Source organism: Schistocerca nitens, chromosome 4 (assembly GCF_023898315.1).
Source record: "Schistocerca nitens isolate TAMUIC-IGC-003100 chromosome 4, iqSchNite1.1, whole genome shotgun sequence".
In the NCBI taxonomy this organism is placed as follows: Eukaryota; Metazoa; Arthropoda; class Insecta; order Orthoptera; family Acrididae; genus Schistocerca; species Schistocerca nitens.
Genome location: NC_064617.1, coordinates 912,757,337 through 912,901,515, shown reverse-complemented (window position 1 = coordinate 912,901,515; position 144,179 = coordinate 912,757,337).

Below are 144,179 nucleotides of genomic sequence, written 5' to 3'. Positions count from 1 at the left end.
AATGGAGAATTTTGATGGAGTTTCGATGAACCTCAGCCAGGAGCTTAAGTGTTATTTGCAGAGTATCTATGTGCGACCAGCATGTTACTAGATTTCCCTAAAAACCAGAAGTGGTGATCCATCTATAACCTGAGTGAGGTTACTTACGCAGCTAACCTACGGAACACTTATGTTCTACATAGTTATCCTCCCATTTCTTACTTAAAATTAAATTTCATTTGTAGCAGAATTGAAATTGTCAATGTTTAATACAGGTTGTATTCGAAAGTTGTTGTTTTGTAACATGAAACAGAGGGTGTTGTAGCAAAATGAAGATACAGATTTATAACATAGCGCTAGAAAACCAAAATTCCGTAACAAAAAGGTAAAATTAAAAAAATCGCAAAACAAAAAAATCATTCATCGCTTCAATACTTCGCCGAACTTTTGTTATTCATAAGCAACTTCCCCATTTATCAGTAAATACAAGAAACGCTAGCCTTTGATCATGATGAATGTTCTAATGAGTACAAAATAATAATTGTTTTTTATGTTCGCACATGTAAATTGTACTTGGAGCAAAAGTAATTGATTTAGTTACAAAAAAGCGCAGAAGTTAGGCGATCAATTTTTTTTTACTTAGAAAATGAAGTTTACATTCTGTGAGTATATAAAATACGCAATGAAGTGGTTCTAATCATATGCAAAACAAACAAAAAGCAAAGAAGTAGTCAGCTCCTAGTTTCTCTCTTACACATTCATTTTTTTTTCCTACCTGCGCTACCAAGAATACCAATAATTCCACCATTTACAAAATCATTTGTGTTGTGTCAAAACTACGATACTGTAGTTTTGATAGAGTAGAACTTACGAGTGACTCTACATCGGAACTGTCTGCGTCCCTAGTTGTTAGCTTGTGCTTGCATGATTTTTACGGTCATTCGGTTTCTTTGTGTTTTGAGCGTTTATGTATCTTCGTCTGTGTGTCCATAAATATAATGGATATTATAAGATGTTATTGCTATGGTAGCTTAGCACATACTGCCATTATCACATCCTAAATGACTTACCACAACTAGAAAATAAGGTTTTGATATTACCTGTACAAAAGTGGGCTCTTTGCAGCGGTTATGTTTACAGAAAGATCAGTATAAAGAGAAGAAGAGCTTTATTGTAAGAAGAATTTACAAGATGCCAGGCATTCGTAGAGTCAATCTGTAGGTGTGAGCAGGGGAGTCACAGTGGGGAATCAGCCGACGTAGTAGACGAAGGGGTAGTAGTAGGCGTAGTAGAGCGTCTCGCTGGGGCTGAGCGACTCCCTGGGGCGCGGAGCGACTGGCAGCGGCACTGGGGCAGGACCCGGAGCGGGGGCGGGAGCGGGGGCGGCGGCGGGGGCGGGCCCGGGCCCCGGGAGCGCCAGCGGGAACGGCATGGGGCCCGCCAGGGCGCAGCCCACCAGCGCCAGCACGGCCAGCACGAACACCTGCAACATGGCCGGCGGTAAATACGTGGCGGCGACACACACAAAATTACACGATACACGGGCCAGCAAATGTAATTCGCTCGTCTCTGACAGAGGGGAAATTCTCTGTGACGTACACAGGAGCGTTAATTAACTAATATATAAATACTCACTTGTTAAAAGCAGTTGCATTAATGTAAAATATATCTAACAGTGTAGAGGGTAACAATTAAAATATATGCAAAAGAGTCGTAGGTATGGTGGCGTCAGCATCTCACTGTACGGGCTTTCCATCAACATGCCAAGGCTGTAAAGCTGGCATTAGCACGTAACTATTTCCCCAACGCTCATTTCTTCTTCCAGTAACCTTCTTTTCCTTCTGTTTACCCCTCCTCTCAATTTTTCCTTTTCTATCGTCCATTGTATTGTATTCTACATCTACATACATACTCTGCAATCCACCATACGGTGCCTGGCGGACGGTACCTCGTGCCACAACTAGCATCTTCTCTCCCTGTTCCACTCCCAAACAAAACCAGAGAAACATGACTGCCTATATGCCTCTGTACGAGCCCTAATCTCTCTTATCTTTGTGGTCTTTCCGCGAAATATAAGTTGGCGGCAGTAAAATTGTACCGCAGTCAGCCTCAGATGCTGGTTCTCTAAATTTCCTCAGTAGCGATTCACGAAAAGAACGCCTCCTTTCCTCTAGAGACTCCCACCCGAGTTCCTGAATCATTTCCGTAACACTCGCGTGATGATCAAACCTACCAGTAACAAATCTAGCAGCCCGCCTCTGAATTGCTTCTATGTCCTCCCTCAATCCGACCTGATAGGGATCCCAAATGCTCGAGCAATACTCAAGAATAGGTCGTATTAGTGTTTTATAAGAGGTCTCCTTTACAGATGAACCACATCTTCCCAAAATTCTACCAATGAACCGAAGACGACTATCCGCCTTCCCCACAACTGCCATTACATGCTTGTCCCACTTCATATCGTTCTGCAATGTTACGCCCAAATATTTAATCGGCGTGACTGTGTCAAGCGCTACACTACTAATGGAGTATTCAAACATTACAGGGTTCTTTTTCCTATTCATCTGCGATGAACACTCACCATCGAGGACAACGTACTCGGTTCTATTACTTAAGAAGTCCCCACATTCCACTATCACCCCTTCTCGTACATATTCCCTCACATGCTCCTGCCGAAATGCACAATCTATATATACCTAACTTCATAACCATATATTGTTACCTTCTTCATACAAATAACTCAACTGTGATTATCCCGGTCTAAGGCGCTGCAGTCATGGACAGTGCGGCTGATCCCGGCGGAGGTTCGAGTCCTCCCTAGGCCACCGGTGTGTGTGTTTGCCCTTAGGATAATTTAGGTTAAGTAGTGTGTCAGCTTAGGGACTTATGACCTTAGCAGTTACGTTCCATAAGATTTCACACACATCTGAACATTTTTTGTGACTATCCCTTTTATACACACATCAAAAAATGTTTTGCATCACCTCGGTTCCGAGAGTTCCGGAACCTGTACAGAAAATTAGAATAGAGATCAACAAAACATCATTTCCACCCGTTTAATTGCTCATGAAAACCACACATTGCAGGTTGTACCAGCATACAGCGAGACCTTCAGAGGTGGTGGTCCAGATTTCTGTATACACTGGTACCTCTAATACCCAGTAGCACACCCTCTTGGGTACCTCTAATACCCAGTAGCACGACCTCTTGCATTGATGCATGGCTATATTCGTCGTGGCATACTATCCACAAGTTCATCAAGGCACTGTTGGTCCAGATTGTTCCACTCCTCAACGGCGATTCAGCGTAGATCCCTCAGAGCGGTTGGTGGGTCACGTCGTCCATAAACAGCATTTTCGATAGGGTTCATGTCTGGAGAAAATGTTGGCCACTCTAGTCGAGCGATGTCGTTATCCTGAAGGAAGTCATTCAGAAGATGTGCACGATGGGGGCGCGAATTGTCGCCCATGAAGACGAATGCCTAGCCAATATGCTACCGATATGGTTGCACTATCGGTCGGAGGATGGCATTCACGTTTCGTACAGCCGTTACGGCGTCTTCCATGACCACCAGCGGCAAACGTCGGCCCCACATAATGCCACCCCAAAACAGCAGGGAACCTCCACCTTGCTGCACTCGCCGGACAGTGCGTCTAAGGCGTTCAGTCTCACCGGGTTGCCTCCAAACACGTCTCCGACGATTGTCTGGTTGAAGGCATATTCGATACTCATCGGCGAAGAAAACGTGATACCGATCCTGAGGGGTCGATTCGCCATGTTGTTGGGCCCATCTGTAACCCGCTGCGTGATGTCGTGGTTGCACAGATGGACCTCACCGTGGACGTCGGGACTGAAGTTGCGCATCATGAAGCCTATTGCGCACAGATTGAGTAGTAACATGACGATCTGTGGCTGCACGAAAAGCATTATTCAACGTGGTGGCGTTGGGGCCTGGGTTCCTCCGAGCCATAATCCGTAGGTAGCGATCATCCACTGCAGTAGTAGACCTTGGGCGGCCTGAGCGAGGCATGTCATCGACAGTTCCTGTCTCTCTGTATCTCCTCCACGTCCGAACAACATCGCTTTGGTCCACTCCGAGACGCCTGACACTTTCCTTGTTGAGAGCCCTTTCTGACGCAAAGTAACGATGCGGACGCGATCTAATCGCGGTTTTGACCGTCGAGGCATGGTTGAACTACAGATAACACGAGCCGTGTATCTCCTTCCTGGTGAAATTACTGGAACTGATCGGCTGTCGGACCCACTCCGTCTAATAGGCGCTGCTCGTGCATGGATGTTTACATCTTTGGGCGGATGGCATCTCTGAACAGTCAAAGGGACTGTGTCTGTGATGCAATAGCCATAGTCAACGTCTATCTTCAGGAGTTCTGAGAGCCATAGTGGTACAAAAGTTTTTTTGATGTGTGTAGCTATTGTCGCTACTATTCTTTCTTTATTGGAGAAAGAAGAAAAAAATTTCTATAAGTCTTCTCCAATGCCTTAATTCAATAGCGGTATAAACTAGCTCGACGATTCATATATGACTTACTCTGCACTCAGAAAAAGCTTAGGTTACAACACAGGCCATAAAGAATTTACATAGGATGTCCAAGGTAAAAATCGTCAGTTGCAGCTTCACTGATGTTTCTGAATATATTTTCAATTTTCTTGTTATATTTTATTGGTGACCTCAGTCCTAAATTAAAACTGCTTATTGGATGTTTCGAGCGTTTTGAAGTGCCAACAGAAAACATCTTGCTCACCGTCCTAAATAAAATATCCTATATCTGTACGCACATTCTGCAAGCTACCTTTTATCTATGCGTCGTTTCCCTACCTGTTCCTGGAATTGAATGCGAATGAAGCGAGGGAAGGACAGTCTATATGCTTCCCTAAAAGCCTTTATTTCTCTTATCTTGTCTTCGTGGTGCTTACGCGAAATATATGTTGGTGGCTATGAAACCGTTCTGCAGTCTGTCGCAAATGTCGGTTATCTGAACTTCCTAAAAAAGTTTCGCGAAAACATCTTCACTCCAGTGATTCCAGTTTGAGTTCACGGATCATTTACGTACTACTCACGTGTTAATCGAACGTACCGGTAAGCCGATCAAGTGGGGGTCCGAAACAATCGAACAGTACTCAAGAATGAGTTGTCCAAGTGTTGGGTATGCAGTCTCCTTGACAGAAGGTTACACTATCCTAGAACTAACCCAATAAATCGAAGTCGACCATTTGTCTTCCCTACAACCGACCTCACGAGCTCGTTCCATTTCATGTCGATCTGTAACGTTACGCTCAGATGTTTAACTGATATGGCTGCGTCAAGTGGCACTTAACTAATACTGTAATCGAACGTTACAGGATTGATCTTTTTGCTCATTTGCATCAACTTACATTGCTACACATTTAGAGCAAGCTGCCTCTCATCGCACCAAACTCTGTCCAAATCTTGATGTATACTCACGCAGCCGCTCAACGACGAAATTTTCCCATACTCTACAGCATCATCCGCAAACAGTCGCGCATTGCTGATTACCCTGTCCGACAGAAGTTCTCTAATTTGTAATTTTGTGTGTCCAATCGATAGGCAGTCTCAAGTCGTCCTGCTGTAGTATTCAGTTCAAAGACTGAAGAAATTAATAATCAACTTTATCAGAAACCAGTTAGTACAAATAGTCGTCCTATGCCCCTGTGTAAACAATCCTTCGTGGTTCAGAATTTGTACTCAGTCGCTGCTGCGAACGCTGCTTACTCATATTCTTCGTCATTTGTTGTCACCGTCACAAATATTTTTCAATTTAATAGCGCACCAAACTACTTTTGTTTCAGGAAGTGGGTAGATAAAAGTACCATTTAAGCAACATTATGTTTAAAATTGGAGAACTTTCTATATTTACATGAACGTAACTGCATTCTATAGACGATTTCGTTGAATATTAGGCTGTTTCGCACTCCTTTTATTGTAAGTGTTTCAGAATGAAAGGAAGAGAGAGTGTATCTTGGTGCAGCCACGCAGGCTGTTCGTCACCAATGGCCGAATAGGGGCGCAGTGCTTCGCTCCCCCATCTCACCGAAGAATCACCTTCGGCAGGGTTCCTTACGCTCATCCAGAGACACAGCAGGGAAGTTTATGACTGTAACCTCCTAAACTGGTTCAGAGCCTTCTCCCATGCTGATCGAATACTAACGAGGAAAACTCTGGATTCGAACCAGTCACTCACATGAAGATCACTGCACCAGTGTTTGTCAGCATTTTCAGTTGTGAAATCATATCTAGCCCACAAAGCACTGAGATTGTTTCACATGGCTGTCAACCATCCGCTATGAAAGGTGGCTACCAAAATTGTAACATGTATGTAAGAATACTGAAAATATAAAATACTGACGCATGACCTCGATCGATAAAGTCAGGATGTGACGTGTACTATACAGCCCTAAGAACATTTTTTCTCTCATATCAGGTATGACTGGTGACCTTTGTTCAATATCACGATGTACACAAATCCTGAGCCTTAAAGTAAAGCCGAAAAGAAAACTAATGATCCTCATATCGCTTTGAAAGTTGAGCAAGTCTCGGCATATTTTCAAAAAATGGTTCAAATGGCTCTGAGCACTATGGGACTTAACATCTGTGGTCATCAGTCCCCTAGAACGTAGAACTACTTAAACCTAACTAACCTAAGGACATCACACAACACCCAGCCATCACGAGGCAGAGAAAATCCCTGACCCCGCCGGGAATCGAACCCGGGAACCCGGCCGTGGGAAGGCATATTTTCAGATGAGCTTCTAGAATGGGAAGACCGAACTGTCACCGTATGTAGAAAATTTCTGTGTTGATTACAAGAAATTCAAAAAATTAGTAAATTATTTCCACGTGAAATAAAACAAAGTTGTTCACTCGTTAGTCCTGTCGAATCTGTACGTCTATAATACGCTTCCTCACGGCACAAACAGCGAAAACTCCGTACGACCTGAGCTAACCCTGAATGCTTGTGTATGTAATGTTACGATGTTGGATTACGTCAGTGCTTACTATGCTCAGTTAGGGTAGTTGTGAGATTATTTTCACGCGTTCTGTTTTCTTCGTCGGTTTCTTAGTCTCTGCTGTGATTAATACTTCTGCTTACCTATCAAATACCTATTACCACATGTAAGATCTGATACATACAACTACTTTGCTGTGCCCACTAAATCGTTTTGCATGTCTGATCCAAGACAAGAGGAAATTGGAACTTCTTTTCCTGTTATCGTTGGAGAGCTTCCCTATTGCCTTTTTAAAAGAGCCCCAGCTTTCCTCGTACGTATATATTACGGTATTTTTTTATGTTGTCTGCTATGGTCGCTCTGTTATTTCTCAAGCTTCTGCGGACCAGTAGATATCGTCTTCTAACTTGATTCCTACTGCACTATCGCTACACGTTTCTGTCGGTATGTTGTTATACCCGCTGGACAGGAACGTTACGCTAGAGAAAATTATTAAATACAATGACAGATTTTACCGTAGTACTATACATTCACTACTATACCCGCTATTATTGTTGCCATTATTGTTTACAACTTATATACCGTGTACATTCGAATGTTACCTTTCTCAGGATTCCGATTGGTATAATAAAAGTCCTGAAAATAGTAATCTTGTCAAGTGAAATAAACAGCTAAACAATTAATAAATATAGTTAATCAGAATATAGCAGCTGATTAAAGAATCGTGATTACTCTTGACAAACTAAAACTACCCACGACATCCATTAGTTTTTAGTCTAATAGCATCGTGAAAGAGCCTCTCCGGAATTTGGACAGGGTGGGGGAAGACTGTGGCAAGATGAAGCTGTGGACCTGCAGTGCGTGTAACTTGAAATGAGAGTGAAATCTCAGCGCACTGTTGGTGACAGGTAAGTGCCCTACTCTAACACTAAGTTATAACTTGTCACGTGTAATCACTACTGCAAATTCTAACATAGCAGGAAATTTCATTTCAGTAAATAAATGTAGGAAAAACGGGTAATATGTATTATGTTCAAGAACCAACAGGTAACAAGAAGAATGCAAGACCAGGAGAAGTACTCCAATTGAAATGGAAGTAATGACGTTTTTCCCTTCTACTTTTCAAACTGTATATCAAAGAAGAAACCAAAGAAATAAAAGAAAACTTGAGAAGTTGGGATAAACTTGCCGCCGGCCGGTGTGGCCGTGCGGTTCTAGGCGCTTCAGTCTGGAATCGCATGACCGCTACGGTCGCAGGTTCGAATCCTGCCTCGGGCATGGATGTGTGTGATGTCGTTAGGTTAGTTAGGTTTAAGTAGTTCTAAGTTCTAGGGGACTGATGACCTCAGATGTTAAGTCCCATAGTGCTCAGAGGCATTTGAACCATTTGATAAGCTTGCCGATGATAAGACATCACATGTACGAGGTTTGTCTCACTAGGGGTAAGATAGATACTGCCTACAGGAAAATTTAAGAGACCTTTGGAGAGAAGAGAACCACTTGTATGAATATCAAGAGCTCAGATGGCAACCCAGTTCTAAGCAAAGAAGGGAAGGCAGAAAGGTGGAAGGAGTATATAGAGGGTTTATACAAGGGCGATGTACTTGAGGACAGTATTATGGAAATGGAAGGGGATGTAGATGAAGATGAAATGGGAGATAAGATACTGCGTGAAGAGTTTGACAGAGCACTGAAAGACCTGAGTCGAAACAAGGCCCCGGGAGTGGACAACATTCCATTAGAACTACTGATGGCCTTGGGAGAGCCAGTCATGACAAAACTCTACCATCTGGTGAGCAAGATGTATGAGACAGGCGAAATACCCTCAGACTTCAAGAAGAATATAATAATTTCAATACCAAAGAAAGCAGGTGTTGACAGATGTGAAAATTACCGAACTATCAGTTTAATAAGTCACAGCTGCAAAATACTAACGCGAATTCTTTACAGACGAATGGAAAAACTGGCAGAAGCGGACCTCGGGGAAGATCTGTTTGGATTCCGTAGAAATGTTGGAACACGTGAGGCAATACTAACCTTACGACTTATCTTAGAAGAAAGATTAAGAAAAGGCAAACCTACGTTTCTAGCATTTGTAGACTTAGAGAAAGCTTTTGACAACGTTAATTGGAATACTCTCTTTCAAATTCTGAAGGTGGCAGGGGTAAAATACAGAGAGCGAAAGGCTATTTACAATTTGTACAGAAACCAGATGGCAGTTATAAGAGTCGAGGGACATGAAAGGGAAGCAGTGGTTGGGAAAGGAGTGAGACAGGGTTGTAGCCTCTCCCCGATGTTATTCAATCTGTATATTGAGCAAGCAGTAAAGGAAACAAAAGAAAAATTCGGAGTAGGTATTAAAATTCATGGAGAAGAAGTAAAAACTTTGAGGTTTGCCGATGACATTGTAATTCTGTCAGAGACAGCAAATGACTTGGAAGAGCAGTTGAACGGAATGGACAGTGTCTTGAAAGGAGGATATAAGATGAACATCAACAAAAGCAAAACGAGGATAATGGAATGTAGTCAAATTAAATCGGGTGATGCTGAGGGGATTAGATTAGGAAATGAGACACTTAAAGTAGTAAAGGAGTTTTGCTATTTAGGGAGTAAAATAACTGATGATGGTCGAAGTAGAGAGGATATAAAATGTAGACTGGCAATGGCAAGGAAAGCGTTTCTGAAGAAGAGAAATTTGTTAACATCGAGTATAGATTTAAGTGTCAGGAAGTCGTTTCTGAAAGTATTTGTATGGAGTGTAGCCATGTATGGAAGTGAAACATGGACGATAACCAGTTTGGACAAGAAGAGAATAGAAGCTTTCGAAATGTGGTGCTACAGAAGAATGCTGAAGATAAGGTGGGTAGATCACGTAACTAATGAGGAGGTATTGAATAGGATTGGGGAGAAGAGAAGTCTGTGGCACAACTTGACTAGAAGAAGGGATCGGTTGGTAGGACATGTTTTGAGGCATCAAGGGATCACAAATTTAGCATTGGAGGGCAGCGTGGAGGGTAAAAATCGTAGAGGGAGACCAAGAGATCAATACACTAAGCAGATTCAGAAGGATGTAGGTTGCAGTAGGTACTGGGAGATGAAGCAGCTTGCACAGGATAGAGTAGCATGGAGAGCTGCATCAAACCAGTCTCAGGACTGAAGACCACAACAACAACATGTACGATTCGCTGATGATACTTCTATGACCTGTGAGAATTGTGGAATATAGAACTTGTCGACGCGAATGACAGTTTAGTGACAACGGAGTATGTGTTGAAAGTAAACCAAAGCAAAACTATTAAGGAACAGTAGAAAAGCAAATAGCGACAAACTTAGCATAAATGTTAGGGAACATACTGCAGAAGAGACTGAATTCTACCTTGGAAGCAAAACAACACACCCCAAAATCAATAGACAGCATTCCTTACTAAAAAAGTTTACTGTTATACAACATAGACCTTAGTCTGATAAAAGAAATGCCTGACAATGTACGACTGGGGTACAGTACTGCGTGGAAATCGGTGATCGACTGTAGGAAACGGAGTGGAAGAGAACCGAAGTGTTGGAGATACGATGTTATAGGAGGATGTTCAAATTTGAGTACGGTGATGAAGCGAGAGAGGGTATCCAGAGAATCTGTGGGAAAGCAGTTTGTCGAAAACACTAACTAGAAGTGACAAGATAACAGAACGCACGTGAAGACATCAGACAATAACTTGGGCGGTTCAAGAGGAAATCGTCGATGGAGGGCAAAGGGCTTAGGGGAAGACAAATATTGGAATACATACGTCACATAATACACAATAAATGAGGACGGTGGGTGAACAGATGAAGAGGTTAGCATAGGACATAAATGGTGGTGGCACGCATCACACCAGGCATATATATATATATATATATATATATATATATATATATATATATATATAGTGTGTGTGTGAGCTGGAAGCGTCGCCACGTGTTGTTATACTTACAGCGGTCTTCATGGTTACCAAGAGTGAGTCTCTGGAATGGACTGATGTCGGCAGCTGGGGCGACACGTCTTTTATAGCGAGCGGTGTCTGTCAGCTGAGGCCTTCAACTTTGTACCGCTTCGTCACCACTGTCTGCTCTTCCCTGCCAGAGACGAGAACATAAGAAGAGTGCCGCAGCAAAACGACAAAGTGCACCGCAGAACTAGATGCGCATTCATTAAGCACCTGCTCTGCGCAATGTAGGTCGTAATTCTCCCGCCGCCTACATCGACTTACACACTGATACTAACAATCCCGGAATTTACGTGTCTCGAAAGAAAACTGCATCAGCTCCTGGATTTCACCAATCCTGCATTCCACCTGGCATCCACAATGAGACCCAGAGGTGTTTTCCAAAATTCTTAAAAGAGTTATTATTCGTCGCAGCGGCAGGAATCTTCCGACACCTAGGAAATGCGCAGTGAGTGTGAGAATTTCTTCTTTCAAACGAGATAAAGTATGTTACGTATGACAGCTAAACAGCCAAGACAACAAGTTCGCCATACCAGCGATCCCAGAAAAGAAAAAAATGACAGAAAGTAAGTATAGTTCCTCGCTAGTGATCTTCGAAGAAGTTTCCTGAATGAAGAATACCGAATGTAATAGCGTTCTCGAAGATTTTCGCGCAACGTATATGTAAATCTCTTCCTATTTTCCGAATTGTGTAGCACCTACAGGATCAACAAGTTGTTAATGGGGTCAATAACTTCAAACAGAACGCATCCTAACGAGTAATTGTAGAATAAATTCTGCACAATTTAGACATCCACACATTCACAAATGTGCAGTTGTAGCTCAAGATTCATGAGCAAGGTTTTGTACTCCTATCATCACCTGTGTTCACAGCAGAAGGTTCTGGAGTCGGGGTACAGTTTTTTTGTTCATTACCGAATTGACACGCAGCTAACCGCTCGGATGGGAAAGCGCGATGAAACACCGCTTCCGGGATTCTGGGAGATGATCCTGCCTTGGATTGAGAGCTTGAGAGCTTGTGAGCTGGCCAGCCTGGATTTGATTTTTGGACGGTTTCCCGCATCCGACTAGGTCCCGTCTCAGCTACGTACATCGCAAACATTTAGAAACCGTTCTCAAACTTTTTATTCTAGACTGGCGGCACAGACTAGAATGTTCTTAGACGATCTGAGACCATCGTCGGCTTGGCGCACCAGCGGACTATAGGCTGGTGGGAGTGGACAGATTTTCCGAATCTTAATTTCATTAATTCTGCAATATCGCAAGATGGCGAATATTGGCAGAGGCTAGCCAGCTGCTAGTTTCAAGTTCAGGTCGCTGCTGCTTGTCACGATAAGGCACGAGAGTGCCCACCAGTCTCGCAGAGTTTGCCGGCGATTCAGCAGTCACAACCCCGCGCTCAGACCGCCTCAAATAGGTGCTAACAGTAGCCGCAGCGCTGTTTAGGTTGGCTGTATGGTCCCTTTCTTCTCGACAGGAGCTTACTGTGTCGAGAGTCATAGCCCCATCACTATTCAATTTACACGGTACATTAATGATTTACCAACCACAATATCAACCAAATTCATCTATGCGGATGACATCGCACTGGTAGCACAGAGCAGTAATTTCGAAGGTTCTGAACGAATTCTTACGGAGGATCTGGAGAAGATGTCAACTTTCTTTAAGACCTGGAGATTGATCCCAAGCACATCAAAAACTAAAGTCTCTTGTTTCCATCTAGCGAATCTTGCTGCGAACTACAAACCAAGAGTTCTGCTGAATGGACAAACTTTGAGGTACAATCCTTTCCCAAAATATCTCGGAATCACTCTAGATAGAACCCTGAGCTACAAAAAGCACATCACCCAGCTTTCTCATAAAGTTTCTGCAAGGAACAACATACTACATATGCTCAGTGGTACCACATGGGGAACCTCTGCTGACTGTCTGCGTTTAACTGGCATCAGTCTTGTGTACTCTGGTGCCGAGTACTGTGCACCTGGGTTGGGTTGGGTTGGTTTTGGGGAAGGAGACCAGACAGCGAGGTCATCGGTCTCATCGGATTAGGGAAGGATGGGGAAGGAAGTCGGCCGTGCCCTTTCAGAGGAACCATCCCGGCAGTTGCCTGGAGTGATTTAGGGAAATTACGGAAAACCTAAATCAGGATGGCCGGACGCGGGATTGAAGCGTCGTCCTCCCGAATGCGAGTCCAGTGTCTAACCACCGCGCCACCTCGCTCGGCTGTGCACCTGTCTGGTTGGAAAGTGTACATGTGAAGAAGGTAGACACAAAACCTAACGACACAATGCGCTGCATTACTGGTTCCATGAAATCAACCCCATGTCAGTGGTTACCTGTACTGAGTCACATCCCTCCATGTCACTTAAGGCGGAAACAAGGTCTACTGAGGGAGGCCAAGAAAATCTCTGCATCACCCTCTCTATCACTGCACCAGGAATTCTGTCATCCATCACAGCAACGTTTGCGATCAAGAAGGTCAGCAAGTGCTACTGCAGGACAACTCATCGCGGATGGTTTTGATCTAAATGAAAGCTGGAAGCATGAATGGTCAACAAAAACATTGGGAACAAGAGCCCATCACCTTGATCCCACAAAGAAAAATGGTTCAAATGGCTCTGAGCACTATGGCACTTAACATCTGTGGTCATCAGTCCCCTAGAACTTAGAACTACTTAAACCTAACTAACCTACGGACATCACACACATCCATGCCCGAGGCAGGATTCGAACCTGCGACCGCAGCGGTCACGCGGTTACAGACTGAAGCGCCTTTAACCGCACGGCCACACCGGCCGGCGATCCCACAAAGAAGCCAAAAGGTTTTGAGCTACTTCAGGTACAAATGGGGCTGGATCAGTTCACCAATGTGTGAGTATAATCAAGAAGAGCAGACAATTGAACATTTAGTCCAACGTTGTCCACTTCATTCATACCCTGCAATTCCCAACGACTTGTTCACTCTCACACCCAGCTTAATTAATTGGTTGAAAAACACGGACTTTAAGGTTTAATCTTGTCTTATATCATATGTATATTGTATAAAATCACTTGCCTTGTATCAGCTGTATATTGTATAAAATCACCATACGATTAAATAAGAAAGACCACAAAAATGACGAAAGACCCCATTATCGCCCCAGTTGTTAAGAGTTGATCAACGTGAGCGGATGTGAGCAGTTACGACGCTCATGATTTCGGGACCAGCCGCCATTATAGCGTCGATGAGCATGATTTGTTCACCATTTGCCGCAATGAACCATTCCGCTCGCGTGGTTGCAGATATTGACACTCGTATAAGAGTTCACATGTAGCGTTAGTACTATGCTGATTATCGTTCAGTACGTAATAGCCCGGGTACTATCTGATACCGAGATAGCTGTCTGCAGTGCCCTGCCGGGGCTTCCATTACCTTTCACGCTAGCGAAAAAAGTTCTCCACGTTTTCTCTCCTCACGCTCTCTCGCACTTTTCATATGATCGAATGTTTTATATTTTATATTCTTTTCATGCAGCAAGAAGGAATAGGACCTGGCTTTCATAAATTTACAGTTACATTCGTGTATCAGACTACCTTGCCAATTTGTGTTTTTAGAGGAACAGTAAAGTAGATTTTAGCAGAGCGGACACATTTTTCTTTGTCTGTAGCTTCAATCTATTGTCCTATCCATTATATTAGTTAACAATCAACTTAAACTCTGCTAGAAAAGAATTAGTTCGGTGCCAGCCACGGTCGGGACAACAGCTGACACGTAGCTCAATGACAAACCTCACCACTTGCAGTGAAACAGAGAAATCGCCTGCACAAGCAGTTATTTTGCGATGTCTTTTCAGATTTATATTCATTAGTATTCACGCCATCGTTTGTAGCAGCCATCTAACGCTACAGTCGGTTCAATGCCTGCCTCCTGAAATAGTTGATCATTTGACGTTTATGACTTCTGAAAGGTTCTAAGACTTCCTTATATTATGGAATATTAAATTTTGCTAGTACATCCCATCTGTGTTCTAGCAGGAGCATCTCCTCTGAGGCAGGTTGTTCAGCTCCGCGTGTACTTCGTGAGTGTTCAGTAAACGTGCTAAGAGCGATTGTCTTGAGGTGTGAAGTACTAATAGGTAATAAAATTAGTCAAAGACATACTGAAATATTTTCTACTTAACAGTTCGTTGTATTAAATGTTTTTTATTCCAATCTTTGATCACAATATAAATTCTCTTGACGATGACTGGTTTCAGTCCGTGATGACCAACCTCAGATCTTTTCTACACCATGTCCTAAAGTGATAAGGTCATAATGGCATCGTCAAAACATATATAGTCAGCACAGCATCGTCACATAGATCTAAAATAAGGTGTAGAATAGGCCACATCGTTCACACATTCATTTGAGCCAGCAGTCATTTGTAAAAAGTTTGTTTTTGCGTTTCCAAAGGCACTCTAGGCCCGCCCTATTTATTTTTCTTGTCTATCCAGTCACTCTTCAACTGCCCTAAATACAAAACTTGTCTTTTCATTGTTAATTTGCGCTACGCTATTTTCAAGAGTTGCTACCCGTTTTAGAATTACTAAGGCGATTTTTGAGCCACCTTTGCTGTAATAAGTTCTTAAAGTCGTTGTTGAAGCTGGACTGTACTGGAGGCTGCAAGTACAATGTCGTCAGCGAAACAATGGTACTTGAAATAAGATCTATTAACAGGCGTTGCTGCTTCTAAATAACGACACTGTGGAAGCCCCAAAAGCCGTTGTGGCGACCATTTATTTCCAGATAACTACTTTCGCTCTATCGACAGATTAATACTACATCTAGTTTAGGAAAAGTCCCTTGGCGTCGTATACATAGTTGTTTTTAGTCGCACTGTCACATACACTTCCGTCTTTTACCTTTCATTTCCCAGCTGTTGCCAAGTGCAAAAATCGACACTCTATTGCAGTATTTAACATACTTTCTGGCCATAGACATGCCACACGGTGCATGTCGATTTTCGCACTTGGTGACAGCTGGTAAACTTCTGAAATGGTGGACCAAGTGTGTATTTGATTATAAGCAAATTTCCTTAAACTTGATATAGTATTACTGCATCCTAAGACGTAACATGAACAATACATTATTTGTTGTCAGAAACTGCGACAAGTCAAAGTGAAAACGTCCAGGAATGCTGTGGGACGGAATCATTTTGTTGCACGATAACGCATGCCCCCACACTGCCAATCATACGAAGGCTACGGTTCAGTGATTTGGCTGGGAAACAAAAACATCCTCTGTACAGGGCTTATCTTTCACCGTGTAATTTTCACATCTTTGGCGACCTACGAAAGACATGCGTGAACGTCGGTTTCAGTCGGACGAGGAAGTGCAAGAGTGAGTGAGGTTATGGACACGTCAATAGCCGACCGCTTTCTACGAAACAGTAATTGATCATCTCTTCTCCGACTTGGGTAAATATCTTAAGGCGCGTGGTAATTACTTTTGAATGGAACCATTCCACTATTCCGCTGTGGCGGGTGTTCTTCGTTCACATTAGTACTGAATGTTCATGTTTTCGCTCTCTCCAACTCCTTACTCTGATGCCACTTGTTATTTTCCCACTAGGTGTTTAGATGGTTCACACCATCATCTTCAGGAGAAGAATTTTGTTGTTACATCCCTAGCATTAGTGAGAGCACAAACGCCTCTTCACAACAGCAGACAGTGCAAAGAGGAATCTAACACAATTCTCCACCTGACTATGATGGTGTGAACAAACGAAAAACGTAATCTGAAAAAAAGCAAGTGACTGACTCGGTAAAATGTTTAACTTACATTCATCACCAGTTGCAACCCTCATGATGCCGTCCTTTATGGACGAGATATTCCTTAACTTCACGTTATATAATTTTCGTGGCTATAAAACACGAAGGAAAGACAGACATAATTTCAAACATGTATCTACGATCTCTATGAAGCCGCTTATATGAGAATATATTGCTATGATGATGTCAGTTGGTTTATCGCTACTTGCCGTCAACAGTTCAACTTCTCAGGGAGTTTCATTCCGTAGCGGTAATATTTACATTCCGTATGTTCTGCGGGCGGAGATCAGCGATTGCATTCAGTATGCCTTGGTCGTGACTAATTACACGTGTATCGCTGAATATATCGCGGCAGTCTTGCGTAACGTATAAAGGCCGATAGACGGCACAGCGCATTCTGTCTCTCATACCTGTCTAGTGGAAAAGGAAGGAGAAGGAAGATACACTACTGGCCATTAAAATTGCTACACCAAGAAGAAATGCAGACCATAAACGGGTATTCATTGGACAAACATATTATACTAGAACTGACATGTGATTACGTTTTTACGAAATTTGGGTGCATAGATCCTGAGAAATCAGTACCCAGAACAACCCCCTCTGTTCGTAAAACGGCCTCTATACGCTTGGGCATTCAGTCACACAGCTTGGATGGCGATACGCCTGGGCATTGAGTCAGAGCTTGGATGGCGTGTACATGGAAAAGCTGCCCATGCAGCCTCAACTCGAAACCACAGTTCATCAAGAGTAGTGACTGGCGTATTGTGACGGGCCAGTTGCTCGTCCATCATCGACCAGACGTTTTCAATTGGTGAGAGATGCGGCCAAGGCAGCAGTCGAACATTTACTGTATCCAGAAAGGCCCATACAGGACCTGCAACATGCGGTCGTGCATTATCCTGCCGAAATGTAGGGTTTCAAAGGGATCGAATGGAGGTTAGAGCCACGGGTCGTAACACATCTGAAACGTAACGTCCACTGTTCAAAGTGCCGTCAATGCGAACAAGAGGTGACCGAGACGTGTAACCAATGGCACCCCATACCATCACGCCGGGTGATACGCCAGTAGCCGGCCGTTGTGGCCAAACGGTTCTAGGCGTTTGAATCCGGAACCGCGCTGCTGCTAAGGTCGCAGGTTCGAATCCTGCCTCGGGCATGGATGTGTGTGATGTCCTTAGGTTAGGTTTAAGTAGTTCTAAGGTCTAGGGGACTGATGACCTCAGATGTTAAGTCCCATAAGGCTCAGAGCCATTTGACCCATTTTTGATACGCCAGTATGGCGATGACGAGTACAGGCTTCCAATTTGCGTTCACCGCGATGTCGCCAAACACGGATGCGACCATCATGGTGCTGTAAACAGAACCTGGATACGTTCGAAAAAATGACGTTTTGCCATTCGTGCACCCAGGTTCGTCGTTCAGTACACTATCGCAGGCGCTCTGGTCTGTGATGCAGCGTCAAGGGTAACCGCAGCCATGGTCTCCGAGCTGATAGTCCATGCTGCTGCAAACGTCGTCGAACTGTTCATTCAGATGGTTTGTGTCTTGCAAACGTCCCCATCTGTTGACTCAGGGATCGAGACGTGGCTGCACGATCCGTTACAGCCATGGGGATAAGATGCCTGTCATCTCGACTGCTAGTGATGCGAGGCCGTTGGGATCCAGCACGGCGTTCCGTATTACCCTCCTGAACCCACCGATTCCATATTCTGCTAACAGTCATTGGATCTCGGTCAACGCGAGCAGCAATGTCGCGATACGATAAACCGCAATCGCGATAGGCTACAATCCGACCTTTATCAAAGTCGGAAACGTGATGGTACGCATTTCTGCTCCTTACACGAGGCATCACAACAACGTTTCACCAGGCAACGCCGGTCAACTGCTGTTTGTGTAAGAGAAATCGGTTGGAAACTTTCCTCATGTCAGCACGTTGTAGGTGTCGCCACCGGCGCCAACTTTATGTGAATGCTCTGAAAAGCTAATCATTTGCATATCACAGCATCTTCTTCCTGCCTTTAAATTTCGCGTCTGTAGCACGTCATCTTCGTGGTGCGGTAATTTTAATGGCCAGTAGTGTATATTGAGGATTGGGACTTGGAATGTTTTAACCCTTCTCCAGGAACGGAAATAAGAAAACGCCAACCATGAAATGACATGAATCAAATTGGATGTACTCGGAATTTGTGTGGTGAAATGGGGTTGTTGTGGAAAACTAGAAAGTGCCGACTTTCTATTGTACTATTCAGGTGAAGATAAAAATGGAATTTATGGGGTTGGAATTTTGATAGATGAAAGACTGAAGGGCAAGGTTATCAAGGTTGAATACATTAGACGAAAAATAATGACGATGGGACTGAAAGGGAAAAAGACTTAGTTATCATCCCGGTCTATATGCCAAGAAGTCTTCATTCAGATGAAGAGGTAGAAGAATGTTATGAGAAGATAGACCTTAGCAGAGAGAGAGAGAGAGAAAAGAAATGCATGTATTGCTGTAATGGGTGACTGGAATGTGGTAGTTGGCGAAGAACCAGAAGGAAAAGCTCTGGGAAAATTTGGACTGGGAGAAGGAAATGAGAGGGGCAAATATTGTTGGAATAATGCTGAAAATTTCACGGTATTTGGAAATACTCTATGTGATAGCCACAAAAGACGACGGTATGCTTGGATATCTCGATTTGACAACAGAAGATATGAAATTGATTACAAAATGATACAACAATGATACCGAAATTGCCTACAGAGTGTCAAGTTATCCGGGGGCAGATATTTATTCAGATCATATATTAGGAGTAGCTCAGGTTCCAGTTACATTGAAAAGAACCTGGAAAGGAAAGAAGAGAGAGCACATCAACTTTGAGAAAATGAAAGACAAAGACAATTGTTAAAATTGCATATTGTGAAATCATGATGCAAGACAGGAATCGGAATGCACAGAAGGAAGATGGGATCGTTTTAAAAATAGGAGCGAAAAGAATCGTTTTAAAAATAGGAGCGAAAAGGCAGCTAAGTAAACACTTGGAGTCAAGGAGAGGAAAAAAGGACAGAAAGAATGAGTAACACCAGATATATTAACCAAGAGGGATGACTGCAGGAAATGGAAAACTGTAAACACAGAAGAAGGGACGCGCAACTACAGGAGGTTAGATAATGAATTAAGAAGGGAGGCAGAAAAAGTAAAGGAGAAATGGCTGACAGAAAAGTGTGACAAGATAGAGATATTAGAGAAAGAAGGAAAATATGATTTGATGTACAAATAAGCAATGGATTTCACGTTCAGGGAAAAGAGAAACAATAATAGACTAAAGAAAGTAGAGGCAGCAGACGGTAAAATAATGAATGAACCCCAAGAAATAATGAGAAGATGGGAAGAATACATAGAATGGCTATACGCTGCAGACAGCCGACCAAGTGAAGAAGAGCTTGGGATAGAAGAAGAAGAAGAAGAAGAAAAGTTGCAGATGATTACAAAGAAAATGCAATACTAACTAGTGAGATTGAAGCATCTATGAAGGAGATGAAAAATGGAATGGCAATGGGAATTGATGAGGTCCCTGCGGAACTGTTAGTCATTGGAGAAAGAAGGGGAAAGGAAGTTGACTGCATAGTGTAATCAAATATACATGACAAGAAAATGGTCAAAGGACTTTACAGAGAGTATCCTGATACCTATAGAAAAGAAAAAGAACAGCAAAAGGTGTGAGGAACATAGAACAGTCAGCCAGATATCGTATGCAGCCAAAGTCTTGCTGAGGACGCTCAACAGAAGGCTATATGGAAATTTGAATTGCGTAATAGGAGATGAACAATTACGCTTCAGGCGAGGAGTGAGAACTAGAGATGCCATTAGGCTACTGAGGGTGATAGGGGAGAGGTACATGGAGAAGAAAAGGAAGGTGTATGTTATGTTCATTGATCTTGAAGGCTTTTGACTGTGTCAGATGGGCAAACTGCTGGAAATCCTAAGGAAACATGGAGTTGACTGGAGGGATAGACGGCTAATTAGAAATTTATATTTGAACGAGAGGGAAAGAGTAAGAATAGGAAGTGTGATGAGAAGAAATTGAACTGGAAAGAGGTGTAAGACGATGTTGTTGATTATAACCAACACTGTTCAATATCTATCTGGAGGAAATTATTAATGAAAGTTTTGATGAAAGGAGAGGAGTTCGTATGGGGGGTCAGAGTGGAGTGTATAAGATTTGCAGACGACATGGTTGTGATGGCAGAGAGTGCAACAGACATGGAACAAATATTAGATGATCTAAAAACAAAATTAGAAGAATATGGTATGAATATTAACAAGAAGAAAACGAAAAGCATGGTAATCGGAGGAAAGGGGAGAAAATGCCGTACGAAAATAGGACAGGAAATAGTGCAGCCGGCCGGTGTGGCCGTGCGGTTCTGGGCGCTTCAGTGTGGAACCGCGTGACCGCTACGGTCGCGGGTTCGAATCATGCCTCGGGCATGGATGTGTGTGATGTCCTTAGGTTATTTAGGGTTAAGTAGTTCTAAGTTCTAGGGGACTGATGACCACAGATGTTAAGTCCCATAGCGCTCAGAGTCATTTGAACCATTTTTGAAATAGTGCAAGTGAATAACTTCAATTACTTGGGATGTGTAATAATGGATGATATGTATTGCTCCACAGACATTAGGAAAGCAATTGCAATGGCAAAAGAAAGATTCAGGAAGAAATAGAAATTACTTCGTTGACCACTAAACAAAGATCTGAGGAAAAGACTTGCCAAATGTTACATCTGGAGCGTTGTACTAAATGGTGCTGAGACCTGGACATTGAGGAAGGAAGATGAAAGAAGATTGGAGGCACTAGAGATGTGGATATGGAGAAGAATGGAAAAAGTGAAATGGGAAGACCGAGTAAGGAATGAAGAAGTATTAAGAAGAGTTGGAGAAGAGAGAAACATGCTGAGTCATCAGAAAGAGAAAACGGAACTGGACTGGACATTGTTTGAGGAGGGACTGTTTATTGAAGGAAGGAATAGAAGGAATGGTGAAGGGAAAAAGGGGAAAACTAAAAAGAAGATATCAAATGTTGGACAATATCCAAGGAGACAAATAATCAGAAATGAAACGACTGGATATGGAAAGACAAAAGTGGAAGAAGCTAAACCCATGACAAGACTTTCCGTAAGGCAGAATACCTACTACTACTACTATCTGGAATCGGACTGAAGGAAGCCTCCCACTTAGAAAACGGCCTTCTTATCGAAACAATAAAAGGAGTTTTATGATTCTGGCCACGAGTCAAAGTTGCAAAATATATCCCAACGTACATAGTGTGGCAATATGGTTCACAGTGTGCAAAATTCTAATTCCTCCATTACCTCACTGCCGTACACTAAAAGTACAATACATTACTCTCTGATTTTGTCACCGAGGGTTTCGCCTGCTCCCGACGGCGGCCACTGTCTCATGTTCTTTATGCTTCAGCATTGTCAGGGTACTGTGGTCAAACAGTACCCTTCCTTATCTCCGGCCATTTGTGATGGCAGGGTGCGCGCACATCCTCGCAACTAATACGACGATGATTTGTAGAATAAGTCAACAAATTGTTTGCTATAAAAGGTTTATTCAGTAAATCAAAGATGTACACAAAGTTATTGAGACATTAGTTCACATTATTTTTTCTCACGGTCACCATAGCTGCCAAATCATTGGTTCTAAGGGTAAACGAAATTGTCGAAACTGGCATACAACAGGGTCTGCGTCTAAGAGGCACTTCCCAATAGCCTCCTGAAAGCCGGCATTGGTTCTGAAGTGGAGCCCTCCCAAGTGCTTCTTTAACTAGCCTAACAAGTAAAATTCGACTTCTGAGACATGAGTTGTATGGAGAGAGTTGCAATACAGTTCATTAACTTTGTCTTGAAACTCTTCCATTTGGCCCGAGTTTGCGTAGAAAAACAGTATAGTAACTGTGAGTCCGCCTTTATGCAAAACACTTTATCTGCTTACTTATTTATTCCTCAAACAGTTTTATAGCCTTCTCGCAACATGCGATACATCTGTCGCGACACACGCTAACAGCAAGATGTAATGTTCTGGATCATAAACAAAGTGAGAAAGTTTTGTTTTTTCTGTGTACAGAATCAGTTACATGCCGTCCAACGAACGTGAATACACTAATAACTAAGCAACAGCCCAGTACACACCAAAACACTACTGCAACCCCAAGTGCACAATGCTGACATAAGTAAGTTCACCTTTTAGTACTTGTTTACTAACAGCCGCTCACACAGTTGCAGATGATATGATGTACGCCGAGAAAAAACGGCAACAGAAAAAGCACAGAAAATGCGACGCATTCAGCGACAACAATTCTTAAAGACAATAAATAAAGTAGTATGACAGTATCCACAGAAGACTATATTAAAAAAAAACGAACAGTAAAAATACCGAGTGATCAAAAAGTCAGTATAAATTTGAAAACTTAATAAACCATGGAATAATGTAGGTAGAGAGGTAAAAATTGACACACATGCTTGGAATGATATGGGGTTTTATTATAACAAAAAAAACTATTGCTATACGCGTGAAAGATCTCTTGCGCGCGTCGTTTGGTGATGATCGTGTGTTCAGCCGCCACTTTCGTCCTACTTGGCCTCCCAGGTCCCCAGACCTCAGTCCGTGCGATTATTGGCTTTGGGGTTACCTGAAGTCGCAAGTGTCGACCGACATCTCTAGGGAAGCTGAAAGACAACATCCGACGCCAATGCCTCAACATAACTCCGGACATGCTTTACAGTGCTGTTCACTACATTATTCCTCGACTACAGCTATTGTTGAGGAATGATGGTGGACATATTGAGCATTTCCTGTAAAGAACATCATCTTTGCTTTCTCACTTTGTTATGCTAATTATTACTATTCTGATCAGATGAAGCGCCATCTGCGGGACATTTTTTTTAACTTTTGTATTTTTTTGGTTCTAATAAAACCCCATGTCATTCCAAGCATGAGTGTCAATTTGTAACTCTCTATCTACATTATTCCGTGATTTATTCAGTTTTCAAATTTATACTGACTTTTTGATCACCTGGTATAATAATGTGTTACTGTATTTGTATAACTATGCTATTTTCTGCATGTTTTAAATTTAGAGAACCCACTGATGATGGTGATATCTGTCGCCGAAACTAGTTTGGGAATAAATAAGTAAACAGATAACAAAGAGTTTTGCTTCAAGACGGACTCAAAAATCGTTCAAATGGCTCTGAGCACTATGGGACTTAACTTCTGAGGTCATCAGTCCCCTAGAACTTAGAACTACTTACATCTAACTAACCTAAGGACATCACACACACCCATGCCCGAGGCAGGGTTCGAACCTGCGTCCGTAACGGTCGCGCGGTTCCAGATTGTAGCGCCTAGAACCGCTCGGCCAAGACACTCACAATTACCATATTGCTGTTAAATACAGTTCATCGGAAACGCCGGACCAATCCACGCATAATCAGGGCTTAAACAGTAGTGTGTTGTTGTGCAGCAACAAGACACCCATCGAAAGCAATTGCCGGCCGATGTGGCCGTGCGGTTGTAGGCGCTTCAGTCTGGAACCGCCTGGCCGCTATGGTCGCAGGTTCGAATCCTGCCTCGGGCATGGATGTGTGTGATGTCCTTAGGTTAGTTAGGTTTAAGTATTTCTAAGTTCTAGGGGACTGGTGACAACAGGTGTTAAGTCCCATAGTGCTCAGAGCCATTTGAACCATTTTTTTGAAAGCAATCCTTGTCGATTCCTTCGAATCCTCAGCCCCCTTAGCTGAGTCGTCAGCACGTCAGAGTTCCATTCAGAAGGGCCCGGATTCAATTCCTGGTCGGGTCGGAGATTTTCTCTGCTCAAAGACTAGGTATTGTTTTGTTCTAATCAACGTGGATATCGTTGCTTTGAGCTTCTTATTGGCTGTTGGGGGTGGGAGGAAGACACGAAGAGCGTCTCCATAACATTACCTCGTTTCAGGTATCAATGATGCACCACGTTTTTGTCCCATGTGACGATAACGTGCAGGAATGGAACACCCTCTGTCCGACGCCGCTTTAAATGCCGAAGAGACAATCCCATTTACTTGGTTTTATTCTCGTCTGAGAGCATTTTTTAGAAGATAAACAGACGAAAGTTGAATCTATCGTCAGTAGGCCGTAGACTTTCGTCAATGAAACAACCAATACAATTCATATTCTTGGCAGTACTAAATGTTGTTGTTGTTGTGGTCTTCAGTCCTGAGACTGGTTTGATGCAGCTCTCCATGCTACTCTATCCTGTGCAAGCTTCATCATCTCCCAGTACCTACTGCAACCTACATCCTTCTGAATATGATTAGTGTAATCGTCTTTTGGTCTCCCTCTACGATTATTACCCTCCACGCTGCCCTCCAATACTAAACTGGTGATCCCTTGATGCCTCAGAACATATCCTAACAACCGATCCCTTCTTCTAGTCAAGTTGTGCCACAAGCTTCTCTTCTCCCCAATTCTATTCAATACCTTCCCATTAGTTGTGTGATCTACCCATCTAATCTTCAGCATTCTTCTGTAGCACCACATTTCGAAAGATTCTTTTCTCTTCTTGTCCAAAATATTTATCGTGCATGTTTCACTTCTATACATGGCTACACTCCATACAAATACTTTCAGAAACGACTTCCTGACACTTAAATCTATACTCGATGTCAACAAATTTCTCTTCTTCAGAAACGCTTTCCTTGCCATTGCCAGTCTACGTTTTATATCCTCTCTACTTAGACCATCATCAGTTATTTTGCTCCCCAAATAGCAAAACTCCTTTACTACTTTATGTGTCTCATTTCCTAATCTAATTCCCTCAGCATCACACGACTTAATTCGACTACATTCCATTATCCTCTTTTCCTTTTGTTGATGTTCATCTTATATCCTCCTTTCAAGACACCGTCCATTCCGTTCAACTGCTCTTCCAAGTCCTTTGCTGTCTCTGACAGAATTACAATGTCATCGGTGAACCTCAAAGTTTTTATTTCTTTTCCATAGATTTTAATACCTACTCCGAATTTTTCTTTTGTTTCCTTCACTGCTTGCTCAATATACAGATTAAATAACATCGGGGAGAGGCTACAACCCTGTCTCACTTCCTTCCCAACCACTGTTTCCCTTTCATGTCCCTCGACTCTTATAACTGCCATCTGGTTTCTGTACAAATTGTAAATAGCCTTTCGCTCCCTGTATTTTACCCCTGCTGCCCTTAGAATTTGAAAGAGAGTATTCCAGTCAACATTGTCAAAAGCTTTCTCTGAGTCTACAAATGCTAGAAACGTAGGTTTGCCTTTCCTTAATCTTTCTTCTAAGGTAAGTCGTAAGGTCAGTATTGCCTCACGCGTTCCAACATTTCTACGGAATCCAAACTGATCTTCCCCGAGGTCGGCTTCTACTAGTTTTTCCATTCGTTTGTAAATAATTGGCGTTAGTATTTTGCAGCTGTGACTCATTAAACTGATAGTTCGGTAATTTTCACATCTGTCAACACCTGTTTTCTTTGGGATTGGAATTATTATATTCTTCTTGAAATCTGAGGGCATTTCACCTGTCTCATACATCTTGCTCACCAGATGGTAGAGTTTTGTCATGGCTGGCTCTCCCAAGGCCGTCAGTAGTTCTAATGGAATGTTGTCTGCTCCCGGGGCCTTGTTTCGACTCAGGTCTTTCAGTGCTCTGTCGAACTCTTCACGCAGTATCGTATCTCCCATTTCATCTTCATCTATATCCTCTTCCATTTTCATAATATTGTCCTCATGTACATCGCCCTTGTATAGACCCTCTATATACTCCTTCCACCTTTCTGCTTTCCCTTCTTTGCTTGGACTGGGTTTCCATCTGAGCTCTTGATATTCATACAAGTGGTTCTCTTTTCTCCAAAGGTCTCTTCAATTTTCCAGCACTGAATGTATGATTTTTATATTTACAGTCGGCATGACTCACTCTTGGACACTCGTCTAACATTCAGTGCAAGTTAATCAATAGTCTCATTTTCGGATAAAATGCACCCTTCCCCAACACCCCCTGTTCCTTACAGATGCCAGACGTGCTTACCCTCGTAGGGAAAAGGTGGTTGTCATACTCTTGCATGCAGTCTTTCAGTCGGGTAGGCCTGGTTCCTTAGAGATATATTGTTTTAACATGTTCTTTCGTTTGTGCTGGGTTCGACCAGACTGTGATTCGTACAGACGGAAATTAGTTTTCGTAATAGAGAGATTTTTACACACATACTTAAGGCTTTTTATTTATTTATTTTTTTCAAAATAAGCCACTTTAAATATTCAAACAATGATTTAATAGATTTTAAATGGAATTATTCATCTGTTTCCAAAATTAATCGCAGGGGACTTTTCAGTATCTGGCCTCTTGAATACAAATGTAACCTCGGTTCCCGGCGACGCACACACACACACACACACACACACACACACACACTCTCTCTCTCTCTCTCTCTCTCTCTCTCTCTCTCTCTCTCTCATGTGGAGGACGACGTGTCCCCCGCCTGCTCTGCTACGGATATTTTCCTGTTCTGATGCAACGCCCTTGCTACAACTATAGCTTCTTGCTGTTGAGACAATAGACTTGCGTAAGGTTCTGGAATGCCCTTTGCAGGAGACGTCCGGATCTCGTCTCTACGTGGTCGGACATCATTCTCTGAAAGTAGTGAGGAGCATTCAAGACATCTGTGACAACCAAATTATTCGCGGGTTGCAAGTGTATTCGGGAGGCAGAATATCTGAAATACATATCAAGAGTAGTCGTAATGTAGTGGTTCAAACATTATTTCTTGTTAATATACCTAGGTGACCGATCAGCTTAACGCTATAGTTAATGCACTCTGTCTACAATGAATTGTTCACACGATATTTCCTGCTATATGCTAGGGCACAGAGCAGTAGCAGGAAATACTGGGACTTAACTTGTTCTGAAGTAGGCCGAGGCAAGCTTCTGGATTTGAATCCCGATAAGATACACAGTTTTAATCTGCCAGGAAGTATCGAGTGAAGATTACATATGTAATTATACATGGTTATATATGGACTTTCCGAAAATATAACATACAGTCGGTATTAGAGCACTGGAAATATTTAGTAAGATTATCTACGACGGAAAAAATAAAGTTTTCGATTCCAATAAACATGTTAGCCGAGTGACTGTTCCCTTTTCAGCTGGATTGGAACTAACACGTTCCTAGCCTTTCTTATTTATTATCACATGTTCCAGCTATCTGCGCCTACATCTCTTAATTTTTTTTCGTTGACTGACTTAAAATATTTCATTACCACACATTAAGTTTATTCTAAAATGTTACTTTTCCTTACGCTTTACTTGGCCCTTCACTCGTATTTTACGAAAACAAAGATAGTCACCAGGCGGCCGGTATGGCCGAGCGGTTCTAGGCGCTACAGGCTGGTCGCAGGTTTGAATCCTGCCTCGGGCGTGGATGTGTGATGTCCTTCGGTTAGTTAGGTTTAAGTAGTTCTACGTTCTAGGGGACTGATGACCTCAAAAGTTCGGTCCCATAGTGCACAGAGCCAATTGAACCATTTTTTGGTAGTCACCATTTGGTAAGCCAAATTTAGGTTTTTCCTAATTTTCCCACATTCCAGGCAAATGGCGGGGTAATCCGTGAACAAGCACTCTGTTGGCTTCCCCATACAATAATCTCGCTAGCGACAGGACATTAAATCCTATCATCATTTTTATTTATATTCAACTACTTGCTCTATTGTAACCTCATGTGGTTGTATGGATATGACAAAAGTCTATGTGCAAATAGTGGACATAAAAGATGAATTGGTCTTTCACGCTGTAAACGTTATGAGTGGTGCGCTCAGCAGCCAGCCGAACACATTCTCTCTCACGCACACACAATGTGCCTGAACGAAAGAACGCCCGCGAATGTCTTTCTTCAGGACGGACCCATATTTTCCCTCGGTTTTTTCGACTGTACTGTCTCTGGGAAGCCCTTACACATCATCCATACAGTCCCGATCTCTCACCATGGAATTCCATATTTTTGTAGCCCTGAAGAAACACATTTGTGTCAGTCGATTTGCTTCGGACGAAGAGGTGCACGTCTACGCATAATCATGGTTCCGGTTGTAACGGCAAACATTTTTTCATGAAGGCGCTTACCGTCTTGTCCCACAGTGGGATGCAAGTGTTACCAGTTATGATGATTACTTTTGAAATAATAAACAGTTTACTTTTTTCCATCTGTTTCGTTTCAGTTTGATAGCTTGTTATACAAAGACCAGTAACAGATGAACTTATGTAATAGACGATTTGCCACCTTACAAAAAAAGCACATATCATATCTATGAGTCTATTTACAGACGTACAAAGGAGAAAAACTATTCCATGAAGCAAACACTGGGCAGATATCAAGGAAGGTAAAGATGGTAAAACTACTTTCGGCCCCTTATAGGTAAATAGCTTAGCTATCTTAAAAGATGAACAGCAGGGATGATGTCCACTACTGTGGCTGTCCTATTCTGAAAAGAATACTTATTCATTTTTCACAAAGGTACTAATTTAAATGTACGACAAAGGCACGATTTTGAAAGCACACATATAATGAAACCGATTGCGTACCTGAGGTAAATTCCAGAGAGAACTATGCTATAACTAAAATTCCAGTAGATGCAACAGAATCCATTCCGATGAGTGAAGGAAATTCCATAGGGAACTGCGTTTGATTATAGTTGCAGTGTTGTTACTGATTCGCGGCTGTAAATGAAATACTAGGTCAACTTTCCTGGAAGTCCTTGATTCTGTCCTGTAGCTTTATATCAGTGGAGATTTCCTAGGTTAACGGAATTACATGCTCCCGATTCAATAAGGTGAATTCCATTACTTACGACGTCAAGCACCAGGATAACCAGCTACCACACGTGTAAAATTTATAGAGTGCGCGACTCCCGGAACTATCTGTAAACTAAGAAGCAGCATGACGTGGTTGGAGTTATCCTCGAGCAAGATGTCATTCTGCAGAACTGATCGCATTACCTAATCTCGCCTTCTAACCAAATCCCCTGAACTACATTCAGTAATTCACGATTCTGCACGAAAACAGTAGTGGCAGGACAGAATAATACATACATTCATTTTTTTATGTTCAATGAGTTATTACGCCATTTATTCCAAGAATGTCTGTTTAATTTTTTTCAGGCATAAATTTTCTTTTTTTTCTTCTATGAACCACCGTAGCTTTTTATTGTCTAAGTAACAAGTATTACGATTTACTTCAAGCTATACTCCATCTTTTTCTAACTTGTTTTGGTCTTTTCATCCTTTCAGTCTCTTTTCATATTCCTTGACCCGACCACACGCGTTAGAAAGCTGCTCCCGGGATTCGGGTAGGCGCGCCGGCCTCGGGTCTAACCTGCCCAACAAATTAATGACGAGACTCGGTGTGCTGGTCTGCCCAGATGTGGATATTAGTCGCTTTCCAACTTCCGAATAGGTGAATACCAGGCTGGCAACCACGTCCCACCTCAATTACACGATTGGAAGTCATTTAGAAAACGTTCGCTCCCTTTCACATGGGAACGCTAGATGCAGACATATAGGGTGGAGGAAGGAGTGGCGACAGCAAGGGTATCTGGCTACCCTCTGCCTCTAACATTGTCAGATTCAATAACAGTTAACATTTGACTGCGTGATGATACGGTATTATGGCCAGATAAAGAAGAGAAAAGAAAGATTTTTCTTCCTTCATTACTTTCCTAGTCCACTGTCCCTGCCAGCACCAAGTTTACTATTCCTAGTTGCCAAAGGAAATGTCTGACTCGCATATTCCTCCTTCTCATAAGTGTCTTTCAGAGACATCTTTTCTCGCCTGCCGGCCAGGGTGGCCGAGCGGTTCTAGGCGCTACAGTCTGGAACCGCGTGACCGCTCCGGTCGCAAGTTCGAATCCTGCCTCTGGCATGGATGTGTGTGATGTCCTTAGGTTAGTTAGGTTTAATTAGTTCTAAGTTCTAGGGGACTGATGACCTTAGAAGTTAAGTCCCATAGTGCTCAGAGCCATTTTTTTTTCGCCTGTTCCTTTAGTATACATTTATTTCGTACTGTATCTGTCCACTTTTTAATATTCCTCGATTGTACCACACTTCAAGTGATTCCATTTCCTTCTTCTCCGAAGGTTGAGTGGTCCACGTTTCTATCCTATATAGTACTGTACTCCATGTGCACAATTTCAGGAACGTTTCCTTCAAGTCCACAACATCCCATACCAGTAGAACTCTTTTGTTAAACACTAGCCTTTTCCCACAGTTTCGCCAGTGTATAAAACTCTACACATACATTGCACACATCTTCCGTTCCTGTCTCCGACTCTTCCTTCCCACTTTCTACATCATCCTCCCAGCTCTATCTGTCCATCTCTTCCTCATTCTCTCCGTCTCTCCACCTATTCCTGCCTCTCTCTTTATCCATCTCTTCCACCCCCTCTCACTGATCATACCTTCCTCTGCACCCTCTCAGTCCACATACTGCTCTCACCCTCTCTATATATTACCTCCTTCCTTTATCAAATGCCCACCTCGCCTTACACATTCCACATGCCTACTGCAGCTTCCCCTCCTTATCTTCTTTCTGCACATCTCATCTTTGCCCTTTGCTCTGTCCATCCTTTCATTGCCCCTCTCCCTGTCCAATTCCTCCACCCACCTATGTCCATGTCATCCTCCTTCACACTCTCTCTGTACAGCTCCTCCTCCTCCATTCACTCTGCCCATCTCCTCCACCTCTCTATGTCATAAGTTCTTCATCGACACATTTCCCGTTCAACACCTCCTCCCCTCTATGTCAGTTCCTCTTCTCTCTCTCTCTCTCTCTCTTTCTCTCTCTCTCTCTCTCTCTCTCTCTCTATATATATATATATATATATATATATATATATATATATATATATATATATATATATCGCTCTGTCCTTCCCCTCCTCTATCCATCTCAACCTTCTTCCAGATATGCCCAACTGTCTGTGTAGCCTAGCCAATACTACTCACATGGTCGCCAATCATTTAGAAAACGTTCACACACTTTCGGGACAGCCTACATGTCAGGTGCTTGAAAACCACTTTTTAACCACTGATGTACACATGGGTCGATAAAGCAGGCCCATACTACTCCAACATAGCTCGTCTGTTGTACAGGGAAACCTGCATGTCAGGGGCTGGGAAACGGTTTTTTGCCAGATGTGTAGGGTGCCCTGCAAAGGAGGTCATAAGTAAGGCCAATACTACCTGCACACAACATGGCTGTCCTGCAGGGCAGTCTATACGCCAGGCTAAAGAAAAACCTCGTTGCCTGTACATCTGTTCCTATTGGAGCTAGGAGGTTATAAACCCCACAGTGCTGATATTCTGTGACAAATCTGGTTGAAGTCGATCCAGGAGTGTGGGAGGAGATCCCTGACATTCACACATAAGTTTTCTGCTTTATATACAAGGTGTAATGTGTATAAATTCAGATATTTTTTATTTGTGGTGCCTTAATATGTATACATGTCAGTGTGTTGGTTATTTTTTCTCTGCACTGAACAGCTTTCCCACAACCATGTCAAAAACTTAACTACCTCATGTTTTCTGCATGGTTGTAACTTGTCAGTATAGACTAATAGTTTTGTGTCCATGCATCCACACTTCGACACCTGACCTGATGTGTTAATGTACTTGGGAGTACTACCCAACCTGAAAACATATGACTTGTAATAGATGTAATTATTAGTCTGGAAATGAAGTAAATACTGATGTAATGTAGTTCAGTACACTGTCCTCAGTCACCAGTACAAATATCTTCATTTATACCCATTTTATCCTGTGTATAACAAGAAATAATAGACGACTTTCTTTGTTGGTACCAGTCCACCTACGTGGTGCTTCGACCATTCTGCATAATCTTGCTTCTTTAGATAGAAGAATGCTCTCACTTCTTCTAACTTCTACCAGTTCTGACATCAAGCAATTCTTAGTCTTCTTTCAATTACTTTTCATCATATTTGTTTCTGTTTCATTTATTTTTAATTCCAATCTGTGTTAAGTATGCTATCCATCCATTTTAAAAATTGTCTTCCTTATGTACTGCCAAAAGCCTGTCTTTGAATCCAAACATTTTCACCTTTTCTCTTTCACTTCTCTTTCCCTTTCTTTACTTCTTCAACGTAGTAGAACCTTCAACCCTGCTGTACACCCTTCTTATCACGAACTCGTCTTTCATATTATTCCATTGTTATAACTCAGATTTTGGTTTTTGTACACATTACAGATCATTGTCTCTCTCTACCTTACCCTCTCTACCTTTACCCTGAACTTCGTCCAGTGGGTTTCAATTCTTTTGTATATTATTCTGACTACCATCGTACAAGTATGGCTTGTCAGAGAATAGTGCAACATTTTTCAAATTTACGCACAACTGCCAGTTTTGGTAATATTGTGACAATGCATTCTGAGAAATCTGACGGAATATCAACATTTTGTAAATTTTCGACAACTGAACTTCTAGCTCATATATCTCTAGTGTATTTAAATAACCCCAAGGATATATCATCGACTCTTGATTACTTCTTTGAGCTCGTATCATCGAGTGGTCTGCCAGACTCTAGTCCCATTACTAGATCACCTACGCCTTCCACACAAACTTCAATTAGCCTTTGGAACAGTTCTTCTCCATCGCATTTCTAGAGCATTTTGTAGAGGTTTTCACCTGCACTTCGTGCATTACCTCAATAGTCAACTCCGAGATTACGATGTCTTCATCCTCTGGATCACCAATCTCATCTTGTATATTTTCCATGGTTTGGGTACTGCAATTTTATCATCCTGAATACATCTTTACTCTAGCCTTCACCTCTCAACAGTAGATGAGGGACACGTAATTCCCCCAAGTGGCGTGAAATTGAAAGATTTGCATCCGGCCATTGAGCCACACAAAAGTATTATTATTATTTTCATAATTACTACTATTATCAATATTACTATTATCAACATGTCAGGTGCAATATGACGTTGGCTGCGTCACTGAATGAACAATGAGATTTCAAATACGTTAGTCGGATAGGATGACCAATTCGGATGCACGGCACTCCATAGCATTCACAGACTTTGAAAGGGACATACCTGACAAGGAAACGCTTTTATACGCAAGAGTAAATTATTCTTTAACCGGTTTTTGGAAATTAAACGACAATCAGGAAGTTCCCCTTAGAAAAATTAATGAATTACTGTGCTGATAAACCTCTTACGTTATTTGATTTTCAAACAGCTGAGCAAAACTGAACGTACTCAGACATTACTCTCTTTACTTATTCTGATCAACACTAAACTGACACACAATACTTTTAGCGCAACGCAATCTGACTTTCAATAATCCCTACAAAAGAATGGCCCTGACTAACATTAACCTATACCTTTCACAAATCACTTACCTCACAAAAATCTTCGTTGCTCGAACTACTGCAATACAGCGAGCGCCACTACTGCCAGCTAAATAAAAGATTCTAACTACTGAAGGCACTAACTACTGATAGGCATAGTTAGCAAATGAAAGATTTTGATAGAGAACAAACAATGTATTTACCTTAATAGTGTTCAAAAGTCATAATATATATATAGCAGTTCATGACATCCAGTCTTACAAATGTATTGTCTCTGATGGAAACACGTCCAGATCATCGGCTCTCAAATTTCCGCCATCTCTCTCCCCACATCCACCACTGCTGGCGGCTCACCTCCAACTGCGCAACGCTACGCGCTGTTAACAGCCAACTGCCCAACGCTGCAATGGCGAGTATTACAACAATGCCAACCAGCCACAGACTGCACACAGCACAGCCAATGGTTTTCATACAGAGCGCTACGTGGCGGCGGCGTTACCAATATAAGAACCTAAACAGCCTACTTACATTGCCCCCATGCTCCCCACAAAAAATTTTACAAATTGTTTTGGGCAGTGGCCAATACATATTTGTTAAAAATTTTTTCACAATTACAATAACAAAGAAATCAAATGCACACACTTATTGATACAATGTTGGTCAAAAGCTAAAATTTTCTCACAGTCCATAAAGACAGTCCTGATCGTTCATCACAGTAAAATAGCAGTGTTTTTCTCAAACTCTGAGCAGTAAAAGAAAATGCACACGGAAGTAGTGGATTTCCATGCAGTCGTGAAGAAGTAGTGTTGTCCTTCCAACGGAAAGACAGTGCTGACTCTCGACATGCAGACAGGTAATGGGCCACAACAGTGCAAACCCACAGCGGAGTCAGTCGAAGCTTTGTAGAATATTGGTAGGTAGGTCATCACAGAGCAGACCCACTGTAGTCCTGGTAGATAGTATGGTATTGGTGGGCCACCAGAGGTGCAGACCCACTGCAGTCCTTGTAGAAATAATGGTATTGGTGGGCCATCAAAGATGCAGACCCATTGTAGTCCTTGTAGAGACGGCCAACAGCCATCTGTTGCGACTGTGTAGGTGTACAATCACCATCGAAGAGTCTTGCGGAGAATATAGCAAGTCCATAAACCACCACTTGTGCACTCACATACTGTTTGGTATGTCCTTAGAACCAGCAATGCTGTTAACCAGTCCCTTGCTGAATTATCAACACACGTGCAAGCACTAACAGTCCTCTTCTTTTTCACATATTGTGCATATATTATGACCAACAGAAACGTGTGCACTGAAATGAAACTTAATTTGAAGAAATGGTGTCTATACAATTATAAATTTACAGTATAAGAATACAATTACAAAGGTACAAAATACATCATTAAAGAACATAACAATACAGATAACATTTGTAGTAATACAGGCTTTACAAAAGAATCGAAATAGACATATACATCAGTATTACAGGAATTATGACATAAGTAAATACATAAAAGATCAGAATAACTTTTGAAACATCAACTTCACACATGAGCATTAAAACAAAGCAGAATAAACAATGTCTAAGCATCTTTACAAAGAAAATAACATATTATTAGAATAATTCCACAACATAACTCATATCAGCTAAACACATAAAGACAGGAAAAACACAAATATACAAGAGTACACAAACACATAGTGGGATAACACAAGGAAAGGACAGGGTTTGTTTTACTGCAGTATTTTCCAAACAAAACTTTCTTTACTTCTTAGAGATCTCCCTTCATTCTTCATTATTTCCAAAAAGACCTATCTATACCTGCTTTCTGTACTTTTTTCGTATAACTTCTCAATGCATTTCTTCCAATTCATCGCAACTCATTCTCTTATATAGTCTACCCCTCTCTTAAGCTAACTTAAATCTGCTGAGCTCAGATGCTAAACTAAGGGACGACACAATGCAGCAGCACAAAGCAATTAACAGAAACAGCAATGACAAAAAAAATGCAAATTGGCAAAGCAAGCAGCAGTAAATCTAAATTAACAGAGCAAATGCAACATTACCACTAATATGAGCCAATGTGCAGCAACAAGAAAAATAAATCAGTAGTAAAACTGGCTTAACAGAGTAATACAAACTGAAATTCAGTAGTACTATGCCTGGCAAACAGCAGCAGCAAATGCATTAACTTATATCTAAACATGACAAACCCACATGCAGAAAAAATAGTACACTAAAGACAACAATGCAGATAATGGAAATGCATATTCACATCTTAATGTCTATGTAATTAAAGTGGTGCACCACAAAAACTTATTCTATGAAATAAATTACCAAGTACTTGAAAAGAAAATTATGTATGTAGTTCTTGTGAAGGGAAATGTCTTTTTGTGCTCCCTCATTTTTTGGAAGTATATCACAAAATTATTATTTACTGGATCTGTAGACAGAAAATATTTACATTAGTACATCTATAAAATTTTATTTTAACCAATTTGCAGTGCAGCTAGAAACTAGATATTAAACAAAATAGGCAAATATGTACAAAGGAAGGCATGAAACAATATTCACTAGCCATATGGCATTACATAAAAGAAAATCTATCGACTAGAAAGACAGTAGTCATAATCAGGTGTATAGACATAAAATATTTCTAGTCATTTCATTAGGCATTTCAGTAAATATCATAAATTAAGAGCACCACAGTGTAATCATATGTTTTCAAGTTTGAGCGTGTCGTATTTGCGATGCTTTCTACAAAGAAATGTCAATAGCGAGGATAATGGCCTCTTTTTTTTCTCCACCTGTGCCTCTGAAAGGCACACACTAATGGCTTTTTTCCAGATGACTGTCGTGCAGCTTTGCGTCCACAGCGCATTACGTCAAGATCACTTGGCTTTCTTACTGAAATATTTACGACAGCAGTTTGCACTACAGTGACAGTCTCATATAAAAAATTTCACAGGTCGAGAATTTGCGTTACAAATGTGTAGCAACAAAATCCTATTAATATAACAGTGTCCAAAAAATTTTCGTCGGCATTGTAATACATTCACGCATTTACATACATTTCATAACTCTTAAAGTACGATTCTTGGTTTCCAACATCCTTTTTCACAAGTCAGTCCCTAACCACTACTCATTATTCCTTACCTTATTACACATATACATATTCATCGACACTCCTTCAGTATTTCATCATAATAAATACATATCATAATAAACATTCCTCAACAGCATAATACACATCGTCGTCATAATAATATCATAACAGATCAATCACATCTCAGAATCGTCGCAGCTTCTTTCAATAATTTCAAGACCTTCAATAGTCATCTACCTCAAACATACTTCAAAAATCATGATCCCTTACCAAATACATCATTCAAAGCTCTTATAGTATCACAATAGTTCTAAAAAAATATGAACAGTTCACAAAGTACAGACGAAATACAATTTCATGAGTGTGAAGTTATCCAACTGTGTAACTGCGTAAACATGTGTCACTGACGTAGTAAAAAAAATTTTTCTTTCTCTGTTAAATAATTAGATAGCTGTGTAATTCAGTGTTAGCGAAATATGGTGCCGATGTGTAGAGATGTATAAGCAAATACCATATTAGCTAGGGCTCCTTGTGCTTGCCAAACACATGGTACACAAAGTAAGCGTGTACCCCCCCGAGAATTAATGTAATTATACCCTCAGGTGATACAGATTACAGAAATGGAATGAAATGTATCATGGAAAACTTTCTTTGTAATTCAAAAATCCTTAAAAATAAATGTTTTAAGTACAAAATTAATCACTCAAATGCTTGTCCTGTAGCGCTAAATTGTGCGTCTTGTTGTAACATAATCTCTGTCATTACTTAAGGGTAAAAAATGTGCCAAGTGTCGTAATTATCGTCGTCCGTAAGCAAAGTTCTGTGGAAGTCAATGTACTTACCTCATAATAAACAAATGCAAAATGCTATGCATATAGATTGTAAGAGGTCCGAGCAGATGTAATTTCGATGTATTGCTCATGCGCTGCCTGCGATATGCAAGGTATAAGAGAATCACTGACCAGAGAGCAGTGTTGACTCAGTACGAACTGTGTAGCTGTAGCAGTAAGTTGTTGCTAGTCTGCGCTAGCCTGTGTCTGGTCTGGAGTCTGCTCTGGTCTGGTATAGTGTATCATGTTGGCTGGGCCAGTCGCGGTGCAGCGATGCTGGAGCCTGAGTATTATTGTATAAGGTAAAAAGCAGCCTCGTGCATATCTAGTAATGTTATGTGAATTCCCATGTAAATCTTTTAAAAATGTCCTAATAATAATCTTTGTCATATAAAGTAATTTCCAACAAGCATTCATTTCAATTTAAAGAATTTACTAATTTCTCCAATCCATTATCATTCCGATTGTTGCAAAAGAAAAATCGGTTGCTTCCTTTCATAAATGACAAATCTATCGGCCAGCATTGCACAGAGCTGTGCCGGAAAAAGTTATTGTAAGAGCAGATAGTTGGCGACTTTATTGAGGTAAGAATTTTTGCTTTTTATTCAGAATGATCTTACAGGGCCATGACGCAGCTCTGCTTTCGTCCAAAATTTACCAGGTTACTGAATTTATTTTTTATTACGAGGTTTAGGAATTTTTCTGTTTCGAGCTTACATTAAATGAGAAAAGAATTTTGTGGGTACATTAAATGGGAAGCAAATTTTGTGTGGAGGTTAAATGTGAATGAATTTCTGTAGGGAGGTTATAAATGGGAACCAATTTTGTTCTGAGGTTACACAAAAATTAGAATCATATTCATATTATTATTTATTAAATTTTTTGTGGGGCGGTCACACTTGGTGACAACCGGCCAGGATCATATTTCTTTGTGAATCTCTGAGAAGTAGTCGTATATCTGCTCTTATTTACTTAAATGTAGTTTGCATCTGGCGCAACGCATTTACTAATTTGTCACTCTTTCTTTCACAGATCATCGGCAATTTATTGCTCTTTGTTGTAATTGTGTTTGTTCCATTTTTGCTTTGCCTTTGTTTCATTTTTGTGCTTAATTTCGATTTGTGAAAAACATCGCGATGTGCAATGAGTGAAATAGCGGACTCGAATAATTTGACCGATAATACTTGCGACACTCAGTGTAATAATGATAATCCCCTAATTACAGATAATCAGTGCCTGCCGATCACTAGTATTGAGTCAAATCCTAATGATGGGCAAATAAATTCAATTATGTCCACAGTAAATTTAACAATTGATGACGCGGCATGTTCCGATACAATCAACGCTGCTTAGTTTGACACACCCGATTTGCAAAATTTACGTAGCGAACAAATAATTGTTTCTAACGAAGGTGAACAATGTACTCAAAGTACGTCAGATTTATTTGATTCTGAGGTAGTGACTGACAATGCACATCCAATTGGCGAACCTGTTCAAGAATCAGAGAATGACCAAATGGTTATACAAAACGCGACAAATTCACATATACCATTACACAGCATAGAAAATAGCGTCGCTAATTTTGGCTTGGATCCAATTATGGCATTACTGCTACAACTTAATGTAAATCTCAAACAACAACTTAATGAAAACAATGAAAAACAAGACAACAATTACAAACAACTTAATGAAAAACTAGATAACAATTCCAAACAGTCGAATGATAAGCAAGATAACAATTTCAAACAACTTAATGAACAGAACAAACAACTTAGTGAACAGATTACAGCCGTTGCCGCGCAATGTCATGATACTAAAGAACAATTACGCGAGGAAATTAAGGCTTGTGCTAGGAGCAGTAGTGAAGAAATTAGATCTGTTGCTCAAGAATTAAGGAATACGCAAGCAGCTACAACGAAATTACTTAGGGATGAAATTAGTGCAGTCGCTAAACAATGCTCTGAAAACGCAACACAGTTACGCGACGAGTTTAAATTAATGTCAGCAGAACTTTCACGTACACTGGATGCAAAAGTAGACACGAAATTTGACCAACAGAACAGCCAAATTGACGAAAGTTTTAATCACCAGCTACAAAACAGTGAAACGCGTTAACGTAAATTTATACAGGAACAGAATAAAGTAAAGCAACAAGTCATGGAAACAATTACTCCACAGCGACAGGAAGATAAGCGTAAATTGTTTACGAAAGCAAAAACATACGTAGACAAAAATATTGCTACAGTATCGGACGAAATTAATACTATCAAACAGTTGAACATCGAATTACATGATGAAATCTCTGACCTTAAAACAAAAACAGACACACACACAGTAGACTTTCAGACAGTGACCGACAGACTTGAACAATTAGAACTAAAACAGGATCCCGATGCCATCAAAGCAGACGTTAAAAATTGAACAAAATCACACGTGAAATACAAAAACAAATTAATGCTTGTGATACTAGAAACGATGATCAGGTAAAAGCACTGACTGAAAAATATGATGAATTGGCCAGTCGTGTTGACGTTATCGAAAGTAATAATGACACCAAATCAGACGATAAATCACCTGTTTCGTTTAATCAAACACCCGAATTCCAAAATTTACAGCAGACGATCAGTGAGATAGGTTCGTCCAATAATATATTACGTAGAAAATTATCATCTTTACAGCAACAGGTGACGGAGATGAAAAATATTTCAGCCTTTAACACATCACAGCATACGCCACTTTGCGAACATTTGTCAGACTCACACAGCCAGTACAATTTAGGTAATTTACAAAGAGTACGTGAGTTAGATTCCGAACAGTCACAGACAAACAGATTATCATACAATCCTGAACCTGTTAATACATACAGAGACGACAATTGTGATTATAAGCAATTTTTATCCGTAAAAAAATCTAAGGTATTTATAAATGACAGAACACAAATACATCGTTTGGACTGGATACGACAATTTGCTTTTGTATTTTTAGCAGCTTGGCCTGTAATGCAGAAACTAGAATTGGCCTGGATACAACAATTTGTTTTTGAATTTTCACCGGCATTGCCTGTAACACAGAAACCAAAATTTATTTGCAGCGCGTAATTGACCTCAGGGGATTCATTACACTTCGATGAATATGTGCCGTAGCGTGCACAGGGCCCCGAGCCGTAGTAGTGCTATTTCATCTTTAGTTACTGCACTGCTGCCTTCTCTTCTACTATCCTTTATATCCATCAAAACAGCTCTTCAACTATCGATCTATCTAGGATTAAGGATGTGTAAAGAAAACCTGATATGACAAGTTTTACCGAAAGTGACAATTTCATTAGACACTCCAGAACTACCAGCGTAATTTTAATGAAAGGCAGAAGTGTAATCATCAGTATGTACAAAATTTTCAGCAGTCGCAAATAAATTTTGGTAACAATAGAGGGTTTTTCCCAACAACTGCAACAAAACCAGCCGGTTAGCATACCTAACCAACAATGTAATGTGCAAGGTCAACCAAGCTTTAATGTTTCGCCGCCTGCACGTATAGCATCGGCTCCGCCAAATAGTAACACACAGCAACAAAGAAATAACTACGTACAGAAAGCACACCATTTCAACTCATATCGCAATGCACCGTATAGAAATGCCTATCATGACAGACATAATAGTAATGAGCACAATTTTCAGCGTACGTTTAATAACAGTCCGTCTTACCAGCAGCAAAATCATCCGCAACAACAGATTATCATGAATGAACCAGATAGTACATATCATCCCGAACGTAATAACAGAACAGTACAAATAGTTGAAATGCCACAGCATCCTCCCGCAAATAACAGCACCTCAGAAGGAATTTGACTAGATACAGTACAGGCTGCATCTTCCAGCAACGCAAGCAATACTTTTGACGCAGAGAATCTTGTTCACGAAAATGTTACTACTTTTGACGACATCCGAGATACTCTTTTGCAGGAAAAACCAGTTATTCAAAAAACCATTTCACACCCTGTCATTGAAGTAAAGATTGGATCATCCAAATTTTCAGCAGTAATCGATTCTGGATCACCCATGTCAGTTATAAATGAGGAAACTTTCAACGAATGTAACAAAGAGAATACCTATCCTACGTTACCATTAGGCAAAACTAAAGTAAAAGGAGCAGTATCTGGTAAAGGAGTAGATGTAAAATTACAGACACATTTATCATTTTGTATTGCAGGTCATACACTTCACTCAAATTTTTGGATTGTTCCCTTATTGACAACAGACGTTATTTTAGGTACGAATTTTCTGGTACAACACGACGCAATTATTGACTTTCAAAATTCCTATTTAATGTTAAAGGACGAAAATGTACAACTGGATTTAGAATTTCAGCACTCTTTATCTGCAGAAGAACAAACAATTAATCGTACAGAGGTCATTTCCGCATCACGTAACATGGACTGTCATTCCATATTGTTCACAGATACGTACGTACACAACTATAATACTCCAGTCGAAGCCGACTATGACGTTATACAAATGATTTCTGATAAAGCTAAACAGAGCAGTGCAAATACAGACGACGAACGCACGAAACTACGCAAAATTCTTTTACAGCAAGCTCCAGTTTTTGACAACGTCCTTGGTACTATGTCCGGTTTTATGTATGAATTTCAAGTTAAACAGCACGACACATTTAAAGCCAAACATTATCCCATTCCGTATATTCACAGAGAACAAGTTAAGAAAGAATTGCAAGTTATGCTTGACCAAGGAATTATTGAACCGGCAGTTAGTCCGGACATAAACCCACTCCCTATTATTAAAAAAAAAAGGATGGTTCACTTCGCCTCGTACTTGATTCGCGTCACATCAATGACATTATTATTAATGAAACAGATCGCCCACACAGACTAGAAGAACTTCTACAGAAATTTCATGGTACTGCTATTGATTCCATATTAGATTTGAAATCTGGATTTTGGCAAATTCAGCTCCATCCGGACTGCAGAAAGTACACGGCTTTTCTCTGTTTTGGTGACTGTTATCAATTTTGTAAATTACCGTTCGGTTTAACTATTTCTTCAGCAGCATTTATTCGCGGATTGAATATTATACTTCCGACAGAATTAAAAGACAGAATCACAACGTATGTAGACGACATTCCTATTGCAGAAGCTAACTGGTCTGAACAAAATCTGATTCTTGAACAACTGTTACGAACTTTTCGTGCACAAGGGCTCACAGTTAATCTCAGTAAATCGCACTTTGGCAAAACTTCTATAAAAGTTCTTGGACATGTAATTTCAGCAGAAGGCATTGCGCCTGACCCGGAAAAACTTCAAGCTTTACGTGACATTACTGTTCCTACGACGAAGAAACAACTACGTAGCTTTTTGGGTTTAATTAACTTTTTTCGTAAATTTATTCATTACTCTGCTTTAGACACCCCTAGATTATGTCAATTGACGGGTAAAAACACTATTTGGTCCTGGGATAGCCAAGCACATTCTGAATTTGTCAATCTGAAACAAGCTTTGTTGAATGCAGCACTTTTATCACATCCAGATCTTACTAGAAATTTTTCCATTGCCACCGACAGTTCTAACACCGCTTTAGGCGTACACATTTTTCAGGAAATTGAAGAAGATGGTTGTACAGTAATTAAATACATCGCTTTTGCGAGTCGCATTCTGTCACCTGCTGAACCCAATTATTCTGTCACAGAACTTGAAACATTATGTGTTGTATGGGCATCTACGAGATTTCGGCATTTTCTTTATGGAAGACATACGACCGTTTACACAGATCATAGAGCTATACAGTTTTTACTTTCCGCTAAATTTACACACGACAGATTAAGTAGATGGAAACTTTATTTACAGGAATTTTATTTTACAGTTGTTCACATTCCCGGTACACAAAATATTGTAGCAGACGCACTATCCCGTTCTCTCAGCAACAATCAGCAAGACATAGCAACCAACTTCTGCAAAGCAAATTTCAGCGTCATGTATATTCAACAAGTTGCATTTGAAAATTTCATTTCGTAGTCATTACGAGACATAGCACAAGAGCAGAGTAAAGACAACGTATGGAAAGAAATTAAACACCTTTGGCAAGATAGGAATAATGTTACCATTAGAAACCATTACACTGTACGCAATAATATTCTGTTTCACCGCTCTCACCCTGACAGCAACAATTGGTTATTATGTATTCCTGACGAGCTTGTTAACAAATTAATTTGGTATACTCATTTAAGTTACGCACATTACGGAGCCAGAAAATGTTTTCTTATACTGAGACAGAACTGTTATTTTGCCAACATGGAGAAACGTATTCGACGAGTTTTAGCGTCATGTAAAATCTGCCAGAAAGCTAAGTCAGACACGACTTCACATATTCCTCCATTACATCCCATTGTACCTGTTAAATTGAGACACATGGCCGCTGTAGACATATTTGGTCCGCTTCCAAGAACTAATAGAGGTTTTTGCTACATCTTTGTCGCTGTTGAACTCACTTCGAAATTTGTTACTTTCACTCCGTTACGCAAAGCTACTGCTAAATGTGTTTCGAATGCATTTGTAAAACATTTTTTATTCCATGTAGGGCATGTATTGAAAGCAATTTCCGACAATGGATCAGTTTCGATCTGCTATATGGACACGTATTTTACGAGCTAGAAACATTTCTCTGATCTATATATCCAGGTACCATGCTTCTTCGAACCCTTGTGAACGGCTAATGAAAGAAATTGGTAAACTATGTAGAATATACTGCCATAAAAATCATATTGATTGGGACACACACATACTCTCATTCCAGGATGTATTTAATTCCATACCAAATGAATCTACTATGCTATCTCCGACTGTTATACTGAAAAATGTTGAACCACCTAACAAAATTAAAGAATTAGTATCCTTTCCTACATCTCGTCGACTACGACACCATGAAATAATTGACATTGCGCTGAACAACATCAAACGTGCCGCAGAGCGCCGGAGAAGACAGCAAAAACAGGTTTGTACACGCCGTGACTTTCACATTGGACAGAAGATATTAGTACGCACACATCATTTATCCAACAGAGGAAAGAGTAGATACAGTAAATTTGAGCTTCTATACGCAAGTCCATATCGAATTCGCAGCATTCCTCACCACAATGTAGTACACGTCGAAACTTTGAGAACCACAAAAAACAAAGGCAATCACCATGTCTCCAATATTAAACCCTTTATTGAATGAACATGCTTTATGATTTATCACACTGTAATGCCATTTCCTGATTTTTATATGACCACTTATGCAATTATATTTATATGAATACTTACTGATGATTATCGCTTTTTTTTTTTTTTTTTTTTTTTTTTTTTTTTTTTTTTTTTTTTGGCAAGTGCCCGGCAAGGTAAGGTTAGCAGGTTGCTTTCCTTGTCGTTACACATCAGACCGTGCACATTTTTCTAGATAAAGTTACACATATTATGACCACTTAAGCAATTATATTTATGTGACTACTTACTGATAATTATCATATTTTTTCTTGGCAAGTGCCCGGCAAGGTAAGGTTAGCAGGTCGCTTTTCTTGTCGTTACACATCAGACCGTGCACATTTTTTCAGATAAACTTACATATTTTATGACCAATTATGCAATTCTATCTAGTGACATATTAATGATCTTACAGGGCCATGACGCAGCACTGCTGTCGTCCAAAATTTACCAGGTTACTGAATTTATTTTTTATTACGAGGTTTAGGAATTTTTCTGCTTCGAGCTTACATTAAATGAGAAAAGAATTTTGTGGGTACATTAAATGGGGAACAAATTTTGTGTGGAGGTTAAATGTGAATGAATTTCTGTAGGGAGGTTATAAATGGGAACCAATTTTGTTCTGAGGTTACACAAAAATTAGAATCATATTCATATTATTATTTATTAAATTTTGTGGGGATGTTACAAGATATCGTAGTTATTACATACAGTACCGTGATCAAGAAAGTACTACACTGTAACGTATTGTTGTGCTACAAAAAAAAGTCTGTCGTATTGTAGCTATACCACAAAGTTACTACTAAAACATGTTTTACTTTCCAGAAGAATTCAGAAAAACTGTGCAGATATAAAGCAGATACAGCACAAAAGCAACAATGTAAATTGTGTCACACATTAGTAGCGTCGTGATATAATTGTGTAGTTGTCAAAGAAACCAAATGCTAAGTCTTCTTTAATCCCACAGAAATAACTTCAAATAAAGAATGTTTTTTCAAGTAAACCAAAATGTTGCATGAAAATCTCATTAGCAGTGCCGGTATATGTTCTAAGTATGTGAACCTTATATTCGTTACGTGATCGTGCAACTAACAAGCAAGAATGTACAAATAACAACACTGTGTCGTCTATTCACTATAACAATGCATTCGTAATTTCTGTTTAAATAAGTTCTCTTGGTTCTTGACTGGATATTTAACTTCAAACATTGCAGATTATCTTTCAATAAACGGTTTTACACGTGAAATGTGGTGTCAACCTTTACTCTTCCTAGTACGCAGAGTTTCAACTTCAACGCAATTATCATGTGGTATACGTCGGATTCTGTGAAGTCCATTGTAAACTAGAAAGAATTTGTGACTCAAGTGTTTCTTCTTATGTGACAATGAATGAGTTTTAATAAGAACTTTCTGACCAATATAAAGTTTCTTTGCATTTGCTTTACCGCGTAGTTTTCTCCTTTTGTCTGCAGCAGAATTTATATTTTTAGTAGCCAGATCAATTATGTCTTTGTGTCGAAGTTTACGTGTATTCGGAAAAGGTACAAGCTCTCTGATTCTGTTCGGTGGTTCTTTATTCTTCAGTACAAGAATAGGTGGTAAAGCAGTGGAGTCATGAGACATTTCATTCAGCATGTTTTGAGATAAGTGTAAATATCTGTCCCAATGCTGATGCTTTCTGTGACAAAGTCTGCAAAGCTTATTAATTTCTTTCATAATCCGTTCAGACGGGTTACAATGTGGTGAGTACAATGAAATAAAAACAGGTTTGATTCTAGGGTTCCGAAGCATGCGTGACCAAACAGCAGATCTGAATTGCGGTCCGTTATCTTAAATGACTTTACTAACGTGTCCAACTTCACATAAGAAATTTTTTAACAAAGGCGTTGGATACAGACCGTCCAGTGGCTTTACGTAACGGACTGAAAGAAACAAATTTTGAAGTAAGTTCAACAGCGACTAGAACGTACGCAAATCCATTCGATGTTCTGACAAGGGGTTCCAAGAGATCAACAACAGCAAATTCTTTTAATTTAGAAGGAATGATAGGAAACAACGGAGCACGATGTGAGACAGTAGATGGTTTAGCCTTTTGACAAAGTTTACAAATAGACAAGACTCTTCGAATTCTCTTTTCCATATTGTTAAAATAACAAGTCGTCCGAAGAATACGATAACATTTTCGTGGACCAAAATGTGCATAGCTGAAATGAATGTACCAAATGAGCTTATTAATAAAATCATCAGGAATGCAAAGTACCCATAGCTTGTCATCAACAGTGCAGCGTTTGAACAGTATGTTGTTTCTAACCAGATAATAATGCCGAATCTGTGTGTGTGTCTTTTCATGCCATTTACTTTTGATGTCTTTCCAAATCGGATCTCTATCTTGTTCATGAGCAATGTCCTTTAAAGATGTGGTGATGAAGTTTTCAAAGGCGACTTTCTGGATGTAAAGAATACTGAAATTTTTCTCGAGGTTGCCTTCTGTGTTACTTTTCCCAAGCCCAGCCGGTGCGCGTGACAGTGCGTCCGCAACAATGTTCTCCTTGCCGGAAATGTAGACTATTGTGAAGTGGAATTCTTGCAGAAACAATGCCCAACGTTTTAACCTGTCATGATTTCATTTAGAAGACATAAGAAATTGTAATGCACGATGATCACTGTATACTTTTACGTGCTTACCAGAAAGAAAGAAACGGAATTTGTTAAATGCCCAAACGATAGCTAAAGCTTCTAATTCAGTAACGGAATATTTTTTTTTCAGATTTTGTTAGCACACGGCTAGCAAAAGCAATGGTTTTGTGAACAGTAGCGTCATTTTCTATGGTTTCTTGAAATAAATGGGCACCAAGACCGACTTTAGAAGAATCCGTGCTAAGGCAGAAATCTTGTGACAGATCTGGATGAGCTAGTATTGGCGCGTAAAGTAGCGATACTTTCAAAGAATTGAATTCCAACTGCGCTTGTTCGTCCCAGTTCCAAATAGTATTTTTTCCAGTGAGAGAACAAAGTTTTGGTGTCACTAGAATTTGCATATTCAGAAAACGACGGTAAAAATTTACGAGACCTAGAAAACTGCGGACTTGCTTTTTTGTGGATGGAACTGGAATGGCTCTGATTGCTTCTAAGTTTTCAGGATCCGGCTGAATGCCTTTAGAAGAAATAATATGTCCCAAAAACCTCACCTTTGACCTACCGAATTCAGACTTTTCCAAGTTAACTGTAATTCCAGATTCTGCAAAAATACGTAACAAACTGTTGAGGATGCAATTATGTTGTTCCCATGAGGCTACTGCTATTAGAATATCATCCACATATAAGGTGATGTGACGTTTTAAGAAATCAGGTAATATGGGATACAGCCCGCGAATGAACGCTGCTGAAGAAATGTTCAAACCAAAAGGAAGTTTCCGAAACTTGGCTCTCCTGCCAACCACAACACAAGGTATATTCTGTCATACATACATTGGGTGACAAGACAGGGTCTGTATCTGTATGTACTGCACATACTGCAGAAAAGTTGTTACACAACATATTGTGATGAACTGTAACTCTAAAGTCTGCTGGTTTTGAAGCTTTCTTTCAATATCGCTATGTGGTATTTCATAGTGGAAAGGGTTTAATGTTGTTTAGCAGCCTCGATACGCCACGTACATAATGCGACTACAGATTTATTATTACTAGTATTCTGAAACACGTTGCCACCCCATTTCCGTAGATTCTTGGACATCTTAATGTCTGTGGTGCGGCATAATCGTGTGTTTGCTGGATGATCGACAGAACTGTACCAGTGTTCACAGCAGAACACTCGAACGTTTGTATGCGTATAGTTGGTCTACTGGTAGGTGACAGTTTTTGGTTCCACCTTGTGCCTCTAAGTATCTAACATGCAATTTGATACTTCCTGACAGATTAAAACTGTATCGGAGTAGGTCTTCAACCTGGGATCTTTATCTTTCGCGCGAAAGTGCTCTATTCACTGAGCTATCCAGGAACGACTGACGGACACTCCTCACAGCTCTTCCAGTACCTCATCTCCTACCTTCCATTCTTGACAGAAGTTCCCTTGCAAACCTTGCGGAACTAGCTCTCCTGGAAGAAAGGATACTGCGGAGACATGACTTAGGCAAAGACTAGGGAAAACTTTCTGTTACGGCGTAAAGTCTGCAGAAAGCAGCAGAAAATATGTCTCACTTCCTTTTCTAGGTAGCATATCCCATAAAATAAGTAATTTCTTCAAAAACACAAACATAAATATAAGTTTCCACACAAACCATAAACTTCAGCACCTAACCATTCATAACATAAAGAATAACAACCCCCCTAACAAAAGATCAGGTATATATAAACTCAGATGCCAAAATTGCCCTTCCATCTATATTGGACAGACTAGGAGAAACTTTGAGATTCGATTCAAAGAACATTTAGATGCCATACGCCTGAACAATCCTTCAAAATCTGCATTTGCAATGCACACAACTCTCAGTAAACATAGAGAAAAAACATTGAAGACCACATTCAAATATTGCATCATGTTGAGAAAGGTAGCCTCATGAATCTGCTTGAAGAGATAGAAATACATACACATAAAAGCAAATCACCACATCATATTCTTAATGAACAGACAGAGCTAGCCAATGCAACCTTTCTACAAAATTTCACCCACCTATTATCCAGTCTAAAACATAAATAAACACTACTCCTTTCAACAACAACATGCAATCAATAATCCAACTAAAGTATCACATCATAATATAGCTGTCTGCTCAATCACACATTACTGCAACTGTAAAATTGATTTAAAAATAAAAGTGGTGTGCCATACTACATTTATATTATTACTACTGTCACATTATTCATGTACCTCATGTACATGTTGTCACCTGTTTATTGCACTGTATATACACAATACCATATAAGTAACATTCATACAACTGGCCATCACATTCTCCCAATTCATTTGTAATTAATGCTCACTGAATATGGTATTCTTTGTAATATAAATACTTGTAATGTACTTGTAATGCTACCTTAATTCTTGAAAAAAAAAATTCTGCTACTATACTTGATTCAAAATTTCAGTGCACCATAGATGCATGTTAATACAATTGTTACTGTCATATTATTCATTTTATCTCACCTCTATGATGCTCCTTGTATATAGCACAGTGTTTACATAATACCATATAAGTAGCATTCACACAAGCTGGTTACTACATCTGTCAACTTCATTTGTAATATTATATGCTCATAATGTAATGTTTATCTTTGTGTTTTAATTTTCATTGAGTTATGTTATTCTTTAAAAACAGTCATTCTGTGAAATCAAATCAACCTGTATATTGTGATGTCTCTGAGAGAGAACCTCTCTGACACTGTTGTGTTTGTAAATCTGCAATCTTTGTGATAACTTTACATGTGGCAAATTCTTTTGTGTGTGTGTGTGTGTGTGTGTGTGTGTGTGTGTGTGGTGCTTTGCTCAATATGGTGATGTACAAATTACATAAGTGCTGGATATATTTAGGAATACATGTGTGTGGTGCTTTGTTCAATATGGTGATGTACAAATTACATAAGTGCTGGATGTATTTAGGAATATTCGAAAAATACAATCCTGCAACTTCGCAACAAAATCGCGCGGAATTTTCGACGTAAGTACCATAACCACTTAACCTCACATTTTTATTTACGCTGTATTTCATCGTTTTGAGGTTAGTTATTTTCACATAGGGCGCTTCTAACACTGTTTTCTACCGTGGGGCAACAACACACCAAAAATACTTCGCCACAGTGGAATAATAAAAATCGAAAACGAACGATAATGTTAAGTGTATCTTGAAAATCATGTGAACAGCCGTCTGATGATGAACTTGCCAGTTCTAAACCGGTAACGGCGCTATTTACCTAAATAAATAGCAGTATTAATAGTGGCTGGTTGCTGTTTTCTTCTTTGTAAAAATTAATCCACATTAATTGTACACAGCCACGGTCTCACCATGTCAGTTTTAGACAAAATAGCAACAGCATTGTTGAAATTATTGTTATTATCACCATCATTATTATTATTATTATTATTATTATTATTATTATGTCGTCAATATTTATGATTATCCACTGCTCATCAAGTTTGCATTTTCCGCTCTACAAATATCCTATGAGACATCTCGGGTAACACGACACACATCCAATCGGTGGTCAACTTCGTTCCATATCTTGCTCAGCAACATCCTGTGAAAAGTCGTCACAGCAACGCTCATGCGTTGTGTGAGCTGTTCCAGTTTTCTTGGCAAAGGGAGTACGTAAACATGTTTCTTAATGTATCTCCAAAAGGAAAAGTCACAAGGCGTTGCGTAAGGTGGCCTGTTGGGCCCAAGGAAATAGAGCCACATCATGTCCACCACTACGCCCTGTCCAGAGATGCGGGAGTGCGTCGTCTTGGCGGCGACGAGCACAGATGCTCCATTAGACTAGTGCGCCGTCTTGTTGGAAGACGAAATTCTCGTAATGAGCAGTCACATGTGAACTACAACTACAACTACAACTACAGCTCCAATATTCCGAGGTAAGAGGTACCGGTCAGTCTTCTCACAGAAGAAAAACAGCCCATAGAACTTCGTTTGGGACAGTGCGAAGAAGAAATTAATCTTCGGTGAATCTCGTTCTTGCGCCACAATTTCATGAGCATTTTCCGTGTCCCACACTCTCATATTTTAAAGATCAACCTTACCAGAAAAATGGGAGGTTGCTTCGACCGTAAATACCAGCCTGGAGGCGAAGTGTTCATCCTCTTGCTTCGTCGCCATTTTGTCATGCCACTGGACTCGTAACGCCAACTACTGGGTGCAATACAAACTCGATGAGTTTACGATTCTGTTTAAGTATCAATATTATTTGTACATGATGGGTTTGGAAAATATAGAACTTTGACAAAGAATGACTCATTTACATATAGTAGCCGAGTATTTTACGAGACGTCTTAAATGTTACAAACTGGAACTCTGTTACGTGCGAGGCTGTAGTCTTTAGCAGTATACGGCTTCGCCTTCTATGCTGTTTGTTGATTTTTAAAAAAGCCGTTGGCATTCCTTTTTGGAATATGACTCTTTGTTCAGCAGCATTGATTGTCTTCAGCCCACTAGTAGACGGTTTCTTAAAGACCTATAACAGGAAACAAGACACTAGACGTGAGTGATGCTTCTGTGCAGGGAAATCTATAAATGAGACACAATGTGAGTGGACACTTAGAGCTGTGTCTTATGTTTCGATTGAGGGAGTGTACAACTTGGCCCCTCGCACGTTATGCACAGAATAAATGTGGACAGGCGCGTGTAATCTGTAGTAATACAGAAGAGGCAATACTCAAGACGCTATTTTCACTGGATATTGACTCCTGTTTACCAGTTAGTTCCAAAACAGCACTCGTGGTCGTACTGAACCAGCGTATTGTGTTCATCAAATGGTAACAAGTAAAAATGAAGCCAAAGAAAATCTACGATTCAGGGCAATCTAACAACTACATATTAGTGTCGTACTGAAACGCACGTCCGAAACTTAGTACCAATTTACCACTGCAGTACCAGTTTACTACCAAATCTTTATGTTCACTATCGCACAAAGTGTCGTACCTTCCATTACATATCAACGGAAGCTTCCAACAAACAGTAATGCTGCTCTGTCGATGGCGTTCGTTTTTGCAGCCCAGAAACCGCCTTCGACAAGACTCTCACGGTTACCTCGTTGTATCTTTTTGTTACTTCCGCACTGTAATCTCACTGCTCGCAGAAGACACCCCTCCCCCCCTCCTTCTTCGTCCTTGCTCAAGCAATTGACGGATTGCCTGTGCTCTGGAAAATAGTTCATATCATACGAACAGTATAGAACTCAGAATAATCAAAACTTAAAAGTAGGTCGCAGACTTGCTTTCATTGGCTGTATACTAGGAAAATACAAGCCACCTACATAGGAGCTTACTTACAAATCACTCATGCGATCCGTCCTAGAATATTGCTCAATTGTATGGGACTTATACTAAACAGGAATGAAACTAACCAGAGATGATCACCATATACAATAATCACAGGTTCATTTCACTTATGGGCGAGGATCATGGAGACACTGAAGAAACTGAGCCGACAACCACTTGACGATAGATGCAAACTATCTGGTGAAATTCAACTTACAAAAATGTACGAAGCAGCCTTAAGTGTATAATCTTGCAATATAAACTCATGCTCATAAATTAAGGATATTGCTGATACATGGTGCAACAACGCTCTGGTGGGCGGTTTGCGGGCTTCAATCACCTCGGGATATGACCATGCGGTGCATTTGACCTGCACTCGTCGCACAGTGGCGCTGGCAGCAGTCCACATACGTAGAGGTGTGTTGGGCATGTCAGAGTACGGTGCGGCGAGTAAGTGTGAGGATGTGCTAATGAAGACTGTCTGTTTAAAATGGCTCAAAGAACACATATTGATGACGTTATGAGGAGTAGAATATTCGGCCGACAGGAGGCTGGTCAAACACAGCAGGTCATAGCACGGGCCCTCCATGTGCCACAAAGTGTGATCTCAAGATTATGGCAACGATTCCAGCAGGCTGGAGATGTGTGCAGGCTGGAGATGTGTCCAGGCGCTATAGTACGGGACGTCCACAGTGTACAACACCACAAGAAGACCGATATCTCACTATCAGTGCCCGCAGATGGCCACGGAGTACTGCAGGTAGCCTTGCTCGGGACCTTACCGCAGCCACTGAAACAGCTGTCTCCAGACACACAGTCTACAGACGACTGAACAGACATGGTTTATTCGCCCGGAGACCTGCAAGGTGCATTCCACTGACCCATGGTCACAGGATAGCCCGTAAAGCCAGGTATCAAGAACACAGTACGTGGTCATTGGAACAGTGGTCCCAGGTTATGTTCACGGTCGAGTCCAGGTATAGTCTGAACAGTGATTCTCGACGAGTTTTCATCTGGCGTGAACCAGGAACCAGATACCAACCCCTTAATGTCCTTGAAAGGGACCTGTATTGCGGTCGTGGTTTGACGGTGTGGGGTGGGATTATGATTGGTGAACGTACACCCCTGCATGTCTTTGACAGAGGAACTGTAACAGGTCAGGTGTATCGGGACGTCATTTTGCACTAGTATGTCCGCCTTTTCAGGGGTGCAGTGGGTCCCACCTTTCTCCTGATGGATGATAACGCACGGCCCCACCGAGCTGCCATCGTGGAGGAGTACCTTGAAACAGAAGATATCAGGCGAATGGAGTGGCCTGCCTGTTCTACAGACCTAAACCCCATCGAGCACGTCTGGGATGTTCTCGGTCGACGTATCGCTGCACATCTTCAAACCCCTACGACACTTCAGGAACTCCGACAGGCACTGGTGCAAGAAGGGGAGGCTACATCAGACCACCTGCTCGACCCCCTGACCCAGAGTATGCCAACCTGTTGTGCGGCCTGTGTACGTGTGCATGTTGATCATATCCCATATCGATGTCGGGGTCATGAGCTCGAAACAGTGGTGTTTTGATGTACATGTGTTTCGGGACGGTTTTCTCACCTTATCACCAATACCGTAGACTTACAGATCTGTGTCGTGTGTTTTCCCTACGTGCCTATGCTATTAGCGCCAGTTTTGTGTAGTGCCACGTTGTGTGGCACCACATTCTGCAATTATCCTTAATTTATGAGCATGAGTGTAGTACAAACGCAAACGTATCTGAGCCGTATATCGACTCGTGCTACGCCTTGTGTTTAAATTGCACTGGTTTCCCTTTTCTTCCCCTGGCATGATTGTTCGATATGTTGTCTGTCATTAAGTAGCTGCTTGGTTGTCTTTTCCCTCTGCCTTCGATATCTGCGTTTTGCTTCCGGGAAACTGCTACGGAGGAAGTGCGATCTTTGACCGGTGGTAACTTCGAGTGGTAGCGCGGAAGTAGGGGGTGCGCTCAGAGAATCTGGTGGACACGGGAGGGAGTGTGGCTCGCCAGCGCGGACCAGGCGTGGTCGGTTGTACGGAGTCGCCACGTGATGTATGTCGGTTGTGTGTAACGAGCGGGTGGAGTTGACAGAAGAGCTCCCCGCGTGTTGCTTGTATACAGAATCGCCCCACGAGTAGTTGCTGTTCATTTCACCTTAGTGGGACGTTAACAAGCTTCTTTAAGTCCTCCGTTTCAACACTGGAGTTTAAAAAGGAGACACCTAACATAAAGGAGCGGTCACTACCCGTCAACGTTGCAGAGAAGACGTGAACACCGGTGACAGAGAGAGTTGTCGCGTGACCGTGGCGTGTTGGGTACACTGGCGATGCGTGCGCGGTCGGATGTGTTGATCCTTGCCATCGGAGGTCGTGCACTGCCCGTTCGAGCATAATTTCAAGTTAAGTTAGTGAAAGGTTTAATCATTAAGTAATAAGTTTGCGTAACCAGTGTCTTTTCTGCCTTGTGGCCTCCGGCGATCGGGTTTCCTGTCCCCGGCACCAGTGTAAGTGAAGACAGCGATCTTTCCTCCTCCTCTCGTTACTGCCCGATGGGAGGTGTAGTTTTGGCAGTTTAATTGTTTCGCAATTCTGTCGTGTGTTATGAGTAAATTCGTGCCTCTTGTTGGTTGATCATGTGGTCGCTCATTCAGGACTGTGTGGTGTAATGTTTCCTTGCACGAGGTTAGCTCTAATTCTGTCAGCAAGTTAAGCCATCTTATTACAAGTTTTCGCTGGCTAGAACTCGGTGCAGTGACCAGCTTGAGAGTGGCAATTGTGTTTACGGGCGTATTTAAATTGGTCAGTATTCTGCCTAGCCTGAGCATCCCTGAGTGGGTGATTTGTGGCCGCCTTACACGGGTCCGTCTTATGTTATGTTCTAATGATATTCCAGGACACTTTTGTTTAAAAACTTTTTTTTAAATAACTCCATTCCTTTATTGCCATTAATCGTGTGTTTGCTGAGACCTTTGATTTTTTTTTAATGTCGGTGTTGGTAGCTTCACTACCTCACCGTACCTTATTAACAAAGTTCTGTATTTACTTTAGTAGCCTGTTTACTAATGTTCTTTAATTTTTTTAAGTGGGGTATTGCTATAAATTTCTCTTCAAAGGTTTTTCCCTGGGTGGCAACGACTGTATCGTCTGCATAAATGAAGAAGCGAGCGTCCATGCTGATCGGTTGGTCATTGGTATAAATATTATACAGCAATGGGGCGAGGACGCTACCTTGAGGTAGGCCGTTTTTCTGGGTCCGCCATCGGCTCTTCTTCGACTGCAGCGTGACAAAATACCGTCTATTCTGCAACAGGCACTGGATGAATTGCGCCAGTCGGTAGTCTTTTGTGGTGTTATACACTCCTGGAAATGGAAAAAAGAACACATTGACACCGGTGTGTCAGACCCACCATACTTGCTCCGGACACTGCGAGAGGGCTGTACAAGCAATGATCACACGCACGGCACAGCGGACACACCAGGAACCGCGGTGTTGGCCGTCGAATGGCGCTAGCTGCGCAGCATTTGTGCACCGCCGCCGTCAGTGTCAGCCAGTTTGCCGTGGCATACGGAGCTCCATCGCAGTCTTTAACACTGGTAGCATGCCGCGACAGCGTGGACGTGAACCGTATGTGCAGTTGACGGACTTTGAGCGAGGGCGTATAGTGGGCATGCGGGAGGCCGGGTGGACGTACCGCCGAATTGCTCAACACGTGGGGCGTGAGGTCTCCACAGTACATCGATGTTGTCGCCAGTGGTCGGCGGAAGGTGCACGTGCCCGTCGACCTGGGACCGAACCGCAGCGACGCACGGATGCACGCCAAGACCGTAGGATCCTACGCAGTGCCGTAGGGGACCGCACCGCCACTTCCCAGCAAATTAGGGACACTGTTGCTCCTGGGGTATCGGCGAGGACCATTCGCAACCGTCTCCATGAAGCTGGGCTACGGTCCCGCACACCGTTAGGCCGTCTTCCGCTCACGCCCCAGCATCGTGCAGCCCGCCTCCAGTGGTGTCGCGACAGGCGTGAATGGAGGGACGAATCGAGACGTATCGTCTTCAGCGATGAGAGTCGCTTCTGCCTTGGTGCCAATGATGGTCGTATGCGTGTTTGGCGCCGTGCAGGTGAGCGCCACAATCAGGACTGCATACGACCGAGGCACACAGGGCCAACACCCGGCATCATGGTGTGGGGAGCGATCTCCTACAATGGCCATACACCACTGGTGATCGTCGAGGGGACACTGAATAGTGCACGGTACATCCAAACCGTCATCGAACCCATCGTTCTACCATTCCTAGACCGGCAAGGGAACTTGCTGTTCCAACAGGACAATGCACGTCCGCATGTATCCCGTGCCACCCAACGTGCTCTAGAAGGTGTAAGTCAACTACCCTGGCCAGCAAGATCTCCGGATCTGTCCCCCATTGAGCATGTTTGGGACTGGATGAAGCGTCGTCTCACGCGGTCTGCACGTCCAGCACGAACGCTGGTCCAACTGAGGCGCCAGGTGGAAATGGCATGGCAAGCCGTTCCACAGGACTACATCCAGCATCTCTACGATCGTCTCCATGGGAGAATAGCAGCCTGCATTGCTGCGAAAGGTGGATATACACTGTACTAGTGCCGACATTGTGCATGCTCTGTTGCCTGTGTCTATGTGCCTGTGGTTCTGTTAGTGTGATCATGTGATGTATCTGACCCCAGGAATGTGTCAATAAAGTTTCCCCTTCCTGGGACAATGAATGCGCGGTGTTCTTATTTCAATTTCCAGGAGTGTATATTTTTGATATTAACTTACTGTGGTTTATGGTGTCGTAAGCTGCTGTAAGGTCGATTAAGGCTGCACCTGTAATTTGTTTCCGCTCATATCCATCTTCTATGTACTGTGTAAGGTTGAGGATTTGTCCACAGCATGACCTTCCTGGGCGGAATCCTGCTTGCTCATTAATTATATTCTTATTCTACATGTTCTGAGATGCGGTTAAGGATCATTCTTTCTAAGACTTTATAGAGCTGACAAAGCAGGGAGATAGGCCGAAAATTTTTAGGGTCTGTGGGGTTTTTTCCAGGTTTTGGTATAGCTACTATATTTGCCTTCCGCCAAGTCTTGGGGATTTTCATTTCAAGAACACAGTTGTTCATCATATCTAGTAACCACCGTCTGGTAACAGGTCCGAACATTTTTATTTGTTCTGGGCGTAGATCATCTAGGCCAGCGACTTTATTACTTTTCATTATGGAGATGGAATCTTCCAATTCTTTCAGAGTAAATGGGGTTCCTAGGTGGTCTTTTTCTTGAGTGCCTCTCTGTAGTTTCTTTCTTGGGTGCTTCCTGTTGGTTTTACCATTAAGTAGAAGTTGGTTTGCTATTTGTTTTTGTGTGACCTTATACAAATTTTGTGTATTAGATGAGGGGTCATTATTGATGTTTTTAAGAAGTTGCCAGGCCTTTCGGCTATTCTGTTTCATGTCTAGGTTTGTGATTAGATTACACCATTTCATTGTTCTTGAGGCTGATATGGCCTGGAGGAGTTCTTCTCCCGCCATAGTTGTTTCCTCTGAAAAAGGGTTTTCCTCGAAGAGCTGTTGGTAATGTTCCAACCTTTGACTTTCCGTCAACTCCAGGGATATAACTAGTTCTGCAGCCTCGGGGGATATTTCTTCGGGAGACAGTTTTAACTAATTCAATGAAAGTGTCATATTTTTCCGGGCTAGCATCAAGGTTCTGCACCTCTTTGTCAAGTTCTTCAGAGAATCTGTCCCATAGGGCACGTTTAAAATTAAAACGTCTTTGGAAATGGGTGGTTGCTGGTTTAACAACTGCTTCAACCAGACATAATATAGCTCGGTGCTGTGTATGTGGGAGGGGTTCTCCCACATCCTTCCTGGTTTGATGTGCTACGTTTTCGCTCACAAAGATGTTATCTGGATTGTATCCACGGTCCCACCTGCTGCTGTTGAGGGAGTATGGAAGTTTGGGGTCGTGTGTTAATTTAAGGCCAGTTGAGTCTGCCCAGGTTTCTAGGTCGTCCCCACTTTTGTCTGTGTGCCTGTACCCCCAGGCTGATCCATGACAGTTGAAGTCGCCCATTACTATTTTCGTTGGTTGTGAGTTGAAGTTGGTTGGCTCACTGAATCTGAACTCCCTGCTCGGTGGCTTATATATAGACGTCACAGTGCAGGACTGTAACTCTACAGTCAAGATTTCGATGTCTTCTTGAGATGTCAGTTCTGCAGATATAATACCTAAGCCGATTTTGGCGAATATTGCGCTGCCATAGTGCTCGTGTGGTCTTTCAATTACTAATTTCATTCCGTGGATCTTTGGTCTTCTATTTGTGGGGCCAATGTGGGTCTCTTGGATTAGTAAGAGATCACAGTTGTGAGTTTTCCATGCTACAGCAAGTAGCACTTCTTTCTCACGGGAGAGCCCTTCAATGTTTATGGACATTATATTTAGCGCTGGCTTTGATAAAAGCCTTTTTGTGGTGTCTTGGTGTTGAAAGGATTGGCCGTTAGGCACAGGCCTAACGTTGCCCAGGGTACGCCCGATCGTTGTCATGATCTTCGGGGAGGCTCCTTTCGTGTTCCCTGTGAAATACTCAGATTTCGCGACATTTTCAGACAGCCGCCACAAATCGGTGACGACAACTAACGCAATATTCACGGAAATAAGAACTCAGCTGAATATTACATAGTGCGGCTTTGTAGAATGCAGCAGGTATTCTGGAATGTGCTCTCTCTCCCCGTCCGTGGACAGTGCCGCAAAGGGCAGAGCAGGAGCCGTGACTGGCGTTAAGTTTTGTACTTGTTGCTGACTCTCAACCATAATGAGCAGAGGGCAAACAGAAACACAGTTTACTCTTAACATTTACCCTACTGCTAGGAAGAAAAACAATATCACTACACACCACGCTAATGGAATAAAATGAGGGATAATAAACATAAAAGAAAGCTGTTAACAATATCGGAAAATTTCCACATTTTAGATGTAATTACTGTTCATATAGTGTCTATTGTATGCGTATTTACTGAAGCGTGTGCGGTATGCCAACTTTCCGTCGTAATGTTCATGTAAGTTTTCTAACATCTCTGTGAGACTAATTTTTTGGCACCATTTTCCCTTTATAAATCACCATCTTCACCTGAGTCGAAACAAGGCCCCGGGAGTAGACAACATTCCATTAGAACTACTGATAGCCTTGGGAGACCCAGCCCTGACAAAACTCTACCATCTGGTGAGCAAGATGTGTGAGACAGGCGAAATACCCTCAGACTTCAAGAAGAATATAATAATTCCAATCCCAAAGAAAGCAGGTGTTGACAGATGTGAAAATTACCGAACTATAAGTTTAATAAGCCACGGCTGCAAAATACCAACACGAATTCTTTACAGACGAATGGAAAAACTATTAGAAGCCGACCTTGGAGAAGATCGGTTTGGATTCCGTAGATATGTTGGAACACGTGAGGTAATACTGACCCTACGACTTATCTTAGAAAACAGATTAAGGAAATGCAAACACACGTTTCTAGCATTTGTAGACTTAGAGAAAGCTTTTGAAAATGTTGACTGGAATACTCTATTTCAAATTCTAAAGGTGGCAGGGGTAAAATACGGGGAGGGAAAGGCTATAAACAATTTGTACAGAAACCAGATGGCAGTTATAAGAGTCGAGGGGCATGAAAGGGAAGCAGTGGTTGGGATGGGAGTGAGACAGGGTTGTAGCCTATCTCCGATGTTATTCAATCTGTATATTGAGCAAGCAGTAAAGGAAACAAAAGAAAAATTTGAAATTGGAATTAAAATCCATGGAGAAGAAATAAAAACTCTGAGGTTCGCCGATGACATTGTAATTCTGTTAGAGACAGCGAAGGACCTGGAAGAGCAGTTGAACGGAATGGGCAGTGTCTTGAAAGGAGGATATAAGATCAACATCAACAAAAGCAAAACGATGATAATGGAATGTAGTCGAATTAAATCGGGCGATACTGAGGGTATTAGATTAGGAGTAGTAAATGAGTTTTGCTATTTGGGGAGCAAAATAATTGATGATGGTCGAAGTAGAGAGGATATAAAATGTAGACTGGCAATGGCAAGTAAAGCGTTTCTGAAGAAGAGAAATTTGTTAACATCGAGTATAGATTTAGGTATCAGGAAGTAGTTTCGGAAAGTATTTGTATGTAGTGTAGCCATGTATGGAAGTGAAACGTGGACGATAAATAGTTTGGACAACAAGAGGATAGAAGCTTTCAAAATGTGGTGTTACAGAAGAATGCTGAAGATTAGATGGGTAGATCACATAGCTAATGAGGAGGTATTGAATAGAACTAGGGAGAAGAGAAATTTGTGGCACAAGTTGACTAGAAGAACGGATCGGTTGGTAGGACATGTGAGGCATCAAGGGATCAGCAATTTAATATTGGAGGGCAGCGTGGAGGGTAAATATCGTAGAGGGAGACCAAGAGATGAATACACTAAGCAGATTCAGAAGCATGTAGGTTGCAGTAGGTGCTGGTAGATGAAGAAGCTATCACAGGATAAAGTAGCATGGAGAGCTCCATCAAAGCAGTCTCTGGACTGAAGACCACAACAACAACATCTTCACGTACAAAATGTTTGTGGGAGAGTGGGTGGGTGGGTGGTTGCGCGCTCGCACGAGCACGCCCTGTTTGTTTCTCAAAAGTTCGGAAAAGTGTTCAATGTTCCGTGTTATACAGGAATATAAAGCTCTTCAGCAACTGCCAACATTGCTGCAAGAATTACGCATGTTATTGGCGTAAATACACTGGTATCCAAAATTAAAGCAACAAGTGCAGCTGGTGCAAGGTTACGCTTATTTTGGCATAAAACAGTACAAACAGGTGATAGTAAGGTAGAAACAATATAAAGAATACTGACAGTAAACAACTACAACATGCGTAACGGTAGGCAAAGATGTTTTTCGTTTTTAACGGATGCGCACACATTTCGACGACTGAATAAAGTGCCCAGTATGGGATGTGTCCTCCTCTGACAGCAACACCGGCCTGACAACGACGGGACATGAGTCAATGATGTCATCAATCTCACAATCTCACGTTGAGTCAATAACGCCCATTCTTTCTGCAGTGATGCTCGCAAGTCTTGGGGAGTGGCTGGTGGATGCTGATGTGATGCACTCATCTCCACAGTGCATCGCAGACATGCTCTATCGGATTAAAATCGGAAGAGCGAGCAGGTCACGCCATGCGCGCAATACTTCCGTTTCCAAGAAAACATCAACCACACGTGTTATGTGAGAGGGAACGTTATTGTACATCAATACAAAGTCTGGGCCCACAGCACCTCGTAACAACCGCACATGAGGACCCAAGATCCCGTCACGATACCTGACAGCAGATAAACCTTACCGATTCACCTGCACAATTTCTTGAAGATCTGGTCAGCATAATCCCTGGGCACACTTTAGGGATCCTCCTCTATATCGGGCTCCCCACAATGTCCAGAAATCGTACACCACGTTCCCTCCAGATGCGAATCAGTCGAGAATCATTCTCCAGACCATATAGGCACTCATCTGTGAGAAGAACATTGGACCACTGTTCGTCCGTCCAGTGGCATGTTGACGATTCCGCTCTAGACGCTCCCTTCTGTGAAGTTGCGTCAGAGGTTACATACAGAAAGTCTCAGTCAGTAAAGTCCTCTCTGCCGAAGCTTTCTGTGCAGCGCTTGCCTCGATACAACACGTCCAGTGGATGCTGCGAGGTCAGATGCCAGTTGCCGTGCTATACTAAGGCGGCACCATTGTACCCCTACAGCTAAATAATGGCTTATTTTTCTGATGTCACACGTGGTCGGCTCTGCCCTGGTCTTTGGGATACAGTTTTGGTCTCTATAAACTGTCGCCACATCCGAGAAACAACAGAACTATTCACTTTAAGCCATCGGGCCACATCAGTTTGCGACAGTCATGCTCATGCATCCATTTTTCCTACGACTCTCCACTGCAGAGTGTGGCAGGCTTCTTCTGTGCCATGCTGCACCGTCTGTTACTGTGCACACAGCGTTTGCGGATATGGGACTACCCGAAAAATACTACTCCGTTTGATGGGTGCCCTACGTCATCGCTGGCAGAAGTAAAGCTGTGAGGACGGGGCGTGAGTCGTGCTTGGGTAGCTCAGTTGGTAGAGCACTTGCCCACGAAAGGCAAAGGTCCCGAGTTCGAGTCTCGGTCCGGCACACAGTTTTAATCTGCCAGGAAGTTTCATATCAGCGCACACTCCGCTACAGAGTGAAGATCTCATTCTAGAAACAGCAGTGATCGTGTGTACTTCATAATTTCACAAAAACATAAACAGCTGTATGATGATGCACTTTTAGGTTGGAAACCAATGAAGGCTACGTTTTGTTTATTGAAAACAGAGGTTGTTTGCTGGTTTTTTAACTATTTTTATGAGGGTGAACTTATTCTTACAATGAATATGGAAATAATCAAGCCAGCCTGTGTGGCCGAGCGGTTCTAGGCGCTTCAGTCTGGAACCGCAGGACCGCTACGGTCGCAGGTTCGAATCCTACCTCAGGCATGGATGTGTGTGATGGCCTTGGTTAGTTATGTTTAAGTAGTCCTAAGTTCTAGGGAACTGATGACCTCAGATGTTACGTCCCATAGTGCTCAGAGCCATTTTGAAATAATCAATGAAAAAATAAATATTGGTAACAATTCATTAAATTTTTTAGTCTCTGAATTAATTGCTACGTAAAACAGTCATATTAAATAATAATACTTACATCTCCCCTCCGCCGCCATCTCCTTAAATATCGAAAGTAAACACACAGTCGCACCTTACGACAAAATCCAATATCAGCGATATCCCCGACCGAAATCACCCGTTTTCTCCCAGTACCTTTCCCCTTCCACCCACATTCTACACTAGAAACAAATGAAAACTGGACTGCACGACCAAAAGACACGGACGGTTGTGCCCAGCAGTTGGCAGTACATTAAAAAAAATATTCTAGTATAAAATTTAAGTCAATCTACATAAATGTACAGTCAATGTCCATTATAACACATCCTATATAGTACAGGATAACTAAATACAGTTCCACTGCGGCATAGTTGTGAAGAAAGGAGTACACAAAGTCTTAAAGCGAAGTAAAAATGTTAAATCGTGAGTTAATTAGAGCGCCAAAAGATTTTTATTGTAACAGTATGAAGGCAAAGACAAAAACTAATATTATAGGCAGGGCTGGTTTGAAAAAAATTGTTCGGCTCAAGCAATTTGTCATTTGACTTACCCCTTCCCATTTATCCAAAGAAGCTACATAGCACTGTGCGCCCCCCGTCCCCTCTCCTTCCACCACCTTTCTTCCTGCATTATTCTTTATTTGATTTCTTGGTAAGACTTTTAAACATTTATCTAAGTCTAGTGAGCGTGGAAGAAGGTACATTACTTTTTGTAATCTCACGAAAGTGAATTACGGTAGTCGCATTCGTAATGTGAGCAAAGACTCCGTATGCTTATATTCATTAATCCATTTAAAATGTAATAACTGTTCCTACCGGTTTTTTAATGTTCCACGTTCACCGGACAAGATCGTTGCCGAACGGAGTAATTACGTGCAAATCACAGAGGATCGACTGCGAAATCGTTGAATTTGACTGTTCGATTGTTAGACAAAGAAATGTCTTTTTCAATACGTGTACATGATCAGTTGCTATCTTCCCTTTTAAATGGATGCTGAGTTTAAATACAAGATTATTCTTTCAGTAGAAGCGAATATTCTTTCAGTAGAAGTAAATATTTATTTTGATTGTATTTGTATTACATACTGGTAGCCGGCCGGAGTGGCCGTGCGCTTCTGGGCGCTATAGTCTGGAACCGAGCGACCGCTACGGTCGAAGGTTCGAATCCTGCCTCGTGCATGGATGTGTGTGATGTCCTTAGGTTAGTTAGGTTTAATTAGTTCTAAGTTCTGGGTGACTGATGACCTCAGAAGTTAAGTCGCATAGTGCTCAGAGCCATTTGAACAATCTGAACATACTGGTACTCGAGAAAAGAGAGTACGTGCTTTGAGACAGAGAGAAATAGATTTTGTGGCAAATTATCGAATAGAAAGACATCGGCAGAGACAGCACAAGAAGTTCGTCGCTGTTAACAGGCAAGAGTACAAAAAATTTGATTTAACGAATATTCTTTTATGCCAATACTCCAATTGAATCTTGGGCAGTGAATTAAAATGAAACTGGCGCTTTCACTCCATTAACACGAAGAAAAATCTATTACAGAATAATTGTTGGATTTCGAACTATCGTAAACAAAATTATTTCTCTGGTTTATATAGAGGTTCTTTGGAAGAGAAACCTAGCAGTATAACTTCTGTGAATAAATGGTCTACTAATATGTTAATACGAACTTCTGAGTTCTCGTTTAGGGCAGGACTAACTAATTAATTAACGGTTTCCAGTTACATCAGCGTTGGTATGTTGTGAATTACGCGCCTCTGAAATGTTATGCAATACTATAATCACTGAGTACGGATCAGACACAGACATCATATGTCGCTAGTTTTACAGTCGCAAGTATTACGTAGGTGAACCAGGACAGTACTCCAACGGACATTGGGGTAATTTCCAAGAATGATTGGCTATCGAAGTCGGGGGGTACAAACGATACATATTGAACGTGCGATTGTAAGTCGATCATGCGACTCTGGTGGCGGGCGTTGTGATCAATTATTTGTGATCGTCATTTTTATCTGTTTTCCGTCATTCCTTTAGTTGCTCTGAATTACCTACCTCTGCGAATTATTTGTGAGTTGCTAGAGAATCCCAGACAATTTATGTCGTTAGTGAGTGGGATGTCTGGTGTTCTTGACGTTTCTTGGGCGGATTCTATCACATGGAAAAATCTAAATCCATGTTTGTGCAGCGTAGAATATTGTTCGACCTTTTGTAGCAAGTATGGAGTTCCACCGGACGAGGAGAGAAGGAACTATGTACAAGGTGGTGGTGCGAAGTGTGTAAAACTTCGTAAGAGCAGTTCCGATGTTGAAATCCGTTTACAATTTCATTGCGGACAGTGCGGAAAACGAACGAGTATTAGGAAGAATACATGGTTCGACTCTTCCAAATGATCCAACCAGACCACCGTAATGGACTTTCACATGATGACAACACCGACGACGAGTAAGGTAAGTCGTCTACTTTGCAATTACAAGTACACTCCTGGAAATTGAAATAAGAACACCGTGAATTCATTGTCCCAGGAAGGGGAAACTTTATTGACACATTCCTGGGGTCACATACATCACACGATCACACTGACAGAACCACAGGCACATAGACACAGGCAACAGAGCATGCACAATGTCGGCACTAGTACAATGTATATCCACCTTTCGCAGCAATGCAGGCTGCTATTCTCCCATGGAGACGATCGTACAGATGCTGGATGTAGTCCTGTGGAACGGCTTGCCATGCCATTTCCACCTGGCGCCTCAGCTGGACCAGCGTTCGTGCTGGACGTGCAGACCGCGTGAGACGACGCTTCATCCAGTCCCAAACATGCTCAATGGGGGACAGATCCGGAGATCTTGCTGGCCAGGGTAGTTGACTTACACCTTCTAGAGCACGTTGGGTGGCACGGGATACATGCGGACGTGCATTGTCCTGTTGGAACAGCAAGTTCCCTTGCCGGTCTAGGAATGGTAGAACGATGGGTTCGATGACGGTTTGGATGTACCGTGCACTATTCAGTGTCCCCTCGACGATCACCAGTGGTGTACGGCCAGTGTAGGAGATCGCTCCCCACACCATGATGCCGGGTGTTGGCCCTGTGTGCCTCGGTCGTATGCAGTCCTGATTGTGGCGCTCATCTGCACGGCGCCAAACACGCATACGACCATCATTGGCACCAAGGCAGAAGCGACTCTCATCGCTGAAGACGACACGTCACCATTCGTCCCTCCATTCACGCCTGTCGCGACACCACTGGAGGCGGGCTGCACGATGTTGGGGCGTGAGCGGAAGACGGCCTAACGGTGTGCGGGACCGTAGCCCAGCTTCATGGAGACGGTTGCGAATGGTCCTCGCCGATACCCCAGGAGCAACAGTGTCCCTAATTTGCTGGGAAGTGGCGGTGCGGTCCCCTACGGCACTGCGTAGGATCCTACGGTCTTGGCGTGCATCCGTGCGTCGCTGCGGTCCGGTCCCAGGTCGACGGGCACGTGCACCTTCCGCCGACCACTGGCGATAACATCGATGTATTGTGGAGACCTCACGCCCCACGTGTTGAGCAATTCGGCGGTACGTCCACCCGGCCTCCCGCATGCCCACTATACACCCTCGCTCAAAGTCCGTCAACTGCACATACGGTTCACGTCCACGCTGTCTCGGCATGCTACCAGTGTTAAAGACTGCGATGGAGCTCCGTATGCCACGGCAAACTGGCTGACACTGACGGCGGCGGTGCACAAATGCTGCGCAGCTAGCGCCATTCGACGGCCAACACCGCGGTTCCTGGTGTGTCCGCTGTGCCGTGCGTGTGATCATTGCTTGTACAGCCCTCTCGCAGTGTCCGGAGCAAGTATGGTGGGTCTGACACACCGGTGTCAATGTGTTCTTTTTTCCATTTCCAGGAGTGTATTTTTCTATCGGTCTGCTTTTGTTACTGCTGTAGCGACCACTGTAAACTTACTCATAACGCCCGCCACCAGGGTCGCATGATCGATTTACGATCCCACGTTCCATATGTATCATTTGGACCCCCGACTTCGACAGGTAATCAATCATTCTTGGAAATTACCGACGTTGGATTCAAAATATCACACAAGAGCAACATCTCGAGATGAAACGCTTAACACCGGATTTAATACGCAACGTACTTCTTTACGGTATGCAAAGTACAAATTCCCATATTACTGAGATGGTCATTTTTATGTTTTCTGTTGTTATTTAGCCGGTAAGCATATAACAATTGTTTCTCGGAATTTATTGTATTAGAGTTTTGTTTCTATACTCTGTTATTCTTAGGTAAGAAACAACTTTGTTGAGGAGCATGTTTCGTAAGGATAAATTATTAGCACCAAACAGTTATCTAACCTTATGAAACTTGCGCTCCAAAATGTTCTTTCTTACCTAACAACCTTCAAATTGGTCTGCAAAACCGACTCTTAAAGGCCTGTTACTAAATCGAGGCTGTCTTCGTCTCCCCAGCCTGACACTTCATTATCCAGCCGTGCCAGCTGGATGTCCGAAATAGTAAATTTGTGGGTGCATGTGGCGCAGCGTCGCACACCGTAGAAATCGAGAAGATACCAACTTCTGGAGAGGACATCATTTTGACCTTAAAACTTCAGGCTTTATTCTCGTTTCAAAAGCAGAAAATGGATTCTTCTCTTTTCTGATGTTTTTTTGGAGTCTACAGAAGGAGCATAGATGAACGGATTCACGGTATAAAATGTCCAATTTTTTGGCAGTTTACTAAAACTTCTCTGACACATTTGATGTAGTCGCTGGTCTTGTTTTACCAGGGACATAAGAAAAAATGCTATTGTAATTAAGTTGCTCAGCATGGGGAGGGATGTCTTTAAGCGTTTTGGATGGATGGATGTTGCCCTGGAAGATTACAAACATGAGTACATAGCGCTGGTGAGGGAGGAAAGGGATCTCGCCGTTAGCGCCGGACTCTGCGTTGGTGTCGTACTGGTTCTTTTCCGCAGCTCGATGGGCAAGTGACAGATGAAAGTTGGGGACCACATGAGCAAAGTTCTGTAAAGTTTCGCACCTTCCTGGACTGTAGGGCAGCTCCAAAACCACCACTGTGCCAGGAATCCTCATCATAAACTAAAGTGGAGAGAGCACTGTCATCCTCTCCAATTCTTCATTCGATTTTATCCTCATATCTTCTTTGATGTTATTAAAATACGTTGCTCTCGGCCTGCCTCTTGGTTTTTTCCCTAAAACTTTTCCTTCAAATACATTCTTTGGGAACTGGTTGTGTCTCATTATGTGCCCTATCATTTTTTTTATTTTCTTCTTCCTTTATAATTTAGCAGCGTTCTGTTATCATTCACTTCTGTTAAGACCTGTTCATTACTTTTTCTATCTACCCAACTTGTTTTCGTCATTCTTCTCCATATCCACATTTCCACTGCTTCCAGTCTCTTTTCCTCTGCCTTTCCCAGAGTCCACGCTTCACATCCGTATGTTAAGACACTCCAGACAAAAGTTTTGGCAAACTTTTTCCTACTTTCCAAGGCTATGCTTCTCTTTATATATGTGATACATTTATTGTCGCACCGAGCGAGGTGGCGCAGTGGTCAGACACTGGACTCGCATTCGGGAGGACGACGGTTCAATCCCCCGTCCGGCCATCCTGATTTAGGTTTTCCGTGATTTCCCTAAATCGCTCCAGGCAAATGCCGGGATGGTTCCTTTCAAAGGGCACGGCCGACTTCCTTCCCCGTCCTTCCCTAATCCGATGAGACCGATGACCTCGCTGTCTGGTCTCCTTCCTCGAAACAACCAACCAACCAACCATTTATTGTCGTCAGTGATTGTGCTCCCCAAATAACAGTTCTCAACCTACTTTAGAACATCGCCTTCTAGTTTAATATTAACTTTACCATTTTCTTTTGTCTTCCCTACTACCACAGTTTTTGTTTTCTTATTATTTATTTTTAGATTACATTCTCTAAGGATTTTGACAAATTTTAGCAACATAAACTCCGGGAAAAGGGCATAATTTTCAGCTTTTTCCTTTTTTATTTTTTTCAAAGATAATTTATTAACTGTAATTGTACAGTTTATTAAGTCAATAGAGACATATTCAGTCAATTAGCACAAAGAAGTGTCTTTATTATTCGGCTCATTAAAAAGCTTCACGTTTCTTTTTTCCGAAACTATGGCAACTACTAGCAGTTCACAGCGTCCTCCCCGTCCTCTTCCTCTTCCTCCTCCTCCTTTTTCTTCTGCTTCCTCTTCTTCTCCTTCTTCTTCTTGCATTTATGGAGTGGTCATAATTTTGAGTATGTTGCCAAAGCTTTCCGTTCTGATTTTTCACTGTTCGTTTTCAATACATGATAAATAGTGGTAGTATCTTGCTGCTCGTTGACGTGTTATATATGTTGCAGTATGCCCAAGCATTCAAATTACAGCGTTGTCCTTTGTTCTCGGGTATTTGAGTCTTTGCTGTTGTATATCAATTTAGTTATGTCTACATTTGCAGAGGTTGTTCTATCACTGCCAATTCCCGACGGAGGAAATCTCACATGTCATCTGCTAGTCCACATGTATATATGTGGATTAATGTAGCAACATTTTTACACATAGGCTAATACATTCATTACATATAACGAAGTTCTTATTGCTCGAGAATTTGTCGTTCAGATTTGACGGTTGACGTGAGGTGAATGTTGTAGCTTTCCTCCCAATAGTGTTCCATTTCGATCGAGGATATTTTCCTTGGATTCGGCTACAGTGGACAGTTGATTTGACATTGTAAATTTCTCTGCTGATAAGTAATTTTGATTTGACCGTCTAATTTTATGTTTGTCTGCTTTGCTGTTTATCTAAATAACTTCGTGGTAATATTACTTGATGTGCTGATGTGAAAATGTTGATTTCAGCTAAGTTTTTTCGGTGGCGTGCTACTTTCTGGCGCATGAGTACTAGATTTTGGACTATGCTTGGATTTTGCTTTCTGATTTCTTTCTTTACGCGATTAACCAAATGGGTTCGGCACTTAAATCTTACGCCGGCCGCGGTGGTCTAGCGGTTCTGGCGCTGCAGTCCGGAACCGCGGGACTGCTACGGTCGCAGGTTCGAATCCTGCCTCGGGCATGGGTGTGTGTGATGTCCTTAGGTTAGTTAGGTTTAAGTAGTTCTAAGTTCTAGGGGACTTATGACCTAAGATGTTGAGTCCCATAGTGCTCAGAGCCATTTGAACCATTTGAACTTAAATCTTACACTCATAAGATTAAGGTCCCCATTTGCACACGGTAGAGTAAGCGTGTCGAATTCGGTTCTAAAAACTTTGCTTCTTGATAAGAACTAATGGAAGACTCGTTGGATGTCGTTGATCAGTGGGTCTGAGGAAGACAATATCTACTCCATGTACCATAGTTTACTTGCTGTTGGAATGTCCACAGTCCCTTTTGTTCTTAAGTAAGTCTAGTCCGTGTCAAAGTGAATTTTCAAAGCGGCTCCTGTTTTGTTTATTATTCCTCTCCAATTGTAGATTATCATCTAAGCTGGAATTTCATTTAGGTAAGAATCAAGTGACTTCTGCGATATGCTAGTTTTCTACTAGACCATGCTGTCAATAATGTTGATGCTATGTTCGATATTTGCTTAATCGTTTTCTTTGTATTAAATTTGGTACCTATCAGTATTCTGAAGTCTCTGAGAATATGTGCCTACTTCGTGAGGTCTTCAGGCGATGAGACGCTTACAGTGTTGTCGTCTGTGTAGTCAGGCAAGGGATTTTGCTGTTATGGAGTGTTAGACCTCGTATCTGTAATATTAAGTTATCCCCTAACGCATCGACGGCGATATCATTGACAGCGGACACCCTTGCCTCGCGGAATGACCAATGGAAACATCTTTGCTCAAGTTTCCTCTGAGTAAGTTCTTTGAGCTAGCGATCGTGGTAAGTTTCCTTGCGTAATTTGTCAAACGATCTCCGTAACCAACTTTCTGGAGAATTGTTGTACATAATCGTGGCTGAAGCGATCGAAAGCTTTTTCAAAGTCGATTACCGGTAAGCCACCTTCGGTTTTGCTTCGGCAGCTGTGCAGATGACATCTCTGATCGCACATTCTGCAGTTACGTATAACGCTTCGCCCAGGTGTGGCACGGTGCTGATACATCCCACGGCTTTTACCCAAACCAGATTTCATCCTCAATTTGGCAGCTCGCATTATTATTTTGAAGTCAGTGCTAAAGAGTATAACAGGCTCAATTTGCTCCAACCTCTTGAAGTTTTATTTTCGTGCATTACAATTATAATTTCTTCTTTCAGTTCCTTGGATATTCGGTCAGCATGCCATATGTCATTTACCAATTCCAGTAGCGGTGCTCTGATAAAGTGCCAAAAATGTTGTTAAAATACAGCAGAAAGCCCGTCAGATCCCTGTGATTTTCCTTCTGTGCCTTGAAAGTTGCTAATTTGATGTCCTCGTCCGTAAAGGGTTCTTCAAGAAACATTCTCTTTTACAGCGTGAGGCTGTTTTCTACCATACGAATTATTTTGTCGCGTAATGTTGCACTGGTAGTTGCTTGTTGGTAAAGATTACGGAAGTAGGTGACAGATTATTTCTTGTCGTGTATGTAATACTTGTCATAGATTTTGTTGGTCATCTTGGCATTGCGCCATCGCGTTGATCTTAAAATATCTTCAGTCGCGTCTTTTGTTTTGAATCTGAGAATAATGCCTTCCTGATGGTGTCGTCCAATATATGTAATTTTAGCGTTGTATTTTTTATTTCCGCGGTAAATGCCAGCGTTAAGAAAGTTTGCACTTCGATCCAGTTCCCGCCGAAACTGATAATAATGTGCCACTGCCTGTTTTTGCAACAAATATCTTTGACGGAGTGGTTGATAATAGTAAATTACAATTGTGATTTGCGTAATAGAGCCACCATTCCACCTTTGCGTCGAAGGATCTGCTGCTAAGTCTCATGTTATAAATGAATGCAATACTGGCAGGCACAGTGGTCGGAAATGTTAGTAGATGCATTTTACAGCTTGCGATTTTTCTCTTAAGCTCTGGTGAAACGTATACCTACAGTCTGATTTGTGTGTCGAATCAGTACGGATGAATGTGCAATATATTCTACATTATCGTTTTTCCCAGTTGTTGTTCGTAATTCCCGTACAAGTTGCCCTAGTTTAGTGACTCGTTCAGATTTGAGATTTGGTCCTTTTTTCGAATGACATAGTTTAAATAGCCGCTGATAAGTAAATCGTCAGTGCTATTGGCAAGTAATTCTAGAACATCCGTGGCGGCTTTACTGACTTACCTATGCTTTACTTTCTATAACATCGGTAGTTACTTACGGCCCTAAACAGTGACCAGTTCAACAAACGCTGCTCGACGTTGACGGTTTTGGCTACCGTATGGTGCCAAGACATTTAAAACCTGAACGCCGTAAATATTCACGTTGCCGCCTCTACCATTTAAAAGACGTCGAATGTTGTGATGCGGAATACAGTCACGAATTGAAATGGCAGTTCCAGTTTTACCCTCATTACGGAGATTAAGGAAGTGTTTGCACCAGGTACGTAAAATCGTCAGGAAAAAATCTCTTAAAAAAGTGCCAAATTTACATAAATTCCATACAAGGAACCTCTAAGACTTACATCCCTACAAGCTTCACTTACGTAGTGATTGCTAAATCCGCAGTTTTTCCTTCGCGCCTCGGTAAAGCTAAATCTATCGTTCGAAGAATCGCAAAGAGTTTCTAAAAAATGGCAGAACTCTAAACAGTCTACACACAAGACTACAGAAGAGGGCAATTGTCTACCCTTACTCGCAACCCACCACACCCCTACACCTTCCCGATACCTATGGATCCATTCGAACGTTTTAATTACGTCAGCCGCATTTGGACATTGAAATATGTCAATGTTAACAGGTTAACATTAGTACCGGACACGGATTTTCCGCTTCATGCAAGGGCCGGTTTTTCCGCTTCATGCAAGCGGTCGCCTTAACCACGACTCGGGCATCCGATCATGCTTTCCTTGCGACCTAAATTCCGAGCCTGTTACTCACTACTGACGTTATGACACCTACCCATGAACCCCATACTGCAGTCCCTGATTCCCGTAAGAGATCGGGCATGGTGTGCATCAGTACTGACAGAAAGGGTCGTTGGTCGTCGGGGTCTAGACATATATCCATCTGAAGTAGCTCCTCGTCTGTCCCAGATCCCTTGAGAAAAAAAGTTTTGCCCAGCAGCTGGAAGAAAGCACGTCCCATGGGTCTACAAGACAGGTAGCAAACGTCACTCACAAAACTTTTTCGTCGAGATAGCCCGCTTCGCAGATTTCTTTACAGTTGTTACTATCAAAACTGCCAGAATAATTGGCTAGTCAATAATAAGAGAGGCATATTCACTGCCAAATCAGGATCAGATCAAAAGTATCCCGACACCTAATATACGCGGTGTGTCCATTCATCGCCTTTATGACGGCTTATACTCGAGTGAAAACTCTTTCAATGAGGAGTCTGAATGTCTGTGGAGGAATGGCTGCCCATTCTTCCTTAAAAGTCGAAACCACAGAAGGTAGTGTTGTTAGAAGCTGGGTCTGGAATGAAGTCGAAGTTCTAACTCTTCCCAAAGCCACTGGCTTCCACTCCGCACGCTGGTCGGGCCACTTCATTTCAGGAATATTACTGTCCACAGACCACTGCCTCACAGATGCTACTTTATGACAGGCTACATTAACATGTTGATACAAATCGGTTCCTCTACTATATGCAGTATCCAGTGCCGTCAGATGTGTTCATATCCTTCTGCATTTTGTGTCTTCTTATGCGCAATCAGGGAAACACACCATAACCACGAAAGACACTCCCATACTTCACTGTTTGCACTACTCATGATAGCAGGTAATGTTCCCCAGGCATTCACCAAATCCAAAACCTTCGACTCGATTGCCACAGGTTGTAGCGTGGTTCGCCACTCCAGATCACTTGTTGCCAATCATCCTCTGTCCAATGGTATCGTTCTTTACACTAGCTCAAGTGGCCCTTAGCACTGACTATAGAAATTTGTGGCTGAATCCCATTTTTTAACTCCCTGTGGACAGTTCTTGTGCTTGCTGGATTGCTTGTAGCACTTTGAAACTAACGAGTTATTCCTTCCGCCGATTTCATACGATTTTCTGCTGTCACCTTCCGCAATTCTTCAAGCTCCCTGCTAGTTAGTACATGAAGTCTAGCTGGTCTTAACTTCGCTGTGCTGTGGTTATTCCTTCGCGTTTCCACTTCATCAATCACGTCACCAACAGTCGATTTTGGTAGTTTAGTAAGGATTAAAATGTCCCTGACGGATTTGTTACTCAGTAGACATTCAATGAATACTTCACTTTCAAAGTCACTGAGGTCGTCTGAGCGACCAACCATTTTGCTGTTACTGCTTCTCTACTAACAATACAATATTTCCCTTCCCTTTCCTCCCCCACCACCCGGCTCCTCTTAAACTGCTGGGTCCGCCTATGGCAGTAACGCGAGATACACACTCCCTTCGTCTTATATAGTACACTAACAAGCATTATTTCAGACGAACGTCTTGCATGACATTTCAAGGTGCCATAGGCATCGTGTACGATCCAGCTGCTGCAATTTGTGGAAATTCTGGATCTTGACAACTACAAAACACAGCACAAAGTAGAACGATAACATGTCAAAGAAACAGACAATGCTCTCTAATTGCACACAAAAGATATCGCATGATCCTTGGCTTGCACATTTACCTACCGTTTTCTCCTCCTCCTTTCTCAGTCACCCTAGGCGCCAATTGATCATGGCAATAAACCAGTGACAAATACAGTAAAATTTACAAATGATGCAGAATATTTGTAAAATCCCTCATTCAGGGACGCACTCAAAGAATCTTTATTGTAATATATGTAGATTTTCAATTAACAATGAATGGTGCATACACCACCTGCTGTTTGTTATACACGTAGTATTGTGTCAGTCCTCCAAAGATTCAGTTCTTTATTTTATTACATGCCTAATTTCATTCCCTTGAACTAAACCGTCCTTGGTACATCAATTTCACAAATAGCAGCGTTTGTTGAACTGATCACTGTTTAGGACCGTAAGTAACTACCGATGTTATAGTCAGTAAAGCATAGTTAAATCAGTAAAGCCTCCATGTTCTCAAGAATCTGAAGTTTCTAAAGGTAATTAATATAAGATTTTTGAATGAAAATATCTCAAATTTAAGGTAATCGCGGACAACTTGATTTAACAAAGTTCACGTAAACATGCCAAATTTCAACCCCCGTGTCAAAATTGCTCACACGGCAGAAGATTCTAAACTATTTGTTGATAAGAAACCAGTGGCCTGAATCGAATATTTCATGCATGAAAAGGCCTTGAAAGAGTATTGAGAGTGAGGTATATGTCTGATAACCGATCATGTTTGATAACAAACAACTGCCTGCCCAATTTGAGCTTTTCTACTCAGAGAAACTTGCAGACGTAGAATAGATGTATGGAGAAATAGGATTCAGTGCTCGTTAAGCCGAACGTACCTACAGAGAAACCTTTTAGAACAGGCGTGTTCCTAATTCGAGGAACTTTACCACTGTGAGGGTAAACGTGCGACAAATTGCATTGTTAAAGGAGCAGAGAACTCCCCAAAACTCTCGACAAAAAATTGTTCTGGTAATCAACCCTGTGGGAGGAGATTCATCTATATGCAGACGCCTTCGAAGAACGGAGCGCGGAAATTGCCGGTCGGGTATCAATTACAGCAGTATAATAAGCAATGAGACCAAATGATTTTAAAACCAGAGTTTAGTTCTGTCCACGGCTTATGTTGTAATGTTTGCATGACACTAGTTGTTGCCACTCTGAATAGTTGCTGTACACTTAAGTGGTTGCTACAGAGTGTTACAAGAAGCGATCAAAAGGCTTCTGCTTGAGGGCGCTACTGCAGCATATACGCGACTCTGATGCGGGTGTATAAGCACCCATATGTAAGCAAGGGATTACTGTGACATTCGTGTCTTTCCGACGAGCGTGCGGTAAATGCGGAAACGTGCTGTTATTCTTTTCTCCGCTGGCGAAGGACAAACACGAATAGACTTCCATCGAAGAATAAAGAATGTATATGGGCAGCATTTCTGTAAGAAGAAAAAACCACCGTTGTGGGATGGTGTGCCAGGTTCCGTGCTGGTCGCAGTTCGTCACAAGAAGCCAGTCGATCTGTGAGGCCAGCGTCATCCATTTCACTCGAGCACACGCCATAGTGTCCTGATCTCTCCCCATGCAATTTCATGCCTTCGGCGCCTTAAAAAAAGGGACAACGATTCCTGTCGGACGAGGATGTGTAGCAGGCAGTTACGAATTCTTCACGCAGCTGGTGTCTTCAACCTTGTGCATCGCCGAGATGAGTGCTTCGATGCTCAAGGCGATTTTGCCTGATTGGCATACCGATCCTCGACTGTTAGGTCTTCAAAACGACACTTTTTGATCGCTCCTTATAGTTATGTAAGTAAAAAACTAAATACTGATTTCCATTAATTCCTTGTCTCAGATGCTCATTTTAATGATATCGTATGAGAGGCTTCGAGCGTAAAGATTGTTTATATTATAGAAAAGGATGTATTAAAAAGCAGATCTACATCTATATCTACATATATACTCCGCTAGCCACCAAGCGGTGTGTGGCGGAGGGCACAATTCGCGCCAAAGTCATAATTCCCCCCCCCCCCTCCCCCCTCTGTTCCACTCGTGCGATGGAAAAACGACTGTCTGAACGCCTCAGTACGAGCTCTTATTTCCCTTATACTTGAATGATGATCATTACGCAGTTTGAAAGTTGTTGGTAATAATATATGCTCTACATCCTCAGCGAAGATTGGAGTTCGGAATTTACTGACAAGGGAACCTCCCCATCGCACCCCCCTCAGATTTAGTTATAAGTTGGCACAGTGGATAGGCCTTGAGAAACTGAACACAGATCAATTGAGAAAACAGGAAGAAGTTCTGTGGAACTGTGAAAAAATAAGCAAAATATACAAACTGAGTAGTTCGTGGGAAGATAGGCAACATCAAGGACACTGGAAATGCCGGAGTGCTGTGGTCTCGTGGTAACGTGAGCAGCTGCAGAACGAAAGGTCCTTGGTTCAAATCATCGATCGAGTGAAAATTTTAATTTTTTATTTTCAATTTATGTGACAAACTCTTATGTTTTCATCACTTTTTTGGGAGTGATTATCACATCCACAAGAAAACCTAAATCGGGCAAGGTAGAAGAATATTTTTACCCATTCGCCAAGTGTACAAGTTAGGTGGGTCGACAACATATTCCCGTCATGTGACGCACATGCCGTCACCAGTGTCGTATAGAATATATCAGATGTGTTTTCCTGTGGAGGAATCGGTTGACCTATGACCTTGCGATCAAATGTTTTCGGTTCCCTTTGGAGAGGCACGTCCTTTCGTCTTACTAATCGCACGGTTTTGCGATGCGGTCGCAAAACACAGACACTAAACTCATTACAGTGAACAGAGACGTCAATGAACGAACGGACAGATAATAACTACGCAAAAATAAAGAAAGTCAAAATTTTCACTCGAGGGAAGACTTGAACCAAGGACCTCTCGTTCCGCAGCTGATCACGCTACCACGGGACCACGGCGCTCCTGAGCTCACGTAGTCCATGCTGTTGCTTATGTGGCCCATGGACTACTCAGTTTGTATATTTTGCTTATTTTTTCACAGTTCCACACAACTTCTTCCTGTTTTCTCAATTGATCTGTGTTCAGGTTTTCAAGGCCTATCCACTGTGGCAACTTGTAACTAAATCTGAGGGGGGTGCGATGTGGAGGTTCCCTTGTGAGCAGCCCCTTCTGTTCAGTGCGTCGTCTATCTGCAAGTGTGTCCCACTTCAAACTTTCTATGAAATTTGTAACGCTCTCGAGATGGCTAAATGTACCAGTCACGAATCTTGGCGCTCTTCTTTGGACCTTCTCAATCTCTTGAATCAGACCCAACTGGTAAGGGTCCCATACAGACGAACAGTACTCTAAGACTGGACGAACTAACGTATTGTAAGCTATTTCCTTTGTTGCAGGACTGCATCGCTTCAGGATTCTACCGATGAACCGCAATTTAGAGTTCGCCTTACCCGTTACTTGTGTAATCTGATAATTCCATTTGAGATCATTCCGAATAGTCACACCCAGATACTTTACTTATGTTACCGCTTCCAAAGACTGATCATTTATTCTGTACTCGTGCATTAACGGGGATTTTCGCCTTGTTATATGCAGTAGGTTACACTTACTAATATTGAGAGATAACTGCCAGTCATTACACCACGCATTTATTTTCTGCAAATCCTCATTGATTCGTTCACAACTTTCGTGTGATACTACTTTCCTGTAGACTACAGCATCATCGGCAAACAGTCTAAGGCCGCTGTCAATACCATCAACCAGATCGTTTATGTAAATCGTAAAAAACAGAGGGTCCGCAGCTCGTGGTGGTGCGGTAGCGTTCTCGCTTCCCGTACCCAGGTTCCCGGGTTCGATTCCCGGCGGGGTCAGGGATTTTCTCTGCCTCGTCATGACTGGGTGTTGTGTGATGTCCTTAGGTTAGTTAGGTTTAAGTAGTTCTAAGTTCTAGGTGACTGATGATCATAGATGTTAAGTTTCATAGTGCTCAGAGCCTTTGAACCATTTGAACCAAAAAGCAGAGGACCTATTACGCTGCCCTGGGGCACACCTGAAGTTACTCTTGTTTCTGTTGAAGTCACCCCGTTCAGGACGACATACTGCTCTCTGTCCGTTATAAAACTTTCTATCCAACCGCATATGTCATTGGATAGACCGTAAGCGCGCACTTTTTGTAGCAAGCGACAGTGTGGAAATGAGTCGAACGCCTTTCGAAAGTCGAGAAATATAGCATCAACCTGGGAGCCGGTATCTAGAGCCTGTTGTATATCATGCACAAAGAGGGCCAGCTGTGTCTCGCATGACCGCTGTTTCCTACAACCATGCTGGTTTCTGCAGATGAGCTTCTCAGAGTCTAGAAAGGTCATTATGTCTGAACACGAATTAAGTACTGTAATTGATAAAAAAAGGTGAAGACGACTTGCAGTTTAACTAAACTTCTATCACAGTCCGCAAAGCAATTTTTGTTCACTGTGTAACAGTAAGAGGAGTCCTTTCATATTGTCACGACGATCTGGTTTCTTTTCACTATCCATCCACATTGAAATTTATGTGAGTGACAGACTATATCACATTACAGTCAGATCTTGCAAGAGCTCTTTCATGATTAAAGAGAATATGTCTTGTGTCCAAAGGAACAACAGTGAAATCTCGCTTTTCAAAGGGACATGGAGATTTACAAGAATACTACGTTCAAACTTCGTCGCACCAAAGACAACTGTATTTGAACTGTGAAATAGGAGTGCACCATATGTCGTCACTCGTGAAAATATGGAGACGCAGTAACATCCGCCATGATAATTTGACAGCTTTGTAAGTTATATTCCTAAGAAGTTTTAACACAGCCGAAGTGTTATATTTCGAAAATAATTAGAAGGTGCCTGTTGGTCAGCTCTTTTATTTCCTCAGAATATACGTAGGTTGGAACTTAAATAGTGGCAACACTGATGTGGAGCCACTATGCAATGGAATCTACAATTGTCGCTGATAGCACACGTTGTTGACACACCTACCTTACCTCGGAGCAAATGGACTCGCCCGTCCCACGTCACCGACGTACGCACCGTCGAGGGAAACACAGTCACTTACGAGCGAGCGGTCTAACGTAACGGTGTCACTGTGTTTCCGAAAGAGGAACAACGGAGTTGGATTAAGATTGAATGCGCCGTTTCTGGAGCATCACCTGCGACCAGCTTTGCGAAAGAAGCGGTGACACTTCCTGCGCAACCCACCCATCATTTTGCACGACAATGCGCAGGCGCATACAGCGCAAGCTGTGGCTGCTCTGTTCGGTCAATGGGACTGGGAAGTACTGTACCATCCACCATACTACCCGGACTTAAGTCCTTGTGACTTTGATTTTGCTAACGGTATACTACGCCTTCCACATCGCTAGCAACAGGGTCTACACAACGCTGGTGACTACTTTGAAGGACAATAACAGGTGCAAACATGTAACTCTTTTGTATCGGTTGTGAATCAATAGTTGCCACTATTTAAGTTCCAACCCTCGTAATTTACCTTTCGGGGAGTGTAACAATTTTCTTACTACTTTCTTTGGGATTTTGCACTAACCAATTCCAAGGTATATCGATACAGAGAGTTTCGCAAACTCTTTGCTAAGTCACTGCATCAGTCTCTTTGGAGTCGGTTGGCTCTGAGCCAGTAGCGCCCGTTTGCGGTTTCGCGAGGCATTTGGCTTCACTGTTCGTGAGGAGTTCCCCATTTGCATTGCAGTACAGTACGTAGGTATGCTGGATCTAGTCACGTTCGGGTCGTGAGTTGGAGCGCTACTTCCGAGGTCGCATGGTGTTATGATGAAGTCTCACCTCTTTGGTAGAATGTCATGTTGTTGAACAGTCTTTACTACGTACAAGATGTCTGTTAAGATGACTCCAACTTCTTTTCAGTGCTGAAGTATAGTTTTCCGTGTGAGATTAGCCGACTTTGTCTATTAGTATCGCTCCAGCCGCTAGTATATTTCCATGCAGTGGAATAGGTTCGAAGAGATTGCAAATTCATAATTGCTTGGAAGCTGGTTACTCCTCATTTATATCTTCATTTCTTTCGGTGCTATCTTAAACTCTTCGACGTAAAATGTCCATTGAGTGTAAGATGGTTGTGGATTACATTTACAATGAAATTGTCTTGGTTTGTTAGGAGAAGTGTGGTTACATTATCACTACGAGGTTGTAAACTGCGTCAATTGTCTTTAAAGGTCAGTATATTAATCACTGAAACTACGTGTTAGGAACTTATCTATCACAAGCTTATTATCCTGTATACGTATACTTGCTTCATTTAAATGCTCTTAGTGATCCGCCGTCTTGTCTCGCTACGGGGGTCAAATAGACCATTCACAGTCTCTTTGATAAATCGTCACTCATCTACAGAGCAGCCATTAAGAATTATTAGTAGAAGCTCTACTGATGCTAGAAGTTCAGGCACTGAGTAAAGTAAGAGCAGTATGATGTGCTGCTGGAAGCTGATATCTCACCCCGGTCAGAATAGGCACCAATACTTGAGAAAAATGGACTTCACGAATATAGTTAAATAGTAAAAGCCTTCTTCAGATTTCAAGTAAGTACTCTTTGCAGTAAATTCTATTATATTTTTCGTGTGCGTTGGGGTACTTCACACGTATTTTTCAGTGACAAACTAACGGTTGCTGTTCTTCGACTCTTGTCACTTTTGTTGCCGATATGCGATATGAGACTTGTGGTTGCCCGCCTCACTAATGTACGACGATACTATGTCTGATAGGAAAATAACCATTTATTAAATGATCTTTCAGCTAGTTAACTATCTCTGCGTACTTAAACAACAGAGGGGACTGCGCCACAGCACAGCTTGACGCTATAAGGGCAAAGCTGACACACATATTTAAAGTAATATGTCGCTTTCATGAAATTATATATTCTTTTAAAACATAGATATACATGCCCATTTTTTTTCTGTTTGACAGAATTTATTATATGTAAGTGTGCTGTGTGCAAGTATTTTACATGTATATTTGCGTCAGATGGCATTTCTAACTTTGTTCCCTTGGCTATTACATATTCATATTCTGCGTATCATTGAAACATTAGGGCTTATTTATCGCTACCCTTTACAGTAGTCCATGCATTTCACAAACAGAAACCTTAAAAATGTGAGCAAATTTAGCGTCTAATGTCTTAGACAGTGTTACAAAGGAGGCGATAGAGTTTAGCATAATTTAATCAAGAGGAACGGAAGCCCTGATTTGAGTAAAGTGTAAGATCTGGTGGTCAATGAATGGTTCAAAAATGGTTCAAATGGCTCTGAGCACTATGGGACTCAACTGCTGAGATCATTAGTCCCCTAGAACTTAGAACTAGTTAAACCTAACCTAAGGACATCACACACATCCATGCCCGAGGCAGGATTCGAACCTGCGACCGTAGCGGTCTCGCGGTTCCAGACTACAGCGCCAGAACCGCGCGGCCACTTCGGCCGGCGGTCAATGCATGAATGGTGAAATTGTTCTCACTGATAAATCCCCATACGACTGAAGAATGAATGTCGTCAAAATTCATCTGCGGGCAGGTGGGCGATAATATAGTCAAGCTTCTCTGGTGGATGAATTTCTTCAATTGGGAGGACAAATTGCACCCGGTCTGCCATGACTGAGGACTCAATGCTTTCTCATAATGAGTCGACTGCCAGTAAAGCACTTGAGCCTTTTCATACATACACGTCTAACGGGCATCTACAGTCTCTAGGAAAAACCATCATCATTATCCACTCTAAATCCGTTGCTGGGTAAATACCTTCTCTAGACGGTTTCAGGCATTACGGTCTTCAGCGATACTCGTCCATACTGTTTCGTTGTGATTTGTAACGTTATCGTTTGTTGGATTTTCTTGGAATTCAGAAAAGAACTCTATTTTATTTTCGTTAAAGCCAAACTTACGTCCTTCTCTGTAGTCTCTTCTCAGATGCATTTGTTTTCCTGTTACTCCAATTAATATCCAATACAATCTACAGTTTCTTAGTAGTGTCTCTGTCTTGCACAAAACTGATATTATAGATGAACTGTAATTATTTGTTTGAGATACATGTTGTTGTTGTTGTTGTGGGCCGGCCGCGGTGGTCTAGCGGTTCTGGCGCTGCAGTCCGGAACCGCGGGACTGCTACGGTCGCAGGTTCGAATCCTGCCTCGGGCATGGGTGTGTGTGATGTCCTTAGGTTAGTTAGGTTTAAGTAGTTCTAAGTTCTAGGGGACTTATGACCTAAGATGTTGAGTCCCATAGTGCTCAGAGCCATTTGAACCATTTTGTTGTTGTGGTCCTCAGTCCAGAGACTGATTTGATGCAGCTCTCCGTGCTGCTCTATCCTTTGCACGGTTCTTCATCTCCCACTACCTACTGCAACCTACATGCTTCTGAGTCTGTTTAGTGTACTCATCTCTTGGTCTCCCTCTACGATTTTTACCCTCTACGCTGCCCTCCAATACTAAATTGGTGATCCCTTGATGCCTCAGAATATGCCCTACCAACCGATCCATTTTCTAGTCAAGTTGTGCCACAAATTTCTCTTCTCTCCAATTCTATTCAATACTTCCTCGCCGGTCGGAATGACCGAGCGGTTCTAGGCGCTTCAGTCTGGAATCGCGCGACCGCTACGGTCGCAGGTTCGACTCCTGCCTCGGGCATGGCTGTGTGTGATGCCCTTAGGTTAGTTAGGTTTAAGTAGTTCTAAGTTCTAGGGGACTTATGACCTCAGATGTTAAGTCGCATAGTGCTCAGAGCCATTTGAACCAATACCTCCTCATTAGTAATGAGATCTGCCAATGTAATTTTCAGCATTCTTCTGTAGCACCATATTTCAAAAGCTTCTTTTCTCTTCTTGTCTAAACTATTTATCGTCCACGTTTCACTTCCATACATGGCTACACTCCATACAAATACTTTCAGAAACGACTTCCTGACACTTAAATCTATACTCGATGTTAACAAATTTCTCTTCTTCAGAAACGATTTCCTTGTTGTTGCCAGTCTACATTTTATATCCTCTCTACTTCGACCATCATCAATTATTTTGCTCCCCAAATAGCAGAACCCCTTTACTACTTTAAGTGTTTCAGTTCCTAATCTAATTCCCTCAGCATCATCCGACTTAATTCGACTACATTCCATTATCCTCGTTTTGCTTTTGTTGATGTTCATATTATATCCTCCTTTCAAGACACTGTCCAATTCGCTCAGCTGCACTTCCAGGTCCTTTGCTGTCTCTGACAGAAATACAATGTCTTCGGCGAACCTCAAAGTTTCAGATACATTGAAAGTTTAATTTCAAAAATTTTAGCATTGCAAAAAATTTTGGATTATTTCTACTCTTCTGTCTTTGTCAACTGCCCTAAACATAATAACTTGTCAGTTGATTCCATAACTTCATTATTAATTTGTACTACGCTGTCTGCCAAAAAACGTGAAGCACCGAGAAAGGGAGAAGGAAAGAAAATGAAACTTCACGGGCTGAGATGGTGCGTGATGTTACTGCAGCGATTAAGGAATTGAGCCAAACAAGGAACTATCGAACATGAGCTCACTTATCAGTTTGAAATTGCACCGCCTCTGGCCGAATGCATGCGCTGAATCGGTTGGGAAGGGTTTCATGAAGCCGTTGTATGCTCTCCTGAGGCAAGCTGGGCCTCAGCTGTTGTAACTGGACCTTGATATCCTCAGTACTGGCACTGAACTGGAGCTGATGTCCGCACTGGTCCCACGCATGTTCTACTGGCGCCAGATTCTGAGAATGTGCTGGCTGTTGGAGTACCTCAACAACACACAGACAGTACGTAGAGTTACGTACCATGGCTGAATGAGCATTGTCCTGCCCAAAACTAGCACCATGATACTGTCACATCAGAGGTAGTGCTAGAAGACGCAGAACGTCCATGGTGTACCGTTATGCCGTCAGAGCTCTCTCAGTCATTACTAGATGCTACCTGAACCCATGCCCTATTGTTCCTTAAGACCAGGTTCTCATTCCAAATGGTGGAAAATTCGATTTTTTACTGCATTTGTTTGACAGGTATAAGTGTGTAGAACGTTGGGACGAAAATGTTTTGTTAATCCGTCCGTTGCAAAAGTTTATAGAGCCCATTGTTCGAAGCAGTGTCATGGCCGCCGCGGGACGCTCCCAGCAGGAGGCGCCCGGCTCATGTAGAAAACTTGTCGTGCCGTGACGCACGTTCATAGCGTGATTTATATTGCAGTATAAATGCAGGCATATTTGCCGAATAAGCTGACTAATGAATTGTGCAGACTGCCGAACGCAGCATACCCAACTGAGCCAGATCGGCTTTTCTCGCCAAAAAGAACGAGGAAACTACTTTCCAGGAACAACTCGAGTTAGAGGCAGGATTGATATACGGTTCTGGAATTACAGACCAAACATAAGTAATGAAAATCTTTGGTCAAATTATGGTCGACATTGGTCAAAACATTATTTATGGTCCGCTATATTGGATTAGCCATTTTTGATTTTGAAAATCCAACTTCAGATTTCTGTTCAGCGACTTAAAAAATGTATATCAACACGTAGTTTTTATGCAAATTGAACTAATAGTACATATACGTAAAAGTTCTCCCCAAACTTTAAACAGGCTTCCTCGAGAAACTATTTTTCAAAACTGCGTGCAGCGTAAAATAAAAACATTTACACCTATTAATTTCTGTCTTTGACCCCCTAAAAGTAAACCCTTTCCTTGGTAGCTTATACCTATTATACATGAATATTGTTAGTGTTAACTATTTTTGTAAAGCCATAAGAGTGGAAAAAAACAAAAATCCAACTCAAAGTTGGAGTCAACACCAAATCATCCAATTTAAGTTTATTTCATTGTTATTAGGTAGAAGCTACCATAAATTAAATGTATACGTAGTATCGACTGATGTTATCCGTTTTTGATTTCAGAAACCTTCTAAGGGACTACATTGCACGCAGTATGAGTACTTCAAAATCGCAAACCCTTTATCAAACCATTATTACGAACGCCAATTCTTGTGTATTATTATTATTTTTTTTACTGAGAATGTAAAATAAAGTTCAGTCTGTGAGCAATCATAATCCGGAAACTAATCCTTTGTATGGTTTTCCACTGTCTCAAAAAATTCCTAATTTGCTCATTTGAATGAGAACCTGGCCTTAAAACTTGACGTCAGATGCAACACAGCTACGTATCTCCAAAATACAGTTGGAGAACGGTGACTCTTCCAAGGTCGCTGGCATACTCGCCGATGATAGTCATCAGGGGAACTGCAAAACCGCGTTTGATCACTGAAGGAAATGTTATGCCATTCAGCAATAGCGCATACTTCACGGTCATGACAAAACTCCAGACGCAACCCTTTGTGTTTTGGTGTCAGTTACAGCCTACGCATGGGACAATATTTCCATAGTATTGCTGCTGCTAGTCCCCGGCCAAAGTTGCGGCGTGACACAGAATGTCACACCTCGTCCACTACTTGTTCTCGGATGACGGGCGCTGATATGAGGAGGTTACAATGTGCTTTGTGCGCTGTACTTCGATCCGCTCTTGTGAGGTCAGACGTGGTCGATCGCAACCTTCATGAGGGCCCGCGTTCGATTCCCGGCTGGGTCAGAGGTTTTCTCCGCTCAGAGACTGGGTGTTGTGTTGTCCTAATCATCATCATTCTATTCCCATCGACGCGAAAGTCACCGAAGTGGTGTCAAATCGAAAGACTTGCACCCGGCCAACCGTCTACCCGACGGGAGGCCCTAGTCACACGACATGAGTATGCCTACGCTCACGTTCCCACGCGGTCCAACATCGACCCACTGTCACATCTGAAAGCTTCACAGTTCTGGATATTGCACGATTCGTCCAGCCTGGCCAAATGGAGACCCACAATGAGGCGACATTCAAACCCTGTGAGATGTTGATAACGCTTTCTCACACGAGTACTCGGCATCTCCGTGTCCTTCAGTGATCACTCAACTTCTGACGCTGGTCACGCCCCTTACATACCGTACTAGGTCTCGTAAATACGCGAAAAACGAACAGCACTAATGCACGCTAGTGGTCGCTCCACCCGTCACAGAGAACTGCATTTCTAGTCATTTACATACCCACTTATGGTGTGCCTGCGTAAGTAAGTTACACTGACACGCAACCATGTCATCTGAGTGCAGTGTATTCTCTTTTCGATATGTAGATTATTGTCACTGGTTTTCAGACCTTCTTTCAAACTTGCTGTATTACACTCTTCTGCTCGCTGTTGCAGGTTCCCTGGATTAGAGGTAGTGTAATCAGCAAAATAATGGTGGCTCAGGTACTGTACTTCAATACAAATTGCAAATTTTGGTTTCTCAGTTTGAGGATTTGTAAACATCTGCTACGGTTACTATAAATATTTTAAATCTAACCTCGTACTAACTGGTTTTCTCGTGTAGAAAGTTTCATAAATTTTCTAGTTATATGTTTTGTATATTCCTCTGTGTTCCAAGCTCTTTGCAACTAACTTTTACCTTGATGTGCTTCCGATATCTGTTCAAGTAATTTTTTAATCTTGATTATGGTTCAGTCTTGGACACCAGTGAAGAGTCAGTTTGGGTGGAAAATAAACAGGTGAGGATAGAGAAATAGCCATTTGAGTCCGATTTGTTTTACGTAAGGAAGAAGTATTTATTAGGCAATGTACAGATGAACGTTAGTGCGTGTTGATACAGCGTCTGCAAGGTGTCGCCGGGTCGTCTTGCCGTGTTGAGGAATAGTTGAGAGCCGAGATCAGCCGACCACAACCCAGGGGTAGCCGAAGACGGGCCAGCCGATGGACTCGCTGCCCTTGAGCGACTCGCGGGGCTGCGGCGGCGCCGGCTGGGCGGCGGGGGTGGCGGCGGGGGCGGCGGCGGCGACCGCCACGGGGTACGGCAGCGGCTGCGGGTACGGCACGGCCCAAGCCGCGGCCACCAGCAGCACCAACACCACCACCTGTGCACCAGGCGAAGCAAACGACACTAAGTCAGTACATCCGTCCCGGTACGCGTCATAAGTAGGAGCTCCAAGGAGGTCTGACGGTGTATGTCTCCAGCAACTAGAGAGCGTTATCATGCGTGCTTAAAACTCAGTGTTGCGCCAGGCAATATGGTTGGACCACCTTCGTTCGCAGTGTATCGAAGTGACGCTTTATTCCTATAGGCATGGGAGACTGTAATAAGGAATGCTTGTAACTCAGTGTTCCACAAGGCACAATAGCAGGACCACAATTGTTCACAGTATAATGCATATATGACATGCTGATTATTCATCAACATTCTAATTTGATTGGTTCAGCCGTCTTTTGGAATCAAGCTCCACTACTTACTTGTGCCTGAGGCTATTGCTAAAAACCTCACAATCAATACTTAGCAACGGATTTAGCGATGATAGTTCTGACTCTAGTAGATTCATAGTCATGGCTAAGCCTACAGATTCAAGCAGAGCTACAGGGTTGTGACAGATCGAGAGACAGTATAAGATACGATGTCCATCCCCATGCTGGCTGGATATTGTGATTCACTGGGTTCAGGGTCTCTCTGTGATCAACACTTTATCAGTCATCACTTGTGTCTGAGGCTGTGGTTTCAAAGCCACTCATGCACACGCTGCTACTAATCCACTTCCACGTCACACTGTAAGAGCACAATGCTAGTTCATTGCAATCGTGGTGTTGCTTTGCATACAGGACATATCGAGTCTGCCGTTAACGTCACAGGAGGACTAACGTCTAGACAAGCTCACTAGTCGACACTCCGGTTTATTTTGGAAATCTAGACACGGGACACGAGTGTAGGTTACTAGGCTTCACCGTACTGACTCCAACTGAGAGGGGGAGGGGGGGGGTTAGGGGGTTAGAGTCATCCAAACCATCCATCTCCGATTGTATTGAAAAAGTAACGCCTAGATGTATGCATGGCAGGGTGACTGCCCATGAGGCACACAAAGTGCAGCCCAGTGTAGGGAAATGCTTCGGTTTCTTCACATGATACTAAATCTTGTACCCACCAATTTTCAAAGAATCTGGAAGCACCCTACAACCACAAGCGGCACGGATATGAAGTGGGGTCTCCGGAACATGTAGCATTATGTTACAACAGATATATAGACGTAAGAAACGGAGCCGTCTATAGTGATAATTTTGCAAGATACTGAAGGATTTCCGTTTAATGGACGAAAATCCATCAAATATGTCGAATGAGGTACTGCAGTGCTGTAAGCTAATGTATGAGTGCAATTCATTACTTGGAGCTTGGAGATGCGACGTAGAAATATGTGTGGGATAGCAACAGCTACAGTGAAATTGTTGACGACGTTCGATGTAAACATTAGGGCTACAGAGGCACTACCAGACCAGTACGTGCTGCGTTAATTGAGAAAAATAGTAAATAATGAAGTATCTTGTGGGTGAATGTCAGGGAAAGGCCCTCAGTCCTCTCAGGTGAGAGAGCTTTCCAGTTCCTAGAGCCGGCAGACTTCGACTATTACAATTTTATGTTGAGAAGACCCTCTACCTGTGGGCATTTACTAGTGAGCATTCATTCTCAAGTACGATATATATAATCTGGCTGCCGTCTAAAGCCATGGCTTGGGATAATTCTTGTTTTGTCAATTTTATATGTGACACGAGCCGCTCAGCTTCATCTAGTCTAATGTACCATCATGTGATGTAACAAGGCCCACTCCTTCTGAAGAAGATATTTTTGCAAATATCGAAACCTAGGTCAAGGGCTAACAAACCTTTATTTCCAACTAGTTGGCTGATTTTTCAACCACTTCAGGTTTACACAGTTGCTGTTTCGTAGCCATGTTTCAGATTTTGAAAACTATATTTGATTGTTTCCCGTAAGTCTCCCTTATCTGCCATTTCGTTTGATATTACTTCTCTATGTAAGCTAATTCATATTGTAACTACTCGCATAAACACGATGACAACACAGTTACTACTCATGGCGTATAGTAAATACGGCCGGTCGGTGTGGCCGAGCGGTTCTAGGCGCTACAGTCTGGAACCGCGTGACCGCTACGGTCGCAGGTTCGAATCCTGCCTCGGGCATGGGTGTGTGTGATGTCCTTAGGTTGGTTAGGTTTAAGTAGTTCTTAGTTCTAGGGAACTGATGACCTCAGAAGTTAAGTCCCGTAGTGCTCAGAGCCATTTGAACCATTTATAGTAAATACCGACGAGCCTTAGTTGCCCACAGGGCAGGCCACCCATGTAAAGGAAATTTTTGTGTAAAAAAACTCATAGATATTTTTAGTAGGCTTAAAGAGTATTTTAATTTCGAGGCTGATACCAACCGATGATGAGGTAGGGTGTAAGCTGTTTTCCTCTACTATAATTTGTCGGAATTTTTTTTTCCTCTCGGTGTTATTGCAGACAGTCCAATTCTTCCTTCTACTTTAGTGGTATAATGTTTTGGTTTCTAAATATCTTCCAATTTCCTTTTGTACATATAGTCGTATAGCTTTTATAGATGAAAGCAATTGAGTTAGTATATTATGATAGTTTATTAATTTCTCACATTATTTGCTTCGCCTTATCGAGAAGACGGCTGGCGTTAGAGCGAGATTTACTACAAAGTAACAATAAAAATTGTGAGAATTATTCTTTAACTACTTATGTTCAGTGTCTCCATTAAAGTGTGAGTCCTCTCTCTCATTTTGATGTAGAAATTGCAATTTAAAATCATATGAGGAAATTTTGATCTAGAATCAGATGGTATTTTGTCAATGGCTCCATTTAGTGAACAGGGTTACGTATTTAATGCGTGTGGAAGTTGATTGATGAAATCCAACCAAAACGGAATCTAGTATACATCTGCATATCACGACAACATGGAACGAATGAGAATGAGTAGCCTATATTAGACAACGGCACACAGACTACAGGGAGTGGACAAGAATATGGAAACAGCACAAACCCAACACGTTACCATGCATAATGCGGTGTAGGAAAACCTTTGGGATGCAAAACAGCTTCCATTCGTCTCGTAATCAGTAAATACTGGTCCTGTACGGTTTCCAAGGGAATCTTAGGTTCTCGCAGGAATGTTATAACTCTCTTACTGCAAAACTGTGGCAAGTTCTGTTAATGAAGATGGAGGAGGATGACGATCACGCTCCAAGGTAGACAACAGATTCTCAATAATATTGAGCTCTGCTGACTGTAGTGGCCAGCGGAGATGCGAAAATTCATCCACGTGCTCACAAAACCGGTTTTGAGTTGTGTGAACAGGGATGTTGTCGTCTCGGAACACAGCATCACCGTTGAGGCTTTGAGGGACAAATCTTGTACCATGGGATGGACCAGATCAGCCAAAACAGCCATATAATCCTTGAGAGTAATGCGACCTTGCATAGTAACCGTGAGGGGCATGGAATACCACGATACGGTTGCCCAAATGATAACTGAACCACAGCCATGTTTCACTCTCTGGACGTAAATTCGGTCAGAAGATAGAAACAGTGTGAAACAAGAATCGTCCGACCAAATGATACTCTTCTATTGCTCCACTGTCCATGTTTCATGGCATCGACTCTCCGTTTTCCTGTTATTGTCATTTGCATTATTGATGCGTGGTTTCGGTGTGGTGTCACCGCTAGACACCACACTTGCTAGGTGGTAACTTAAATCGGCCGCGGTCCTGTAGTACATGTCGGACCCGCGTGTCGCCACTGTGTAATCGCAAACCTAGCGCCACCACATGGCAGGTCACAAGACACGGACATGACCTCGCCCCAGTTGTACGGACGACATAGCTTGCGACCAGACCTACCAAGTCTTCCTCTCATTTGCCGAGAGACTGATAGAATAGCCTTCAGCTTATTCCATAGCTACTACCTAGCAAGGCGCCATTTGTATCAGTGCTTATAGCTTACTACTATTCAAGAGATGTATTCCAACAAGAGAATAAAGTTAAGTATATTATTCCAGCTACGTACTTTTCTTCTTATTCATTAATAAGTCTCATGTTCCAGTACTTCACGCCCGTCTGCGTTAGTTTAGCGTGCACTTTCAGCCACTTCGATCTACAAGGTGTTGGCCCCGCTGCCGACACATCACATGGCGACGAGGGAAAGTGTTTTTTCTGCTTTGGACTGATTTGTTCTTTTTCCCTTTTTGTGCTCTGATTTGCTTGTGTCATGGCTTCGCCACAATCTCCAGATGTACTGTCCGAATTTTTTCGCTTGCAGAATCAGCAGACGCAGGCGTTATTGGAAGCCCTAGGACAGCTCGTCCAGGGTCAACGTGCGCTGCAAACCGATGCGGCAGCCGCCGCTTCTTCGCTACCGCAGCCACACAACGCTGTCGCACCGCCATTTAGGCCCTTTGAGGCCACGTGCGAAACCTGGACTGAGTGGGCCAGCCAGTTCCAGTTTCATCTAGCAGCATACAGAATTCAAGGTAAAGAGCGGCAGCCGTTTTTGCTTTCTTGTGTCGGTGTGTCTACCTACCGTGTGATAGTGAAATTGTTTCCCCGACGCGACCTAGAAACTCTGTCCTACGAAGAAATTTTGTCTGCTTTAGATGCCTATTTCAAAGAAACAGTAAATGTAGTTGCAAAACGGTATACGTTCTTTCGTACAAAACGTACGGCCGGTCAGACTAATAGGGAGTGGGTTGCAACTTTGCAAGGCCTTACTAGAGACTGTGCGTTTGCCTGTGAATGTGGCCTCCCTTATTCAGATACTATGGTGCGTGATGCAATAGCACAGAACGTTTCTGATGTTCGAATACGGGAACAGATTTTGAAACTCGTAAATCCCTCCCTTCAACAAGTGATAGACATATTAGATAGGCAAGACACACTTGACTTTGCTCAGGAATCATTTGAAACTTCGCCAGCAGTGTGTCACATTAATCGGCCCGCCGGGCCCGCTGCACGGGACGCTAAGCGGCCCTCGCGCCCATCGCAGCAGCGGCCGCCTAGATTGCAAACACGTGCGCCGCGTAAGCAAGCAACTGCAGTGAAATCATGCCCGCGGTGTGCAACTAGACATTCGCGTGAAAATTGCCCGTCACGCCAAGCTATTTGCTTTTACTGTCAAAAGAAAGGACATGTACAAAGTGTTTGCCAGAAAAAGCTTAGATCAGACAATCGCAATAATTCCAGGCCTTTTGCTTCGCGCCGGAATCGAACCCAGGACAATCAGGCTCGTGGACCTTCGCCCATGGACATTAATGTAGTTCATTCCCACCCGTCCAGTGACACTTTAGCTAACAGTGACTGTGTTCGTCCCACCCAAAGTGTGTGTCGACGTCGCAGGAAATCCCGTAAAGTCGCAAGTGCTTCTGTACCTGTATCAGTTCAATTTGCACGTGACAGTCGCTCTTGTCGTCAGCAGGACAATAAACTTTTTGTGGACTTAGCCTTTGAAGGCAAAGTGATCCCATTCCAGCTCGATACCGGAGCTGCAGTTTCATTGATTAATCACGACACGTACAAACAACTGGGCCAACCGCCATTGCGTGCCGCAAATGTTAAGTTACATAGTTACTCAGGACAGCATATACCTGTGTTAGGACAGTGCAGCCTTCTTGCAACATACAAGGGACAAACAAAACTTGTGTCATTTTACGTTCTTCGTTCTTCTACTGCAGTGAACTTGTTTGGTTTAGATTTGTTTCAATTGTTTAATTTGTCTATAGTAAATCAGGTCCTATCAGTGAATCAGACTGTGCCTTCCGCCAGTGTTTCTAGTCTTTGTGAAGAATTTGCAGACATTTTTGCACCGGGCCTTGGTTGCGCTAAGAACTATGCTGCACATTTGGAATTGAAAGACAACGCGCAACCGAAATTTTTCAGAGCGCGCAATGTTCCCCACGCATTGCGTGATGAGGTCGCAAGAACATTGGCCGAGTTAGAATCTCAAGGTGTAATTGAACGTGTGCAGGCTTCTCTCTGGGCCTCACCCTTAGTAATTTTGCCAAAACCTTCCGGAAAATTGAGACTTTGTGTGGACTTCAAGGCCACTGTGAATCCACAACTTGTGACTGCTACTTTTCCTTTGCCCCGCCCGGAAGATCTTTTTGACAAACTGTGCCCGGGAAAATATTTTTCAAAATTGGACCTAGCAGATGCGTACTTGCAGATACCTGTGGACGAAGACTCCCAGCGCGTCTTGGTGGTAAACACGCATCTTGGCTTGTATCGCTTCAAAAGACTGCCATTCGGGTGTGCATCCGCCCCTGCATTGTTTCAGCAATATTTACAAACTATTTGTGCGTCGGTCCCTACTGCTGCGAACTATCTGGACGATATTGTGATCTCAGGAAAGACAGAAGCCGAACATTTGCAAAATCTCCGAACATTATTTCAGGTATTGCGTCAGAATGGTCTTCGCTTGAGAAAGGACAAATGTGTGTTCTTTGCTCGGGACTTACCCTACCTGGGGCATGTCATAAATGCCCAAGGTATACATCCGAGTCCAGAGCACCTCCGTGCCATACAGGACTTACCTGCTCCGCAGAATTTGAAACAGCTACAGAGTGTGTTGGGTAAAATAAATTATTATCATAAATTTTTGCGCAATGCTTCTTCCATTTCAGCTCCGCTTCATCGCTTACGCCGTAAAGGTGTTCCGTTCGTCTGGACGACGGAATGCGAACGCGCCTTTCGCCAGTTGAAATCGGCGTTACTTTCAAATACTTGCCTTACGCCATTCGATCCCCGAAAACCCCTTTTGTTGATGGTTGATGCATCGGATTTCGGGATCGGTGCTGTGCTTGCGCACAAAGATGGCTCGCATGATCGCCCTATTGCCTTTGCGTCCAAATTGCTCTCCTCTGCGCAAAGAAATTATTCACAAATAGAGAAAGAAGCTTTAGCTCTCGTGTTTGGTGTTACCAAGTTCCATGACTTCTTGTATGGTCGTCACTTTACCATCATCACAGACCACAAACCGTTGACATCGCTTTTTCATCCGAGCAAGCCTGTACCTCCACGTACAGCGCAGAAATTCATTCGCTGGTCACTTTTTCTCTCGCAGTACCGCTACGATATCTTGTATCGATCCACTGCTAAGCACGGCAACGCTGATGCGTTGTCCCGTTTGCCTGTTGCTGAGGATAAAGCATTCGATTCTTCCGAACTTGCTTGCATGTTCATTGATTCGGAAGCCGATGACGTGGTCGCATCGTTTCCGATTGATTTTCGTCGTGTAGCTACAGCCACAGCTGCTGACCCTGTCCTTGCTACTGTTTTGCGTTTTGTTGCTACGCAATGGCCCTTGTCAAAGTCACGGATCGAAGATCCTTTGGTTCGCCGTTTTTTTGCTCACAAGGAGAGACTTTTTGTACGACGTGGTGTTTTGTTGTTGCGTTCCGATAATGATCAGTCACAGATGTTGAAATTGAAAGAATCGCATTCTCGGGAGGACGCTTTGTTACTCTTTTTGTCATCGTATCGCTCTCAGCCCCGCGATGGTCGCTCGCCGGCTGAATTGCTCCATGGTCGATCTCATCGCACCCTGATGTCTTTGCTGCATCCGCCACATCAGGTTCCTGTGCAGCGGCAGACTCCTGTTTTTGCTCCTGGCGACGTTGTCTATTATCGCAACTATCGCGGTTCACAGCGTTGGCTCGCAGGGCGCATTCTTCGCTGCCTCGGCCGCGCGATGTATTTGGTTTTGGGGGCCTCTGGTGAGGTGCGTCGGCATCTCAATCAGCTGCGCCTCTGTCGTCGCCTGGGTTCTGCCGCTCCCCGTCTGCTTTCAGCGACGGAGCCGTCAGGTCAGCGCCTTGGGGACCCATCTACTGGCTCGCCTCATCCCCAGGTGTTACCGACGATGCCTTCCATTTTGCCACATGGCGTCGCGCCGCCGCCACCGCAGCCGCCGCCGGCGCCGCCCGCAGCGGACGCTTCGCTGCAGCCGCCTGGCGCCTCACTGGGTCACGCGCCGCCGCTCGCTTCCCGTGCCCAGCCGTCCTCCGCCATGGACCTCTTGCCCGCTCCGGACCAGATGTCGTCTTCGCCCGTCGGGTGCTCCGACCACATGGAGGTCGACCCTTCTGTCTCATTACGTGCGCATACACCTCATGTTGACGTGCACCCTGGACTAGGTTTGCAGGCGTTTCCTAGCTCCCCTCGGACCGAATGGCCGGGTGCGGGTGGCACAGCCTCGCCTGTTGTTAGGCTCCCCACCTCATCGCATACGTCAACATGGGGTCCTCCCCACGGCGGGCGGAAGCCTTATCTCACGACCGTTCGCCGATTTGCGGGGGAGGAATGTGGTGTCACCGCTAGACACCACACTTGCTAGGTGGTAACTTAAATCGGCCGCGGTCCTGTAGTACATGTCGGACCCGCGTGTCGCCACTGTGTAATCGCAAACCTAGCGCCACCACATGGCAGGTCACAAGACACGGACATGACCTCGCCCCAGTTGTACGGACGACATAGCTTGCGACCAGACCTACCAAGTCTTCCTCTCATTTGCCGAGAGACTGATAGAATAGCCTTCAGCTTATTCCATAGCTACTACCTAGCAAGGCGCCATTTGTATCAGTGCTTATAGCTTACTACTATTCAAGAGATGTATTCCAACAAGAGAATAAAGTTAAGTATATTATTCCAGCTACGTACTTTTCTTCTTATTCATTAATAAGTCTCATGTTCCAGTACTTCACGCCCGTCTGCGTTAGTTTAGCGTGCACTTTCAGCCACTTCGATCTACAAGGTGTTGGCCCCGCTGCCGACACATCATTCGGAATTCCTGCTCGCCCTGCAGTTCCCTGTTCCTAGAGCTCCCTCCGTGTTGTTTTGGTGCTGACAGGGTTCACGAGTGTGATGTTTTGCAGCGACTTTTGTAGCTGTCATCCTTTTCCGTCACAATCCTCTTCAACGAACATCCTCTACTATCACTTAACACATGCTTTCGACCGCGTAATGCCCTCAGATGATGTTTTTCCGCTTCCCTGTATGCAGTATAAATCTCAGATACGGCAGCTCTTTAAACACCAAACATTTCGACTACCTTGGTTTCGGAAGCATCCAGCATGCGAGCACCAACAAACTGCCCAGAAATAAATTATCTCCGACATAATGCACTTAAAACTACACAGAGCATTGTTCTGACCAGGACAGACACTTGCAACGTATTGAAGACATTGCACAGATACCGTTCGTGGCAAACAGCGCAACCTGCAGGCTTGACTACACTATGTGATCAAAAGTATCCGGACACCCCCAAAAACATACGTTTTTCATATTAGGTGCATTGTGCTGCCGCCTACTGCCAGGTACTCCATATCAGTGATCTCAGTAGTCATTAGAGATCGTAAGAGGGCAGAATGGGGCGCCCTGTGGAACTCATGGACTTAGAGCGTGGTCAGGTGATTGGATGTCACTTGTGTCATCCGTCTGTACGCGAGATTTCCACACTCCTAAACATCCCTAGGTCCACGGTTTCCGATGTGATAGTGAAGTGGAAACGTGAAGGGACACGTACACCACAAAAGCGTACAGGTCGACCTCGCCTGTTGACTGACAAAGACCGCCGGCAGTTGAAGAGGGTCGTAATGTGTAATAGGCAGACATCTATCCAGACCATCACACAGGAATTCCAAACTGCATCAGGATCCACTGCAAGTACTATTATATCTAGACGGGAGGTGAGAAAACCTGATTTCATGGTCGGGCGGCTGCTCATAAGCCACACATCACGCCAGTAAATGCCAAACGACGCCTCGCTTAGTGTAAGGAGCGTAAACATTGGACAACTGAACAGTCGAAAAACGTTGTGTGGAGTGACGAATCACTGCACACAATGTGGCGATCCGATGGCTGGGTGTGGGTATGGCGAATGCCCGGTGAGCGTCATCTGTCAGCGTGTGTAGTGCCAACAGTAAAATTCGGAGGCGGTGTTTTTATGGCACGGTCGTGATTTTCATGTGGAGGACTTGTACTCCTTCTTCTATTCTGTGATACACAGCACAGGCCTACACTGACAATTAAACGACCTACTTGCTTCCCAATGTTGAGGAGCAGTTCGCGGATAGCGATTCGAACTTTCAACACGATCAAGCATAGGAATGGTTACACTAGAATAACATCCCTGATTGAACATATACCTGCGAGAGTGGAAGCTGTCACCAGGGCTAAGGGTGGGCCAACACTATATTGAATTCCAGCATCACCGATGGAGGCCGCCACGAACTTGTAAGTCATTTTCAGCCAGGTGTCCGGATACTTTTGATCACATAGTGTAGCATCTGCATTTATGTTCAAGAGTACATTTTCGTAGTGTTTCCTTTTTTTTGTAAAACCCTTATACATCAGTCTTAGAAATGGCTCTGTCATTATAGCTTGAAAGGAAGAAAAATTTGTCTAGTGTATTTGAAGTTAACGCCGAATATATTGGAATACTGCCTGTCTTAGCGAAAGAAGAAGATAATGTTAACTATTTTACGAACTAAGAAAGCTGTTAATGTCCAGTAGTTAATTTGGTAAAACATGTACATCCACATCTGTTGTCTGCGAATCACTCTGAAATGCATGGCATGGGGGTACTTCTTATTCTGCCATATGTGAAGGTTTCTTTTCGATCCATACACGAGTGGACCTTGGGAACAATGACAGTTGTTTCCTTAATTTTATCTGCGCGATCTCTACAGGGTAAATATGTAAGAATCCTGATAAATATTTGTCGTCATTGCTCTGAAAGCAGGTTCTCACGAAATATATGACGAATTTCTTCGAGTGTCTGCCAATTAAGATTTTTCAACATTTCTGTCAAGCAAGTCAGAGCAGCATTTAAGTACGGACTGAACAAGTGTTTTCTATACAATATCTTTTGAAGACAAATTGCATTTTCCCAATTTCCAACCAATAAATAGTAGCCTATATGTACTTGAGCTACGTTATAATTCCATATTTTTTATTCTGAAATATTCATATAACGAATGTCTTCAGTAGTGACTCCTGAACTCTGTAGCCCAAGGAACCCACAGGTTCTACTCATCGTTTCGTTTTGCTGCTAATTTTAGATTGCGACCATAAATATCAGTACGCTACAATAATCGATAGTTTGCTGCTAGCATGACTAGACTTCGTCAAAAGTTGTGGGTCCCTGTTGCTCTTTTAGTAACACCAGTCCGTGCCCCACACCACAGCGTATGTTTACTGATGATTTAAAGTTCACATTATTTGAAATATAGCTTCAGAATTTGATTTCATCACTTTGTGAAAAAAAGCCGGAACATTCAGTCGTTTTCCTCGTGGAATACACCAAAATGTGTATACGTTAGAGCAGAACTTAATGAAATAGTGATTTTCCCTAGAGCTTTTTTTCTGACACTGAAGAAATGGGAGACTGCACCCAGTGGAGGCACGAAGCGAACGTACGGATGATTCTGAGACTCAACCCGGGGCAAATGCTGTGTTCATAGCTTCACGTAAACCGACTTTCAAGCTTGGCCAGAAAGATGCCGCTAAAGTGAAGTGCTCGTTTCATAAGAAGAGGATCACGTTCTAGTCAAATAATAGTGGTTTGAGTTCCTGAATGTTTCATGAAACAGCGCGTTGAAGCTGAAGATGGTAATGTTTGAAACTTTAGCGTTCCTTTTAGTGTATGAGCCAGTCGCTACAATAATAGTGATTATGCCTAAATGAAACCTTAAAGTCTAATAAAAAAAGATTATAAGTACAAATGAGGTTTCAAAAATATTCTCTTCTTCTTATAGTTCTAATACTGGTTTTCAATATTTCTGCTTAAAAGCACATTCTTCCACTAGTCCCTTTACTTCTGTAAGCGTCCTGCGCTCCATCTGTCTGAATATTATATGAGATATCCCTTATCAAGTGCATCTTTTTAAGGTGCCTTCCATACTTTTTTGATCGAGTACGAATCTTTCGACGTCTCCATATCTCTTACGCCCAACGCCCTCCATATTTAGATTTGTATAGTCGACTGTTTGTCTATCCCTTACATTTTTCTCAATTTCTCCTTCCAGCCTCCAGTTAACTATTCCTGCGTGCCGCAATTAAAGGTCCACTTCCTTTCTTCCAGTAAGGCTCTCCCATAACTTCTTTCCACATCTGTTCATTTTAGCACTTCTTCATTCGTTCTTTAGAGTCCACTTAATTTCTTAAGTCCTTCGATAGCACCACATTTAAGATGCTTCCAGTTTGTCCTTCTCCAGAGATCCGATGGCCCATGTTTCACATCCGTACGCTGCTATGTTCCAGACGTACATTTCCACGATCTTCTTGCTTTCACTACAATATCCGATACTAGCAGGGTTATTTTAATGAAGAAATCTCTCTGAATATTAACCAATGTGCCTGTGATACCTCTCTTGCTTCACCTCTTGTCTGTAATTTTGCTTCGTAGATGGGAAAATCCGTTCCCTTCTTCTGAATCGTTTACAATTTTTCTCCTGTCTCACATTCCTCATCATTATTATTACGCCATATTCTGTAGCATGCACTGATAAGCCAAAACATTGACTTTCACGTTCTGTGAAGAGGAGTGACTTCCAGCGCCTCGTCGCCCACTCGGAGTTTCACAGCCTCACAACTACTTTCATAGTCGCTCACAACAGAGGCGCGCGAACAGCTGACGAACTCCGCCGCTTCCGAGATGTTCGTCCTCCGTTACTAGGTAATTGTCTATCCTTTGTCAAAGTCGTTTATATCAGTGACCTTTACCAATCTGCAGCTCGTATCATAGCTCCGCTCCGCTCACACACTTTCCTTACCGCGTTTGCTGCCCGCAGCCCTATCAGGCGGCATTCAGTCTTGCGGTGGAAAGCGATCGTAATATTTTGGCTCACTGTGAATTAGATGGCAGGAAAGAGATCTAAACCACCCTCATTTTGAGTGAGAGTTCATTATTTCACCACTATGCTACGTTCATCACCCCGTTGTAAGAACCTTCTTCTTTTTTCACTGGATTTTTACATTCAAACGGCCCCGAATCATTATAAAAAAAATAGATGCGTCGATATTGCAACCTGAGAAATTTAACTTACATGATCAGTCACAAAAACCTACACAGTTGTCTGGAAAACAGTTTCTTTGTGTGTGTGTGTGTGAAATCTTATGGGACTTAACTGCTAAGGTCATCAGTCCCTAAGCTTACACACTACTTAACCTAAATTATCCTAAGGACAAACACACACACCTATGCCCGAGGGAGGACTCGAAGCTCCGCCGGGACCAGCCGCACAGTCCGTCACTGTAGCGCCGGAGACCGCTCGGCTAATCCCGCGCGGCCAACAGTTTCTTTAATTAACAGTAAAGAATTACATTAGTACAATGAATCACTACAGCTATAATGGCTGGTAATGGACGGAACCAACTGTTTGTTTCGCATAAAGCACGAGACTAGCCCACGACATAACACTATAGATTTTTGAATTCTCAAAATAGCACATATTTTGCATGCTGACTCAAACAGCAATTCACTTCGCACAGACAGCCCGAAAGGTAGGACGGAGCTTATGTCCTTTGCTAAGAGAAAATTAGGACATATAACTGCAGTACTGGCTGTTATAAACCAAGTAAGTGCATTCGTGACGTAAAAATACATTTAAGCTGTGGAAAAGAATCCACACGGTTTTATTTTCCGCCTTTACCAACTAAGCATGACAACAGACATCGAATGGATTCAGAGACACGCGGCTAGAATAGTGACAGGTAAGTATAGTCCACAGAAATCTGTAACTGGAATGCTCGGGGAATTTAAATCGAAGTCCTAGGAAGAAAGATCACGTAAATTCTAAACCCTGAATTCTAAACCCTGTTGGGTAAATTTAGAAAACCCGTATTCTAAGAGAACTGTGTGAGCATGATTCTGTCACAAATATATATCTCGTGTAGGGACCAGGAGGAAAAAAAATGTGAGGTTAGAGCATGTACGGAGGTATTTAGACATTTTCCTTGGCTCAATACGCGGATGAAACAAGAAAAAAAATTTATACTGGTAAAGTGTGCCCCCTGCCATGCACTTTACGTTACATTGCGAAATATTAATCTAGATGCACAAGTTTCCATTTTTTCCCCAAATCGTTAGATTCATATACGGAGAGGATCCTTTTATAAGACTCCCGCTAATTTCTTGCCCAACAGGCTGCTGTTATAAATCTAATCTTTTAGATGTAGACAGGACGGTGAACTGCAGCCACCCTATCTCCCTCTATGAATCGCGACTAGCAGATCTTGGAAAGTTACAAAAATTCTGGGACGGTGCAGCGCATCTACGAAAGCAAATTATTTCTAAAATTTTCACTCAGTCGACGTATGCTCAGAATTCCTACCACGACAACATTCATACACACAGAGACGCACTCATGTATTTTCAGCTGAACAGTGTTCTCAGTCCATAGAGTCAAATGAATGTACAGTGGTCTTTCATCAGAGCATTTCCACTGGTAAAAGGGTAGTAGGATAAACTGAGATCCTGGCTACTAGAATTTTAAGCCCACGTCACAGCTATCAATTACTAACCATGTGAATAAATCACGAAGTATTGTTATCGAATGTCCTGCTCCGTGAAATCATCATCCGCTTGTGAAACATCATCAAGGATCTAGCAGCTGTGTTAGAAGTGTTCCACTGAGATGGTTGATACATACACAGACGACGCATTCTGCTGATGATTGCCATATCTGAGGGCAGGCTGTTTGAGACCCGGGCCAGCCTAGAATTCGGTTCTTTTCAGCCAAATCCCTGCGTGCTTGTAGTAGAGGGGTTCCCTGTTGGGAAATCTAAAAGGGAATCACCAGTTACAGCGTTGTCCGTTCGAACGAAAGGAAACCACCTCAAAAACTTGACCAGAGTTTAAGTGATTAGAGCTACTACAATTTAGAATAAGTACCTGAATAAAGCATGGAAGCCTGGTGAATGTACATCTGTAACTGCATGTAACAAAGTCGATGACATGCTCGGCATGATTTTATGATCATTATTTATACATTTCTGTGAAACGTATCGCACAGAGAAAGAACTGACGTTCGTAAATTTTCTAAGTGTTCTCATTCCACAAAGGGCATGAGAAGAATAAGTGCTTATACAGTTACACATGTCCGTAATTAGTTGTCAGCTGCTCCCAAAGGAGCAAATTTCATTTGTTAAAAAACCATCTCTTGGCTTTCCCAGTGAAAACTAGGTTTTGAGTTGCCATGTTATTAGCATCTTCCGTTGTCACAGCTTCCTCAATTTTGCATCTCACAGTGATTGAAGTAAAAATAGTCATCTGCGCTGCCAGTATACACTGTAAGACAAAAATCCACGTATCACTAAGGAGTTATGCAAATTGGTAACAAACTGGTATTCACACAGGTACCGACGGAAGACGCCAAATTGGGAACTTTGGCGGCCAACGTATGAATGTGTGACGTTTGCAGCGCAACTTCACTCTGCAGCTGGCAAGAATAGTAAACAGGGAACTTGTCGATACCAGGGCATAAAGTCTTTGCTAATAACATTTCGTGTACTCAGTCGGGCAGTAACTATGTCTAGCAGACAGGCGTGTGAACAATTTACGCAGATATCAGCATCTGAAAGAGGACATGGAACAGGGCTCAAACAAGCCGACTGGAGTACTCGGCGAATCATTCGACATATGATTTGGAGGGATGCCCCAACTCGACGATGTTGGCAGGAGTGGTTGATCCATGGCCGAATCGAGCGTCAAAAATGAAGCTATCGACCTAGAGAGACGAAAGAACGTGAGGATCGAGCAATCGCCAGAGAGGCACTCAGTGCCCCGGATTTATCATTATCATCGATTCGAAATGCTAATGGTGCTTTAGTGGCCACAACGACCATTAACAGGTGTCTCACAGAAAGGAGGCCGAGCAAATGGCGCCCTCTCGGGCCAACTACCATTGGACCCTGTACAACAAGAAGCCCGTTTGTAGTGCTGTTGAGTATATTCAGGCTGGAATCTCATTGACTGCAATAGAATTGTCTTCAGTTACGAGTCCTCCTTCGAACTGACCCAGTTGACGAGCGAAGATGAGTCTAGATACGACCCAGACAGAGGTTGGATACCAACCTGACAGTCGGCCGCCACACGGCCCGACAACCCGTGTGATGGTCTGGGGTTCCATTTCCTTTCATAGCAATACGTTTCTGGTTGTCACCGCGGCACCCTTACAGCTCGGAGGTACGTCGACGATATTCTACGCCCCGTTTTGTTGCCCTTCATGGCAAGCCATCCTGGGCTTACATTTCAGCAAGATAATGCCCGCCGGAATACGGCGAGACTTTCTGCTGTTTATCTTCGCGCTTGCCAAACCTTACTTTGACCAGTAGAGTCGCCGGATCAAGAATGGTTTTAAATGACTATAAGCACTATGGGACTTAACATCTGAGGTCATCAGTCCCCTACACTCGGAACTACTTAAACCTAACTAACCTAAGGACATCACACACATCCATAACCGAGGCAGTATTCGAACCTGCGACCGTTGCAGCAGCGCGGTTCCGGACTGAAGTGCCTAGAACCGCTCGACCACAGCGGCCGGCTCCTCGGATCTCTCCCCAATTGAGAACGTTTGGAGCGTTATGGGCGGACCCTCCAACCATCTCGGGATATCCCTCAGCAGGAGGCTCTATCGGTCAACACCAAGCCGAATAAATGTATGTAGAAGGCCAGAGCTGGACCAACCTGTTATTCACTTGCTCAGTCTGCGTAGCTCTTCCTGTTGAATGAATCATCTAACTTTTCTGCAACTGTAATAATTTGTTTGTCTGTACATATACATCACATCTACCGATTTCCGTCCCATTAGAATAATTCCTTCGTGGTGCGTCTTTTTTTCGTTAAATTGTATAAACGTGTTCAGTTTCCCAGTAGATCTCTCTGTAATCAGGGAGTAGCTATAACCCAGTACGTGTCACACCAGAGGAGTTTTCAGTGATAGAGTGCTCAAGTGCCACAAAATATTCTTCCATAGAAGGGCTTCAATTCACTAAAGCTGTACTAGTGAACAAACGTTACATGAAACTATACATATGCGATTTGTCGCACACACTGTCATCTTTGTGACGTCAAGAGCTTCGGTTTCTTTATTCAGGGTTTTTCATAAGTATCTCACGGGTTTCAGAAGACGATAGTGCGACAACTACGAGACATACAAAAAACAGACACGTACCACTGGAAATAGCATATCTCCAAGTTTCTGAACTCTCATTCCAGGCGCTCAATGTGAATATCCTTTGTAATGCTGTAAACGTGAATACTTCCATGTAAGTTATGGAAGTCGGTTACACGAACTGCCCAGAAAGGTGCGACACCATTCCGCTGTGGAAATTTGTTCATTATGTTGACCGTCTGCAGACGCGAGCTAATTTGATGTGACAATACGGAGCGGATAATTTGTCTATATGTTCTGGCAGGCCGTAGTGCAACTACGTCACGCCACGTATTACAAATCTAAACTTGGAGAAATGATTTCCACCCTGTATGCCTGGTAGTTTTCGAGCAGTAGTCTTCAGAAACTTTGGAAGTACTTATAAATAATATTGCGTTAATTCTATGTAGAATCCTTTTACGTACTCTGAAATCTAGTGTTTCATTTATTTTTACTGGGTCATCCGTCATACGACTGGTTTGGTATGGCTCACCACAACTTCCACACCTGTACCCACCTCTTCATCTCGGAGTGGGGCTTACAGCCAAACTCGATCTATTCCAGTCACTGCCTTTCCCTGCAGTTTTAACTCTCTTCATCTTCATCTAATACCCTGTAAGTTATTCCCTGATGTCTTTAACTCACATCCTATTACATTGCTCTTTTCCTTATCAACGTTTTCCACATTATTCTGTCCTCGTTGAATCTGCGGAGAACCACCTCATACAGTCATTAAAGCGAAACATTTATCAATATTTCTACACCACCAACACAATGGTTTAGCAGATATGATTCTTATTTTTTTTTAACAATTGCTGATGATATTGCAACTGTACTAAATTTACGGAATTTATTAGCAGTTGCGGAATCTATCTGACATTAACTGCATTACGTCTCCTATTAGTGACAGATGGAAATTTGTACCGGACTGGGACTCGAACCCGGATTTCCTGCTTGTCACAAGTGGATTATTAACCACTTCGGCTATCTGAGCATACTTCCAGGACAGACCCAGGCTTCCATATGTCATACTGTCTGCGATATCAGTATTACAAGCATCAATGGGGAAACTGACTATTGTAATTGTTGTGTCTAGACAAGACAGCCTAGACACAATGAGAGGAAGCCGAAAGGCACGCGCTTAAACTCACGCAGGCTGGCGTGAGGTCTGAAACAGGATTCGTAATGAATGCTATAAAGAAAAGTATGTAGCTTCTGGAATACTTAACTTTAATCCACATTTGTAGAACATCGCTCTTGTCATTAATAGAATCTCAATATCAATTGAATACGGCGCCTTGCTAGGTCGTAGCATATGTAGCTGAAGGCTATGCTAACTATCGTCTCGGCAAATGAGAGCGTATTTGTCAGTGAACCTTTCCTTGCAAAGTCGGCTGTACAACTGGGGCGAGTGCCAGGACGTCTCTCTAGACCTGCCGTGTGGTGGCGCTCGGTCTGCAATTACTGACAGTGGCGACACGCGGGTCCGACGTATACTACCGGACCGCGGCCGATTTAAATGCTACCACCTAGCAAGTGTGGTGTCTGGCGGTGACACCACAGTAATACCAACATTGAATACAATTTTCTCCTTGATGTCCTGTCGCAGGAATCCAAATAAATTTGCGAGCGACGGGGTAGTACACAGAACAGAATAGGGAAGTTTGGATCGGTTCTGGAAGTGTGCCCAGACAGCCGAAGTAGTTAAGGCAACCAGTTGCTACAAGCAGGAAATGCGGGTTTGAGCCCCGGCCCGGCACAAATTTTCAGGTGTCATCAATATGTAATAGACTTAACACCTAATGTAGCTAATGTCACAAAGATTCCCCAGATATGACTCTGTTAGAAAACGTTCGTGCATTCCATCTTTGGAAATGAGATCCAAATAACTCAACACAACGCATTGTTCACGTAGACATACAACTGAATGACTTGATTCTCAAATCAGAGACCAGGAGCAAGTCGTAGTACAATCTAGATTAAAATTCAGATCCTTCTATCAAAGTCTGATATCACTTTCGGTACAAATTACTCTCTTAGCATCAAACCTTGTACATTCCAAGTTAGTAAGGATGATGTGTTTCTGGCTTAATGACCTGTCTTGAAGTTAACTTGATTTTTGCCTTTTCCGTGAGTGAAAGAAATTAAGTGTTGAAATAAAGACTACCAGCATTTAAACGTCTCGTCTACGGTGGTTGACGTTTTGAAATTGATCTGAAAATTTCAAGATAAGCAGGATGGTGCACGTTATACAAGATGCAAACAGTAAAGTAACATGTGGTAAGCGGCAGAGGAGCGTAATAACGTCTTCGATGTTATTTTTCTGCGTCGGTAGCTTAGCGGGTAGTACTGCTTACAATGACAGGCTTTTTGCAGATGATGCCGTTATCTGTAAGGATGTTCTGTCAGATAAAAACATCCATTAACATGCCAAGAAATATCAGAGTAGTACAAAGACGGCAAAATAGCTCTAAATGCAGATAAACAGAAAGTTCTATACTTCGAAAAAAGCGTGTCACCCTCTGACTGTAAGGTAAATACGTCACAAGTAGAGTCAGTGATGGCTTACAAATATTTTGGAGTAGTTCTGTGTATGGACATGAAGGAACAGTTGTAAGTAAGACATATGCCAGGTTACGATCCATTGGTTAAATATTAAGAAACTTCAGTTTGTCTACAAAAGTCTACAAAACAATTGCGCGGTCCATAATTGAAAGCTGCTGACGTGTATGGGATCCACATCAGGTGTGTCTAACAAGGGACACTGAGCGTCTACAAAGAGCAGAGTGAACCGTCAACCTTGTTTTACTGGGGAGAGACCGTGAAAGAAATGTTGACAAATTTTGACTGGTAGACACTACAAAGAAGACGTGAATCTCACAAAACTTGATGAATCGTCCTTCAGAGGAGAAACTTTGACAATTCTTCAGCCCCTACACATCTATGCCATAGAAAATGTGTGTATAATATTAGGAAGATAATAAGTCCCCACAGAGAAGCACATAAAGTATGCAAGAGCTGGAAGGGGCTACTGAATGAAGATAATGAGGAAAGCGTACAAGCAGTCGTTTTCCCCTCGCTCCAACAGTGAATGAAACGAGGAGAATCCTAAAATATATTACGTTAAAAAATTACCCCAGTAATGCAATACACAGTGACTGACTGAGTACGTATGTAGATGTAGACGCATATACACAGTAAGCACAAAGGTGGAACTGACAGATGTGGGAGGCAACGTTATTGTTGATGATATTGGATGGATGCGTGGAGGTAGGAGCTACAAATAGGAACTCTAGTATCAGAGCAGGAAAAGGAGACATAAAGGCTAATGAATAGAAAGATGGAGACTTGCTATTGTTTAGTTGCTAGTAAAGGAAATAGGGGAAATATGGACGGTGGCCTTTAGCAGATAATTTGAGACGAAAACCACGCTAGATTCTGAGAAATGCAGGATTTGATTAAATGGTTTATAGGCGCACTGACAGAGGAAATACACAAATGCGTTGCAGAAAACCGCTAGTGTCTAATTATAGGTGGTTTCCCTTCGTGCTTCAAGACAGAAACAATTTTTTGAACTTCTTATATATCTTGCAGAGAGCGTTAAGATAAAATTTAACGAAATGCTATGGAATTGTAGAAGCAGACGTTCGTTCACCACCTCATCCGTGAATTGGACGGGGAGAAACCTTAACACACTTTACAACATAAGCTGCCCTCTGCCAAACACATCACTGTGATTCGATGATCGCAGACGTAGAGATGGAGCTCCGACTCGATTGGGAAAGGGTGGGGGGAGGAACGCCTTTGTATTACCCAAAAGCAGAAGTCCCTTCAGGTAAGAAGAATGCTCGAAAAGTCACCTCTTTGCCTAGTGAAGCACGCTGGTGGTCTGACCTATGTATAGCCTCATTGTTTGATCCAGGCACAGCTGCGCATCCACGAGAAACGGAGAAAAGGAAAGAAGAGTAACACAACACGGATACTCACGGTAGTCCTCATGTCGGCGGGAGCTGAGAAAAGCGGCGGAGATGGGGAGGCAGTGCTCGAAGCTGGTGGGGCCAGGAGCGCGCTGTCTTTTATAGGAGCGACGGCGGCCTCGGCTAGATCCTAGGCGCCTAGGCGTAGAGCGCCGTCCGGGGATTTATGGCCAGCCGAGGCGGAGACAAAGGGTGTGGTTCGTAGCGCTTCCGGGCTCCCGCCGCGACGGCACCCACTGTCTGCCGATGGACGACACCGTCTCTAGGCTGGCAGGGATGGGGAAAACCGACCTGCTAAATGATTTTGCAGTTGGTTTTGACCTTCTGATGACTTTACTTGACAAACCATCTATGATTGCTGATCGGATTGTCTCCTAAATCATTTATATAGATTAGAAATAGCAGAGGGCCTATAACAGATCGTACAATGGTGAGACACATATTTATAAACCAGATTTTAAACTCCAAAATATTTCCAGGGACACATGTGCACTCTATTATAATTTATTGGTTATGACTGCTCATCAAAACCGAAAAAATTGCAGAAATGTAGAAAATGAAGGAGATATGACCAGGATAAGTTAATAGAAACGGTCTTTGTCGAGAATTTCAAACGGAACGTAAGGCGACGATTGAAACAGAAGAAAATAATACAATAGAAGACAAGTTGTTAACTCTGGCGGGAGATTAGATTAGTACTTGTTCCGTAGATCATCAGGTTAATAAAAGGTGCCTATACAAGATATTACAGTACTCAAAATATTACATGACAATATTTTTAATTTTTTTATCGGGGTTGGGGAAATTACACACATACTATATCCAAAAATTCATCTAATGAGCAGAATGAGATACCATTAAGAAATTCTTTTAATTTCCTTTCAAACGCTATATGGCTATCTGGCAGACTTTTGTTGCTATTAGGTAAGTGACCAAAGACTTTTGTGGCAGCATATTTTACCCCCTTCTGAGCCAAAATTAGATTTAACCTTGAGTAGTGAAGATCATCCTTTGTCCTAGTGTTGTAGCCATGTACACTGCTATTACTTTTGAATTCGTTCGGATTGTTAATAACGAATTTCAAACGTGAATGTATATATTGTGAGGCCACAGTGAAGATCTCTAGCTCTTTAAATAAGTGTCTGCAGGATGATCTTGGATGAGCTCCAGCAATTATTCTGATTACACGCTTTTGTGCAATGAACACTCTTTTACTCAATGATGAGTTACCCGAGAATATGATGCCATACGAAAGCAGAGAATGGAAATAGGCGTGGTAAGCTAATTTACTGAGATGTATATCGCCAAAATTTGCAATGACCCTAACAGCATAAGTAGCTGAACTCAAACGTTTCAGCAGATCTTCAGTGTGTTTTTTCCAGTTCAACCCCTCACCAATGCATACACCTAGAAATGTTGAATATTCTACCTTAGCTACCGATTTCTGATCAAAGTCTATATTTATTAATGATGTCATTCCATTTACTGTGTGGAACTGAATGTACTATGTTTTGTCAAAGTTTAATAAGAGCCCATTTGCAGAGAACCACTTAATGATTTTCTGAAAAACATCGTTTACAATTTCTCCAGTTAATTCTTGTCTGTTGCGTGTGATAGCTACACTTGTATCATCGGAAAAAAGTACCAGCTTTGCATCTTCGTGAATATAGGATGGCAAGTCATTAATATATATTAAGAACAGCGGAGGACCCAAAACCGAACCTTGCGGCACCCCATTCTTGATTGATCCCCAGTTCGAGAAATCAGCAGTTTTTTGCATATTATGTGAACAGTGAAAGCAGCAAAGGATCAAACTGGCAAAAAGAGAAGACCCAACAGCACGCAAGAACCGGATTTAACAGACGGTAGGACAGCCTCGAGAGAGCAGCACATGACAAAACTTAGCCGTTTGGTGTTCAAGATGTACGAGAAAGTCTAATATCCACCATTTCAAAAATAATGTAATAATTCCAATTCCAAAGGATGCATATGCGGTGAAAGTCATGAAAATTATCGAACTATCAGTTTAATAAGTCATGGTTGCAAAATACGACAAGAGAAGAATTGAAAAACTGTAGAACCTAACCTCAGGGAATATCAGTTTAGGTTCCGGAGAAACGTAGGAACATACCAGGCAATACTGAACCTACGGTTTATCTTAGAAGATAGGTTAAGTAAAGGCAAACCTACTTTTATAGCATTTGTAGGCTTAGAAAATGCTTTTGACAGTGTTCAGTGGAATACACTCTGGAAATTCTGAAGGTAGCAGGGGTAAAATAAAGGGAGCGAAAGGCTGTTTACAACTTGTACAGAAAACGGACTGCAGTTATAAGAGTCCAGGGCATGAACAGGAAGCAGTGATTGAGAAGAGAGTTAGACAGAGTTGTAGCCAATCGCTGATGTTATTCAACCTGTACATTGAGCGAGCAGCATAGGAAACAAAAGCAAAATTTGGAGTAGTAATTAAAGTGTAGGGGGAAGAAATAAAAACCTTGAGTTTTGTCGATGGGATTGTAATCCTGTCAAAGACAGCAAACGACTTGGAAGAGCAGTTGAACGGAATTTATTGTTTTTGAGAGGAGGATATAAAATGAGCATCAACAAAGCAAAACTAGAATTATGGAATGTAGTCGAATTAAATCAGATGATGTTGAGGGCATTAGATTAGGAAATGAGACACTTACAGTAGTAGATGGGTTTTGTTATTTGAGCAGCAAAATAACTTTAAATGGCCGAGGTATGGGGAATACTAAATGAAGTCTAGCAATGACAAGAAAAGCCCTTCTGAAGAAGAGGAATTAGTTAACATCGAATGTAGGTTTAGGTGTTAGGAAGTCTTTTCTAACGGTATTTGTCTGGAGTGTAGCCGCGTATGGGAGTGAAACATGGACGTTAAACAACCTGGACAAGAAGACAACAGAGGCTTTTGAAATGTGATGCTACAGAAGAGTGCTGAAAATCAGATGGGTAGATGACGTAACCAATGTTTAGGTACTGAATAGAATTTGGGAGAAAGGAAATTTGTGTCATATCCTGACTAGAAGAAGTGATCGGTTGATAGGACACATTCTGAGACATCAAGGGATCGCGATTTTGGTATTAAAGGGAAGTGTGGTGGATGAGACAGAGAGATGCATACACTAGGCAGATTAAGGGGATGTAAGTTGCAGTAGTTATTCGTTCGGAGATGAAGAGTCTTGCATATGATAGAGAAGCATGGAGAGCTGCATGAAACAGGTCTTCGGCCGAAGCCCACAATAACTGTCAGTACTTTCGAGTAGCAAAGTAAAGCTTTTATTTTTAACGAATTTTAGAAAATACAGCTCGAACGTCTGCAAGAATCTATATGACTTTCGAATTTGTGCTCCCTTTTTTCCCCAAAATATAGCGTCAGCTGTCAACAATGGGAAGAATTTGTTCCTCTAACTAAAACGATTGCATATATGACCTTCAAATTTATTACAAATATGAAAGAAAGTTGTAGGGGAACACTGCCTCACAATCTCACTTTTTTGTTTTAGTAATCTGCTAATATTGACGACGTACGTCCGACGCATAGGTAGTAACCGCAGCTGTCGATGGTATATAGGCGTGATTGGGACTCCTCTAACGCGCGTCACAGGCATACTGTAATATATATATATATATATATATATATATATATATATATATATATATATATATATATATATATATTCTTTGATCAAACAAACTGAATCAACTGTGAAGACTTTTCTCGAAAAAATTATGAATCTATTAAGTACATGGCGTTCTGTTTTGCACGTTGTTATTCCAGTTGCTATAGGTTTATTTATCGATTGCCATTTTGTATTTTTAGTTCATTGTTCGTATTTGAGTTTACATATTGTCCTTTTGTCATTTGGAGATTGTGAGTGGAGCTGGGAACACTAGAAAATGGAGTGCTAAGTGTAGAAATCGGAACATTTCACACATATTATTCTGGTTGATTTCAGTAGAGGTGTGACAGTAGCGGAGGCAGCCAGAAGCATTTGCGCCATGTGTGGGGTAATGTCAGTGGACAGAGCACGGCAAGAAGATGGTTTTCTCGTTTTAAGGACGGTCTTTTTGATATTATTGACTCTCCGCATTCAGTAAGACCTTCGGGATTCGATGAAGATCGTTTCAACTCAATAATCCACAATGTCATTGTACTCGAGAACTGTCAGATGTGATGAACTGTGATTATTCCACGATTGTGGGACATTTGCATGCAGTGGGGAAGATTCAAAAATCGGTTACCGCATGCCCTACGCCAAAAACAAAAAAAATTGCTGGTGGTCATATATGCATCTATGCTTGCTTGTCATCAATGGGCTCGTGAACAACACTAACCATTCCTACCTTGAATCATTACTGGAGACGAGAACTGATGTCTTTATACTACCACACGGAAAAGCAGCAACTCCGTGTAAGAAAACCTGCGCGCATCCACAAAAGGTAGTGTTATGCGTCTGGTGGAACAGCGACGGTGTGACGTACTACGAACTGCTCTCTCGAGGTTAGCTGGTTGATTCGGGGGAGGGAACCAAACAGCGAGGTCATCGGTGCCACCGGAGTAGGGAAGGATGGGGAAGAAAGTCGGCCGTGCACTTTCAAAGTAACCAGCCCGGCTTCCCCGAGGAGTAACCCTCACTGCTGACATTTAGTGTCAAGAGCTGAGACGTCTTGAAGACGGAATCCAAGAGCAACAACCAGGAAGACTGCGTGAAGTGCTGCTACTCCACGATAACGCCCGCCTACATTCTGCTACACTGACAAAACATTCTATAGAGGAGTTGGGTTGGAAGTCGTTCCGCACCCACCGTATTCACGTGATCCTGCGCCTTCACATTTCAACCCCGTCCGCTCTTACCGAACAACCTTCAAGGAACTTCCTTTCCGGATGAAAATGCCTTCGGAACATGGTTCAATGAGTTCTTCGCCTCAAAATCACGTGATTGCTGCAATCGCGGAATGAAAACGTTACCCCAGCATTGACAGGCTGCTGTAAATAGTATCTGTTTTTTATTAAACTTACGGAAAAACGCTATGAACCTGTGCACCAGCGCTATACTTTCTCAAGTGACGCAGACTAAACTAATGCTGAGAATAAAATAACATATATCCTGTATCAGATACAGTTCTAAAGTTACGTTCAAGTAAGTGCGCATGTGTGGCACACAAGAGTGATGGTCTCGTACATGTTGTGAGCTATCGAAATTTAAATGAAATACATTATTTGATCCAAAGTATTCTGAGACTCCTATGTAATGACGAGTTAACCACCAGTTGTCACGAAAGGCGGACCTGCCAGAACAAAAGGAGGCGGGAAGAAATGTCAGTAGAGAAGCAGCAACAGCAGAATAGATGGGTCAGAAGAGTTCAGTAACTACCGACGTGGACCACTCATTGTCATCTGAGTAACAAATCCATCAGGAACATTTCAACCCATCTAAAGCTGTCCAAGTCACTGTTGGCGATGAGATTGCGAAATGTAAACGTGAAGGAACAACCACAGTTAAATCAAGACCAAGCAGACAACATGTACTAACGCACAGGTATCGTCGACCATTGGGGAGAGTGGTTGGAAAAAGGTGAATGAAGGAATCACTCATGAGTTCCAGATTGCTACCAACAGCCCAGCTGGCACAATGACTGTGCTTAGGCAGGTAAAAAGAATGGGGTTCAGTGGCCGTATCGCCGCATGTACGTATAGTCACTTGTAAGCGACGCTTCGCGTGGTGTCAACAGCGAAGCCACTGGACAATGGACAACTGAAAACAAGTTATTTAGAGTCGTGAAATGCCGTCCGGAGTGGCCGAGTGGTTCTAGGCGTCACAGTCTGGAACCGCGTGACCGCTACGGTTCGAGTCCTGCCTCGGGCATGGATGTGTGTGATGTCCTTAGGTTAGTTTAAGCAGTTCTAAGTTTTAGGGGACTGATGACCTCAGAAGTTAAGTCGCGTAGTGCTCAGAGCCATTTGAACCATTTAGAGTCGTGAAGTACACTGTACCCCGTGACAATCAATTGGAACAGTTTGTTTGGCGAATGCCTACAGAACCTTACCAGCCATGATGTGTTCTGGCAATAGTGAAGTATTAAAGAGGTGGTGCTACGCTATAGGCTGTTTTTAGTGGTTGTGGTATGGTCCGCTTATTACGCTTAATAAAACGATAAATGCAGAATGATATGAATGCAAAACAGCACTACGTGCTGTGTATAGTAGAGAAACAATACAGTGATGACTGATTGTTCCACTATGAAAATTTACCATGTCATAAAGCAGCATATGGGAGGTAATGGTGTACAATAACATTCCTGAAGCGAACTGGTCTACCCAGAGCCTCTACCTAGAACCTACGTAACTCTTTCGGGTTGTATTGGAGCGTCTCAGGTTTCGGCTCTTGAGGAAGAATGGACTTCCATTCCTGTATAGGGATTCAGACGCCAGATTGAAAGTACGAGCTAAAAGGTGCAGAGGTTTGCACACTGGACTCGCATTAGAGGACAATGGTTGAAATCTGCGTCCGGGCATCCTGATTTAGTGTTCCGTCATTTTCGTAAGTCGTTCCAGATAACTGGCGGGACGATCCCTTTGAGAAGAGCACAGCCGATTTCCTTCCACATCCTTGAAACATTCCGACCTCGTGCTCCTTCTCTAATGATCTCGATGTCGACGGCACGTTAAAGGTAATCTTCCTCCCTTCCTTCATTGAAAGTGCTCCCATTAGAGTGCAAGCCGTCTGAAAGGTGATGGATGGGCACACCTCGTATCAATGTCCAATAATAGGTGTCACGGATACTTTCGGTCAGATAGTGTATGAAATAAATTCATGTTAGGAGGAAAGACATTCCAGTCTGCATGATTCAATAATCATCGACATTCGTTCTATTATCACTGAAAGTCAACAGTTAATCGGCATCACATCACATAGTATGTTGTTCCCTTTGGTAGTCTTGTAACATTTCTTATTGAATAAAACAGCATTGTTGATATACCAGAAGTTCTGTCTCCTAAACATCTAGATACTGTTGTAAAATACGATGCAGTAGAAGTAAATCTGTGTCACATAGAGTTAACGCTTGAGCAGATAAATTTTGCAGCATACAGTGGTACTATTTCCTTGGCCAACTAGGTTACTAGTTTTGTCAACAAATGGTGTAGCTGTCACACAGCAGCAACCACCTATGTCGTCACGGTGCAGAGAATTCCGCCCTCCTATATCGCGTGTTTGTTCTCTCAACAACAGACGTTCATCCGCAACATAAAAAAATTCAAATGGCTCTGAGCACTATGGGACTCAACATCTTAGGTCATAAGTCCCCTAGAACTTAGAACTACTTAAACCTACCTAACCTAAGGACATCACACACACCCATGCCCGAGGCAGGATTCGAACCTGCGACCGTAGCAGTCCCGCGGTTCCGGACTGCAGCGCCAGAACCGCGCGGCCACCGCGGCCGGCCGCAACATAAACCTGTGTAACTCTACACAGTTGTTCATAGAAACGTATACAATATTTTTATTATTATTTCAAATATTCTGGGGTACATGTGCAGGGGTCGTTGAATAAGTAATGAAACACATTTTTTTCCTCACCAATTTCCGCTGAAAAAATGCGGGATTTGTTATGGGACATTGTGGATTATTCCCGCTTCAGCCGCTATAGTTTCATGTAGTTCCGATAGTTGGTCTATGTAGCCTTCCAAATGGCGTCTATAACGGTGGTGCGTTCCAAGGAGAGAGTTGACAGTGATTTTCTTTTGGCGGAAAACCAGAGCATTGTAGATATTCATAAGCGCTTGCAGAATGTCTACGGAGGCCTGGCGGTGAACAAAGGCACAGTGAGTTGTTGGGCGAAGCGTCTTTCATCATTACAACAAGGTCGCGTAAACCTGTATGATCTCCCGCGTGCCGGAAAGCTGCACACTGACTGGTGCAACGTGGGAGCGTGCGGACACTCTCATTCGAAGTGATCGACGGATCAGTCACACCTCGCTGCTCAACTGGGCGTCACTGTAGGTGGTGCTGACACAGTCGTGCACTAGTTGGGATACTCAAAGGTGTGTGCCTGCTGTGTTCCTCGCCGCTTAACAGGAGACCAAAAAGAGCAACGCAGGACTATCTGAAAGGAATTGCTTGCGAGTTACGAGGCTGACCGTGACCATTTTTTGTCGAACATTGTTACAGGCGTTGAAACACAGGTTCGTCACATCGAACAGGAAACAACACGGGAATCCATGGAGTGGAGCCACGTGGCCTTACTTCCGAAGAAAAAGTTCAAAGGCGCATCCTCTGCGGGGAAAAGCATAACGACCGTCTTCTGGGACTCTGGGGGGATTATTCTGTTTGGTGTCCGAAGTCTACTGTGATACCCTCAGGAAAATGAAGAAACGACTTCAGCGTGTTGGTTGCCACAAAAATGCAAACTAGCTTCTCCTTCCTCACAACCCCCCAAGGACTCACACAAGTCTGCTCTTCCAAGAGGAGCTCACAAAACTTCGATCTCGCACCTTCTGACTTACGTCTGTTTGGCCCAATGAAGGATGCACTCCGTGGGAAGCAATAGGTGCGTGATGGGGAGGCTAATGATGCAGCGAGACGCTCGCTCCTACGTCGACCAGTAGGGTGGTACTTTGTGAGCATACACGCCCGCATAGTAAGGTGGCGTAAGCCTTCGCACTGAATGGAGATTATGTTTAAAAACACGGTGTTATAGGCAAAACAGTGGAGAATAATACAATGTATAAACCAACCTGCTTTTAGAAAAAAATGTGTTGCATAGCTTATTGAATGCCCCTCGCATTTGTGAGGACTCTGTAAACCACTCATATTTTATGGTAGATTGTACTTATAGCATTTTTGCTATTTTTCCACAATCTGTTATTATTATTTGGCCTTTGTAGACTGTACTGTGAAACTGTGACGTCCCTTCCCTCCTTCTTCAGTCGTCGGAAGGAGACGCGACTCGTAACGATGTTCGTCCCCGTCGGTATGACGTGCAACAGCAGCTGTAACTCTCGTAAGAGCACAATTCCTCGCGTGGTTTAGAAATATTTCTGTTGTCTGTCCGCAACAGCCTTCTCAGCTTGTGCGAACTGGTAAACTGCAATAGTTTATTTTTATGCCCGTTTAGTTCCGTGATGAAATAAAATCTTGATGCTTGATTTCATCATTACGGTCGTTTTCTACATCATACATAGAGAGGATGAAATTTTGCTGTCTACTATTCCGTTGCTATGCCGTTGCTACGTCAAGTTATTAACAACGGTCCGACGTAACTCCAGAGATAACTTATGATGGAGTAAATGTTTTCTTTAATACGTCGTAATACTGGTTTAAACTAATCACTCTTCACTGTCCATTATTCATGTACTCACTCAGTCACTTAAAACGTTTAAAGAGTCAATCAACTTGCATTAATACACATCGTATTGTCCGTTTAATGAGTTAGGTGACACGTAACATTTACCTTTTGACTCAGATTTTATTGTTCTTTCTGTAATTAATTGTTTGTCCCTACAACACACGCCACCGATGTGCCATTCAAGATTAACTTCTGTTCAGTTCAGTAATCGTGACGCTGACGACAACTTTTGACTAATCGGCGTACTAGTCTTTCTTCGTGTCTTTGTTTTACTGTGTCCTACTCAAGGTTACGAATTGTTTTTCTGTCGTTGATCCATTGCTGGCTCAAAATGGTTCAAATGGCTCTGAGCACTATGGGACTTAACATCTGTGGTCATCAGTCCCCTAGAACTTAGAACTACTTAAATCTAACTAACCTAAGGACATCACACAACACCCAGTCATCACGAGGCAGAGAAAATCCCTGACCCCGCAGGGAATCGAGCCCGGGAACCCGGGCGCGGGAAGCGAGAACGCTACCGCACGACCACGAGCTGCGGACGATCCATTGGTCTCAAGGTTTGTAACTGTTCATCAGTACGAAGGCTAAGTCCAATAAACTAATATCACTCAACTGAAGTCTAAGAGTCGTCTTACTACACCGTCGCGTTGAGAACGGTAAAGATTAACTTTCATCAGTCGAATGACTGAGAAATACTTCAGTCTCTACCTCACGAATTATCAAACTTCCAAAACTGAAACAATAATAGCGTTTGCGTCCAGACAACTATTGCAAAAGTACTTTAGAGCGACTCAAGAGCAACTAACTAACTGAACATTTCTATACCCGAGATGTAGTGTAGTCGCATTCAATTTCCTTTTCGATGCGGCTACAAATCTCTTCCATGGTAAATGTTTTCTTTGACTGAATTACTTTCTTGGATTTAACCTTCGTTCATATGTTTTGAGTTTATTCTATAGATGCTTGATAAAGAATCTATGATAGTAATTTCCTTTTATCTGCTCTTTTTGTATGCTATTCTCAGTATCTGATTGATATAGGTGTTAATCAAAATATTACCAGTGTAGATTTTATCGTCAATAGTTACCGTCACTGTCAAGATAACTCACTTCCCTACTTTGAGTTTCCACAAAGTTTGTTAATTGGGTTTTCTGTCCTTGGGGCGTTACAGAACTGAAACTTTTAATGTAAGCTAATGTATTATATCTGCATGAGTAGCAACATTCTTGATTCCATAACCCATTCTGACTGTTACTGTGTCTGCTTTCTACATGACAGTTCTTACGAGTGATGTTTCCTTATAACAGCATGCGATACACGCAAAAGGTTATATGCCGTCCTATAATCGTAACAACAAACTAAATTAACAATTTAATTTATAACACAACCAAGAGCTGTACATTTGACATCAAAAAAAGTAAGCCGTTGTTGAACCAACTTGACATACAGGGTGTTTCAAAAATGACCGGTATATTTGAAACGGCAATAAAAACTAAACGAGCAGCGATAGAAATACACCGTTTGGTGCAATATGCTTGGGACAACAGTGCATTTTCAGGCGGACAAACTTTCGAAATTACAGTAGTTACAATTTTCAACAACAGATGGCGCTGCAAGTGATGTGCAAGATATAGAAGACAACGCAGTCTGTGGGTGCGCCGTTCTGTACGTCGTCTTTCTGCTGTAAGCGTGTGCTGTTCACAACGTGAAAGTTTGCTGTAGACAACATGGTTTATTCCTTAGAACAGAGGATTTTTCTGGTGTTGGAATTCCACCGCCTAGAACACAGTGTTGTTGCAACAAGACGAAGTTTTCAACGGAGGTTTAATGTAACCAAAGGACCGAAAAGCGATACAATAAAGGATCTGTTTGAAAAATTTCAACGGACTGGGAACGTGACGGATGAACGTGCTGGAAAGGTAGGGCGACCGCGTACGGCAACCACAGAGGGCAACGCGCAGCTAGTGCAGCAGGTGATCCAACAGCGGCCTCGGGTTTCCGTTCGCCGTGTTGCAGCTGCGGTCCAAATGACGCCAACGTCCACGTATCGTCTCATGCGCCAGAGTTTACACCTCTATCCATACAAAATATACAAAATTCAAACGCGGCAACCCCTCAGCGCCGCTACCATTGCTGCACGAGAGACATTCGCTAACGATATAGTGCACAGGATTGATGACGGCGATATGCATGTGGGCAGCATTTGGTTTACTGACGAAGCATATTTTTACCTGGACGGCTTCGTCAATAAACAGAACTGGCGCATATGGGGAACCGAAAAGCCCCATGTTGCAGTCCCATCGTCCCTGCATCCTCAAAAAGTACTGGTCTGGGCCGCCATGTCTTCCAAAGGAATCATTGGCCCATTTTTCAGATCCGAAACGATAACTGCATCACGCTATCTGGACATTCTTCGTGAATTTGTGGCGGTACAAACCGCCTTAGACGACACTGCGAACACCTCGTGGTTTATGCAAGATGGTGCCCGGCCACATCGCACGGCCGACGTCTTTAATTTCCTGAATGAATATTTCGATGATCGTGTGATTGCTTTGGGCTATCCGAAACATACAGGAGGCGGCGTGGATTGGCCTCCCTATTCGCCAGACATGAACCCCTGTGACTTCTTTCTGTGGGGACACTTGAAAGACCAGGTGTACCGCCAGAATCCAGAAACAATTGAACAGCTGAAGCAGTACATCTCATCTGCATGTGAAGCCATTCCGCCAGACACGTTGTCAAAGGTTTCGGGTAATTTCATTCAGAGACTACGCCATATTATTGCTACGCATGGTGGATATGTGGAAAATATCGTACTATAGAGTTTCCCAGACCGCAGCGCCATCTGTTGCTGAAAATTGTAACTACTGTAATTTCGAAAGTTTGTCTGCCTGAAAATGTACTGTTGTCCCAAGCATATTGCAACAAACGGTGTATTTCTATCGCTGCTCGTTTAGTTTTTTTGCCGTTTCAAATATACCGGTCATTTTTGAAACACCCTGTAGCTGCATCGCAGGTCCTCTAAACGCCGAAACCCCGTGGGGACAGTCGTTTGACTATATACAATAAAATCAAATGGCTCCGAGCACTATGGGACTCAACTGCTGAGGCCATAAGTCCCCTAGAACTTAGAACTACTTAAACCTGACTAACCTAAGGACAACACACACATCCATGCCCGAGGCAGGATTCGAACCTGCGACCGTAGCGGTCGCGCGGTTCCAGACTGTTATATACAATAGTTACCACAAGAGACCACTAGAGACCACTACTATTTATGGCAGTCAGTCCAGATGTACACTAAGACCGCGATACAACAAATATTACAAAAAAAAATTTTTTAGAGCTAAGACAGTCACTAACACTTGTAAATTAAACTTCATTACAATAAGTGACATTGCAAAAGTCTTATAACACTCATTAAATGACATGACGAGTTGTTGTTCGTGATTCGAATTTGAATCCACTATTAACCAAACAAAGCTTGCGTGTCTGATCGAGACTCGACTAGGCATAAAGAAACGTAACATATTGAAGTTTCCACCAATATCAGTTTACAAGGCCGACTGCCGGAATCTGGAAATAAATAACGATACGTTTAGCATTGCACCACGAACTCCATGAAGTTTATATTGCCTCTCAGAAGTAACGACAAAAGGTATGTAATAAAGTTCAATGCACATGTGTGAAACGCCATGAAGAAAAGTTGTGATGATGGAGTGGAGTAGAACCCAGTACCTATATGCTCTGCCCGCATCTCGTGGTCGTGCGGTAGCATTCTCGCTTCCCACGCTCGGGTTCCCGGGTTCGATTCCCGGCGGGGTCAGGGATTTTCTCTGCCTCGTGATGGCTGGGTGTTGTGTGCTGTCCTTAGGTTAGTTAGGTTTAAGTAGTTCTAAGTTCTAGGGGACTTATGACCACAGCAGTTGAGTCCCATAGTGCTCAGAGCCATTTTGAATCTATATGCTCTGTTAACTAAGCACAATCAGATGTCAGATATTTAATATGTTAATCAATAGCATGATAATGGAACCTGCGAAGATACAAATTATTTTTGCCAGTCAGAGATTCCAACCCAGCAAATTTCGCTATTGTCTTATAATTACGAACAGGCATGAAATATCTGTTTCTTCACCAGTACTGAGATGTGCACATCTTTGGATGGAGGTAACGCAATGAATAGTTCTGCGCTGCCTGAGACTCCAACCCCGTCCATATTGTCATTTGTTGACCACACACGAGGAGGTGTCAAGTATCAAATTCACTTTCAGTAGTATTTAGGATCCCGCCGTTCGTAGAGACATGGAGGGGTTTTGCATCGTGAGGAAACATCTTGAAGGGTTCCAATCCAGAAAAAAATTGGAATCGAAGCTCGAATGCCAATACAGTGCCAATATTTTCAAAATCTCAAGGTCACTTAAAATAAAAAATGAAGGTCCTATGACCTTACATGACGACTGGTTCATGAACTAAGATAACCTTATTACTGTAAGAAAGCTTACTGGAGACAGAGTTTCTGCAAGCAGCGATTTGCACCTCTGACAGCCAAAACTAATCCAACTCTGTTCCAGCCAGCAGCGAATTGACATGTTTAACGTTGATTTGGAACCACGGCACAGTCCTGAGTTCCTTACTTGGCGTTACTGGAGATGAAGGGATATGTTTGTAGCTATTAAAAACTGGTATCCTCAGCAGGAATCGAACCAACACCTTAGCCATTACAAGCTGGCGTCAGTCCAACAAGCCATCGAGTTTCACATGTGTTAGCATCATGTTTTTTTTTTTTTTACAATGGGGTACACAGCACAGGGCATGAGAAGTGTTGACTTCCACTTGAGCTGTTACGTCATGTAGTGCGAATGCAAAGCCGTGATATCAAACCCATCCTTTTCCTTCCTTTTTTAAGGTATATTCCGTCTGTCTGCTAAGAGCGTCAGTCTACAGAGGTTCGGAGGCAGTTTAGTTCGTTTTCTAACAAGCCAGTAATAGAAAAACATTACAGAAACATGTTTTTGAAAGGGCTCGTTGGTGTCTGTCATGGTAAGACCAATTTCAGTGCCATCAGTCAGCGGCCGCTTGACACAGATCGGCGTCCGCCCAAGTGATAGCGATGCATCGGGCTTAGGGCCTATGATCTGCAGCGGACTTTTCTGTGATCGAATTACCAATTATAGCATTGCGTAACGTTGCGTATGATATAATACTATATTTCAGCATGCTCCGTGCTGATTTCGTGTGGCATGTTGCTACAAGCGTATTGAATTATGGTTTCATTTTGTTCAAGTTTGTAATATAGTTCGTGCCATGGCATCTTGAATATTTTTCATTTTTGACGTTATGAGGAGCGTCTTTTATGCATTAGAAAACGGAGCCTAAAAAACGGAGTCTAAGACGGAGTAAAGTCTAATATTTGTGAAATTGTGTTTTGTTTGTGTTTAATAAAAGGGTGAAGGCAGTGGAGGCAATTCGAAACATTTTTGCCCTGTTAGGAGTGAGTGCTATCGAGAAAGTCAATGACAGTGAATCTGATAACTGGCAAGTGCGACGATCAATTACTTCTGTGCGACATTTGCCTTCAGTAGGCATATTGAGGTTAAAAGAAAGGGAGGAGGATTACGGTACGATATCTCACAGAAAAAGAGATTAGACGTGAAGCAGAATATAAAACTTGGAAGGATGGTGAAGGAAATCGCCTGTGCCCTTTCAGAGGATTGATCTTGGCATTTGCCATAATACATTTAAGGACGTCACCGTAAGCTTAAATCAGTGCGGCCTAATATCAATTTGTGGTACCGTACGGTAACTTGATAAGGAGAAAATAGTGGGTAAGCCGTAACAAACATTACCTCAGACAATGGTGTGTATACGTCGGTAAAATGTACTTTTATTGATACGCATCTGTTGGCATAAAGAAGGTGCTTTGTTTACAAAGGTCACAGGGCTGTGTCCTTCGCAATTGACATTTGTAGCCGACAAATGAGATGCCTTGCAGTCGCAAAGTAACAAACGAGAGCTGGAAGACAGTAAACACCAAAGGAGCTTGGGGGCAAACACACCTACCGCACGTCTTCTAATCTGACACCTGGATATGCTTCCGTTTCTCGCCCCTTATCGATCAGCCACCACGAAAGTATTTGTTTTCATTTGTTTGTTTTGTTTTGACGATTGCGTTTTAAACGTGGCTTAACTCAGAATCAGCATCGCTACATGCCTAGGATCGAAAAACTACCTGCCCTTCATCAGGCGGTTTTCGATAACAAGGAAGGATATGTTGTTGACAGTTTCTCTGATATGTGTGTCTGTTTTGTTCAATAATCTATCGGGAAACGCTGTTAATATGCAATCTAGGAATTCCACGGTGTCTCATGATAGTATCTTACAACGACTGGCTATCTTAATTAAACATGAAATCTTTTGTCATACTCAAGTAGCTTTACCCGGCTACAACATAAATCCGCCAGTGTGGGTGTGAGATTAGTTGCTGAACGTAACACACTTACCAGAGCAGTCAGTGATACGATTTCATTAACGTGTTTGTGTATTTTCAATAGCAGATCGGCAGCATTTTTTGTTCCTTACCTCTACTGGTTACTGAACGTAGCGAGACGTGTTATGATGACAAAATGTCTGAAGATGTCGTTCTGAGTTACATGTGGCTGCTTGTAACTGTTACAGAGGAAGTAAAATACACTCCTGGAAATTGAAAGAAGAACACCGTGAATTCATTGTCCCAGGAAGGGGAAACTTTATTGACACATTCCTGGGGTCAGATACATCACATGATCACACTGACAGAACCACAGGCACATAGACACAGGCAACAGAGCATGCACAATGTCGGCACTAGTACAGTGTATATCCACCTTTCGCAGCAATGCAGGCTGCTATTCTCCCATGGAGACGATCGTAGAGATGCTGGATGTAGTCCTGTGGAACGGCTTGCCATGCCATTTCCACCTGGCGCCTCAGTTGGACCAGCGTTCGTGCTGGACGTGCAGACCGCGTGAGACGACGCTTCATCCAGTCCCAAACATGCTCAATGGGGGACAGATCCGGAGATCTTGCTGGCCAGGGTAGTTGACTTACACCTTCTAGAGCACGTTGGGTGGCACGGGATACATGCGGACGTGCATTGTCCTGTTGGAACAGCAAGTTCCCTTGCCGGTCTAGGAATGGTAGAACGATGGGTTCGATGACGGTTTGGATGTACCGTGCACTATTCAGTGTCCCCTCGACGATCACCAGTGGTGTACGGCCAGCGTAGGAGATCGCTCCCCACACCATGATGCCGGGTGTTGGCCCTGTGTGCCTCGGTCGTATGCAGTCCTGATTGTGGCGCTCACCTGCACGGCGCCAAACACGCATACGACCATTTTCTCTGCCTCGTGATGACTGGGTGTTGTCTGATGTCCTTAGGTTAGTTAGGTTTTAGTAGTTCTAAGTTCTAGGGGACTGATGACCATAGATGTTAAGTCCCATAGTGCTCAGAGCCATTTGAACGCATACGACCATCATTGGCACCAAGGCAGAAGCGACTCTCATCGCTGAAGACGACAAGTCTCCATTCGTCCTTCCACTCACGCCTGTCGCGACACCACTGGAGGCGGGCTGCACGATGTTGGGGCGTGAGCGGAAGACGGCCTAACGGTGTGCGGGACCGTAGCCCAGCTTCATGGAGACGGTTGCGAATGGTCCTCGCCGATACCCCAGGAGCAACAGTGTCCCTAATTTGCTGGGAAGTGGCGGTGCGGTCCCCTACGGCACTGCGTAGGATCCTACGGTCTTGGCGTGCATACGTGCGTCACTGCGGTCCGGTCCCAGGTCGACGGGCACGTGCACCTTCCGCCGACCACTGGCGACAACATCGATGTACTCTGGAGACCTCACGCCCCACGTGTTGGGCAATTCGGCGGTACGTCCACCCGGCCTCCCGCATGCCCACTATACGCCCCCGCTCAAAGTCCGTCAACTGCACATACGGTTCACGTCCACGCTGTCGCGGCATGCTACCAGTGTTAAAGACTGCGATGGAGCTCCGTATGCCACGGCAAACTGGCTGACACTGACGGCGGCGGTGCACAAATGCTGCGCAGCTAGCGCCATTCGACGGCCAACACCGCGGTTCCTGGTGTGTCCGCTGTGCCGTGCGTGTGATCATTGCTTGGACAGCCCTCTCGCAGTGTCCGGAGCAAGTATGGTGGGTCTGACACACCGGTGTCAATGTGTTCTTTTTTCCATTTCCAGGAGTGTATTACTCCTGCGGCCTTGTAGAATTGAAAGGTACTGCCTCGTACTTTTTACAGCGCGTCGACATTTTCATGGAGTAAGCCACCAACTGCAGCGATCATCGCCTCCTCATTGTCCTTGTGATGGCTGATACAGCTAATTCTGATGTAGACAACGAGATTGGTTGCAGTTGCTGCGTGAAAGTAATCTCCCCTATCTGTAAACATAAATTTGGTAAGTCGATGATATGCCAAAGTGGAATTCATTCAGAATCTTTGATTGGTATATCGCGAATACATCAAGTGAATCTTGCAAAATAACTTTATCGTTCCAGGAAAAAATAAAACTATCACAGCGTCACCATACATGTTCCACTATGTTGTAATGACTCTATCATAGTCGTATCAGGACGATTATGTTTCTTTCTTGAATGGGCTAAAAATTTAAGAGTGCATCTTGTGTATCAACTATACACTGCCTGATTACTTTCCCTACGACGTCTTGACGAGTATTCTTGTATTTATGGTGAGGGAGAAGAATGGAAAGCTGTGCAGACCACCGCAATACATACGAAAGAAAATGAACGTATTGGAAATTTTTGGTAACTACTATGGGACCAAACTGCTGAGGTCATTGGTCCCTCGACTTACACACTACTTAAACTAACTTACACTAAGGACAACACACACAGCCATGCCCAAGGGAGGACTCGAACATCCGGCGGGGGTAGGGGGGGAGGGGGGGAGGAAGGGAGAGGGGAGCCGCGCGAGCCGTGGCACGGCGCCCAAGACCGCACGGCTACCCCGCGCGGCCAATGAACGTATTCCACTGAGTTATATCGACATACAGCTGGATGTGTGAACAAATACTTAGTTCCAACGTTAGGAGATACCCCGAAATATATTACCTATTGACATATAACGTACATGGATTTGGAAAGCATCAAGCCTTGTGAGAGACAGCGGTACTTTATTTGCAGAACGTACAGGTGCTCTCAGATTGATTCCGTATTTAGTGTGCTCCAAAAAGGCTTTTGATATCATTCCACATAAGCGGCATCCAACCACATTGCCTTTCGATGGACTACCGTCTCAGCTGTGCGATTGGATTCGTGATTTCCTTTCCTGTTTGAAAGGTCAGTTCACAGTAGATATATACACCATTTAGCAGATAGTCAGAACATTTATATTTGTGATAGGTAATGCTGCCATCTAGTAAACTCCTCAGAAGAGCAAAATAAATTGCAAAATGATGTTGAAAATATATCTTCACGGTGCAAAACGTGACAATTGACCCTAAACAATAAAATGTGAGGTTCTCCACATAAATACCAAAACAATTCCGCTAATGTTCGTACACACGATAGATCAGTCACATTTAAAGATTGTCGATTCAGCTAAATATCTAGGTGCTGTGGTTGCGAACAACTCAAACTGGAACTGTCATATGGAAAATAATGTGGGGAAGGAGACCCAAAGACGGCGTTTTATTGGTGGAATACGTAGAAGATGCAACAAATGAATTAAAGTGACCGCCTACAACACACTTGTCCGTCCTCTTCGTGTGTATTCCTGTGAGTTACGATTGACGGAAGACATCGAAAAATTCAAAGAAGGGCAGCTCGTTCTGTATTATCACGAAATATGGAACATTGTGTCACGGATATGGTAAACGAATTAGCGTGGAAATCATTGAAAAGTAGGCGTTTCACGTTGCAACGAGGTGTTTTCACTAAAATTCAATAGTCAACCTCCTCCGCTGATGCCACGATATTTTGTCTACACTGACATACATGGAAGACACGAGCACTGTGTTAAGAAAATTCTGTGCTTGCACGGTAAGGTTTAGTTGCTTTTTGAGAGTGGAACGGCAGAGAAATAATCTGACAGTGGTTGAGATATCTCCCGGCTAAGCATTTAATTGTGAATTGCAGAACATTCTTGTAGATCTGGATGCAGATGTGAAGTGAGAGGTAGGAGGAAGTAGGGAGGAATCTAGGAATCAATAAGAGTGCAGAAGTGCAAAATACAGGAGCGAAAAGATTGTAAAGCATTCCTTACTTAGGCGTATGCCACAGTTCATTGTATCTCAGGATAAGGAGAAGAGGAAGGATTATTTTCAGAATGAACAACGGATTGTAGGTAAGAGGATGTAAAAGAATACGGTTTTATAGGTTTCGAGATACAGTAAAGAAAGCACCAATTAGACGAGAACGTTGGGAGAACGAAATACAAGGCCAACTGACGTGCTAATGTAAGAGGGGTGACAGAGAGTAAGATAGATAATGGAGAAGAAATTAACGAGGAATAAGTGTAAGACGAAATCGTCTGCATAGTTTTTGGAAGACAGAGTGTGTATTAATGGATGGAGAGGAAGAGAGAGATTATTTTGAATAACAGAAAATACTTTTAAAGCGTTCATTCAAACTGATTACTTTGTGTCTAGACAGAGTATGATTGAAATAAAAATAGAATATTTAACAAACTGTGTACTCAAAAGAAACAGACTTCAATTAAAAAGACAACACATAGGAAAACTAACTCAAATATTATTTTATCTGTTGCCAAGTGATCTCTGACTGGCTCTCAATAAGGAAAAATGAAAAAAACGACATAACAAACGTTTTAATGACTCTATATTTTATCAGAAGCCCACATTATTTTGTATTTCTATCATGCGATAGACGATAAGCGTGCGGCTGGAGTCTCAGGCAGCACAAAACTATTCGTTGCTTTGCCTCTAGTCGCACTTGTGCACATCTCGCAACTGGTGAAGAAACAATAAATATTTCATGTGTATTCGGAACTATAAGACAATAGAAAAGAAGCTGGGTTCGAATCCCTGGCTGGCAAAAAGCATTTGTATCGTCATTTCAGATTCCATTGACACGCTGTGGATCAACATATTAATATCTGACATCTGATTGTGCTTAGTTAACAATTCACATATACACATCAAAAAAAGTTTTTCTTCACCTCAGTTCCGAGAGTCCCGGAACCTGTACAGAAAATTGGAATAGAGGTCAAAATAAACATCATTTCCGCCCTTTTTATTACTCATGAAAATCACATATTGCATGTTGTACCACCATACAGCGAGACCCTCACAGGTGGTGGACCAGATTGCTGTATACACCGGTACCTCTAATACCCAGTAGCACCTCCTCTTACACTGATGCATTCCTGTATTCGTCGTGGCATACTATCCACAAATTCATCAAGGTACTGCTGGTCCAGATTGTCCCACTCCTCAACGGCGATTCGGCGTAGATCTCTGAGTGGTTGGTGGGTCACGTCATCCATAAACAGCCCTTTTCAATCTATCCCAGGCATGTTCGTTAGGGTTCATGTCTGGAGAAAATGCTAGCCACTCTAGTCGAGCGATGTCGTTATCCTGAAGAAAGTCATTCACAAGATGTGCACAATGGGAGCGAGAATTGTCGTCCATGAAGACGAATGCTTCGCCAATATGCTGCCGGTATGGTTGCACTATGGGTCGGAGGATGGCATTCACGTTTCGTACAGCCGTTACGGCGCTTTCCATGACCACCAGCGGCAAACGTCGGCCCCACGTAAAGCCACCCCAAAACAGGAGGGAACCTACACCTTGCTGCACTCGCTGGACAATGCGTCTGAGTAGTTCAGCCTGACCGGGTTGCCCCCAAACACGTCTCCAATGATTGTCTGGTTGAAGGCTTATGTGACACTCATCGGTGAAGAGAACGTGATGCCAATCCTGAGCGGTCCATTCGGCATGTTGTTGGGCCCATCTGTACCGCGCTGCATGGTGTCGTGGTTGCAAAGATGGACCTCGTCATGGACGTCGAGAGCGAGTTGCGCATCATGCAGCCTATTGCGCACAGTTTGAGTCGCAGCACGACGTCATGTGGCTGCACGAAAAGCATTATTCAACACGATGGCGTTGCTGTTACGGTTCCTCCGAGCCATAATCCGTAGGTAGCGGTCATCGACTGCAGTAGAAGCACTTGTGCGGCTTGAGCGAGGCATGTCATCGACAGTTCCTGTCTCTCTGTATCTCCTCTGTGTCCGAACAACATTGCTTTGGTTCACCCCGACACGCCTGGACACTTCCCTTGTTGATAGTCCTTCCTGACACAAAGTAACAATGCGGACGCGATCTAACCGCGGTATTGACCGTCTAGGCATGGTTGATCTACAGACAACACGAGTTGTGTACCTCCTTCCTGGTGGAATGACTGGAACAGCCTCCGTCTAATAGGCGCTGCTCATGCAAGGTTTTTTTACGTCTTTGGGCGGGTTTAGTGACATCTCTGAACAGTCAAAGGGAGTATGTCTGTTCTGGGAACTGGGGTGATGCAAAACTTTTTTTGATGTGTGTAGGTACTGAGTACAACTCCCCGTCCATCACCACAACTTTACTTCGTGTTGTTTCACTCTTGTGCACTGCATTTTATTACATATCTTTAGTGGTTACTTCTCAGGGGCAATATAAACTTCTCGGGGATTCCCAGTGCAGTGCTAAGCGTATCGTCATGTATTTCCAGTTCTGACATTCTGCCTTGTAAACTGATACTGGTGAAACTTGGATGTTTTACGTCTCTTTATGCCTAGTCGAGTCTCGATCAGACATGCAAGCTTTATTTAGTCAACAGTCGCTTCAGATTCGAATCACGAACCACAACTCATGTTATTTAGTGAGTGTGTTAAGACCTTTGCAGTGCCACGTACGTAAAGAAGTTTAATTTAGGAGCGTTAAACACTGTCTCACCTCTAATAACGTGTTTTCTAATATTTGTTGTATGTCGGTTTTGTTTTACATCTGGATTGACTGCCACAAAGAGCAGAGTTCTCTAGTAGTCTCTTGTGGTACCTATTTTGTATAGTCAAGAGAGTTAAGAGGACCTGCGACACAGCTGCGCTATGTTGGTTGCATACCGCCAGGTGCAGCCTATACATTTGAATTCAGGGGTGGCCCACCTTTTGTGCTGTCGAGTGTACATACTATAGTTACTTCTTTGTAGCGCAGCATTTATCTAAACGATCATGGGTAACGACTTAAAATCCACATTCAAGCAGGCCGGTGCACCAGCCACGGTCGTGTATGCATCTCGTGGATTCGATCCTGGTCTGACTCACCTCCCGGTCTCGCAAGCCAACACGCTGTGCATTACGCTGCATGAGTGGCTCTTTTTCCATTTCATCCGAATAGCAGATACAATCAATAGCCTTTTCTGATTGATCAAGGAAGAACCTCTGAGGCTCAATATGTAAATAAAAAAAAAAAAGGAAGATTGATGTTTAACGTCGCCGGCCGCGGTGGCCGAGCGGTTGTAGGCGCTTCAGTCCGGGACCGCGCGATTGCTACGGTCGCAGGCTCGAATCCTGCCTCGGGCATGGATGTGTGTGATGTCCTTAGGTTAGTTAGGTTTAATTAGTTCTAAGTTCTAGGGGATTGATGACCTCAGATGTTAAGTCCCATAGTGCTCAGAGCCATTTGAACCATTTTTGTTAAACGTCCCGCCGACGATGATGATGTTTGAGACGGAAAGTAAGCTCAGATTGGCAAAGGACAGGAAGGGAAACCAGCCTTATCCTTTGTTGAAGGAACCATCCCTGCATTTTACCTAGGCAATTTACAAAAAGCATGGTATACCTCAATTTGGATTATCGAACGGGGAACTGTACAGCTGTTCTCCCGAAAGTGAGCCCAGTGTCTTACCTCCGCGCGACCTCACACAATGGGCAAGACGTGGAATGATGTTATGGACACATATTTTCCTGTTCTGCAGTATGCTAAACAGCCCACGGAATAAAGACCTTTCAGCGATTGATGTTATTGTGCGCATTGCTAATTTCAAAGCAGTTACTGGAAACTAAGCACCAAACGAACAGGCGGATGAATGCACTGTAGTTCGATCGATCACTGCTAAAAGACACAACAATAAAATAACTAGGCTTTTCAGTCGAAACGCTTTTAGATGACAAACCATCTGCCTGGTAGGGCTAATTGTCGCACAATAGCCTCGGATGACGACTGATAAATTATTACGGCTTTGGTGCAACTTGTTGGTCTATGTTATGGACGTTAAAACGATGCGAGGAAGACTTAATTTGTCCATACTTCAAGAAGCTTGTACACCGCACCATGGGCATATACCCACCATTACTATGCGCCACACTCAACTACAGCTAACAAGTTTCGAACTGTATAACTAGAATCGTAGAAGCGTGAACCATTAATCAAAATTAACTTTTTTAATAATTATAGTATTAAATGTAAATGTGGTTCACCCTGTTATTTTATTCCTAATCATTCACCAATATAGGGTCCTTTCCTGGTGTTTGTTTATTCCGAGTAAACCTGTTATAAAAACATTCGAAGTGCCCTATTTTCCTATCTACAAGCAGTAATTTTTACCTTTGAATTAATGTCTGAAAATAATTGTTGTGGACAAACTTTTGAAGTGCAGATAAAAGTACAGTATGATTTACGTTGTAGAAGTGCTAAAGTGAAATTTAGCTGAAATACTGAAGTAGACGTTTCAGGCAAATTTAACGGTTTTGATATTCTTACTTTTTTGTGGTAAAAAGGAAAGTGAAAGCGAGTAAATAAGTTTTGCTATAAATACGAACATTTCATTCATAAAAACTGAGGTTTTGGAAGTTAAAGCGTTGAGTAAAGTAAAGATAAAATTCTTGCAGCTATAAATGAAATTCGGCGAAGTACAAAGAGTTATAAAAAGAAAATTGCTTATGTAGCTCAGTAACTCTGAAGCAGGTTGCATAAAAATACTGAATGACAAAAGTAGCTAAAAGCTTCCTGTGTCTTTCTCAGAACCACATCTTGAAAAGTTATATTTGTTTGTGAAGTTATGTTAGGAAACAGCAGGAATGTAGTCCAAATTTACTTCTTCTACTTTTCTGAAACTTAACCATTTCTTTGTCTAGATAGGCTGGCGATTGTAAATCCTTTAGACAAACCACTCAATGAACTTGGTACAGGAAGGTCCTACATTCAGTATTATTCCATTTTTACTGCGTTTCTTTCTAACAGCTAGAATACGCTTAGGAAAAGGAACTAGTAGACTTATTTCCATATCCATCACTCAAACTTCACGGTCAAATCTGTGCTGATATTCTTGAGTGAATATCGCACATTTTTTTGCCGATCAGGACTGCCTTCCTTAGAGAACGCTGTTCGATGTATGATCCCGTAGCACGTAGTTAACGAGTTTCGTGGCTAATATTCATAAATGTAATAGGTTAAAATTATGTAAAAGCTGTACTATGTGTAGTATTTTTTGTGTTTCTATGTTCCATATGTTCTAGAACGTTGAAACGCGACGGCGAACTGGCAGCAGCCCAATAACGGCAGCTACGGAAGCTGGTCGCCGTACGCGCCGAGCCGACAGCCAGGACTACAACGTTGGGTCAGCCGCAGATTCGATGCAGAATAAATAATTACATTGTCAATACGAAAAAGAACTTGTTACTACATGTCTGTATTCCATTGAAGTCAGTCGTTGGATGGAAGTGTGTACCATAAAATGTCTATTGTCAATAATTATCTATAAGCCAACGGAGAAGATAATTATTGTGAAAAGAAAAAACCTACTGTTGAAGATTTTTTATTTTGGAAGTGTGCATGCTTGAAGTTGGTTATAAAAACTGAATCAAAATCCAAATCAGCTAAAACGGAGAGATAACGGATTCAACAATATGCAGCCAAGAAACATTGGAAAACCAAATGAATGCTCAGTTTTTGTTTCTTTTTTTCCTAAAGACGCGATTAATTTATTCTCATGATTGTGCGTTAGGGTTTGTTTTTAATCAAAGGGACTAGAGTTAATCTGAGAATTCTTGGCACTTTTTAAAGTTTATTGAAAGTTAATAGTGAAAAGTGAAATATTTTGACAGTTACGTTACGCGAATCAGAGATTGCGCTGTTTAGTAACACTCGCGAGCATCTCTGGTTCTCTTTGCAACAGAAAATAACTGCGTTACATCCGTGAACGAAAAGTAACTTGAAACTGATATTTCCAACATAGATCTTTACGAGTGTAAAAGCTATTAATGTTCGTGTGGCCTTTTTGAAACTACGAACCTGTCAAATATAGAGAATAATTCTTCGGATGAGATGAAGTTAAACATCGGCCCATTCAATATAACTGATAGCATGATCGGGTTGATCTGTGGATATATTTCTGTGGTCAGTACGTGTTCAGGTGTCCGCGTGTCGTAAATCCTGTAAAAGTGTTAACATTATATAACACTTGTGAAAAGTACGTACTTTGATGACGTGTGTACTATATGCACAAATCCCCGTGAAATAATGTTGAACATGGCTTCTCCCGCGACAGGACTATTTGTTCTGTTGGGGTATAGTGTTATGATGTGTGTTAAATAAGTCGTCCGCTGTGGCCGAGTGGTTCTAGGCGCTTCAGTCCAGAACCGCGCTGCTGCTACGGTCGCAGGTTCGAATCCTGCCTTGGGCATGGATGTATGTGATGTCCTTAGGTTAGTTAGGTTTAAGTACATCTGAGGTCATCAGTCTCCTAGACTTAGAACTAAAGTTCCATACTGCTCAGAGCCATTTGAACCATTTTTGTGTTAAATACCTTATTCTTTAACATTCTGTGCGCACAAACATTTTTTCTACAGAAAATAGTAATTTAGGCAGTAGAGAGTTAATGAGGGGCATTGAGTAGGAGCGTTGGCGGTCGGCGTTCTCCGTGCACGGCTGTGCAGTTGTTTTGCCGTGGTGATCCAGGCTAGCGCTGTCTGGCTGTACAGTTCTCGCGGTACCCCCGGTCGTCCCGGAGAATCTGGCGCCTTGTCACAGTTCGCGTGGCTCCCCCCGTCGGAGGTTCGAGTTCTCCCTCGGGGATGAATGGGCGTGTTGTCGTTAGTTTAAGTTAGATTATGCAGTGTTTAAGCCTAGGGACCGATCACTTCAGCAATTTGATCCCATAGGAACGTACCACCTTGATGATGAACGTCATTTGTGTGTTCTCCAGTGACCTGTCTGCATTGCCTACTTTTGGTTGTTTTTGAAGCCGATTGGCGCTAGCCTTACGCTTGGTTATTCAAATTTTTGTTGTTCTCCGCTCCCCAATTTTTATTTAATGTGATTGGGAAAGGTATGCTGCAAATGCTCAATTGTCCCCCGTGTGTTTTGAATAAATATTTTTAAAAGTTTTTGGGTGCCCAGTTCTAAGTAAAATGCAAACTGTTGTTTTCCTGATCTAATTTTAATGCCCAGAGGACTGTTCCTAATTCTAAGTCACATCTTGTCACTTGGCCTTTAGAAAAGAGGTCCACTTTATTTACTGGCACTAACTTGTTTCTTGCAGCCAGTAAGTTTTTTCTTTCTCCATAGATACCACAATAACCTCTAAGAAAAACAAGTGGAATTTTTTATACGATGCTTAAATGATGCTTGTCATTGTTAAATTATACGTAAACTTTGTTAAAAACAATTCCATGAGGACAGCTGATGTTCTTAAGATACTCTGATTTGACTAACAAGCTAATAATGGGCCATTGGTGTTTCCTGGGTTGAGAACTGTAGTTAGAAGTGTGCTTGTGCATTTATTAAGATTGTGGTGATATTGGTTCCACATGTAAGATTAGTAATTTTGATCCTCGGCCGGTAGTAATTTGGGCTTTAAGTGTGTATCTCGTTCGAACCTGTTAACTTTAACTACCAGCATAAGGCGAGTTAACATCCAGTGGTGCTTTAATCTTAGTATTAGTTATTGAATTTCTTTTAGAGCCAGGGCAAAGACTTTGATTTTATTTAACCTGTTCACTGCTTAAGAGGGTTGGGTTGATTTGGGGAGGAGACCAAACTCCTAGGTTATCGGTCTCATCGGATTATGGAACCATCCCGGCATTTGCGTGAAGCGATTTAGGGAAATCACGGAAAACCTAAATCAGGATGGCCGGACGCGGGATTGAACCGTCGTCCTCCCGAATGCGAGTCCAGTGTGCTTAACCACGGCGCCAGTGTTTTGCGGTATATGTTGTAGTGCAGTACCTCTCTCGCCAGAGGGGGGGGGGGGGGGGGGGGGGGCTGGGTCCCGATGTCTATCTTGTGTTGTCCGGGGTTTTATGTTCTGCCCTGATGCTGGGCCGCTCTATTACTTTACCGTAATTTTCGGGTTATAGTTTGCATCCGCATGACTTTCAATGTAAATCATTAATACTTACTGTTTTGGTGAATTGTAAACTTTTGTGAAAAAGGTTTAAAGAATATCTACATTGTTTCGCTTCTGGTGTTTCACATTTAATGCCTTTTTAAGGGTGATAGCTCGTGTTTCATCTTCAATGAGCTTTTTAGTTGAGGCTTGTATTGTTGCTTAATAAATTGTTTTAAAGAGTAGATAGTAACAAATGATTTTCAGAAGTTGTGGCCAGCCCTTCGTCTAGGACCTGGTGGTTGCTGTCGTCCTAAGATACAAGCTCTTGTTGCCTACGTCACTGGCACCAGACGTTCCTTTCACTACGCACCCTAAGCTGCCTTTGCAAATTGTAGCGGCAGGTTTAGATGTAACATTCCCTATCATAACCAAACAAAAAATTACCGGCGTAGTTCATGCACCTCCACGTCCTCTTCTATCAACTGAATTGCAGATATATTTCGGATTTATTATTTCACACCTTTAAGCGCACTTGTAACATATACTGCGGCTCATTCGATGACAAATCGGACGTCATTTCTGCCTGTTGACATACACTGTCTGATTGAAAGTATCCGGACAACCCTAACTAGTACAGAGTTGAACACTAAATGTTAAATAAGTAATCAAAGATAATGGGAGATAAATGGACCCGCTAGTATAAAATGAGGTGCGGAGTATTTTGTTGTCAGTAGAGCAGCAGTAGCAGCACAACAGGTCGTTCGGCAGAGCTCAGTGAGTATGGACGTCTACTGTTCATTGGAGGCCACCTGAGCAACAGATCCATTAGGGATACTTCTTGACTTCTAAAGCTGCCCAAGTCGGCTGTTGGTGATGTGATGGTGAAGTGAGAACGCGCAGGAACAACTAGGTCAGGCGTACTGACGGAGAGGGACCGTCGAGCATCGCGGAGTTTAATTGTAAGAACTCCCATGAAATCAGCAGGAGGAATCACTCGTGAGTTCCAAAGTGCTACGAACAGTCCAGTTGGCACAATTTCCGTAGAGACCGACGCCAATGGACAGTGGGTGACTGGAAACCAGCGATTTGGAGCGATGAATCACGCTATACCCTGTAGGAATCCGAAGGAAAGATTTGGGTTTTGCGAATGCCTGTAGTACGTCACCTGCCACCATGTGTAGTACCAGCAGCGAAGTACAGAGAAGATGGTGTTACGGTATGTGTGTGTTAGGGTGTGGTCCTCTTATTGTGCTTAAGAAAATGCTAAAGGCTTTTTAGCCATTGTATACCAAAGAGGTAAATAATACAGGGAGGGGTTGTAAACGTTCTTCATCACTCACTGCGGTGCGCCTTACTGTAGCTGCAATGTATTGGGCGATTGTTTTGAAGGCGAACGAGCTGTTATATGGTTTTGTAAGTTACACAAATGCGGAGTTTCTTTTCGAAATCGTGCCTGTTGTGCGCTCATAGCATAAATACATATACGTATCTAACAAACAGATTGAAGATTAGTGTACATAATTTTATGTATGTTCTGTAACTGTGCTGTGTTTTCTGTACATTGCCTGCTGTTGTGGCCGAGCAGTTCTAGGCGCTTCAGTCCGGAACCGCGCTGCTGCTACGGTCGCAGGTTCGAATCCTGCCTCGGGCATTGATGTGTGTGATGTCCTTAGGTTGGATAGGTTTAAGTAGTTCTAAAAATGTCTAAGGGACTGATGTCCTCAGATGTTAAGTCCCATAGTGCCCCTAGCCATATGAACCACTTTTCTGTACATTGATGTAGGGCCTATTTGTGTACGAGTTTTCCGTGGCATATGCCTTAAGCACTACAATATTCCGAGAACTTTGTGATGATGGAGAAGCCTGACAAAGACTTACATCATACTTCGTACATTTTTCTGAAACGTGAGTAACGTAAGATCACAAGTTTTTGTTGTAACGGAAAACATAGGTGCTAGGTGGAAGGTGTAGTGAATTATGGCTTTTTTATGAGTATTGAAAAGTGATTTACTTTTGACAGTTGCTATAGGCATTACTCCAACAATTGTTTCTGTTGCTTTCTTTCACTTTTCATTGAAGTGTGCCTTCACATTATGAAATATGGATTACAGTATCCTGAAAACAGATAGTTACGGTACTTGTCTTAAATTATAGCTTCATATTACAATAGGAGCCCTTTGTATCAACATTACTATATGAAACACTCTTGGTATGCTTTTATGCAAGGGTAGCCGTTTTGCTAAGTTTGGACCTATATAATGAGCAGATGATAAACTAATTCAGAAGAAAGCTATTTTAGCTAGCCAGTGTATTAAGTACACACAACAACTGGCAGCATGGGTTACGTCATAGCGTACCTGATCCGTGAGTCAGTTTACGTATTTGATCCATTTAACACACAATTTCTCTTATTTGAAACAAATTTAACCATATGCTACGTAAGATTCATACAAAATCAAACTTTTCCCAGAACGATCTTCTCCAAACTCTGATCTCCAGAACTTGTAGATTACACATATCTCCAACAGGTTTTTTGAATTTTTCTGGATTGGATGTCTTTTATATATATTAAACCGCCTGAAGACTGACTGGAAACTGAATTTTCCAGAGAAAGTTTTCTTATTTTGAACGTCACGCAATACATCGCCTGGGAACTGAGTATTTGTTTGTCTGTGTTAGAGTAACTGCCGACAGATAATATATATATCAAGTGTTGTTCCTTCATAATCAAGGATAATTTAGCTTCTGTCTGTAATGCTAAACATTGATAGTTGAACATTATCTTGTAGTTATTTGACACATTATCTGTCTCTATCCTATATCATGACCTTTTCTTTGGACTTCCGAAAATATGGCGGAGACTTGCTCAGTATGCTTCACTCTGGCCACAGTGTTGCCTGTCCGTGATATTCTCTCGGTTTGGCAGAAACTAAATCGCCGATTGTTGTGGAAAGAAGCTATCATAGGTTGCATGGACGTGATTCACCTGATGTGAAACAATTAAGGAACGGCATCGTAGGTTTCTGGCAACTGAAACTGATCGGAATCATTCTGGCAGTGCACATCTTAGGCTGTGGTTGTAGTGGAGTGGCGCTACAGACAGAGCGGAGTAGAACTCTGTGTAGGGAAAGTATCACCAGCAACGCAGTGGGCCCAAAATGGCGGCCACTGGCAAGTTGGCTGTACGAGCTTCAGAGCGGCGTTGACCAGAGCGCCATACAGTGGAGCTGAGCGAATCAGACATTCTTGTTTCAATGAGCATTCAAGGACTCCGGCTGCATTCGGGAAACCCCAGCAGGATTCAGCTGTTGCTGCGGGTAGCACAGTCGGTACTGTTGCTGACGCTGCTGTTTATTTTGTCGTACTGTTGAGAAAATGGCACCAGCAGAAGCTTTGATAAGAGCTGTTTTCGTCAGTTATGGGGCCGGCAAAACAGCTACTATAACAACCGATTAATTTTGGGCAAGTTATATCATGAGGTGACAGCAGAATTACCATCTATAAATACAGAAAGCATTTCAACAATCTCTTATTTCTGTCACTGTCGTAAGACGAGAAGCAGTAATAAATTTAAAATAGCGGGGCTGAGAAACACATAAAAATCATGTTTTATTATGTGACAAATAGTTTTAAAAACCGTCTCATTTGGACAGCTTCATCTAAAGGTCTATTAAAGTTTCGTTATCTCTGATAATTGCCTTGTATAGAACGCTAAATGTCTACTGTACGTTACTCATCGAATTCAGAGATCCTTGTAGGTCAGTGACAGTGTTGTGAGAAAATGTACATTTCACAGTATTGTCAGCAAATTCTGGTGAAGTTTCTGTTGGCTTCCAAAATATGCTTAACTTAGTGCTCAATATTCCAAAAGCACATTCAGTTAAGGAGTGGTTATATGGCTCCCAGAGTGGGCCTGCTCTTCGCCAGGTTCAACAAATCCCCATGGGGCAAGCGGTGTGATGATGACCAGAACAGTGATCGAAACTGGTCACCAGTAAATACATAAACATCTTTATGTGGTTGAGACTCTTTTACTATAAAAAATTTTAACATCTGCCATAACTGCTGACTTTCCAATAGAAACTAGACAAAATGTTTCAAAAAGAATTAAATTCATTTAATTGTAATAGTCTGGAAATGCTTCTGTTGAAATATGCATTTCACGGACATAAAACTAATCGACTGTAAGATTTCATAATATGCCTCAACTTCAATGAATACGAAAAGCAACACAACCGATGTCTTTTTGGGTGGAGAGTCTGCCAATACATTAAGCGCCCTTTCTTGCGTCGAGCGAAATGCGCTAGAATAAAATCTACCATCACTTTCCTTCCCATATCCCGCAAACATCAGTTATGATGAATTTCCCCTTTGGATTGGCAGCTGCCTGTAGTACGACTGAACGAAAATTTTTATAACTGTAAAACATTGTACCAGAATTTACAGCGCATTGTAGACTAATGTGTTTTCTGTCAACATCACTGACTGCATTTGTAAAGCTCTGTATTTTATATAAAGGTATTTAGAAAAAGGCACTCGGTCGACCGAAGTGGCCGAGCGGCTCTAGGCGCTACAGTCTGGAACCGCGCGACCGCTACGGTCGCAGGTTCGAATCCTGCCTCGGGCATGGATGTGTGTGATGTCCTTAGTTTGGTTAGGTTTAAGTATTTCTACGTCTAGGGGACTGATGACCTCAGAAGTTATGTCCCATAGTGCACTCGTATCTGGAGTGGCTGGAGGAAATCCCGTAACTCTTTGGTAGATGACTCCGCGATTCTTACAACGGTTGTGAATCCTATTGTGAATGTGAGAGCCATTTCTTGAAAACGTCTTCTGATTTCTAGGAATCTATTACAATTCTTGTTTCATCAGTTATCCATAGCCCTTAAAAACGACATTGTTCCATTGGAAAAAATTGCAGTTGCTTGAATATCAGCTAGATATGAAAATTTCGCCAATTATTCATATGGCAAAATAGTCTTCTCTTTCCATACTAACATTTGTCAAAACATTGATTCGATATCGCAAGCCGTTTGTGAAATACGAGGAATGTTACTAACATTTCATTCTGGCATTTTCGCTGTCGCGCGAGTTCGGGACGAAGCGCTTCACAGACGATGCATTTTCTCGATATTTGTGATAGACAGCGATATCATTCTAAGTTTGAAGAATAATTCAGTATGTTTGCTACATTTAATATTTTGAAACATATGACCTAATATGCACCAAATGCTAATTCATAGCGCAATGTACTGAACAGACTTTTCGAAATTCTTGCAGTAGTTTCCTTAATCCCGTAATGTCACAAGACTCTGAATTAACGAAATGATAGGCAGTTCATCATGAAGTTGACGAGTGAAGCTCAAATCTTTTTAACAAGGAGTTCGTTTAAAATCGTTTGAGACAGATTGCAGACAGGTCGGTTTGCGCTTTTGCCGTCCGTGTAGTAAAATGAGCTTGCCAGCTGCAGCACCGCCCCCTGCCCCACTGTACGAGGTCTGTTCAAAAAATTCCGGAACATCCGTAATTTCGTGCCAACGGTCCGTTGCACCGACATGCGGTTAGCATCGCTGTACACACTTGTATTTAATGTCTGACTGCCGATAGTTCATTGTTGCATGTGTTAGCTATTGTTGCAGTATTGAGTAGAACGTTGTGTCGAACAGTTTGCGAATTTTGAGGTGGCAGAGTTAGAGGAGCCTCTGCATTAAATTTTGCACGGAACACAAGAAAACCTTTACAGAGACACATCTAATGACGCAGGAAGCCTACGGTGATGTGTTGTTAAGCCGTACTCTGTGTTACAAACGGTTCACACATATAAAAATGGTCGGACGGAGGTTAAAGATGACCCTCGTTCAGGATGCCCTTCGACTTCTACCGACAACACGCATGTCAGGAACGTCAACGAAATTGTGCGTGCCAATCGAAGACTGACTGTCAGAGGCATTGCAGAAGAATGTAACATTTCAGTTGTATTATGTCATGATATCCTGACACAGCATCTTCAAATGCACCGTGTTGGCGCCAAGTTCCTCTCACGGGCTATGAGTCGAGACCAGCAAGGCCTTCGCCTTGCAATTTGCGAAGAGCTTTTGGATGGCGCAAATGAGAACGATTTGTTCCTTAAGAGAATTATTACCCGTGATGAGGCGTGGTTCTACGGTTATGATGCGGAGACCAGGGTTCAATCATCACAATGGTTCGGAAAATATTCTCGAAGACAAAAAAAAACTTGTCAGGTCAGGTCAAATGTCAAAGTCATGCTGATAGATTTCTTTGACTTTGAAGAACTAGTTCATAATGAATTCGTGCCACAGGGTTCTAGGCGCTACAGTCTGGAACCGCGCGACCGCAACGGTCGCAGGTTCGAATCCTGCGTCGGGCATGGATGTGTGTGATGTCCTTAGGTTAGTTAGGTTTAAGTAGTTCTAAGTTCTAGGGGACTGATGACCTAAGATGTTAAGTACCGTAGTGCTCAGAACCATTTCAAACTTTTTTTTCTTGCCACAGGGACAACATGTCAATCGATGGTACTATCGGTACGTGTTGCGATTCCTGCCAGAAAGTGTGAGAAGGAAATGGCGTGCAATTGGCGAGAAAATTCATGGATCTTGCATCACGATAACGCAGACACACATAAACTCCT